The sequence below is a fragment of the Suncus etruscus genome, chromosome 4 (assembly GCF_024139225.1).
Source record: "Suncus etruscus isolate mSunEtr1 chromosome 4, mSunEtr1.pri.cur, whole genome shotgun sequence".
Classification (NCBI taxonomy): Eukaryota; Metazoa; Chordata; class Mammalia; order Eulipotyphla; family Soricidae; genus Suncus; species Suncus etruscus.
Genome location: NC_064851.1, coordinates 93,468,179 through 93,612,357, shown reverse-complemented (window position 1 = coordinate 93,612,357; position 144,179 = coordinate 93,468,179). Strand labels below are relative to the sequence as shown.

The window sequence follows — 144,179 nt, the reverse complement described above, 5'->3', positions numbered from 1 at the left end:
GTTGGATTAAATTTCCTAATCAATTTTGCCAGTCTGACTTTTAATTTAGTCTATTGACACTGAGGTTGATTATTTCCATGGAATTTTGTGCCATAGTTTTTGAAGCAGCTTGGTGTGTTTGTGGGGTCTATTTAATTTTTTATTTTTATTTTTTGCTTTTTGGGCCACACCCAGTGACACTCAGGGGTTACTCCTGGCTATGCACTCAGAAATTGCTCCTGGTTTAGTGGATTATATGGGACGCTGGAGGATCAAACCCTGGTCCATCCTAAGTCAACATGTGCAAGGCAAACGCTCTACCACTCCAGCCCCTCTATTTTATCTTGAAGTACTTCTTGCAGTCCTCCTTTTAACGTTGGCTTTGAGTATGTAAATTTCCTGAGCTGTTGTTTTTCTTCAAAGCTGAGTATCATTCTTTAAAGTATTAATGAGATTCTAGATGAGTAAACTATTATTGGTAACGTTTTATTTCATTTATTTCTTTCACAATATCCCTCTACTGCCTTCTGGCCAGGAGGGCTTCCTGTAAATCTATTGTAAATCTTAAAATGTTTCTTGGTATAAGATTTCCTTCTATGATCTTACTACTTTGGTATTCTATATCCTTAATTTTCTATATTCTGATTAGGATGCATCTTGGAATATTTATTTGAATTTCTTTTAACTGGTATGCTTAGGGTGTCCAGGATGTGAGTAACTTCACTATCTAGTTCCAGGTATATCTTTGATTTTTGCCTTTTCATAGGGATTATCTCCCCAACTCTGAGAAACTAATTATTCATATGTTCCTCCTATATTTATCACAAAGTTCTCCTGTCAGTTGTTTATTTATTTTAAGACTTTTTCATCTTTTGCTATTGTCTGGAAATGTTACACAGCTCATTTTCAAGTTCACTAATTCTATCCTCATTTCAGCTATCAAGATTTTCTTTTTTTTTCTTTTTTTTTAATTTATTTAAACACCTTAATTACATACATGATTGTGTTTGGGTTTCAGTCATGTAAAGAACACCACCCATCACCAGTGCAACATTCCCATCACCAATGTCCCAAGTCTCCCTTCGCCCCACCCGACCCCCGCCTGTACTCTAGACAGGCTCTCCATTTTCCTCATACATTCTCATTATTAGGACAGTTCAAAATGTAGTTATTTCCCTAACTAAACTCATCACTCTTTGTGGTGAGCTTCCTGAGGTGAGCTGGAACTTCCAGCTCTTTTCTCTTTTGTGTCTGAAAATTATTATTACAAGGGTGTCTTTCATTTTTCTTAAAACCCATAGATGAGTGAGACCATTCTGTGTTTTTCTCTCTCTCTCTGACTTATTTCACTCAGCATAATAGATTCCGTGTACATCCATGTATAGGAAAATTTCATGACTTCAATTCTATCATTTGTTTGATTTTTCTCTCATTTCTATTCTCACATACACTTGAGTCTTATTTGTTCACTGTTCCATGGTTTCTTCGAGTTCTTAAAATCTCAACATTTCCTCTCAAATGTCTATATCTGTGACGCTATGTAGGAGGCTGATACTGATTGGATGTTTAGAATGGCCATATTTATTAATTGTGTTGGTTGTGACATTGCTTTTCCATTGTGACTGTTGTTGGTGCAGTGAAGCTCACTGATTGGAAAAAATACACAGTACCAGAGCAAAGTAGAGTAGCCACACTCTTTTTGGAATGCACAAACGTAGGTGTAAAAATGGCTCCTGTGAGTCACAGAAAGGACCTCATTGCCACTCTGCCTCAGTTTCTTAAGACTATATAAGATATATAAATTTAAATAAAAGCTATGTGAAAAATATTTTTACACAAATGCAGCTGAAGAAAGAACTCTAATTTAATAGTAATTTACAAATATATTATGTAATCCCTGGGGTAATGGAATAAGAACAAAAGTCTATAAATAGAAAATTTATGATAAAACGCTACTTCCAACTTAGAAAACATGCAAATTAATTTAATAAATATGCATAATAAACTAAAAATAAATTTTATTTTTATAAATAAAATTAAACATTTTATTAGTTAAAATGTAAAGTCTGTTAACATATAAAACTTATTTATTTATTTATTGGAAATTAGAAACCCAGTTGGTCACGTGAAATGCAAATACCTTTCCAGCTGTAATATCTCTTCAGTCCTCAATGATTATGAATTAACTATTTGAGAATCTCCAAGTCTCTTTTTTTTGTAACAGTAGATTTTTTATTTAGATAGAGAATAAGTGGAGTTAGAACAAAAGTTTAGTGGGTGGGGCTGGCCTTGAAAGCAGTTAACCTGGGCTTGATTCCCAGCATCAGTTATGAGAAACCAAGCCTGCCAAGAATGAGAGCAGTGCCAAGAGTACTCTATTCACCAATTGTGGCCCATAAACAAAAACAAACAAACAAGCAAAAACCCATGTCATGGCTCTCTGCATACTGAACTATATAAAGGAAATTAATATCCAGAAGACAGCAGTACCATGAGTGATACCCTATCACAGAGTTTAAAATAAATCTTGAATATCACCAGATAAGAGGGAAAAAGTTAGATAAAAAATTATTCAAAATTAATTAAAACACATTGACTATCATATTAACTTATTCAATATAATATTTTTATTACTGAAATTACAATGATAAAAATGAATAAATCCTAAATCAAACCATAAATAAAGCCAATAAAACACTGATAAATTTTAAAGTGAGAACATCTATGATAACAATTAAAATATAAAAATATAGCACGTTTTAAAATATCTCAAATTTTGGAGAAAAAGTACTATCATCAATATTCTACATTCACATGGAGAGAATTGAATATATAAAGTTATATTAAGATTTTTGGGTGATGCTTTGGGTACACAGGCTACAATAGACCAAACGAAGGGCCTTGCATGTCTTTGGTATGTATTCTGTGACTTGAGCCATGCACCTTGTCTTCTGGTATTTATGAGAGTTTTACATCTAAAAGTCTTTACTAAAATAATTAAACCCAGTAAGATCTATCTGTTATCCAGCAGCATGTTGTTCAGTCTCCAGGTGTTGCAGTTACTCCACATCCTCTTTTTAAAATAAGTCTTGATCTCAGTGACATTGTAGTCTGTTAGGATGCCTTATTATGTTAGTAACAGTAAATAGTAATAGTAAATTAGACTTATATCCTGAAATGTGATCTATCCTAGACAATGTTTAATTTGGCCTAGAGAAGAATGTATATTCAGCTTTTGAGGATGGAAATATCTGTATAAACCAATTAGTCCAACCTCTTCTAGTGTCTTATTTAGGATACATATGTTTTCTCCATTCCCCAATCCTGAGAAACTGGGGAATTGGGAGTCTAGAAACAAATTCCAAAACATGAAAAATAATCCACACAGATTAAAAGTAATGAAACAGTTTTAGGAAAATTCTACTATTGAGCCTTTTGCTCAATAGCAAGAGATAACAATGGGAAGATTTACCAACTGTGAAAATAAAAACCAAAGCAGTTTCACACTGAGACACAAGGTTTTTATTGGAAAAAGAAAGACCACCCCCATAGGGTGGATAACAGGTAGGGTAAGAGATCAATCTAAAGGTACTTCTAGTCCCTAATGACAAGCACCAGCAAAGAAGAATTATTCTGAATAGAATGAAAACTGGTTACTCCCACAACTCCTCCTTCTTAATTTAATAGATAATGCAGAAATTTGAGGTAAAACAAAGTAATTTGTGTCCCAAATTTTTCTGAAAAAGGTGGATACCCCTATCTAAAAGATAATATTGGATGGCATTTTTTTTTTGTATAGGCTCAGCAAAAATCGGGGAAATAGAAAAAACTCTGAACTAAAATCAGGGTGTCCTCATCCATCAAATATCCTGTCACAAGACCAACTACAGGATGCAGGCATACTAATTTGTCTAGCCCCAAAGTCTTTCTTCATGGTCTCAAGAAAATTTCTCATCACAATTGTTTCAGTTAGATTTAAGTCTGAAGGAGTGAAGAACTGAGAATAAAATGGAGTAATAACAAATAAGGGATGAGAGAGTGAAAGGAAACAATGGAACAGGATTTGTAAAGAGCAGAGGTGGAGGAAAATGGAAGTGCTATATATAATAGAAGGAAGGACTATTTACAACATAGACAGACATAATATATACAAAATAGACAGACATTAGACAGATATTAACGTGGCCACCACACACACACTCTCATACACACATAGACGGACATAGAAGGTCAATCATTAGGTTGCAGTTGTTTAACTGACTCAGGTGGAACCGGTCAGAATGCTTCCAAAGTATAACACCAGAAGGTCAGATGAAAAAGTTTTCCAATTCCTAGGAAGAACACAATTTGTGAATGTAAATTTGCCTGAAAAGTCTTTATAAATGAGATTTCGCATAAACATTCTCAAAATAATAATATTTTCCAAGTCTAACATACTAAGTAATATGGTAGTGAGCACTGTAAAAAGAGTCTACACCATGGGGAACGTATAACAGGTCTTGAGCATCCAGTTTCCTTTCCCGATAGCAAACTGAGAACAAAAGCATAATGACATAATAGTAGACTATCTTGAATTAAAAAATAAGTTTCAAAGACACACTTAAAGAATGAGCATGGTAGCAAGAGTCTATGGCATTCAGATACCTTTTCCAAGGATATCATATTAGCAGGATTAATCAAATATAAAATGAATATTTTAGAATATTTGTTAAGACATTATCATAATGATCACACTATTAGGAGTCTAACAGAATATAGCACTGCAATGTTAAACTAGGGCATCAATCAAAAGGCAACTGAACAAAAGCATTCAAAAGATATTATAAACATTAGTATTAAAATTAAGATACTAAAACATTTCTTATAGTGAGCACTGTAGTGGAGCCCATGTCTTCCAAACACATTCTGAAAATGTTTCAATTCATAAGGAAATTATGATAGAATCTATAAAGAGCAGGTAGTTGAACACCTTCTAAATTTAAACAGCTGTATCATTTTTGAAGGTCTCTTTAAAATATTAAAAATAATATAAGCTTCTGGAGATTTCACAGATGAGGTGGAGATTTCTGAAACTTGATCAAATTTAAACCAAATGTTGTTGCATTTTTACAATAGGCTATGTAATGATCCTTTTCCATTTCGCCATAATGGTTAAAAACAGGTTATGTTGTATTCTTCAGAGTTATTTTTAGACTCCATAGTGTTCTGTGATAGGTCAATATTTTCTAAAGCAAAGTCCTCATAGGTATGTATGTTTTATTTTGTTTTTATTTTATTAATTAATTTATATATTTTTGGTTTGGGACTAAACCTGGAGAAGTTTTCTGCTATTATCACCCCCATTCTTTTTCCAGTATGATTATGCGAGTTTGTCTTGCTAAGGTGTCCATAGTTCCCTTGTTTCCATTTCTATGGCTTCTCTCACCTATTTTTTGTTTTGTTTTGGTTTGGTTTTGGGCCACACCCAGTAATGCTCAGTGGTTACTCCTGGCTTTGTGCTCAGAAATAGCTCCTGGTTTGGTGAACCTTACTAGGTGCCAGGATCGAACCCAGGTCTGTCCTGGGTCAACCATGTGCAAGGCAAATGCCCTACTACTGTGCTATCACTCCGACTCCAGATTCTCTCATCTTCTAAAAGGGTTCTTTGAGTTGGCTAAATTGCTCATTTATTGATTGCTTAATGTTTCTAGCTAGTGATAAAGCATGGTTGATTTAGGTCCTCATCTACCAGGCTCAAGCATTTTGATGGACTTGGGAATTTGTTTAGTTTCTTTCCCTATCCACACCTGAAGTTGATAAAAAAAATTAGTGAAATAATTTTATTAATAATTATAAATAAAATTTTGATATAAAATTAGCATCATTTTTACCAAATGGTTAAAAAGTGACATTTATAGGATACTTTGCAGCATTCAGGGGTTACTTTGGCTCTGCATTCAGAAATCACCCCTCAAAGCTCAGGGGACCATATGGGATGCCAGGTATCAGACCCATGTTGGCCAATTGCAAGAGAAACATTCTATCTACTGTGCTATTGCTCTGACCCCAGAAAATGACATTTAAAAATGCAATTTTCCCAAAGAACAAAGCAACAGTTCCTAATATAAATTATAAAAATGTAATAAAAAAGGGGCCAGAGAGATAACATGGAGGTAAAGCATTTGCCTTGCATGCAGAAAGACAGTGGTTTGAATCCGGTGTCCCATCTGATCCCCCGAGCCTGCAAGGAGCAATTTCTGAATGTAGAAGTAACCCCTAAGTGCTGCCAGGTGTGACCCAAAAAAAAAAACAAAAAAAATTGAATAACTCTTTGAGGATATTAAAATTTTTATTAAGAGAAGCCATGCAAGCTAAACAGTGATATCATATCCTCAAGAAATCAGTTTTGCCAAAACCATCAAACATTTTTATCAACTTGATATTTTTTTATTTTAAACATAATTCTTAAAATAATTGTTAAAATATTGAATGAAAAATAGGGTCAGATTCACAATATGACCTTATTCACAGACAATATTTACAAATATACTTAAGTACATACAATACAGAAGACATATACAAGCATTGCAAGCACTAGTAGATTCAATCTCCTAGCATTAATTGGGAGTAGTCCCTGATCCCTTCTCCAAACACAAAAAATCAAGCTAGCAACTTATATCATGACAGACTTATTTTAAAATAATTGAGAAAAAATAAATATAAGTAAATTCAATTGACTATTGGCTATGATAGTTTATGAATAAGGTAATGAGTATTGTTTGCTATACTGACTTCATATATATTTGAAATATTTCATACTTGACTGTAAGAAAACCTGTACATATTATATTGATTTTATTAAACATACTTCATAAGTATTAAAATTAGTTGAGCCAAAGTTCAATAACTTACCAAAAGATTTCAACTATTCTGAGAGGATTTTCATCACAAAATACAAAGATGCTAGAAATACATAATTGTGTTATAACTTATAAAGTAAGGAAGAATTGGCAAAAAGAAAAAAATTAATACAGAGGAAGGCAAAAATTCAGGAACTTCAGGTATCCTGGGATTTGAGGCTGATATCACCAGGTCTTTGTGGAGCTAGTGTGAATACTCTCCCCCCAAATTGTCTTTCAGGAGGGCTGGCAACTGAGTACATGCCCCCTAATAGTCAATATATCATCAACAGTGCTTTGAATCTTTGGACAACTTCATTTGCTTAATTTTGTCACCCATATAAAAACACCAATTAAACAGAATAGACAGCTAAAAATAAGTATTAATGACTTTATTAGAGGTACAAAAATGTTCACAAAAGTGCAACTACTACACTTTTTCTTTTATCTTTGTTTTTTAACTTTGCTTTTTCCTTTCCTTTTTATTTTCCTTTTTATCCTTTTTTCATTATCTGAAAAAAATTTTTATTATCATTTATTTTAAACATAAGTACACTACAAATATAGAGTACCTATGTATTGCTACATTAAAATATATTTAGCAATTCTTACACTCTAAGAATTTATTTTTGAAAATATTAAAATAATGAGTTCCAAAGAGATATTAAAAGACCATTTATTATAAAATGACACTTTAATACTACTCTGTCTACTGTTGTGATAAAGAAACAATATAAGGGGCTGGGGCAACAGCACAGCAAGAAGGATATTTGCCCTGCATGCTTCTGATCCAGGTTCATTCCCCTCATCCCTTATAGTCCCCAAGCCTGTCAGGAGTGATTTCTGAGCAATGCCAGGTATGACTCAAAAACAATATTAGTCAAGACTTAGATTTAACACAGTATAATTAACTAACTTGATTTAATGAAAAATGTTGCATAAATTTGAATCATTTTCAAATTGCTTAAATTTTTGTGTTGGGAAAGATCTCAACACAAGAAAGTAATGTTCTATAATATTACAAAACCTGAATTAATAATACATGACTGCTTCTCTTATCAAAAATAATTAAACCAGAAAATTTAGCTGTCAATATAAATATAAAATTTACACAGCTGGAAAGTTTCTTTGACTCACACATTGGACTGAGATAACAGACCATAGTGTCACATAAGATTGTAAAACTACACAGAACACAAAGCTAAAAAAATGAGAAACCAAGTAGGGATTTAAATTTAGTCAAACTCTACTACCCATATCTTATCCTTTCTACCTGTCCAGAAGAGGGATGTCTGTTTTAAGAAAGATACTAGTATATGTCTGGGAAATTAATAAGAGAACAACTTATTATCTATAAATCTAGAAATTTAAAATCAGACAAGAAGAATACAAATTGCACAACAACTGAGTTGTGAAATAGAAATAGAATGCATAGATTCTTAAGTTTATGCCAAATAAATAGATTCTAATTTTGTACAAGAAATAAAATATCAACTTTGTATCTGGCACATAAAACTAGTATAAAATTATGCCATATAAAATATTATTTTAACTCACTGGCCATTATTTTGAGCTAGTAACTTTAACTTGTTGTGATTTTCTCATCTAGAAAAGTGGACTGCATAATTGTTTATTTTTTGTTTGTTTTTGCTTTTTCTTTTGGGTCACCCAAGTGATACTCAAGGGTTACTCCTGGCTATGTGTTCAGAAATCGCTCCTGGCTTGGGGGACCATATGGGATGCCAGAGAATCGAACTATAGTCTGTCCTAGGTTAGCACGTGCAAGGCAAAGGCACTTGTGCCACTACTCATGCCCCATAATTGTTTAATTTTCTCTCTCTCTTTTTTTTTTTTTTGTTTTTTTGGGCCACACCCGTTTGATGCTCGGGGGTTGCTCCTGGCTAAGCGCTCAGAAATTGCCCCTGGCTTGGGGGGACCATATGGGACTCCGGGGAATTGAACCGCGGTCCTGATCCTTGGCTAGCACTTGCATGGCAGACACCTTACCTCTAGCGCCACCTCGCCGGCCCTCCCATAATTGTTTTCAAAAAGAATTCTAGTTATAAAATTTTGTGATTTTATTATTATGTGAAAGAAAACCCTCTTTTGAGCCAACTAAAAGGCCAACAGTGTCCTCAATTTCCTTCCCACTTCAACCTCTCCGAGCTACCGCTCTGGCAAACACTTTTATTCACTCTCTTTTATACCTCCATTTTTTCCACACTCTTTTGTCTTCAGAGAAAGTACCCATAATTAATTTTAATAGTCTGTTAGCACGTATTCTTAAAAATCTTTTATCAAATAACATTAATTAAATAAATTTATATGGTTTAAGGATATAATTTTATGCATTTCAAAATATGTTGTTATACCCACTACCAAAGTACCTCCACCATTGCCCATTAGATAGATTCCTTCTCTTTCAAACTATCTTCTCTCACAAGCACTATTAAATTCTGAATTTAAAATCTAAAGACTTTCTATATTAATTTTTCATTTGGTTTTGCTTGATTCCTTGCCTTGTATTTTGTATGTTGTATGTGTGAATTAAATATCCTGATATTTGTATTTCTCCTTTTGTCTTATTTTACACAGCACGACTACTTCCATTTTATGTATACATTATAAAATTTAAGATTTCATTTTTTCTTATTTAGCATGGTAATTTACTGGTTATATGTACTATATGTTTTGTCAGTGTCCCCATTTTTGTCAGTAGGCACTTTTGATTTTTCCATATCTATGAGTCTTTATATCCATAGCTATGTGTCTTTTCAAATAAGTGTTTCCATATTTATTGTAAAGATATGAAGAAGTAGTTGAATCTTATGTTAGCTCTATTTTTAATAATTAACAATTATCTATTTTGTTGTCACCAACACTGGATCAATTTATAGATTCATCAGTAGCTTAGAATAGTCTCTTTTTTCATATTATATCTATTTAATCTTTATCTCTGGATTCCTGATGGTGATCAGGGAACCATATGCCAGGGACCAAACCCAGTTCAGCCATGTGCAATTCAAATGCTTATCTGCTGAACTCTGGCCTTGGACTTGTTGTTATCTACAACAATCTAAACAAATGTGATATATTATATATATGTTAGTGTCATTTAAATTTTCATGATACTGAGCATTTTTATTATATTGTTTGTCATCTTTCTTGATGATGTAAAAGTAATAAGAATTTCCCCCCATTTATTATAGAGCTATTTGGTTTTTGTTGTGGGTTTCATGAGTTATTTAAGTGTATTTTTTAAATTTTGTGCCCCAATTCACAATACAGACCAGGCAAAGGTCCTGTGTTGAAGTGTATATGGGGTGCATTTACTGTACCTCCTCTTTCTATACAGTTAGTGTAAAGAACATAGCCTGTGGTAAGAATTGGGAGGCCTCATCTTTTCTTTTTATTTTGGGGACACACACACACACACACACACACACACACACATATATATATAAAATCCTTCACCAGTGCAACATTCCCATGACCAATATCCCAAGTGTCCTTCCTCCCCACCCTACACCAGCCTGTACTGTAGACAGGCTTTCTACTTCCCTCCTTCAGTCTAAATGTATTAGATATTAGCAATTAGTCAGATGTATATTCTTTATTATGTTATTTTGTTTGCCAAATACTTTTCATTGTTCAGAATTTTGCAATGTGACGTGATGCTCATTATTTACTTTTTGTTCCCTGCAAGAATAGAATAGAAACAGAAAAAAAAACCAAAGATCTTCTTGTAACAAAGGGATATATGCCATATATATGTGGTATATAGTGTATTAAATGATGTGGAGATGATGGTATATGTTTTGCAATTGCAATCTCAAGCAGTGATGAGATCCTTAAACTTGTTTCAGAATTAATTTTTGAATAAGTAATTTATTAACTCAGAATGAAATACAAAAATTTTACTTTAGTTATGCCCATTTTCCTGTTTTTTAATTATACATCTCACCTCTAAAACATAAATTCTAAAACAAGAAAAACAAATTGCATTATGTTTATTGAAATATTATAGCCCCATAAAGATTATAATTATGTAGTAAGTGTAAAATACATAGTTATGTATTGAATTAATTACCAAGAGGTAGTGCTACATGCTGACTCAGTAGCAGTAAGACTTCAAAAATCACTATGTTGACAATATTATTTGCAGAGCAGCTCATGTAGCTCTCTGTATTAGAAAATTATTTTCAAAAATACTTTCTTAGCCAAATTTTAGTAACAGTAGAAATTAGTTTATCATTAAAAATCATGTATGGTTTATGAATTTCAAATTTCTGGAGTCCTATTATAAACCACTTTATTTTGATTTTTTATTTGTTTCATCTCACTGTTCAAAATCAAAACCAAATTCTTTTTTTTATCTTTATTAAAAATTTATTTAAAGAAGATGCATCACATAGATGACAGAGTTGATCGTAACACATTTGTTTTCAAATAAGTGAAAGCAAAGTTATTAAAAAATAAAAATAAAAGGAAAAAAGTACAGTATAAGCACATTTATGAAAATTATTGTATTTCCAATGAAATCATTAATACAGTGGCAGAAGGTTTAGTAAGCTCTTGTTAGCTGTCCATTCTGTTAAATTAGTGTCTTCTGATAAGGATGACAGTATTAAACAAATGAAGTTGTCCAGAATTTCAAAGCACTATTACTGATACTACAACTTTTAGGGTGTGTACTCAGCTGTCAGACCTCCTGGAAGAAGGAATATGTAGGGGTTGGGTACAACACTCGCTCCTGAAAGCCCTACTACTGGCATACCTGAAGTGTGGTCAGATTGGTGTCCAAGGAATTGTAGAGTGTCAATGATGAGACAGGGCCATTGGAAAACAGTGATTGTGGATGATGGCGGCAGCAGGCATGGCTTTGGCAGGGAGGGGTTTGGCCCGCCCTCTCCTACGAAGATGGCCAGCTTTCACTGTGTTTGGCTCGGTTTTCTCTTTTGAGAAAAGAGTGAAGCTGGCCAGATTCGAACAGGGTTTGTGGTAAAACTGTTGTATTAAACTTTTAAGAAGTTCAGCGTAGCCTCTGGTAGTTATAGAATGCATTTTTGCCTGTCCTATAAATTATGCAATGCATAGTATTTTTTTTTCTGGCTCTACACTCAGAAATTGCTCCTGGCAAGCTCGGGGTTCTATATGGGATGCCGCCATTCGAACCACGTTCTTCTGCATGCAAGGCAAATGCCCTACCTCCACGCTATCTCTCTGGCGCATAGTTAGGTTTTATATTATTCTTGATCTGTTTTGCCAGACATAAAGATATTATTAATTATGTTTTATTAGAATTAGAAAAGACCCTGATTACATATTATATAATAATTGTTCTATGATAAAACAAATGTAAGAGAAATATAAGAATAAAAATAAATATAATAATATACTAAGAATATTCTTTTTTTGTCCCCCATTCACAATACAGACCAGGCAAAGAATATCCTAATATATTTTTATAATAAGCAACTTTGGTGTTTGAGGTTTGGAAGTTTGAAATCTTGTGAGCTTAAATGGCTTAAAATACCACTTATCTCTATAAAATGCTTAAAAGAATGTATAGGTGTTGATACATCCAGAGGTAAATTACCTTTGCAAGGAATGTATTTGTATATGTGGGACATATAACATTAATATTCAATGATTAAAAATTACTATAGATTAATTGTACAATGGAATATTAAATGTTTTACATAATATTTTAATATTCAAAAAATATTTTATTATTTTATTTGAGGAACTGATTTACTGTTGGTGATGGATTTATACATTCATTAGTTCAACTCTATACCCATTAGAACCAAATTCTTATTTGAATTACTCCAAGATCATTCTGACCAGTCATAAAGATCCACATCTTTTTACGAAGTTCATTCTTCCCTACATAAAATTTATTTGATGCTAATTCAAAGTAGAATAGTCAATTATTTAAGAAAGTAAGTGACATCATTATTGTATCTTATAGGAGATATATAGTTGGAAATTCCAAGGAAAACTTGTTGCTTAGAAGTAAGGTTAAGGTTGGAGGTTTAAATGTAAGAATCATCAGCAAAAAATTGACATTATTGTCTCAAGAATGAGATCAGTCTGTGCCAGTTAGACAAATAGCTGTGATGTGATATACCGGAGTTATCTATGTTATTTGTAAGGAAAATAGATCAGATCCATACAAAGTAAGTTAAAATAAACAAGAATTGTATAAAGTGTTGTAGAAGATAAGACCAGAGGGTGAGAAAGATGGACTAAAATCTGAAACACTGTTGAAAGTCAAGAAAGATCACAACTAAAATTTGGATATTTGGATTTATTACTATAAAGTTATTGGTAACAGTGACCAAAAATATTTTTGGAGAGTAGGATTTTCAAAATAATGAATTCTAAATATAATTAGTGTAACAAAGTAGACTGTAAAATCAATCAACACTTTCAAAGCATTTATAAATATTTGTATATAATATACTAAAAATTAAGTAGTGATAGGAAATAAGACTTACAAGAAACACTTTAATCTTTTGAATTAAAAATTGAAAAAAATGATAACATTTTTGCTGATTCTTTTCCTAAGTACTTTATTTTCTAAGTTTTAGCTGCTTGCTGATGTGAAAGATTCAGAAAATAGGGAACAATGATAATGTCAGAAAAGAAAACTATAACCTGACATCTTTGAATAGACAGAAGATAGAGGATTAAAGCCTGATGCCAGAATGAAAGGCAGTGAACAGCATAAACTTATTAAAAGACATTGAAATAAGTAAATGCCAGATCTAAGCTAATAAAAGTGAAAATAAAAAACAAATAATTTAATTAACAAAATAATAAGTCCATTATTACCAACTGATTTTTATTACAATATATAGTTTCAAGTACTATTAGGTTTACTTTTCTAGTTTCTTTTGGGAGTGAATCAAGGATTTATATATAAACATATACAAGTGTATTGGTACTTATATTAATTACGTAGTGAATTTATAATTTACTTGTAAAATTTCAGTGGTCACCAACATGCATAAATAATCTCCTACTTAATTTCACATGAGAATATAATTTTGGAACTACTTTATTATGTAAAATCAGGCCCACCAGGGCTAAACTACATACTACTTGAAGACTTCTTTGTCATATGCACTCTAAATTATGCTTCATTGTCTATTTCTAGTGTATTACTCGTAAGGAGTGAAAATTAAAATTTCATAACCTGAGGAAAAAAACTTATTTGGGGGCCAGAGAGATAGCAAAGCTGTAGGCTGTAGACCACAGAAGTGCCAGGAATTAAACCCATGTTTAATTTACATACAAAGTAAATGCCTTACTCACTGTGTTATCTCTGCAGACCCTCTATTTCTTGATTGTATTAGCTACTACACAAAATCTAAAACATTCAATGCATATTAACTCTAGATTATATCATTTCTCATTCATTTTCTCTGTTAATCCTTTATTTCAGGGGTCTCAAACTCACGACCCGCGGGCCGTTTGCGGCCCTCCATACAACGTTTTGTGGCCCACGGCTGGCCTTCAAATATCGCAATATTCGCGATTATTCGGTTACCAAATAATCGCAATAAAAATTGCATTAGTAAGAAAAAAAATCGCATTACACATTCGCATAACCCTAGCAGTTCCGTTTGGGGTATGCAAATGTTTAATGCGATTTTTTGCGAGTTTTTTCTTACTAATGCGATTTTTTATTGCGAATATTCGGTAAACGAAATCCCTTATGCAGCCCTGCCTCACCCCGACTTTGCCTCCTGTGGCCCCAGGTAAATTGAGTTTGAGACCCCTGCTTTATCTCAAATCATTCACAAAATTTGTGATATTTCCTCGGTTTGTTTTCCAAATCTATGTAGAATGAAATCTAGGAAAAATAAGCATATTTCTGACATTCAATTGCTTACTCTATAGGTAACCTCAACATAAATTTTGCTTTTAGAAAGATATGCTTAAATTATTTTAAACTGGCACAGTACAAGTTTTACTTTACAAATAAGTTGAAAGTTTCCCTACTTGTAAATATAAGATTCTTTCTTGCATGTGAATTATAAAACAGTTTATGAAATTCTAGCATAGCAATGTTGATGAATGTGATTTGTAAGAACACTTATTTTTGAATCTCTGAAGAATTCATAATTAAATTTAGTGTGCACCCCTTATTTACTATGTGACTATATGTCTATTACATTAAATATAGAATAAGCAATGAAGTCCGGTGTTTTGAGTAATGAGTTCATTTTTAAATAGAAACTTCCCCAGTGGTGTTTGGATGCCTACAGTTACTATTAGTGTTATTATACTGTTACTGGAGCCAAAATATTGGGTACTTGGGCCCAACAATGTGGTAATGCTTGGACAGGTGGTACTAGTTACCTCCAATGTATCCTGGACTACCGGGGATACACATGTTCTTTGCTTCCAGAGAAGCATGTAGTGGCAGTTCAATGCTTTGCACAGAATGCATTCCATGTCAATGAGTTGTCTCCTCAGTCTTCTGAAAACTGGGAAATCATCAGTGAGCATTTCCTCCATTCTTATGACAGGTGCAAATCTTGGTACTTCATTTATACATAAACTATTATAAAGGCTATAGTAGACTCTTGAAATTATTTTCTAATAAATAAGTGCTGGAGTTTCCTCTTGTTAAATAAGTCTCAATAAAAGGAAAAACTCTAACCCTAGCAACAATCTATCTCCTAGACGGTGGGGAGTGAACTTGGAAGAGAAGTATATTTCAGTAATGTTAACCTACCAAGAGGAAATTGCATCTCATCTGCCTTCACTTTGTAAAACATGTTTATAACTAAGAGATGAATCATTGCAGCATTTATGCTAAATCAACAGTCCAAGGCTAAAGATTTATTTTCCACTGACACAGCTGATTTTCTCTTCTATTAACATCTGAATCTCTCCCACTCCTATTGAATAGAAAGCTTGATCTAATTAAAGACTTCCCGAATCTGATTATGGAGTCTGGGAAGACAGGTCCAATTGGAATGTACTACCTTCAGGGCCAACTTCAGTTAGTGGGAGCCCTGCTCTTAGCTCTAATTGGTGAATGATGGACACACCAGTCACTGAGTCATCAGTAAACCTGAGTAAAAATTTCTTGATCTTTTTATGGTTCATGTCTGAGTCTAAAATAAAATTAACAGTATAAAACATATATTCTAACCATTAATTTGTTTATATTATTTTTACTATACAGATAAATTCAATTTATTATAAACAAATTATTTTTCTCTTTACAGTATTTGAAAAAAGGTCTAGAGGTCCTTATCTATGCAGACATTATATTATTTTTCTGCATTTTACTGTATGGAGTTTTAAATTCTTAATTTTTTAAAATTGTAATTATATCAATAACTGGTAAGTAAATGTACCTATCTTATAATTTATAGTTCTAATATTTTTACATTTTAAAGAATTAGTATCCTTACTAATTTTGTTGTACTGCACCTAGATTTAAATTTTGTTTTTATGACATTGGTCTTGATATTTTTTGCATATGAAAATTTTAGGAAACATTGTTTTTGGCATGTCCATTCAGAGTAGTTGTGTGCAATTTTGTTATTATTTACTTTGCCACTCATTGAAGTTATATAGCTAAGACTTCTTTTTACTGTTATTTTTTATTTTTAATATAATTTTTATTTTGATCATAGTGGCTTACATATTGTTGACAATAATATATTAGGTACATATTAACATAAAATCAGGGGGGATTCCCATCACCAAATTGACCTCCCTACTGTTATTTATGATAATTTTCTGAACCTCTTCCCCAGTTAGTGTTAATTAGAGTTCCAACACTACATGATTATATATTCTCCAGGGAAACAATTTTTCTTGCCTCAAGAGCCATCTAATTTCCTATAAAATTCCTTAGGGGGGGCCAGAGTGGTAACACAGAGCTAGGGTGTTTGCCTTGCTTATGGCTGACCCAGGACAGACTAGGGTTCAATCCTTGGCATTCCATATCATCCCCTGAGCCAGGAGTGATATCTAAGTGCTTACCCAGGAGTAACCCCTGAGTATCACCAGATGTGTGGCCCAAAAAACAAAGAAACAATTTCTTAGAATATAGATTTTTTTTCAATAGAACTACTATTCTACATTTTTTGGTTCTGATATTTTTAATTTCTATTGATTAAAGAACCATGATTTACAAATTTATTGATAGTTGAGTTTTAAGCATATCACATTTTAACACCAATCTAACTACCAGTGTTCCCATAATCTATCATTCCCAACCCCCAATCACCTTCTACCTCCCTCCACCTTGACAGGCACATTACAAAGTTCACATGGTTGCTATTTAGATCTTATGTTTTCAGTGTTACTAAGTCTGTCCTTGGATATAAAGCTATACAACATTCCCATATTACCAGAATAACAGAAGCATCTAATCTCTGTTATTTCTCATTTTTCTTTCTTATCTAATTTCTTTCCCCTCTTGATTTCTTTCCTTTTTTGTACTCCCTAAGCTCTGGGATCATGAGTAATCCTGCTTTACTACATTACATTGCCTCATCCAGTTATTCTTTTTTTTATTTTTTTATTTTTAATTATGTGAACAATGATGCAAAGAAAGAGGACAAGGTAAAGTTACAGTGGAAGGACAATCATTCCAAAACAGAGTTCTCAGAAGAAATCCCCCTGCTGACACCTTAATTTTAAACTTACAATCAAAGAGAGATAAAACAGAACCCATGTACAATTACTTTGTCCATCAAGACCCCAGATTGTAGTACATTATAAAAATTTCTTAGCGGTACACAAAGCAATCTAAAGCCATAAAATTTATGCAACTCCTTAAACTTGAAGACATAGTAGTTTTTACATTTGATGTAAAATGGTATCCCTATTTTACACATACCATTTTACCCAGAAATTTGGGTAAAATTTGCTCCTCAGAAGCAGCAGAACAAAATCCAGACTTGGCAAAGAGCCACAGTATACAAAAGAATGATAAGAGGCAAAGAGCCGATTTCATTTTGGCTGGGAGCCGATTGCGGCTAGAGAGCAGCGTGTTCACCACCCCTGATCTCTAGGCTCCATAAAAATGTTTCTTAAGAAGTTTTGAATAGTGGTCTAATGTTCAAAATTCTGCCTATCTCTATTTTAATTTTAGTCAAAAAATATCTAATAACTCTTTCTCACTATGCCCACTTAATCTGCCCTTTTTTAGGTTCTATTAAAGTGATTATCAACTATACTCCTCCTATACTTAACATATAATTTAAATAGCACATTATGTCATTTATGGTAACTATTACCTTTGTATTTTTTTTATCACTTCTTGATCCTTTAAAGACAACATTGTATGTTTTGTTAACCATTCTTTCATGGTATCTAAATATAATTTCATACATATGTGATATATCCCTTAAATTATTTACATTAGTATCATAAATATTAATGTAATATATTTTCATGTTTATTTAAAAATAAGATGATTTATTTATCAGTATTAATTTCACTGTTTCATTATTGTATTCAAAAGACAAAAGTGATGCAATAAATATGATCTATGGTTGCCTATTAATTAATATTTTATTACTCCAGTCAATAAATATTTATATTTATCTTGAGCAAAAACGTGCGAGAATTTTTTGGTTTGTCTTTTTGGGCCACACTCAGTGACACTCAGGGGTTACTCCTAGCTATGCACTCAGAAATTGCCCCTGGCATTGGGGGACCATATAGGGACCCTTGGATTGAAACCAGGTACTTCCTAGGTCTGCCATGTGTAAGGTGAATGTCCTACTGCTGTGCTATCACTTCAGCCTCTATAAACACTATTTTTCAATAATTTTTAATTAATTATTTTGATTTTGGCTTGACAAACAGTGGTGAACAGTCCTTACTCCTGATTCTGAGTTTAGGGTTCTCAGGTTGATTAAGAGACCAAATATGGTGACCAGATTTGAACCTGGGAAAGCTGTGTACAAGATAAGCACTCTAGATGCTATACAATTTATCTGTCTCATGACTTATTAATTATGAACAAGCAAATTTTATAATAACATGCAAAAATATTTTCAATATAGAAATTGATATTGGGGGAAACCTTATTCTATTTTATAGGAGAAATATATCATACAAAATATGAAGGTAAAACAGAAGCAATTAAATATATGATCATATACATATATTTAATTTATTATTAGAAAACATGCAGAGAAAATAAGATGGTGAAAAAATTTCTGAAAAAGTAAAAAATAAAGTTTATCTTTACTTAGCTGATTATTAACCACATGATATCTACCTGTTTCACAAGAGAAAACAGAAATAAGTCAATTTTTTTATTTTACTGAAGGATTTTATTATTTTTTGATGATCCTATAATATTTAGTTGTAATAAGCAATATAAAGTATATTATTTTTTATTTTGATCTTATTAAAACCATTGTGATTTACAAAGTCCTTCAGTTAGATTTCATGCATACAATGAATCAGGGCCATTCCCACCAACAATGTCCTTCTCCCTCCACCAATGTTCCAAGTATATCTTTAACCACCTCCCTTACCCCTCAGCCAGACTATATAGAAGGCCATTTTAAGTTTAGATTGAAAGAATCAATATAATCAAAAAGACCATCTTATCTAAACTACTATATAGATTCAATGCATTTCAATGGGAAATAAGCTCATTATACAAGAGCTTAGAACAATTAATTATAAAGTTTGTGAGGAACCATAAAACATCCAGGATAGCCAAACCCATATTGCAAAACAAAAAGAACAGGGATATATCTTGTTACTTAATTTGAAGCTGTACTACAAAACCTAGTAATCAAATCAGCATAGTACTGGAGCAAAGACAGACTTTTACATCAATGGGTCATAATAGAGTATACAGAGACAAATCCCCAGCTTTATTTTAATTAATCTTTTGGGAAAAAAAAAGCCAAGAATTTGAATAAAGACAATATCTTCAACAAATGGTGTTGGATAAGCAAGTGTAAAAGATTCAAGATTGATCCACATCTCACACCTTACATAAAAGTCAATTTAAATTGGATTAAAGACCTTGAGATTAGAGCCAAATCCATAAAGTTCATTGAGGAAAAATAGAAAGAACTCTAAAGACTTAGACTTCAAAGAAATCTTATGGCAAGAGCTATATCATTAAATCTGAATGAACCAGACTACATTAAACTAAAAAAGTTCTGTATGACAAAAGAAACATGGGATAAAATGAGAAGACAGCTAAATGAATCAGAGAAAATTTTTGCATTCAACACTTTACATAAAGGGTTGATATCTAAGATATACAAAGTATTCATAAAGGTTATATCCACAAAACCTAAAAACCCTTACAAAAAATGGGGAGAGGAAATGAACAGAAATTTCTCTGAGAAAGACCAACAGACACATGAAAAAATACTTATAATTACTTATCATTAGGGAAACCCAAATCAAGACAACAATGAGATATCTCACACCTGTGAGGATGACACATATCAAAACTATTGGGAACAGTCTTTGTTAGCAAGGATGTGGTGAGAGAGGAACTCTCATCCATTGTTGGTGGGAAAAACAACTGCCTGTTCCAAATCTTATGGAAAACAATATGACAATTCGCAGTTATCTTAAAATTTGCTGTCATATGACCCAGAAACAAGTATCAAAAAGACAAGAGGTTAATAATGGGGAAATGAAGAACAATGTAAAATAAACCTTTGTTGATAAAAATTTCTTGTAGACAAATCTTTCGGAAATTAAGCCTAAGAAATTGCAGAACATGAATCATTTTATTCTGCCTATAGTAAAATAAATGGGGTTATTGTAGATAAATTGAGAAACTGTATAGAGAAATCATCTATATGGGACAGCAAAGCATTTTTTTGTTGTTTTGTACCACACCCAGTAATGCTCAGAAGTTACTCCTAACAGCACTCATGAATTACTCCTGGAAGGCTTAGGCATCATAGGAGATGCCTGTTGAGCCCTGGTCAGAAGCAAATGCCCTACCTGCTGTGTTAGTGTTCTGGCCCTACAAAAACTTTTTTGACACATGTAGAAGCATTTATATTGTTCATGTTCGTATTATTAAGTGGTAAGAATAGGCAACATTTCTTGTTAGCACATCTATTTTTTATTATTATTATTATCATGACAGCAGAAAATTGGCAGTCATTTACAGTCAGTTAAAACACTGAAAATAAATAATTCATGATGCAGTTCTGTTTATAGAAAATTAATGTAAATTCTGAACATTTTGCTATACCTCCCACATGACTTCTGAATAAGAAAAATGCATAAAATACTTTAAAGAAAATAATAACTATGAAACATCAAATTATTTATCATTAAAAATATAAATTTTATTTTTTGTAATTAAAGTGAGTTGTAAGAAAATATAAATGTAAGAAAATATAATTATATAATTAAGAAAATGTAAGAAATACAATTATGATAATTATTAATCTAAAAACAGGTCATCGCTTACAGCAATGCTTGTAAGTAACAAAATAACAAGTATTATCCCAATATTTTGAAATCATTTTAAATTTCTGAATGAACAAGAAAATAAGGAAAATTATCTAGATAAAGTGAGAGTATTTTGGCACTTAACATTATTCTGTAGGTTGAACTTGTGTATAGGGAGCTGGAAGAGGTAGAGATGTTGCTATTAGACTTTGGTAGGACTTTTAAAGTTTAATGTGGATTTGGGTCCAGAAGAAGAAGCAGCAGTAAATCAGTAAATCATAAATAAAAAGGCTGTACTAAGCTAGCAAGCCTACATTCCCAGGCACTATACATTCATTTTAAAACATAGAAAAGTTTTTGCTATGCAGAAACTGAGAAGATATCATGTTGATTCTGAAATAAGCTAGAATACGGAAAACAAAATCAGGATGATCTCATTTATTTGTAGTATATAGAATAACTGGATGTTGTCAACAACGACCTGCATACTGGACAGGGCTTTTTGCATTGCCCTTTAATGGTGAGTTGAAATTAAAGGATGCTCCCCACCATCCTGACTTCAGTGTAGGATATACAGATTCCAGGATCTTCAATACAGAAACATGATACCCACAACAGAGACTGTGTGAAAAATAAAACTGTATTGGCACTACATACAATGACCTGGATTGGACAAACTAATTTGCCTGGTGCCTAGAATTGGTCTTATGTCAGAAAACTTCAGGGGTAGGGTCTCCTTGTATTTAGGCCAATGCTTTTCCTTTCCATATCCCCCTGGACTACTGGGGTATGTGATAAAAATGTGATAAAAAGGGGCCGGAGAGATAGCATGGAGGTAAGGCGTTTGCCTCTCATGCAGGAGGTCATCGGTTCGAATCCCGGCGTCCCATATATGGTCCTCCCGTGCCTGCCAGGAGCAATTTCTGAGCCTGGAGCCAGGAATAATCCCTGAGCACTGCCGGGTGTGACCCAAAAACCACAAAAAAAAAAAAAATGTGATAAAAATAAAAATTATAAAATATGAATTTGGTTACTTTAAGTCTACAATGCTTATTTTATGATATGATGAGTAAGAACTTGACTGTGAAGTTTGAGTTGAAAGTTTTAAGACCTTTTTAGGAGATATAATTCCTAGTGTTATTAGCACACCAAGATTATTGAATCAGAAAGATCTGTATCTAGGAAGGTATACTTTTTGATCATTAGGAAAAAAATGGAAGGTGGAAGGAAGAAAGGGAGGAAGGAAGAAGTAAAGGTGGGAGGAAACAGGTGAAGAATGAAAGAAGGGAGGAGGAAGGGTGAAAGGAAGGAAAGGAGGAAAGAAGGAAGCAAATAAATGAAGAAGGAAAGAAGAAAAGAAGTAAGGAAGGAAAGAAAAAGAGAAATAAGGAAAAGGAGGGAGAGTGTAAAGGAAGAGTGGATGAAAGGATGGAATTACTATTCAGAAAGAGGGAACAGAGCAATAGTACAGTGAACAGCGTGTTTGTATGTGGCTGACCTGAGCTTGATCCCCATCATTCCATATAATACTCCCAAGCCCACCAGAAGGATTTCTGCGACAGAAGCAGGTGTAAGACTTGAGCACAGTGTGATATGATTCCCACCCCCTCAAAAAAAGAAAAGTAAAGAAAAAAGAATTTGAATGTCTGAGTAGGGAAGTAATATATTTAGCATTGTTTAGCACTGGCCAATTCTATTTTACCTTTAGATGTACTTTTTTTGTGTGTTTGTGTGAGGCAAGATAGTTATTTTTTTCAACTTACAAATATATGAGGAAAAACAAAGAGAGAAAGAACATGTTCAAGGGAGAACATAACTTGAAAAACTAGCCAGGTATGTTTTCTTTTATAATTTTCTTGATATTCCAATTTATCCTTCTTATTTTGTAATTAAGTCCTGTGACTGAATCCAGACCTTGCATTTGGTAAATCATGTAAGTATGAAAGTGTGCTCTACAACTGACCTACACATTCATCTAGTACAATGATTATTGTCTCAGCTTAAATATTATTTATTTTGGAGGATTTCCTTGGCCTTCTAAACAGAATGTACTTAATTTTTATAAGCTAGCATATTTCACATTACCACCTATATTTTTATATATCACATTTCTTTGTGTAGATAAAAGGATTGTTTTGCACAGACTTTACTTTTAAATTTATATAAATATTTATATTGACCAGTTATTTATCTTATTTTCGAAGTACTCAGTTGTTCTCTAGTGCATACATATTATGCTTTTCTGATGCCTTAATTGTTAAACTGAAGTGTATTATTAATTAGAAATAATATTTTCTGTTTTTTGAGTAAGTGGCCCACTATGTTGCAAGATTATTATCTAATGTTTGATCTCTATAACAAAAATCACAGTTCTATATATTCACATTTTCATTCACTGTCATGCCATTCTACAGTCATCTTGATTGAATAGTGCAATTACAGTGTTAATTGTCTGTTAATAGGAGGAATAATGATAAAATTACAAAGCATATTATGTCATCACACTCAAATTACTATTTTAGAATTCTTCCTAATTCAATCAAATTTAGTTAGGCTATTTCAATTTTTTTAGGCATATTAACAAATAGCGTTTGGTAAAAACATTGTATTTAAATTCTGAATTCAAAAGATCAAAAGTAAATACTGTAAACACTTTTTATACACCAACAATGAAAAATCTGAAAAGGAAACAGAAATAATTTTAGTAACAGTAGAAACGAAATAAAAAATAAACTTCAAAAAAAAATAAACTTCAAAATTAAAATAAAGTAAAATTCTCTCTTAAAACTATGATACATTTCTAGGAACAAAGAAATAATACACAGAGTGAGGTGCTCTTCTTACACATGGCTGATTTAGGTTCTGTCCTTGACACACTTGCCCAAAGCGCACCAAGATGGGTCTCTGAGAACAGAACAGTGAGTTCTTAGCATAGCCTTTCAGATAATATTTAAACAATAATTATAGAAATTTATCAATAAAAATGTATCCCGTGTTCATGGATTAGGCAATTTTATATTATTTTCCTGTAAATGATATCCTATTTTGAATGAACAATATCCATTTTAATTTTAATTTATGTAGAAATATAATAACCTATTCTAAAACTTATATGGAATCTCAAAGGACAATGAAGAATCAGAACAATTCTGAAAAAATGTACCAGATACTTGCGTACCCTGATTTTTAGAACTATATATAAGCTTCTCTAATTAAAAACAATATGGTACTGGTATAAAGATAGGCACCTAGAGTACAAAAATTAACTTCTGGGGCCGGGCGGTGGTGCTAAAGGTAAGGTGCCTGCCTTGCCTGCGCTAGCATTGGACGGACCGCGGTTCGATCCCCCGGTGTCCCATATGGTCCCCCAAGCCAGGAGCAACTTCTGAGCGCATAGCCAGGAGTAACCCCTGAGCGTTACCGGGTGTGGCCCAAAAACCAAAAAAAAAAAAAATTAACTTCTTTTTTAAAGGGCACAATAATCACCTCTTTGCATATAGCCCTTCCTTATCATCCCTTAAAGATTCTCTTTGGAGACACCCATCAGACCAAACTTCAGGTATGCCTGTATTGGAGCTGATATGACCAGGGCTTTTTCTGTGTCTGAACGCCCTCTCACATCATCTTCCTTTTACCAGAAGGCTTCGAAGTTGAAAACATACCTGCCCCACTAAAGCCGTATTATCAGTAATAGTGCTTTGAATTCCTGAATAACTTCATTTGTTTGTAGCTGTAACCTCCACAGAAACAAAACAACTTAGATGCCACTCTGTAGCTGAAGTCACCTATTGTTTGGAAGTAAATAAAATAACAGAATGGTCAGTTAACAATAAGAACTTACTAAACCTTCATCAATGGTATTAATGACTTCATTGTAGATACAATAATGTTTCACAAATTTGCTTGCCACTGTACTTGTTTCTTTCCTTAAAATTTTTCTGGAGCTAGAGAGGTAAGGCGTCTGCCTTGCAGCACTAGCCTAGGACTGACCTCGGTTTGATCCGCCTGCGTCCCAGATGGTCCAAGCCAGGAACGATTTCTGAATGCCTGAGGGTCAACCGGTGTGGCCCAAAAATCAACACAAAAATTTCTTTCTTTCTTCTCTTCTTTTTTCTTTTTCTTTTATTTTTATTTTTATAATATCTTTATTTAAAGCACCGCGTTTACAAACTTTTTTGTTGTTTGTTTGTTTGGGGGTGGGGAACACCCTGTGACACTCGGGCTACATCTGGCTATGCACTCAGAAATTGCTCCTGGCTCGGGGACCATATGCGACACCAGAGATCGAACACAGGACCGTCCAGGGTCAGCCGCGTGCAAGGCAAACTCCTTATCGCTGTGCTATTGCTCCGGCCCCATCAAATATATTTTTACTTGGGATTCAGTGATAAAAAGTATAGCGCCTTTCACTAGTGCAATCTTCCAGACACCAATGCCATACATCTCCCTCTCCCCTTGCCCCTGCCTGTCTCACTCACTACCATTGCCATGATAGTTGTTGGGTTAGTTATTTCTTTAACTGCACTCACAGCTCTTTGTGGAAAGCTTCATATCGTGGGCTGATCCTTTTGGCCCTCATCTCTATTATCTCTGGGTATTGTTACAATAATATATTTCATTTTTCTTAAATATCACAGAGGACTGACACTATTCTGTGTATATTTCTCTCCCTCTGCCTCATTTCAACTGTCAGGAAAAATTAAGTCATGAAAATTTTCTATATATGAAAGGACATGGACATTATTAAGCTTGTTTCTTACTTCTTATTTTGGTAACTAAGCTCTCATAGGTTAATTATGTCAAATATGTGATGCATTTTTAATAAAATTTATAAAAATGTATATTTTTATAAAATAAAATATTTAGTTTAAAAAGCTTTAGAAACTTTATATTTCTAAGCAACTATACCTATTTCTCTTGTATTTGTGATGGAATCAAATGTAGATGTGAGAGAAAAAGTCTCAAAATTGTTCAACTTGGAATGGAGAGATAGATTAATGAACTGAAGATACATGCTTTGTATGTGAAAGACCTTGATTGTATCCCATGAATAACATTGATTCAAAAGAAACGAGATAGGAGTAATGCTTAAATATTTTCAGGTGAGGCCCCAAGCCAAAACCCATACAACATTAAAATGTATGACAAATGATTATGAAATTTTTGTTTCAAATATAATTCAAGAAGACACTAAAGTTATCTCATTTGATTAACATTAATTATTTGTTTTGGTTTTGGGACCACACCCAGTGACACTCAAGGGTTACTCAAGGCTATGCACTCAGGAATTGCTCCTGGCTCCAGGGACCATATTCGATGCTGGGGATTGAACCCAGGTCCATCCTGGGTCAGCTACATGGAAGGCAAAAGCCCTGCCACTGCTCTATCGCTCCCGCCCCAGCTTAAAATTAATTTATACTTACTACTATCCTGCCTTTTTGTTATTTTCAAGAAAGACCACACTTCCAATTATGTATGCTATGATCATTTTTTATGTCTATATGTATTGTTATGTTCATAATATATGTTATAAACATATTTTTGTTTCTAATTTTAAAGATTTTATAAACCACTCTTTCATATAGATTTCCCAGTGCCACATAAAAATACTTCATTCTAATAAGCTACAAAATAATTTAAGTACAATACGTGCTCATATTTGTCATGCTAGAATAATTATTTTAACATTCATTTATATTAGAAATATTCTTTTTGCTTTGTTTTGTTTTTGTGCAAAACCCAGAATAGTCTCGGATTACCCTTTTAATCTCTGCAATATCTGTAGTGATCTCCACCTTTTCATTTCTTTTTTTTAATAGGGTGACACCTCTTTATTTTCAAGCAGAAGGTAAATTATTCATGTGTAAAAATATGTTCCCCATTATGAATGAGAAAGCTTCTTTTTTGCCAGATATAGAGAAGTTTCTATATATAACATATATAAAGTGATAAAACACTATGTAAACATTTTGTTACTTCTTTATTCTATAAGATTTCTTCTCTAAATCTTTTTTAATGATAATATATGTTTGTTTCGTTCACATTGTTATATCAGAGGCTGATACAGAGCTTCGTATGTTCACAGAAAGGTATACTTAAAAGGTCTAAAAACTTAAAGCATTATCTTAATATTATGATGACTCATCTTGATACAATAAAGAAATTCTGAATTTCTGCAATGTTATATCATTTTATTTTATATGAGTTATAAAGTTTCTCTCTTGCTTTCTTTGTGAGTTTGCCAGTGTGTTATCAATCTTGTTTATTTTTTCAAAGAACCAACTTTTGCTTTCGTTGATCTTTCGGATTGTTTTTTGGGTTTCCACTTCATTGATGTCTACTCTCAACTTTGTTATGTCCTTCTTTCTTCCTATTTTTGCTTCAATTTGTTGATCATTTTCTAATTTTATAAGCTGTGTCATTATGCTATTCATAAAGACCCCTTCTTCCTTCCTGAAGTGTGCTTGCAAAGCTATAAATTTTTCTCTCAATACCGCTTTTGCTGTGTCCCATAAATTCTGATAATTTGTGTCTTTATTGTCATTATTTTGATTTCCTCTTTGATTTCATCTCTTACTCACTGGTTGATCAATAGTAAACTGTTTAATTTCCAGGTGTTAGAGTTTTTCTTCTGTGTCCCTTTGTAGTTCACTTCTAATTTTAGTGCCTTGTGATCAGCAAAAGTAGTCTGCAAGATTATTATCCTCTTGATTTTATGGAGATTTTTTTATGGGCCAGCATGTGGTCTATCCTAGATAATGACCCAGGTGCATTGGAGAAGAATGTGTATCCAGGTTTCTGAGAGTACTATATATATATATATATATATATATATATATATATATATATATATATATATATATAGTTCACTTTCTTCCATTTTCCCTTTTAGACCTAGTATATTTTTGTTGGGTTTCAGTTTGGTAGACCTATAAAGAGGTGAGTAGGGAGTGTTGTGATCTTCCACAATTATTTCGTATGGGCGAGACTGCTCATCTCTGAAGTAGAAAGATCCTCAGGCAGCAGGAGAGCAGGGAGAAGATCCTGATGTCTGCCATGCTTCTGACACACAGCAGAAATCAGCTAGCTCCACTGTCTGTGGGTAGGGTAGCTCACATCTGATGAAGACGAGCCCCCAGGGAAGAATGCCAAAGAGGATAAAAATCCCAGATCATAGGAGAGCAGGGAGAAGGCCCAAAATGTCTGACACTCTTCTGACAGCAGAAATCAGCTAGCTCCACTCTATAATATATATATATATATATATATATATATATATATATATAAAAAAGCTCTTAAGATATTTATATATATAATCAGTATATTTCCATTACTAGAAACATAAGAAGTTATTTATCAATGGCACCTTCAAAGTACCTTGAGATAGCATATTTTGATGTAAGTCTCATTTTTGAGATGTCATTTTTGTTTTAAATAATATTTTACTATTAGGTCTTGGGACTCACAATTTGTAAGTAATAAGCCTTGATATTGTAGTCTGAATTCTTTTGCTGAAGCCCTATTCCATACTATGTAATATTATGAGTATATTTAAACTTCAAAAAGGGTAAGAAAATTATTGCTATTCAGTGGGTTCTTTTTTAATATCTTTATTTAAACACCTTGATTACAAACATGATTGTGGTTGGATTTCAATCATATAAAGAACAAACACCCTTCACCAGAAGCACCATTCCCATCAACAATGTCCTGAATCTCCCTTCTCCCATCCCACCCATACTTACCTCATTCATTCACATTGTTATGATAGTTCTCAAAGTAGTTATTTCTCTAACTGCACTCATCACTCTTTGTGGTGAGCTTCATGTAGTGATCTGGAACTTCCAGCCCTCCTCTCTTTTGTCTCTGAAAATATTGCAAGAATGTCTTTCATTTTTCTTAAAACTCATAGATGTGTGAAACTATTCTGAGTCTATCTTGCTCCCTCTGACTTATTTCACTCAGCATAATAGATTCCACATACATTCATGTATAGGAAAATGTCATGACTTTATCTTTCCTGATGGCTGCATAATATGTATATATGTACCACAGTTTCTTTAGTCATTCATCTGTTGAATGGCATCTTGGTGGTTTCCAGAGTCTGACTATTGTAAATAGTGCTGCAATGAATATAGGTATGAGGAAGAGATTTTTGTATTGTATTTTTGTGTTCCTAGAGTATATCCCTAGGAGTGCTATAGCTGGATCATATGAGAGCTCAATTTTCAGTTTTTGGCGGAATCTCCATATTGCTTTCCATAAAGGTTGGACTAGATGGCATTCCCACCAGCAGTGGATGAGTTCCTTTCTCTCCACATCCCTGCCAGCACTGCTTATTCTCATTCTCTGTGATGTGCACCAATATCTGTGGTGTGAGATGGTACCTCATAGTATATAGTGGGTTCTTATAATAAATTTGGACATGTAGAAATGTGAGGAGTACTGGTTCACAAAGGAAAGAACATGTGGAAATAGAGAAAGGAGAGAGACTTCTGAAGAAAACAAAGCAAAATATTGACACCTTGATTTTGAAATTTTAGCTGCCATAGTTGTTTGTTAGAAAATAATCTATTTAAGACACTATAATATCTGTACTAATAGCACTCAATTTGAATTTTAAATACAATAGTAAAGAAAACATATGGAATATAAAATTATTTTTTATTGTTTCTGTGACCATGGTGGTTGTATTTTATGGGGGGTAGGAGCACCATAGTGGTACTCAAGGGTTTACTCCTGACTCTGCCAGTCAGCCACATACAAGGTGAATATCCTACCCACTTTATATTGCTTCAGCCATCTAAAAGTTACATTTGGATTTGAGTAAATTGTGATGTACCTTGAGTTGGACCACAAATAGATAGTCTTATTAGAGAAAGAGCACAATAGAAGTGAGCAAATTGATGTAAACAAGTGTGCTAACTACATTAAAATGTTCAATTTCTTATATAAATAAATAACCAAGCCTAATTTAATTAGGAAACAAAAAAATCACAAAATCCCTAAATCACTAAGATATTGAAAATAAAATACTTATATATTTATATATGGAAATTATGCACTTTAATATATATTGTTTTATCATAATGTTATTTTATTATTTGAACTCTGCCAAATATTCAAATGTGAAATAATTCAGTTTAGCAGCAACTGTTTTCATTGTTATATTATTGAAAGGTAAAAATAAGTAGTAAACCTATGAATAAAATGAATAAGCAAAATTGTTTGGTCTAGTTACTTTTAAACAGAAATGGGATGGCCTCATTTTGAGATATGACAGAGGATTTATAAGTTTTGGTAATGGTCTAGAAAGGGTCGGCAAGCTGCTCTCCAAAGCTGCATGCAGCTCTTTTAAAGCTTTGCCTTGGCTCCGACAGCAGAGCAGATTGCAGTGGGGGGTAGAGAGGGGAGCAGTATCACTTAAATATTTTAATTGGCTATTAATTTGCACAAATATATGTTTACATTGTTAAGTGAAAAAGTTATTTTTTTCTTCAGATTGACAGCTAACTGCATGATCCTGTATATAACATTTGTGTGTCATCCTTGCTCAGGGGCTATGCTAATCTTCTCTTTTGCAGCTCTCAGTTTTTTTTTTTCCTTCGGAAACGAGTTCAAGTGGCTCTTTTTTTTTTTTTTTTTGGTCACACCCGGCAGCACTCAGGGGTTACTCCTGGCTCTATGCTCAGAAATCGCCCTGGAAGGCACGGGGGACCATATGGGATGCCAGGATTCGAACCACCGTCCTTCTGCATGAAAGGCAAACGCCTTACCTCCATGCTATCTCTCCGGTCCCTCGAGTGGCTCTTTATGTCTTAAAGATTGCAGGCCGATGTACATAATAAGTGATTTTTCCATAATTATATATACACACTTTATTACTCATTTTTAACAACTAGTCATATTAGATGTTATAAGATAATTAAAATTTCGGCTGGAAAGGTAGTGTAGCAAATAGAACATTTACCTTCAATGCAGCCAAAGCAGGATCTATCCCATGTACCCATATTGACCTCCAAGCATTGCCAGCCAAAATCAAACCAAAAAAGACAATAAAAATTCTTAAACCTTTATTTTATTTTAATAAATAATACATTCATTATGTTTAACCATTTAAAAGTAGAACAATTTGAAATTTATTTCACTTTCTTGTCCAAGGCACTTAATTTTCAAATTTCCCAATCCACACAACCAATTTCTATTAATTTGTATCTTTATTCATTTTCTTAATATAAAATGTTAATTTTCCCTTCTTATTTTTAATGATGACAAATCTATAAAATCCCTTTTACTTTTTTATTTATCTTAGCAATATATGTTAGAAACCTCTCTTTTCCAGTATATAAAGTATTTTCTCGTGTTTTGTTTTGTTCTAAGTATACTGGTTTAATTAGGGAGATGAAAGCAAATGATATTAGCACTTCTTTTTGGCTATTTTATTTTATTTTTTTTATGGGCCACACCCATTGACGCTCAGAGGTTACACCTGGCTATGTGCTCAGAAATTGCTCTTGGCTTGTGGGGACCATATAGGACACTGGCACGGGATTGAACCACTGTCTATCCTAGGCTAGCTCTTGCAAGACAGATGCCTTACCTCTAATGCCACTGCTCCGCCCCTATTTTATATAATTTTCAACATGTTTTATCTTCTTCCAATATTTTCTTCTTGCAAACAATTTTAAAGTGAATATCCTTAGAAAGATCCAATCTTTAAAATATAATTCAACATATCCTATTAAATATTATCAATGTGTAAAATTGCTTTATAATTTTTTATTTTTACTTTTCATTACCTTATGTAAATACCATGATTTTAATTGTTGTTCATAATTTAATTGTTTCTGGCATTAAATGTTCCAACAGCAACCCCACCACCAGTGAAATCTTCCCTCCACCATTGTCCACATTTTCCTACCAATCACAAGACTACCCCCATGGCCAAAACAAAGTAATGTATGTATGTATGTATGTATGTATGTATGTATGTACGTATGTATGTATGTATGTATTTATTATAAAGTAATTGAGTTAAACTAAAAACCCTATAAAATTTTCAGAAAGTACTTCAGTACAAGAGAATTTGTGACAAATTGTTTTATTTCACAATGGAGTCAATAAGTCACTGAAGGTGTACTAAACTGTTTGTTGCTTATTGAGCAGTTTTGTGTTGCTTTTGTTTATTGAAATTAGTCAGCTTCTATGCTAATTTCTCATATAATTTAGTGTGTTCCTACTAGGATGTAGATATTGAGGAATTTGGAGGTATGGGTTGGCTGCATAGGTAGCCAGGTACTCACTGATATGTTGAACTGAACTGATGAGCCCATGTTGGTAACTAGCATATGGGTGTGGCTGCTGGGACTTCTGGAAGCATGGGGATATTGCTGGGTGTTCTCCAATCCTGGTTCTAAGAAAACCTGATTTTTTTTGTCAACTTGATGTCTCTGCAGAGATGTATCATGATGCAGTGAAGTTGAGCCTGTTGGTATGGTGGTAACTATGGGGTAGAGATGCACTTGCTGAGGATTCAAAAGAGCAGGGTCTTTTTGCCTGCACCTTTCTGAGTGTACCCAGAGTTGTCAGCCAGAAGACCAGTGTACCCATGAATTTTTATAGTTTGGCTTGCAACTCTTCTGAGATTAGTGGTAAATCCTTGGTACTGGCCAATGAATTTGCATGGCAGCAGCTGGAGAATGTGGGTGTGACTGCTAGGGCTTCCAAAAGAATGGGGGTGGGGGAAAACTGCCTGCCCCCACTCTGAGACTTAAAAGTATTTCAAAAGATAAATTAGCAGAAATGCAGTGGTAGCATCAAGGTAATTATCCTTTTGTAGAATGATAGACAATACTATCACTTTCATCCTAAAAACAAAATAAAATAAATTATTTTCCCATAGTCTCCTAGAACAGGAGTCTGTTAACAAATTACTTCTTGATTTGAATCTCTATTTCTTTCATTTAAAATATTTTAACATCTTTCATATTTTAGAGTCAATATAATATTTTTCTGTTAACCATCTGCTCATATCAGATGCCCATTTTTATTGGATTTTCTTTTGTTTATCAATTTCTAGAAATCTTTTAATATATTAGAGTATTTAGCTGTATTTTTGCAATGACTTGAAAAATCTTCTAATTTGTCTTTGACTTTTCAGATTATGTTTTTATGCAGAAAACTACATTTAACAAAATGTAGCACTTGTTTTTGCAGTCTAGAGTTCAAATATAATAAACATCCTTACTACAAAATTACTACTACTATGACAACAAAATTACAAAATATAGTGTCCTCTCTTCTATATAGGCCTTAATGGTATAATTTTATTTGGTATTTTTTGTTGTTGTTGCTTTAGAATTTTTTTATTTTGTTTTGTCTTTGTTTTTGGGTGACACCCGGCAGCGATCAGGGGTTACTTCTTGCTCTACACTCAGAAATTGCTTCTGGCAGGCTCAGGGGACAATATGGGATGCAGTGTTTCGAACCACCATCCTTCTCATGCAAGGCAGATGCCCTACTTTCATACTATCTCTCTAGCCCCTAATGGTATAATTCTTTTTGTTTTTTATTGTGACTAAAGTTCATTACACAGAATTATTTACAGTACATAGTGACAATGAATGAAGGCTTTCCCACCACCAATGTTGTCCTCCCTCCACTCCTGTTCCCAGCTTGTCTCCCACACATCCCTCCTTTACCCCCCAGAATCCTAGTGTAACTGGTCTCCACCTTACAGCTTGTTACAGGTTGGGTCTCTATTCTGTTTGGTGTTCCAGTCTGGTCATTTTTTATTTACACTACATGTTCATATGACTGGTCCTGGTATCATTCTTTTCCCCTCTCATTTTATGAGGCTGAATGATTCAAGTTATGCTATTCTGTTGGAGATAAAAAGGTTAAGGAAAAGAGAAGAAAAATTTTGGTATCAACTACTAAAATAGAAAGAAAAAAATCACTGAATAATATCCACAAAAGTGAAAAAGAAAGAAAAAAGTGGAAGGAAAAAGAGAAGTGAAATAATACCAAAAAACAAACAAAAAATAAAGCAAAACAAAACCAGAAAAAGTGGTGCAGTGGCAGGGTTTGGTTTTACCCCACCATTTGTGTGTGTGTGTGTGTGTGCGTGTGTGTGTGTGTGTGTGTGTGTGTGTGTGTGTGTGTGTGTGTGTGTGTAGGCACAGAAAATATTGGAGAAGGAAGGAAATTCCCATGGCCTAAGAGATTCAGGGTTTTAATTCTTATTTGAAATTTTTTTGTTTGTTTGTTTTTTTGGGCCACACCCGGTGACGCTCAGGGGTTACTCCTGGCTATGATCTCAGAAATCGCTCCTGGCTTGGGGGACCATATAGGACGCCGAGGATCGAACTGGGGTCTGTCCTAGGCTAACATGGGCAAGGCAGACCCCTCACCCGTTTCGGCCCCCTTACTTGAAATATTTTATCTATTTGATTTCATCCTAATATTGAATTGTAGTTAAACTAATTTTAGTCAAAAACTTTTATTAGAGATAAGGAGTATATAGATTATGCTAAATTAGATATAGTAATTTCAATGCATTATTTTGAGAAAATGACTTTTAATATTTATATTTTCACTGTGGTCCTAAAACAATGCTCTTTTGCACATTATTTTAAGCGGTATAAAATTAATTCAAAAATTAAGTCCAGGAACGAGTGTTTGAAGTCAACCAGATGTTGATGGGGAAATGATCTCATAAGTGTAATTAAAACAAAAAAGCACAGGAGATGAATAACAAATGATAAGAAGCAATGGAACCTGAGATCTTGTCTGCAGAACTGAGCTTACTATTTCTGAGAGGGAAAGGTAAATGTGGGCATTCAGGGTGGAGAAGTTGGGATTTCTGCAGGGCTCTTGACAATGGTATAGGAAGAAGTCGTTCTAATGTAGTCCATAGGGTTGGAACATTGTATTCATGGATCCTTACCATTAATAGTATTATGAATTATGTTGACTAAAATGAATAAAGTCCAAAGTAAATTGAAAATGGTCAAGAAACTCAAATCATTCTTTTCAAGCACAACATTAGCAATGCTAAGATCAATTCAGACAAATTTTGATGGAAAGCTTTTTGCTCCACTTTAGTGAATTCGATTAAATATTTTTGTATGCTTAGATTAACCAATTTAGGAAAACCCAATGCTTCCTTCTACTTTTTTTTGACTTAAGAAATTATAACCTGTTAAATATTATTACTGATAACATTTCTATAGTAAATTTTAGAAAAAAAGCATGCCATGGGGATGGAGAGTGGCATAGCGGTAGAGCGTTTGTCTTTCATGAGGCTGACATAGGATGAACTATGGTTATATCCCTTGGATCTTATATGGTTCCCCAAGCAGGAGCGATTTCTGAGGGAATAGCCAGGAGTAACCCCTGAGCGTCACAGGATGTGGCCCAAAAAAGCAAAAGAAAATAATGCCATAAATTAGCATAGTAGAAATAATGCCTCAGTCATTCTGTGGAATATTCTTAAAAATATTATATTCTTAAAAATATTATATTCTTAAAAAGCAGTATCTCAGCCCACTGCACTACAATCGATTGCTTGGCAATCAATAGGAGATGAGAGTAAAAATCTTCAACATCTGTCTTCTTAAGTCATAACAAATATAGACAGAAAAAACAAGAGTCAAACTTAGTCAAGGTTTTCTCCAGTCTGCCTAAAAATAGTTTTATGTATCTCACAATCTATTGATTACATAGATACCAAGAGGCTGAGAAGATTGAATTAGGCTTTCTCTATATAATAGTAAGATTCCTAAATATAATATCTTTGTATTTTTTTATTTAACCAAATATAATTTGGTAGAAAATTCAAAGCAGAAGTAAAATGTGATGAAAATAAAATGGGGTACATACAGGCAAATGGAACTTAATAAAAACATTTAAAAGGGATAAACAAACAGTGGAAAAGATACTGAAGTAATTACAGTATTTTCAGACTTGTTTTAATTTGGCTTTATTCTTAGCATTTTATTTTATTGGTTGTATAGCATTTAGCAAGAGAGAATTTAGAATCCTCATTTATATACTAATAAAGTAATACTAAAAAATTGGATGACTAAAATGATCATTCAATATTATAATCTTTATTTTCCAGGAAAACAAAAGCAGAATTAGGTTTTGGTTGGGCAAAGAGTGCCATGCTTGAGAGGTACTAATAAAACTTTATCATTTTTACTTTGAATTTAATAATTTTTTTCTTCTTCCTCTAATCAGTTTTATCAAATTGACAAATAGCTTCTTATTTAAAAAATATGTATAATCTCAATTTTGTTTTTAACTCATAAGTTACATCTAGTTATTTTTCTACTATTCCTGAGAAAATTTTGTCAAAAATGTTTATAATGTCTGTCTTATTCCAAAAAACCTATGGCAAAATAAAATTCTTTGATCCTATAAAATGATTTTAAATACAACTTAGCAAATCAATTTTGAAAAGTTCTTTTTTATATTTTCTGGTAAAATTTTATTTTTCAAATAAATTTTGAAAAGTTATTTTTTTATATTTTCTGGCAAAATTTTATTTTTTCTTCCCCAACTTACACTGGAGCTATGCTCTAAAGAATCTATCAAAAATTGATAGTGACCATCATGCACTGAAAATAGTATAATTTTTTAAAACAATTATACAAAACATATCACATATGGAGCAAGGCTTAGATTTCATTAAAAGCAGTCATAACATGGATGTTCTGAAAGGAAACCAGCCATGTGGCTCAGGGAAGATCAAATTCCACATACTAGGTTTCTATTTAATTATCATTTTATTATTATTCTATATGATTATTGTTTTCATACAACCATTACATATAAAAGTCTAAGCCATAATACTATAGGTTGGTATTTATATATGTAAAATGAATCAGAAAGATAACTAGATAAAATTTTTATAAATCAGTTTACATAAGCATGAAATAAGGTATGTGACTGTTGATTCTAGAAACAAGAAATTTTATTATGATGACCATACTAGTTTGTTTTTATTTTTTCATTGAAATTTAATAGCTGTTTTTGACAGTCTAAGATAAAATTTCAGTATATAAAAGAACATTTGGTTATTCTATTACTTAACATGATATGTAATAATTTATCTTTGATAATTCTTTAGTGATAATTTTTCCTTGAACAAAAAAAAATTTCTGGGTTTTCATCCTTTATTTCATAAGATTAATTTTTTTTTTTTTTTTGGTTTTTGGGCACCCTGTGACGCTCAGGGGTTACTCCTGGCTATGCGCTCAGAAGTTGCTCCTGGCTTCTTGGGGGACCATATGGGACGCCGGGGGATCGAACCGCGGTCCGTCCTAGGCTAGCGCAGGCAAGGCAGGCACCTTACCTCCAGCGCCACCGCCCGGCCCCATAAGATTAATTTTTATATATGATTTTTCCCAAGTGAATTAAAATTAGTATCCATGGTGTCCTCTACTCTGTACATACTGAAACTTTTGCATGATAATTTTCCAAAAATATTTTTAAAATGAATACTTAATGAAAAGCAAAACTTCACCTAAATGTTAGAATCTATCAATAAATAATTTTAATATTAGCTAAATTAACACTCTGAAACTATAAACATTAGACCTTTGACCTGTGATTCATAAAATATATAAAAACCTATCCAAGAAGTCCAGAACTTTGTGGTTCTGACTATGCTTAATAGAGTAATTCAAAGAAAAAGTTTGTGATATTTAAAGAGCAGGGCTTTCTGTCTATTCTGCTGAAATTCAATGCTTTATTCAGTTACATTTTATAATTAAATAAGAAAAGAATTCACTATTAAAGGGATAAACCTGGACAAGAGTTAATTTCTGATGACCATCAAAAGTAGACCATTATATATTATATGTATGTATATATATATATTTTTTCTTCAGTGTCTGCAATCTTCCCATCTATGGCCTCTATTGTGCAAAACTGAAGAAACTAAAAAATAATAGTAGTCAACAAAAGGGGAAGGGTGAAGAGATAGCACAGCTGTAGGGCGTTTGCCTTACACATGGCTGACCCAGGAAGGACCTTGGTTTGATCCCCTGCATTCCATATGAACCCCAAGCCAGGAGCCATTTCTGAGTGCATAGCCAGGAGTAACCCCTGAGTGCCACCGGATGTGGACCAAAACAAACAAACAAACAAACATAACTGTAGGGGGATTATTTGTGATTTTTCACAGACAAAAATGTCTCAGATTATGGAGGGAATCATATAACAAAATCTATCTCAAATTGTTAGGACAACGATTGCCTAAATTGCAAATATAGAAATAAGTGCAAGTTTTCACAAAATAAACTAGTTAAGTCTTCATTACATGCCACTAATAGTACGTAAAACTTTGCTTACCTTCTTTTTTAAAGTCTACTTCATTAGAAAGTAAATTTCTGAAGATTAAGTACATTTTCTATTTATTCCTATACAACTAGAGCCTAGAACAACTAGTGTCTGGAACAGAATAAGTTTTCTCTAATAATATGTATGCTAAAAATAATTGAGAGGAGTCAGAACTCAGTGGGGAGAGCTTTGCCTTGCACACAGCCGACCCAGGTTCAATCCCCAGCATCCTATCTGTTACCCTAAGCCTGTCAGGAATAATTTTTGAGTACAGAGCTTAGGATAACCCGGAGCACCACCAGGTGTGTCAAAAAATAAAACAACAACAACAACAACAACAACATACCCCCCACACACAAAAAACAACTGAGGGATAAAAAGATAATACAGGAGTTAAGGCATTTGCTGTGTACACATAATAAAGAAGGCTGATTTAATCTATGGGCCTATATACTAGTCCCTAAGAGCTGCAAATAATGACCCCTGAGTAAAGAGCCAAAAGTAGCTCTGAGTTATGCCAGGTGTTGCTCCAGAATCAAAAACATACTAATAATAAAATAAAAAATAATTTAAGGGCCCGGAGAGATAGCATGCAGCCGGTCCAGAACCTAAGGTGGTTAGTTCGAATCCCGGTGTCCCATATGGTCCCCGTGCCTGCCAGGAGCTATTTCTGAGCAGACAGCCAGGAGTAACCCCTGAGCACCGTTGGGTGTGACCCAAAAACCAAAAACCCAAAAAAAAACAATAATAATAATAATATTAATAATTTAAATAAAAATAAACTGTAACCAACCTCTGCTCCACTCCACTTTTACAGTAGTAATACTTTAAAATGGAAATTGGCTTGTGTTACCATTCTACAATTTTACAAGTCAAAAAAATTACTTTTCATTTATTTAGAGTTTATACCAATTTTATCAAATATATTTATTTGAATCAACTTTATTCAAAATAATTTTACAATGTATGTAAAGACCATTTGAGTGCATTTATATATTATAAAACATCAATATATATTATAATAAAATTACTCATAAGAATTTGATCTGAGGGGGTGGGGAAAATAATTTAATTTGTTTTCTAAATATACAGGGAATTTGTTTATTATGGAAACATTGGAAGGGCATATATGCTAATTCAAATTTCTTCACCTGAATTTTACATAGTTGACATTTTATTTGACAGAATTCTAGTCATCCTCAGAAATAAACAAAAGCATGAAACAATATAGATATAAAACAGTATGATAGTCCTAAGAATATAATATGCAATGCTCTTTTTTTTATCTAATTTATAAATCCATACAAATATGGGTAGGAGCAACAAAATTTACCAAAAAATGTATGCCTAGCATTTAGTTATAAAAAAATTTTTTTTTAAAAGAAATGTTTAAGATAACATAAACCAAAATATATTCTATGTACTGTGTATACTTGTTCTCATACCCTTTAAAAAGTGCCAGAAACCTTTAAAAGATTTCTAAACACATTTTTGAATACTGACCAAATACAGTGTCCTCCTACATTGGTGGCAGAAAATGTGCACTGGTGAAGTGTGGTGTACTCACATTGCATGACTGAAATACAATATGAATTCAAACTCCATAAAACTCAAACGGAACAATTTTTTTGTTTTGTTTTTGGTTTGGGTTTTTGGGTCACACCCGGCAGTGCTCAGGGGTTGCTCCTGGCTCTATGCTCAGAAATCACTCCTGGCAGGTTCAGGGGACCATATGGGACACCGGAATTCGAACCACCTTCCTTCAGCATGTGAGGCAAACTCCCTACTTCCGTGCCATCTCTCCGGTCCCCTGGAACAATTTTTTTAACCATGATGCTTAAGTAAAGAAATAAACATATAATAAATAAATAATATAAAGAAATAAATATTTGAAAAGTTAAAACAGTACAGTGTCACAGAGGCAAATGGCTTGAGTATACTATCAAGGATCTAGTAGTAACACAAGAGAACTCTTTAGCTGAGCAAGAGTCACTTACTTTATTCTCTGTAGAAAGTAGTTTTCTAAAAATAATCCATTTACCCTGGTTTGCCATATAGTGGTGTGATTGAGTTAAAAATATGTGCTCTACAGAACTGAACTTAAAACTACTAAATGACAGATCATCTTCAAAATTTTTTTAAACTTCAATTTTTATTTTTTGGTTACAATATTTTCTTTGGTACTATTTACTAATTCTTCATTTTACTGTCTTTTTAGTAAAAGGTGTATTAGATTACCGAACTGAAAATTTGAATTATCACAATGTAGGGAAATGCATAACAGTGTAGTGTAGAAAAGGGAATGACATGTTTTGTATGAATGAAAGACACATAAAGTATACAAGATAAAAAATATTTAGCTAGTTTAGTACTAAAATTATAGAAAAAAACAGTTCTAAAGTAGGAAACAAAAATGATAAATTTTACAGTTAAAAATGTTTAATGCAAAATTTATAAAATGATAACTACAGTTAAAAGAGAAAACAATGTAAGGACACAATCTATGTGGGTGGGCAATTCTGTCATCTGGTGCAAGAACTAAAAATCTTCCAAGGATAGAATTAAGCAAACAAAGAAAATGTAGATAATAATTAACAAATGTCTGGTTCATGGAGAGATCTTAGAAGTAGCAAACCATTTTCATATTCATTTTTAAATTATTCCAAAGAATAATAATTTCTTTCCTTCTTGAACCTTTTTTGACCTACTATAAGAAACAAGATAATCGTATTTTCTTAATACTGCTTCCAATACTGGCATATTTTTATCTTCCTAGATTAAAAAGATGGAATTATTAGAATAAGCAATAAAGAACAAGTTATATGGTTCTGAACTCAAAACGACATTTTATCTGAGGTAGTCTCTCCAGAGTAAACATTAGTCAAGCATATGTTAGCTATCAGACCCAATTGATTTTAGATAAAATTTAAAGATAATGCATAGGCATTATAAAATTTTGTCTGGGCTAGAAACCAGGCCGGGGAGAAAGGAACGTAAATTTTTGTTTCAAGGTAACATTGACAGAAAAGGGAAATCTCCACTATGAAGATGAATAGAAAACAGGTGTATCCATTAAGAAACAAAACTTTATAAATACATACTACTTACTAACTATAACTTTCTGAAACAAATGACAATCATCATACAATCTCTTTCCATTTAATAAAAGAAATATTTTATTTTTAGAATGTGGATTAGAAAGTGAGAAACTCTACAGAGAAGAAATAGATAAAAGAAAATAAAGAACTCTTAGGTCATGTCATTTCAGAAAATCTAAAGTTCTAAGGGAATTTTGAGCAAAGATCTGAAATCTAAAATTCTAAGAAAGTGTTTTTTGAACAAAGATATGAAAAAATGTAATACCTACATAGATATATGGACCAAAAGAAGTAACAGGAGTGGTTAACAACAGTTTTGAGGTTGTGGGATGCTTGGCAAATTTTGAAAAAAACAATAATTACATTCTGTCAAGAGAGTAAAGATTAAGTAAATATCTTTAAAAGATCATTTAAGAAAACTGATGGTCAGAGGTGCCAAAATGAATGAGTATGTTATGTAGATATTTTTAAAAATATCATTTTTAAAAATGAACGTTTTCTTTCATTGGATGATAAAAAAAATGCAAGCCCAGTCAGTAAATATGCTCTTCTGCTGTACTAGTGATTATTATCTTCACATCAGTTCTGATCATATCTATTATAAAGACTGTTTTCACTTACAGAGGTTTCAGAGAAGACACACTAATGCACTACTTGACTATATCTAGGTTTGAAAGAGTTGGAAAGAAAAGGGATAGTACCACTTTTAAGCCCTAGGTAACTAGACCTAACAGTGAGCTGAAAGGCTAGAGTGAGTCAAGTTCAGAGAATAAGAACAAAATTTTATTAATGCTCTAAATGAGAGAGGTCCTCTAGACTTTCAAGTAAACAATTTTTATTATATTTAAATTCAAAAGGAATAATATTATCATCTTCTTTATGAACACTGGAACAAATTTTTGGCACTGAATCCTCCAAGTATGTCTTTTACCTAGGGAGAAATTTACAAGTCAGCATGCAAATATTTCATTCCTTTACAACTAAGTAAATTATCTTTTTTGTATGTATATGTAAGTGTGTAGTGTTTTTATTTAAAAATCACAAGTGTTTATGATTTATAACTGATACATTTATGATCCCAGCTATAAAAAATGAAATAGGAGATACTTATTTTAATTTGTATGGAGAAAGATCAAGTTTGTCTGATACTTTTGTGATTACAGTTATTAAAAAAGGGGAACATACATATTTAATTTGTATGAAAAATATCAGAGATCAACATTATATTGTTGATATAGTTGTAGTTGTGTGAAGAAAAATTACACATAAGAGCACTGTAACTTCTCTGTGGCCACATTATCAATCAAGTATTTAACTATTGATTTCAAAAATTCCAGGACGTTTTAAGTAGTTTTCAAGATTGATAAAGTAATAATAAACTTTTACGAACTTTTGTGTTGACTTTAGCCTTTCATGCTTTCTCTAGTTATCCTCAGTTTAGTTCCACTCAGAATTATCCTGTAGTCACATTTAAACACTCATGAACCATCTAGCTTTTGAAACAAGTCACAGTCAATAATTCTTATAACCTCAAGTTCTGTGTCAAGAAAAATCATCTGTATTTTACTTAAGAGTAGGATTTATACAGCCTATCAGAAAGAGTTATAGGTCATTTTAATCAAATTCCTTTTCCCTCATTAGATGGATTTTTTTGTTTGTTTGTTTCTGGGCCATACCTGGTGATACCCAGGGATCACTCCTGGCTATGCACTCAGAATTTGCTACTGGCTTGGGGGACCAAAGGGACGCCGGGGGTTCAAACTGTGGTTTGTCCTAGGTTAGTGAGCCTAAGGCAAGTGCCTTACTGCTTGCACCACCGCTCCGGTCCTTTTTTATCCAAAATACTTTAAACACACAGAGGATACAATGTCTGCTTATTGAAATAATGTCTTTTCTCAACAGGTTCAAAATTATTATTTTACACAATATTATAAACAAGAATGACTTTAGGGGCCGGAGCAATACCTCAGTGGTAAAGCGTTTGCCTTGCACACAGTTGAACCAGGACACACCTAGGTTCGACCAACAGTGTCCCATATGGTCCCCCAAAACCAGGAGCAATTTTTGAGCACATAGCCAGAAGTATCACCAGGTGTGGCCCAAATCCAAAAAAATTGTTTAATATAATTTTTTACCCAATTTTCTATAATTAGAGTTTCAAATGAAGTTAATTGACTATTTAATAAGTTCATATTAACATATGAAATATTTTATTTACTAATAATTCTACTGAAATTTAAGTTAATTTATTCAGGATATCGCTTGAAAAATACTTTATAAGCTATAAAATACTAAAAAAGTCATTTAGTTAAATTAAGAATACTTCTGATTAAGCCTAAATACTAAATATTTATGAGAAAATTTCAGATATCTTATATCTTATTAACTAACTACATTTTCTTATAAATCTATTAATTTCCATGCTTAAATTATGCTTTAGCAATTTTCATTTTTAAAGATATAACAAATCTAGAATTATAATACTCAAAACTCACAGTATTTTAAGAAGTTTTAAGCAAAAATATATGCAATTTGTAATTTATTGCAATAGATAATTCAATCAAAGGGGTAAAAGTATTTGAGCCAATATTACAGTGAGTGAGGCATTGTTATCAAGGATATGTGTAATTTCCTCTTTTTTTAGTCAGCTTTTAAAACAAGTTACTTATAATTTTTAACTATATTTATCTTCTAAACAAGCATGAAAATCAGAAAACCAAATTAGATTCAAGATATTTTTTCAAGATTCTGCTATAAGTAGAATCAATTAAATTGCAATTTCTGATAGGGTGGTTGTTTTTCTTGATTTTAAAAATTTGTTAACATTTATTTCTGGATGAGGAGAGATAGTACAGGGATTAAGTCACTTGCCTTAGTTGTGACTGCCAGCACTTTTATCCTACCATATGGTCCTACACATATGGACCCATAGCAAACCTTGGGAATGATCCTTGATCATAGAATCAGAACTAAGCTCTGAGCGCTGCTGAGCATGTCCCCTCTCCTCTGAAAATATTTATTTTAAACTAGGTCTCTCTCATTTAACACAAAAAATAATCTTGACAAAATAAATGCAATAGAGGCTGGAGAGATAGCATGGAAGCAGGGCATGTGCCTTGCATGCAGAGGATGGTAGTTCAAATCCCGGCATCCCATATGGTCCCAGAGCCTGCCAGGAGCGATTTCTGAGGATAGAGCCAGTAGTAACCCCTGAGTGCTGCTGCCCAATAAATATACAAACAAACAAACAAATAAATAAATAAATGCAATAGTACAATCTGTGGCAGAAATATTTGTATTGAAAAACAAAAATTGGGCAAATAACATTTTTTCCAAATAACTTTTATATTAGAACAACTACACTATTTACTACAAAAGTGTATTTATATTATTATACCTTCTCTTTCCTTATTTTGTAAAAATATCTTACTCAACCATATAATTTGTAATCCTATTTTAAGAAATATAGTATAATTTGAGTATTTTATCCCACTGAATTGCTGTTCTATTTTTGTACGATCAATGGTAGTTTATTCCACACTCAATGCAGACTCACAATATGGTGAAGATATTGGAGTAAACTATGGATGTTTACAAGATAAAACTATAAACTTATAAACAATTCCCCTGTGAGATGGGGGAGGGGCTGGAGCAGTGGCGCAAGCGATAGGGCGTTTGTCTTGCACTCAGCTAACCTAGGACAGATCGTAGTTCGATTCCCTGGCATCCTATATGATCCCCCAAGCCAGAAGTAATTTCTGAGGGCATAGTCAGGAGTAATCCTGAGCGTCACCTAGTGTGGCTGAAAAACAAAAAAAAAAGATTGCGATATGGGGTCAGAGAGTTAGCACAGCGGTAGGGCATTTGCTTTGCATGTGGCCTACCAAGGAGGGACACGGTTCGATTCCCAGCATCTCATATGGTCCCAGAGCCTGTCAGGAGTAATTTCTGAACACAGAGCCAGAAGTAACCCCTGGGAAGCACTGGGTTTTGTGAGATAATAACATTTCAAAATCAAAGCTCCATTTGTATTCAAAGCCCCTGACTTGGGGGGGGGGACCATATGGGACGCAGAGGGATCTAACCGCAGTCCTTTCCATGGCAAGAGCTTGCAAGGCAGACACCTTACCTCTAGTGCCACCTCACCAGCCTCTTAAGTTTTTTCTTTCAGCTAAAAGAAGATATCCTGGGAGGGAGGTAAAAAGTAAAATAAAATAAAAATAAAGACATCCTTTTTACCATAAAATATAATTATAAATTACATGTTCAATAAATCTACTCTGATTTAATTATTATTTTGTCGAACCTTACAATTATTGCAATGACATCATGTACTTAAATATACTATTTTAAACTAAAAATCACATATAAAATGGAATATATGCTTATTAGTTTACTGTAATGAATAATGCAGTTACCATATCGTAAATTTCATATGTCATCACAAGCAGTACTCATTTTATTTTGTGCACTGAAAATCATCTTAATATCTTCTCAGGGCTTATAACTTTTCAAGTAATAATTGATAAATTAATGCATTCAAGAGAAGAAGAAAAGTGATTTTACTAACCAGTTAGACCAGTGAAACCTTTAAGTATACAAGTATACAACAGAAGTGTATACAGCCTTCAGCCTTCTAGCAGGTTTTCTTTTTCATTATTTTTTTTTTTTTTTTTTTTTGCATGTGTGGCATTAATGATCAAACCCAGGGTGTCAAACTACAAGGCAAATCTACTGTTGAATTTTTGCACTAGCTTCAGCAGGTTTTACCGATATGTATATATACATATATAAATATAAGCATACCATAGACATATGCATAAATCTTCATGCTGTTTGTAGAAGGAAAGGGATCCTGTAATGAAAACACTTTGCTTTATCTCTTAAGGTTTCTTTTGTGAAATATAAGTATGTTCCACAAAATTCACAATAACTCTCCATTTTCTTAATGTAATGAAGAGATTTCCTTTGAGAATACAGAAACTTTAAATGTTTAATTTAACAATATGACCCTGTTAACATATTAAAGGGAATCTAGCTGTTTTTCCTTCATGCTTATGAATATGTGCATTTCAGTACTGTAAATTAAACAAGCATTTTATATGGCAAGAGTAAGTAATATTTTTGAATGTAGACAAAGTATTTTAGTGGACTGAAAAAAGGTGAAGCATGCATGTCCCCTTCAAAATTTTGTTTGTGTAACTTACGCTTGTGTATTTTTTGAAATAATGATAGGTATATATAACAAAAATATGTTCAAAAATTTTATTGAGCTTACATAATAAATACTTAATACTGTATTGGAATATTGAAAGGAAATCTTCAAATATTATTCTTCAATAATATTTATTATTAATAATAATATAGATATCTATATCTATATAAATTTTGGGTAAGAGGGTTCCTAAAAAGTGTTCAGTCAACCAGTGATACATTTCAATGCCTTTGGTTGTAGTGCTGTTCTGGCCCCGTGGTTTTGCTGGGCAACCAGTAACCCCATCCCAGAAGTGCTGAGGAGATATCTACATTTTATCTATTGTTATATATGCATAAATTTACATTTTTAAGACAATACAAATAAAATCCATATTCTTGTATCATTGCTTATACCACTTTTAAAGAGGCACTTCCTCATATTTCAGATCATATTTTTATGAAAATATTTTCTTTTAAAATAGTCAGAAAATGTTGAGGCCAGCGCAATGGCCCAGCAGTGAAGCATTTGCCTAGCATGCTGCTGACCCAGGATGGATCACAGTTCGATCCCCCGGCACCCTAAATAGTCCCCAAGCCAGGAGCATTTTCTGATCGCATAGCCAGGAGTAACCCTGAGCATTACCGTGTGTGCACCCCCCCCCAAAAAAAAAAGTAATAAAATGTGTGTAAATACTACCAACAAAGAGAAACAATTTATTTTAAAAACTAGCTTTGGAAGAAGCTGCCCTTAAAGCAATGAAAGAAAATATCTATAAAAATTAGGTAAAGTGAGAGAATTAAATTGGTTAGTTTTATTCTAAAATAAATTTGCTGATTCTCTGATGTCCACAAATTTTAATACAAGATAACTGAAATAAAAATATAGCTCTCACAAGAAATGCAAATTCATCAAACTATTTTGAGGTTGTATGTTTGTGAAGGGGGTGAGGCTTGACATCATAAATGAATTGAAAGGATGCTAATCTATGTAACAGTAAACATAGTAGATGAAACAGAGAGTCACAATAGGGGGGAAATTTCCTAACAATGCAAAGTAGCTGATGAAAAAAATTATAAATTTCATCAACTATCCCTGACTAATTGACTTCAATAGTATTATTGAAAAAGTGTTTTTACTCAAAGACTGAACTATACATAATAGTGTCCACAGGGATCATTATAAAATTTCCATTCATTTAAAAACATTTTAAAGGTAGACCCTCAATCATTTATTCTAAGAGTAACAAATGATAGCAATAAAGCCAGTGCAAATTTTTTAACTGTACAGTAAGGAGACCATCTGACTGAATGGAAATATGTTAACTTTTATCTATGCAGGGATACACGGTAAATATCTTTCTAGAAAGTTTTATATATAACTATTGCCTTATGATAGGGGAAAAATTAGGTATGCTGGATGACATCAAAGGATGGTAAAAATTAATAAATGATGCACATAAAATACACTAATAACAATAAAAAGCTATCCACCCTTCTATACTTAGTTTTATTTTATTATAAAGTATCACATGACTTAACATTTGCATATAAAGAATAATAATGCCACAGATAAAGAAAAATACTATGTTGGCTATGCAATAAAAGGAAATTAAAATAAAAAGTAGGAGCACCATTGACTAAGATTCTCACAAAATATGAATTGCTGTGGCTTTTTATCACAATTTAGTCAGCCTCAGAACAGTCAGGAAGAGAATTCCTGTGTCTTCAGTACTTGATTTGAGGTTATCTTTCTTAGTACATATTTTATTATATTACTTACATATTTTATAAACATTAGACAGTTCCTCAGTACAGTTTTGATTTTAATATTTTAGCTGTAGAATTATAATTACAACATTTGAAGCAATTGGCTTATATATAATATGTTATATATGAGGTTTACTATGTACTTTTAATTCTGTTGGTTTCTAAATGTCTTTTGAGATTTTTTTGGTACAAAAAATATTTTTATGGTGAATTCTCAACCTAAAAGTTTATCATTCTGAAAAGTTATAGAATTTTGCTTTTTCACATTGGATTGTTAAATGTAAGTTACAATTTTTAAAACATACTACGACTTTGAAGCATAAACAAAATAATGTGAGAATTATAAATGTAGTTTAACTATAACATACTGTCTCAAAATGTTTCTTGAACTGCTTTCTTTGTCTTCTAAATACAAACATTTTCCTAAAAAGCTGTGATGTGTAGAATCAATGTGATAATTAACCTGAATCTGAGAAAAAAAGTAGTATATTTAGTTATCTTATACTACAATGTTATGCTGAGATATGTTACTTTTTGAAGAAAAAATAGTTTTCATTAAAGTAGCAAAGACTCAATTGCATGATTTAAATTGTGATTCCCCTAAAATAAGTACACTGAAAGTTTATTTCACTGTATCTCATTTTCACCAACCAGAGAAATAGTTTTCCAGTTTTAGTATCTTGTATAATAAACTATAGGATCTCAATAATCAAGTCATATTATGTATTTATTAGAGTTCAGTACATGTATATCTGTGTGATTATATGTATATGATACTCATATACATATGATTGCATGTACACAAGAATTAGAAATTAGTTCTTTATCTGTAAATGGTAAATTTTATATCCAAGGTGAGATGCCAAAATACTATTCATGAGTGAATTTGCTCTCTCTTGGTCAAAGACATTTTTGGAGAAAGTATTCTGAAAGTAGCTGAGGCAGATATATAACAACTCTTAAATAAGAGACAGATAATGAAAACAGCAGTTTAAAAATAATCCCTAATATTCAGAATTCTACATCTTAATTGGGAGAACAATTTTTACAAGACACCAGGAATTAAACAGCATATAAAAATTTAAATGTTCAGTTTACAAGTCTATCTACCATTTTTTGTTTCCAAAATGAAGGTCCAGTGATATTTTTCTGTGAAATAAAAAATATTAAACAAGAAATACAATTTCATAATAATTTTTTACAATTCTTTAGTTTCCTATGCCAATTAAAATACATTTGAAGATGACAGTTTCAGCGAAACATTCACTATAATAGCTGAAATATGGCTTCATAGGAAACAGGGCTATATTTAATTAGCTTTTATTGTTTTTGTCTTTTTTATTTTTTTATTACAGTTCATATCACTGGCATGACTCATATGTCAGTTTTTTCCAAGTGAAATTACTACCAAAATTTACAAAGTAGATGTAAAGATTACATTATATTTACAAAGAACTTGGCACTTACAGAATAATTTTTATTTTTCAATTCAGATCAGGCACCCATGGTTCAGGAGAATGGGAAACCTAATACCTTATTATATTTTATGCTATATTAACTTGAATAAATATTTCCAGCTGGTATTTCCTCCACGGTGCTGTCCCTGTTGCTGATACCTAGTATTGACTTTCTAATCAATGGGGAGTGTAGAGAAGCTATCAATCCAGAGAGAGCAATGGTTGCATATTTTCTTCCTCATTTTTATCCATGCGTTTTAGTACAGTAGGATCCACTACTGATTGGGATCTGGAAATGATAAAGCCAGTGTCAATGAAGTGTTATCAGAGAATCACATTACCTTTGTCATGTTATCACTGTATTACTATTGCTTCTCTCCTGGATTAGTATTTGTCTTCATCAATGTATTTATGGATTGAGAGTGCTTATACCATTAAAGAGAAACACTTGACACTTGTGTCAGAGTTAGGAAACAATTCCCTGTGGCCTCTAAATAGAATAATGAGCAGCAATAAATTTTTGACAATATTAGACTTACACTAGTTGCATATCCAGAAAGATTATTTATTTACTTTCAGATATATAAATTACAGTGTAGAATAATTAAATTCAAAAGAATGTTGTTAGCTATGGCATTAAACAAGCAGCTGCCTTCTCAAACTCTCCAGGGTAGTGATATTTTCCCCTGATGTTGTATTCCAGTCAATTGGCTATTGCAATATTCCTCCTAGAAAACCTCATTAACTCTCAGAGAGGCAATAAGCTAAAATACAAATACACACACTAATGAAAAAGAACAGCAATGGAACTAATTATCAAAACAATCTCAAAATTAACTGATAAATTTGTTTAAATAAGATGGAATTATTGCAACAAAGTTTGGCTTTCACTATCTCAAAAAAGGTATTATATGCCTAAATTAGCACTTAATTTTGAGACTGTTTAGATTATATCCCTAGAATACCTCTTATTAAAGGGAAATGACTACAAAATTGTTTGTCCAAAAAGGGGCTAGGGGAGAGAAAAGAGAAGAAAAATAAAAAGGACGATTAAAAACTAAAAGTAGAGACATTTTACATTAAATTAAATGATAACTGCTGTAAAAGTTCAGAGAAATGTACTTTGAAAATGCAATTACATATACAAAATAATAATTAGAACTGCACTTTAGACTTAACTAAGAAAATTAGTTTCCTGAAATAAATTCATGCTAATACATACAAGTTCATTTCACTTGAACAGCAATACCTACTAGAATAAAAATTCTATGAAAAACCATTGTAGTTCCTCTACTTACAGTAAAATCAAGGTGTATCAGAGATTTTACAGTGATTATTTTAACTTAATTTTTATCCAATAGTTTCCAAGTGGTAGAAATTAAGTACAAAGCATTAAAAGTCAAGACTAATGAAGATAATCCTGGAATTAAATCAAGTAGTAAGCAGCAATAAATGTTTGATAACAATAGACATACATTATTGTATACTCTAACAAGAAAACAACAGATAATATAAAAATCCCACAAATCTGTTATATAAAAATTGTGTCATCCTAATATTAATATGTACACACCAAATTTCTTCAAGGTACACAATTTTAGCTTATACCATACTTACTAATCGATTCAAACACACATCATTATCTCTAAGCACATAGACACCTAAGATATATGTTTATATATATTTTTTGGTTTGAGGGCCACACCCAGTGAAATTCAGAGTCACTCTTGGATATATGCTTAATAATCACTCCTGGGTTGGGGGACCATATGGAACACCTAGGATAGAACCGAGGTCTATCCTGGGTCAGCTGCGTGCAAGGCAAACACCAAACTGCTGCACCATCGCTCCTGCCCCAGACACCTACAATCTTTTAATTTTTATGTCTCAATTATCTTTTTTTAAATCTAGTATTTATATATTTATGTCCTATTTATGTTCATGATCACATCCTTAATTCCATGTTATAGTACAGTAAGTATTGTAGATAAATATTAAATGATAATGATAGGTAAACTCATGGAAATTGTTTTTATGAAAAAGCTATGTTTCTATGGAAAACTAAAACCTCTTTAGCTTTAACTAATAATTTTAAATTTATTGTATTGTTCTTCCTGGAATTAAATGCCTCTATGCTTATACACCTAGAGTGCACTAGGGTCACTCCTGGCTCTGCATTTAGATATCACTCACTCCCAGCTAGCTCAGGGAACTAATGTGGTGCCAGGAATCAAACCTAGACTGACCGCATGCAAGACAAATGCCCTGCCTACTGTAAAATGACTCTGGTCCTAGGCCTAAGTGCTTTTCTCAAGCACTGCATTTGTTTGATGTTGAATATTGGCTCCATCTGAATAACTCAACGCTAAAAATAAGCCACGAAAAAATTTTTCTATTCAAAATTGTTTTATTATTTATTTACCCTATATACTGTCATTTCATTGACTTGTTTTGTTATCTTATTTGTGCAGGATTGTAACTATTAATGAGTTAGACTGTTTCAGCTTCCATAGGAGGAGTTATCATTTATTTATCATACCTCTCAGAAGTCTCCACACAGCCTCCACAGTCTGTAGAGGTTTTAGTTTTCATAAAAACATAGTTTTTTCATAAAAACAAAGTTTCAATTAATTTACCTATCAATAGTTTATTTATTTAATATTTATCTACGATACTGTACTATAATATGGCATTTAAGGATAATATCATGAACAAAAAAGGATTTCAATTCCCATTCTATTAATATATTTGCACTATTTAAACTACATAAAATTTTTATTCACTTATCCTCAAACTGAGACTAATAATAACAGCATAACATAGATGTCATAGAATCAAGAGCAACCAGTCCCAGCACAAATATTGACATAGTAAATAGTAGTAGTGGCTAAATAAGACTTATATTCTAACATTCTCTATGTTCTAATACTAGTCATGCTACTTGATAGATGTGTGACATATGGAAAGTACTTATATTTATTATATTTAAAAATATTCATCAGTAAGGAGATAATACCACCTAATTAGTTGATTAAAGGAGCACAAGTGTTAATATATGCAAAAACTTAATTAGGGTTGGCTGGTTGGCTATGTAAAACACATTAATAAATAAGACTGCTCTGTAACTTCAAAAACTCGCATTCCATTATATTATTAATAATGTCACTCACTGCAACTATTAATATATTTGGCATGATCCAAGATGCTAGAGATATAGAAGATACAATGTAGTTAACTTTTTGACTCTTCCACAAGATGATATTGTCCCTCCACGTATTTACTTAATTATACAGGGGAACCAAAGTCTCCAACATATTAGTTAAATTCACCTAAATTCTAAATCCTTTCAAGAAACAGAAATTATTTTCCATGTTGATCTAAAGACAATTTAAAAACTGGAAGAAAAAAGGGGCCGGAGAGATAGCATGGAGGTAAGGCGTTTGAAATGCAGAAGAAAAGTGGGGCAAAATAAAAGCCAGAAACAACTTTTTTCTCATTCTTTGTGGGAGAAACTGCCATTTCACAACACAGAAAAGATGAAGACAAAGAGAAGCAACTTTTAAAATTTCATTCATCAGAAGTTTTCAAATAAAACTATCTAAGTTTCATATAATACAAAATCTACACCAACCAAGAGATAATCTGAAATTCTAATCAACCTACTTGTCAGAAGCAAGAAACTCCAGGATCAGAGGTTAATATCCTGTGAGCCAAATCTACAGGGTACAAAATGATTTAATTAAGTGAAGAAGAAAATCAGAATCTAAAAGATTTCAAAAGGTGATTGTAATAAGCCATATCTTACAAGATGATATAAGTCAATTAAAATGATTTTTAGTTGACTGGAAGAAATAGCTATGTCCTGAAGTAGAAAAGTAAAAGGGCACAGATATATAAATAAAGAGATTTAAGAATTTTAGGAATATCAATGAATCTGCAATATCCTTGGGTTGCTGAACTACAGCAGCAGAGATAATATCAACCACCACTAAAGGCCGTCAATATTATCTAAATAGCAAAACCAGAGTTCTGGAGCTAACATGTAATCAGTTATAGCATTAGGTTTCACCTATTCAACAAAGAATACTGAGATATATTAGAGACTCCATTGATTTAACTAGTATCAACTGGGTACAAACTGCATGCCAGACCTTCCATACATTGAGTGTGCAGAAAGATAGAGTACAACAAAACCATTAAATTCTTGACAGGTTTTGGAAAGTGGATATAAGGTAAAATAAACTCAATTGTTTCACATTGAAGATCTCTAAAGGAAATAAGAGATCATTTTAAAGCAGTGATAAAGAAGATATAGAAAAGATTAAAGATAAAGATCAAATAGCTCTCTGAAGAATGTATGCCTTTGAGAGGGGCCCGATATATAAAGATACATAAAACAAATTTTACAGACAGCAGGAACAAAAAATAAAAGTTCTTAGAAGCTGACAGAAAATAAAATAATGTTGTGTCTAAAAGATAAAAGGAGGAGGAAATGTTAGATTAATTTATGAAAAAGGAGGACTGGAGCAGATCATGTGGAACCTTCTTTGTTTTGTTTTTGTTTTTGTTTTGTTTTTGAGCTGCACCCATTGACACTCAGTTATTACTCCTGGCTATGTGCTCAGAAATCGCTCCTGGCTTGGGGGGACCATATGGGACTCCAGGGGATCAAACTGCTATCTGTTCTAGGCTAGTGCTTGCAAGGCAGATGCCTTACCTCTAGGGCCACCATTCTTGCCCCATGTGGAACCTTTTTAATTCATGAAGAAAAATTTATTCATTTATACTAGACATTCAAAATATCACTTCACTATTTTACTTGTTATAAAGAAGTGAAGTAAAATTTACTATCTAAGAAAATATTTGGGGAAACTGAGTGATAGTAGAGCACATAGGGCATTTGCTTTCATGCATTGAATCCTGAATTAATTCTCTGGCATCCCACATGGTCCCCCAAGCCTGCCAGGAGTAATTTCTGAACACAGAGCCAAGAAAAAACCCTGAGCACCACCAAGAATAGCCTCAAAACAATAACAAAAAATTAAAAACAAGACATTTTGTATTGTAATATTTGTATTGTAATATAGTAATGTAAATAAGTAAAAGGGGAAATGAGGACAAAGCAAGTAGACACAAGTAATAGGCCATAAGATAACTTGCTCAGAAATCACATTAATGAATACATTGCAGAGTGGATACAAGAACTAAACATTGTTTGTTTTTGTTATTTTTTTTTGTTTTTGTTTTGGGGAGACATCTGGCATTGCTCAGAGTTTACTCCTTGTTCCCTGCTCAGGAATCCTTCTGAACAGTACTCAGGGGCTATATAGGATGCCAGGAATCAAACTGGTAGGCATCATACAAAGCTAGCTATCATGTACTATACTGCTGGTCCTGAACTGAACATTATTAACTGCAACACTCTAGTTTATTGTCTCCAAATTTGCTTATAGTTCTCTCTAGAGTGTGGGAATTCTGTCTTTTGTTGTTACTAAAAGTAGATTATCAATGTCTTTAAAGATCTTATACCTACGTAACTACATTTGACTCGATGACTTTGGTAATAGAGTCTCATTTAACAGGGTTTTTGTTAAGATCAAATAATCTTATAAGAAAGACATACAGAAAAAGCTAAGCTCTTAAATCAGAGTAAATAATAGTAAATGTTAACTCTACTATAGTTAGGATTATAATTTATTAATTTATTTATAGAAAATAAATTAAAAAATATTTTATAAAACTTTGAAAATGAATAAAATATTTTCCTACTGATCAAAAATGCACTATATATATGTATGGTTGCATGTATATAATACTGATCCAGAAACCCCTTTGGTTAAAGGAACACAGAACCAAGGAAATTGCAGAGAATCATGAGTAGGGGATGACACCAAAAAAAAAAAAAATAGCAACAGCAAGAGCAACAGTGACAGAAAGGAAAGAAGCCAGACCCCGGAACCAGAAATACTGATGAGTAAAACAGAGCTATAGCCAAAGGACAATAAATAAGGCTTTTTACTGAGAAAGATGTAAGACAGGATTTCTGATGACATGCCAAATACTTTGGATATTTCCTAAACTCAGTGTGGATAAATGTGCTAAACTGGAGTGCTTACTTTTGTGATGCAAGATAAACAAATGCATACTCTTTGTTACCTATTTAAAATCTGGTTTGGTATAGCTCAAGCAAATCAGATTTGATATTTTCTGCTTTGCTATAAAATGTAATCTTAAAGCCAGTCATACTTGTTAAGACTGGGAACACTCCACCTTCCATCACCACCAGGCTATGGCTAAATGGACATATTATGAACACTGGATGGATCCAAAAGATTGAGCAAGTGATTATAGCACATGTGTTCAACAAACACATGTTGATTGAAAAGAAAACAAGCATAAGAGTCCAAAACATGGAGTTAGACTAGGATCCAATAATGGAAGTTATCAAAATTAAAGATTTCATGAAATACAAATGTTTTAACCCAAGATGGGCTAAATCTTTAAAGAGAAAATTGGCAGAGGTACTAAATGAAAATAAGTGTTTTATGTAGTGTTTGAGAACTGAGTCTGTGCATATGTCTATGTGAATTTGCCATGAATCCCTTTCTTCACAAAAAAGTCTTACACAAAAGTATACATTTAAATTATTTCATCAGAAGACTAGTCATTTAGATAATGAAGATGGACACTGTCCTCACCCCATCTGCTGACATATGTGAGGCACTCTACCAGAATCATAAGGCTTCAGTTTGAAACCTAGCAAATTTGGTGACTGCTAAGGTTTCTGCTAGAATGTGAATTTGAAATAACACCTAAATAAAAGTACTTCATATGACTTCATCTTCTATTTTAAATTCTTATACAACTAACAGGAGGAGAGAAAAGCTTTAATTTCTTATTTAGAAAAATGTAAATGAAGTTAAAACTTAGAGTAACCCCTCCAAAGGCTTAGCCCACTTCCCAGCGATGTTCAGATTACCTCTTCATGGATTTGGGAGAGAGTTCCTTTTCGACTTCCTTGACAGGCATGCTGTAGGAGTCCACGTTGTATTCACTGTCATCATCATACTCGTGGTCTAGCAGTGTTCTTGCCCATGTTCCCATGTCATAGGGAGGCAGCATTCCCCCAAACTCAGAGGGCAGGATCTCAGGATGTATTAGCTGGTGCAGACTATTCAGGTTGTTACCATGCAAAAATATCTACAAATGCAAGAAAAGGCATGGAAAGAATACAAAAGGAGAATAAATACAAATCAAATGCTGGCAGGGAGGAAATGTTGCTAAAACATTTAACTTTCTCACATACTTTGCAAAACAGGTAATGCTATTACTATTGTATTAAAATCTCATACAAATCTCTCTGACTCAAAGATTTTAAGCACATTGCTAGAATGTCAAATGATTATTAGGTTAGAGAGAATTATTGGCTTCCTATTTCATAGATAGGGACATAAGCAAAACTTGAGGTGCATGCTGATTTGAGCATAATCCTGGCATTAGTCAAGCAGAGCTGATGATGTGCATAATGAAAGCTGTTAAAACAGAGCCTTTTCATTAGGGGCTCATCAATTACAGAGCCCATCCATGTTAAACTTAAAAGCTGGGGCTGGAGCCGTGGCGCAAGCAGTAAAGCGCCTGCCTTGGCTGTGCTAGCCTAAGACAGACCATGCTTCAATCTCCCAGCGTCCCATATGGTCCCCAAGTCAGGAGTGATTTCTGAGCACATAGCCAGAAGTAATACCTGAACAGGTGTACCCCCCCCCCAAAAAAAAACCTTAAAAGCTGTTGAGAGTGTGATTTGTCTTTATCATCAATAAAAATTAAAATACTGTAATTAACAAATAATCTTTTATGGGATGTAAATAAAAGTAGATTAATATTATTATGACAAGTTCAGTAAAAGTTTATGTCCCAAAGAATTTATATTCCGTGATACAGCCAGCAATGTCCCCATCATAAGTCTCTATGTTTATTGTTCAAGTATACAATAGAATAAATGGATTGAAAGAGTAGAGCTCTCAGTTTATAGTGATTACTGGTATTACTGTTTTTATGGATCTTTATAAAAACTGGAACATTTTAATGCTGCATTATTTATTTTTCTAAAAACTTACTACCTCCTACCTTTCTCTTTATTTGATAACTAAATAACAGACTGTGATAAAGCATTTATCTTTGCATTTTTGAATTTTAGAATAGGCTGGATTAAAAGCAAAACAAACTTCAAACATCAGACAAAATGATAGAAATCACCACCAACAAGCAATTTCAACAAATTGTGGAAAAATAAAAGAAGACAAGAATAGGTCCCTAGTCAAAACAGAGCAAATTGCTTCTAGTAATGCACAGGAGGAAGATACTTTATACCTTCACACTGAACACTCCTGTTTGCAGAGAAAAACAATCTAGGAAATGCATGTGTGTGTGCATGCGTGTGTGTGTGTGTGTGTGTGTGTGTGTGTGTGTGTGTGTGTGTCCTTTCTGGTCTCTCTTACTTTCCTTCTCTAATCCAAAAGCTAATCTATAGCATATGAAATATTTATTTTATTTGTAAACTTTCTTTATAAAATGTGTTACTTTCACAAAGGAATCTTTCTTTAAATCATAAAATATAATGGTACTAAATCCTTAAAGAAGTAAATGTAGTCGTAGCACATTATTTCTTCTCTTTATCTTTAAAACTCTGTTACCTCCTCTCTCAATATCTCTTGTTTTTTACCCAAAGGAGATCATCTCTGGTTTCTTTGCATCTGCTTGTTTGCAACTTGGTTTTACCCAAAACAAAGATTGTCTTATATGTAAACCTAGATGGAACAGGCTCAGGATAGCTGATCCACCTTGGGGAAGTCCCTGTACTCAATAAAAAGGGCAGTTCTGGCAGGCAGATTTCCCTTCAGTATGAGAAAGAAGACTGCCAGATTACATGTGTTTCACCCTCAGTCTGGTTTGGATTATTTCATGTGCACCTTGATTCAGACTCATTCACTGGGGATGGAGATAAGGCACATGGAGTAAATTTACAATCTCTTCTTTTTCACTAAAAACTTAGGATCACTAAATGAGGCCCATCCACTCGTATCTGTGTCGTTATGTGTGCTTTAGATTCTAATACAATGAAAAGATAGGGGCTGGAAAGATAGCATGGAGGTAGGGTGTTTGCCTTGCATGCAGAAGGATGGTGGTTCAATTCCTGGCATATCATATGGTCCCCTGTGCCTGTCACAAGTGATTTTTGAGCGTAGAGCCAGGAGTAACCTGAGTGCTACTGGGTGTGACCCAAAAAACAAAACAAAACAAAAAAAGATAAACTCTACAACTGCCAAATTATTTCTGTTTAAAAATTCATCCTCTTTCTTCCACTTAGTTATGTTTCCAAAGCAATTTTTGTCTCTCTCACATAATCAAATTTTCTCTTAGAGAACAAATTTGTCAAACTACTCTATTCCCTTCTTCCTAGTATTGATATATAAGACTTCTCTTGGTGGTACTACCATCTTTCCTTCATTTTATTGCAAAATCCATCAAAGAAATTACATACAGTTTCAAACCAAATATCTTTGCCCCATATCTCTATATTCTATTCTTCATAGGATTTGTCTGCTATCAAAGGATAAAAATAGTCCTATATAAGACAATTTTCATTAAAGAAGATAAGCCTAATATATTTTTAGATGTTCAGTAACTGTAGCTATAAAAGAAAGATTTTCTGATTGAAACATTTTTCCCAGGACTACTGGTTATTCTTTTTTTTATAGTGAGAGATGTTTTTTGGTCAGTCTCTATTGATGATTACTGCTCATTTTCCTAATACCTCAATATCTGGGGTCTCCCTGTTTTAGATCTCACTTTTATTCTCTTTACACTACTTCCTAGTGAATTTATTCAGTTTAGTGATTTTAAATATCCTTACTCTGAAAAAAATGTAATTGATACAGACCCCTTTCTTTCAAAGTCCATATTGGTATTTCTACTCTCTACCTAAGAAAACCAACATGCACCTAGAATTTTGCTTGTTCAAATCAGTTTGAACATCTTCCATATATTTTCAACATTAATTGGTAGTCAACTGTTTTTCCAGGTTCTCAAACCTAGATTTTAGTTTACCCCTCATTTCTTCAATTATCTAAGTTGACAGTAAATCTTTTTCTTTTCTTACCCTCTAACTATACTCTGAATTCAACCATTTGGTAAATTTCTACTACAATTGAACTCATGATGTGATCATGTTCCCAACAGTATCATGATATTACTAAACCAGATTAACTGTTTGCCCTAACTATGTGCTTATCCTAATTCTCTATTTCAATTTTAAAAAGAATTACTAGAATAGCTATATCAAAAGATCATTCAGATACAATTAGTCTGCTCAGAGTTTCCCCACTGAATTTCCCTTTATTCTTAGAATAAATTCTGTAAGACTCTTCTCTATATAAATTTCCCCCACTCAAAACTTTAAAAACACTTAAGCATACATCAATCCCAGGACATTTGAATAGCTTTTCTTTAGCTGGTAGATATTTTCAAAGTTTCCTCTTCCACATTATTAAAGCCTTTGCTGAAAGTCTCCTATTGGGAAGATTTTCCCTGGTAAAACTTTTTTGTTGTTGGTTTTTATGTCATACCCAGTGATGCTTAAGAGTTATTCCTGGTTCAGCACTCAGAATTTATTCCTGGTGGGTTTGGGAGACCACATGGAATTAAAAAGTACATTGAGGATAACATAGGCAGAGCACCCCAGTATTTGGACCGCAAAGGTATCTTCAGTAATCTGATACCAGTAGAAAGAGCAATAAAATAAATATATGAAATCACATCAAATTGAAGGAATTTTTTATGGCCTAAAGAATACAGACTAAATCTAAAAGACAGCTCTTGGAGTGGGAAAAATATTTAAATTCAACTATTTAGATGAGGGCTTAATATCCAACATATATAAAGTATGAACAAGAATTAACAAAAATAAATTAAAATATCCTATTAAAAATGGGGAGAAGAAATGAACAAATACTTTTCAGATAAAAACAAGCAAATCACCAATTAGCATATGAAAAAATGTTCAGCATCACTTATCATGAGAAAGAGAAGTAATTTGGGAAATGGTTTTATTGTATTATAAAATAATGGGCTTCAGTTATATTAGGGATATGGGAGACTGGTATACCTATATATCCAAATCAATAACTCAACAGCACTGAATACTGGAGATCTAAACTAAAACCACTGAACTTTAATGTGTCTGCCAAGGTAGGAGATTGGGGGAGGAAGAGCTTTATTGGGAAAAAGAAAAAAGGACAGAGCATGGGATCACTAATGATGGATGACACTGGTGGTGGGATTGGTGCTAAAATATTATATGCCTAAAATTCAAATATCAATAATTTTTAAATGATTCTTTAAATAAAATTTAAAAAACAAAAGAAATCCTCTCTCTATTTTCCTATATCATGTTTTTATAGCATCTCTCACCTTTTAATATATTACTTAACATAATTATTACGATGCATATATTGTTTTGATAATTCAAATAATGTCTTCAAATCTACAATTTGATAAAAATATGCTACATAAATATTATTTTTGAATCCATAAATTTGACTTTATTTCTGAACTGATCAATAAGCATTGACATCAGATAGAGCGGATAAGGCATTTTCATCCCTGGGTTCAATTCTCATCCCTTGAGCTCTTAATACAAAGCAATACCATCCATAATGGAAGACCATCAAGGACTAACTAGAGTTTAACTAGATTAACAGGTGATGTCTAGTCATTATATTGTAACTTCGGAAAACCTGTTTTATTAGTTTCACAATTTTACAGCATGAAAACGGTTTTAATTCAAGGAACTAAAACACTTCAGAAGCTGTCTTGAAAGAATAGAAGTTTGTTTCTGCATAAAAGACTGCATATGTTGATAAAACTGAGAAAACAAGGGACTGATTAACACTTGAGGTTGATACTATAGCAGCCTATCTACTGGAAACTCAGTGAGATTAATTAAGAAATTGAATAACAAAAAAATTTTGTTTGTAAAAGGAGAGTTAAAACAAACACTTTGCTTTTACCTCTCTGACATAACATATATGTATAACAGCTGTTTAAGATATTTGTTTAATATTGTCATAATGAGTCATTAGAATATAATAAAAGGATAAAACAGCTTTCTACTGTGCAATAGTCAAATACATGTTAAACAGGTTTCTAGAAAACAGTTCTTACTTAATAGTGATAAAAAATTATCATGTTCTCTGAAAGCCAATAAAACAGTTACTGATAAAAATAAATTAAAATTAGTTAACTTATAATAATACATAAAAACCTCAATAGAAAATTTTAATTAACGTTGCAAAATGTAGACACCTCATTTCCATTGTCAAAATTTTCAAATTTAATTAAAAAAAGAAAAAACCTCTGAGACCTGAAGTTTTCCTTATTTCTTTAATGAAACTATTAAGCCTTTTACAGCAGAGAAGAATGACACTAAAAATCATGTCAAAAACAAGTCAATTTTGCCAAAAATAAGTCTTTACTCAAAGTCCTTCAGTTCCTTTTCATTTCATTGATTGAAGCCCAGGTTTCAACCAAGTATTTGCAATCATATACAAGATTGTTCTCCTTTTATTTCCTATTATGTACTAACTCATTCAGTTCCAGCTCTGGGATCCATATTTATTGTCATATACACCTGATATGTGTCTTCATAATTCCTGTGTTTTTGCTATTTCTTTTGCTAGAACTGTCTTCCCTCTATGTGTACATATCAGCTCTGTTACCTTCTAATTGTTATTCAGAGAATATTGCTTAACCTTTATACCTCATTGTTTTGTCTATAAAAAAGAAAAAATAGTAATACTTAGCCAGAAGTCTAGTTGTAAGAAATAAATGAGCTAATCTAAGTAATGTAGTTTCATCACCATGTAGTATAGAATGAATGCTAAAAAAATAACGCTAGTATAATTTTTATAAAAATCCAAAATAGATACTTTTCCTCCCTAAGTAACATAACATGAAAGCATTTTTTGTGAGGTTCTCCATTACCACAAACAAGCAATCTCCCTAGGCTTCCTAGTCTGTTTATTTTATAATTCAACTTAATTCTGACACTACCTGAATATGTCATCAGGTTCTGTAATCTAACACTAAGGTTCAGTACTACCGAACTGACCTCACTCTCCTATATACACATACACAAATAACCTCAGACACAAATAGCAATTTCAAAATACTTCCTACAAGCTAGTTATATAAACTAGAGGTTTCCTAGACTTCATACTGGAATTTAATTTGCATAGCATAAGGCATAGAGAAAGGGCATATATGCCTCCTAATCTCTAATACTTTCTTTTTTTTTTATTAAAATACGTTTTTCTTGGGGCCAGCGAAGTGGCGCTAGAGTTAAGTTGTCTGCCTTGCAAGCGCTAGACAAAAAAAGATTGCGACCGCAGTTGAATCCCCCGGCGTCCCATATGGTCCCCCAAGCCAGGGAAGATTTCTGAGTGCTTAGCCAGGAGTAACCCCTGAGCATCAAACAGGTGTGGCCCGAACCCCCCCCCCCAAAAAAAAAACAAATAAAATACGTTTTTATTAAATTTTTTATTCAAGCACCATGATTACAACCATGTTAGGGAGCTATCACCCTCTAACATTTTCTAAACATTCTCCTTTTGGAATATTGTGAAAACTAAAAGTGACTAAATAACTGACCTTTAGAAATTAATCCCAATATCCTGAGCCTCTATTCTCTGAGGTCTAGGGGTGAGACTGGAAGTTCCTACCCTCTAACCACAATTTTGGTTCCACTGGCAACAGTCCCTGCTCATAGGCTAGTCCAATACTCTGCACACAAACAACAAAGCACACCTTTGATGTTGTCGATATTTGAAAATTTTAAAGAATTTAGGGGCTTGTTAACTGAAAAGAGGTCAAAAAAGATATATACATGTCTCTTATCATAAATCGTAATACAATTGGCAGGTTAAGACATTTGCTTGAATTGTAAATTATAAATTAATTGTATTCCTAATAAACTAATAGAAAAACTTTCTAATATAGAGTATACAGAATTCTCCCTAAACTACTGAAACATTTCTAATAATTATTTTTGGGGTGTTTTTTTTTTTTTGTTTTTGTTTTTGGGGGGGTCACACCCAGTGACGTTCAGGGATTACTCCTGGATATGTGCTCAGAAATCTCTCCTGGCTTGTGGGGATCATATGTAATGCTGGGAGAGCAAACCATGGTCTGTCCTAGGCTATTGCATGCAAAGCAGATGCCTTACTGATTGCCTCACTGCTCCGGCCACATCTAACAAATTAATATATAGAAAACTCTGTTCAAATATTTTATGTAAACACATTTAATGATTACTTCACTTTGACACCACTTATGACATAAAATATCTGGACTGCCTGCTCATTTATTGAAAAACCCAGAAAATAATCTCCCATATAGATTTAGAAGCATAAATTATTCACTTAAAATATTGGTCTAATCACTTAAAGCTTAGTGGTAAAAATAACTCCAAATGGGAATCTGCCCAATTTTATATATAACTCTAAAATTTTATAGCTGTAAAATGAGTAAAGCACATAATAACTTCAGTCTTAGGATTTAACGTTTGTTGGCTTTGAAACAAAAGATAATGATTATTTTTCTTTACAGAAATGTGTATTAGAATCTATTTTAATGTATAGTTTAGAAATAATAATAAATGTGCTCAGAAGATGTCATATATCATCACTACACACGCACTGTACATGTACAATATTGAATTCTCAAAATATCAATACTTTTATTAAATATATTGGTCTTATTTTTAGATTAAATTGAATTGTAGAATGCAAAATAACTTGTTTTTGTTGGTTTTTGGGCCACACCCAGTGAAGCTCAGGGGTTACTCCTGGCTATGCCCTCAGAAATCACTCCTGGCTTGGGGGACCATATGGGATGCCAGGGGATCAAATCACAGTCCCTCCTAGGCTAGCATGAACAAGGCAGATGTCTTACCACTTGCACCACAACTCTGGCCCCAAGAATGCAAAATAACTTTTAATTTAAAAACTAGTAAAATTTCTACACAGCACTTCTAAAATGTACACTCAATCATGAAAATAATATAAAATTATATTAGATAGAAATACCTAATTAATTATATTCAAATGCTATATATTAAAAATGACATGACATGATTATTTTTTATAATTTTAAACAGGCATTAATATATATTAAATGTATTTAAATTCTTTTCCTATTTTGATAAAGCAGAATTGCTAACTTTTAAAATATTTGTTTTATATATAAACAAATTAACCACAAAGGGGGGAAGAAAAGATAGTACAGTAGGTAGGGCACTTGATTTGCACACAGACAACCTAGGTTTGATACCCTACTTCTCTCAAGCTGCTCTAGGAATTATATTTTAATACAGAGCTATAAGTAACCAGTGAGCATTGCCAGATGTGGGCCCCAAACAAAAACAATTAGTCATAAAGTATTTTAGAATTGTGAATATCTTTTCAGTCGAATAATTATATTCAGTGTAGAAGTGCATCTTACCAAAGCCAATATTATACTCAATATACATCAAAAATTATTTAATGAGGATGAAAAGGCATCTAAAAGGAAAAATAAAATACCCTTTTCCGAGTCTTCTCCTTTAGGAAAGGCCGAATCACAGTATATAATGCATGTATATACCATGGTTGGTTAACAAAATGAATTCCTCCAAATCTTGCTGGAAAACTATCCTAGAGAAAAAAAGAAAAAATTCAAAATACACTTTAATATATGTAAAATATTTTGGGTATTACATATAAAAAGATGTATTATTCTACATACTTAAATGAGAGTATATAGTTAAGAAGCAATTTTTAAACATTAAATTGTAATAAAATTGAAGCAATATAAAATAAAGCAAATTTCTGTTTAAAGAAAATATTAACATTTTCAACATTTTCAAGACTAATATTTTAGAACTTCTAACCACTACTAATAGGTCAAGAAACTGAAGTGCAAGACATTAGAAATCTCTAAAATATGAATCTATATTAAGGAAGTATTAACTTGTTCATTTAACTCATTTCTACTAAGGAGTATTGAAATGGAAATGCTTCATTAAATGTACTTGTAATAACTCTCTTAGCACTCACATCAAATTTCACTTTATTCTTCATAACTCATAAATTTATATTACAGACATTACTATCATTTGAAAAAGAAAACATTTAAGCAAATAAAATTGAAAACATCCACCAAGACAAAAATTAGGCTATTTAACAACAGTGGAACCATGCAGGTAGGATAGAGAAGGGACCATTATGACATTTAAAATTGGAACTCATCACTTGAGATAACTGGGTGTTTGATGAAGATAAAGTGAAATGCACGCTCTCCCTTCATTAACAATATTGCAAACCACATTGTCTAAAAAGAAAAAAAAGGAAGAAAGAGAGGTTATGGCAGACAGGGGCTGAGGGGTAGAGAAACCTGGGACATTGGTGGGAAAGGTTCATGGGTGAAGGGTAATGTCCATTGTAAGACTTAAACTCAATTATAAACAACTAGTAGTCAGTGTTTAAATTAAAGAAACATAAATGAGGCTATATATAAGACTGTCTTATCTACCTGTATAGGTTTGAAAAAGTCTAAAGGAATCTAGAGAGGTGTTTTCTCACTTCTTTTGCAACTCAGTAGGGGTATTTCAATTCTCTACTATTATATGAAGGAAATCCTTAAACTAAGCTAATCATTAGCTAAATGAACTGTTACATTGCACACTGAATATGCTGTGGATATCACATAATGAATATGATTCTTGGTACTAGTTCAAAACTCCATACTGACCTGACTACAAAAATCTTTCTTAAAATACTATACTAACAAAATTATCTGCATCTCAAGTAACAACATAAAATCTAAATTCTTGATTTTACTCAGTATATAAGTAATAATATTTTGAATAGCATGAATGTTAGTAATCAATGTGAGTTTGTAGATTGATTTTCAGAGCTGATGAGCATTTTTTCAGTGATTTTATCTCTGAAAATAAAACAAAATACAAAAATAACTTAGATATATTAAATACAAAACTGTTCTATATGTTGGTATTTTTAAAATTTGCAGTCTAGGGGCCTGAGCAGTGGCGGAAGTGGTAAGGCATTTGCCTTGCACATGGCTAACCTAGAACAGAAGGTGTTTTGATCCCCCAGCATTCCAGATGGTTTCCCAAGCCAGGAGTGATTTTTTTAGCTCATTACCAGGAGTAACCTCTGAGCATTTTGGGTGTGGCTCAAAAAGCCAAAAATATAATAATAATAGTAATAAAATAAAAATGCAGTCTTAATTCATCAAGTAATAAAAATTTCACATGAATCAACATAAACGTGTTTAAACTATGTTAAAGTCATCTTATCTATATAGACATATACTTAAAGGTATTTAAGAGACCATATACATAAAGACCCATTTGCCCTCCACACAGCTTAAAAAATAAATCTTTGAATTCACTATATTCAACTTCTCTCACATTTCCTCAAATTAAAATTTTATATTATATTATCTTTATGATTTTATTTTATCTTATAAGAACATTATGTAATCATTAATGTTTATATATATTTATATTTAGTGAAAACTTGTCACTTTATGCTAATATGTATGCTGTTAAACTTTATTACTTAAAAATCTATAAAAATGTGGCCAGAGAGAAAAGAATGTAGAGTGTTTGTCTTTCATGTGAAATATTCATGTTGGATCCTCAGCACTACATATGGTCCTTTGAGTCCCATCAGGAATGATCCCTAGCTACTGAGTCAGGAGTAAACACTCAAAATCATTAGGTGTGGCATCCCAAAATAAAATTTTATAAAAACATTATAATATTATATATACCCTTGAGCATTATTTTTAAGATTCACTGCAAAGATATCTCTACAAATTGTAACTATAATTCAATGTCACTTTTGAATAGCATACATTTGTTTTGATGTCACAGTCTTTATGAAATCCTCTATAATGTCTAACTTCTGTTGAGCATTTTAGTGCTTGCATTTATTTGCAATGAGTAAACTATTTTTCATCTGCATATTAAGTTTTCCTACAACAGCATTAATTCTCCCTTGGTTTCATCTCTTCTCATCCCACTATTCTCTTATGAATGTTCATTCTCAGTTATTTATTGCCATCAGAGAGTTTACTTTCATTGCTATATATTCACCAGATAGTCTTGTGGTTTTCTTTGTGTTTAATTTTTATAATTTAATAAAACCATGTTTATCTGCTCTCATCTACTCAACTGTGAGTTATTTGAGTACAAAGGATGTCTCCTAAGTGGTCTGTTAGTGCTAGTTTCCTGCATCCATTTCTCTCACTTCTTGGAAAGTAAAGTACAAGAATTTTACAGATTTCTGAATAGGAGAATTCTACTGATGAGATACACTAGACTAGAAAAAGACTTAAAGGAAAAACAGGAAAGCAGAAGACATTTTATTTTTGTGAATGATGCTAAGTCAACTCTAGAGATGTTAATTTTGTGTTTGTTTGCTTTGGGGCCATACCCAGTGATGTTCAAGGGTTACTCCTGGCTATGCACTCAGAAATTTCTCCTGGCTTGGGGGACCATATGGGACGCAAGGGGATGGAACCACAGTCCATCCTAGGTCAGCGTGTGCCACAGCGCTTGCACCACCACTCTGGCCTAAGAGATAGTAATCTTATTGATAGTCCAGCATATGGGAGATGTGCTCAGTGAGTAACAGTTACGGTTAATCTGTTCCCATTTTGCTTATAAGCCAAACCATATGACTAACATTCCCATTTTGCTTATAAGGAAATTGTGGCTCAGCAAAGAGAGCTTGCTTAAACAGTCAGCATCAGAATCCATGTTATTGGTAAATATATATGTATAAATACATATACACATACATATATACATATACATATATACACATATATTTTTCTTCTTTAGAACTTAAATACACATTCTTTTAACACTGTTTCTATGTCTGGCTACCACCCTCCATATTTTATATATTTGTAGTTGGATCAGATAAGAAAAATTAGTGACATAATAAACATATTAGTTTTTGACCTTTGGAACACATCTGCAAAATTGTGATCTTAAAACCAAGAGATATAATGACCAATCTTCTCAAAAGCATTACTCATTCTTCCAATGACAAACCTCTATCTAGTTGTTTTCGTTTATTCTGAGACTATTAGGTAAGATTTCTACTTTGTGTAGTGAACTTTGAAGCAGACTATACCTGATTCACATATATATTCCAATTTAAAATTCCATATGCTTATAATGCTAAACTTGCTCTAGTTTGTAGTTTAAGTAGGTGGTTCTAGGTCCTGCTGCCTATCCAGGACCCTTTTTCTTAGTATGAACTTATATGATCTCTTTTGTTCTGCTCCCAAGATGCAATTCTAGTTTACAGTTTCTGAAACTGAGCTAAAATGATTTGTATCTTTTGTAATTCTCCTTGTTGAGTTCTGCAATTCTGCAGTCTGGCAGTGGGACTAATGACCAGCCTTTTAAATCCTAAGGCCACACAACAATTTGTCTTTTTTATTTTTCTTTATTTACAAGTCCAGATGGTTGGGAATGCTACTTTTATGCTACTTGACTGGGCACAGATGAAGGATCAAAGAGAGATTTGGTTCCTTCTCCTTCAACATATTTGCATAGTTACATATTTGTTCTCCCTGCCCCTTTGTCATTTCCATTATCTATCTAATTGGCTATCAGGTTGGTGAGATTTAATATGACAGTTCAATTAACTAATTAACTAATCACACAGTCTTCTTGCTTCCATCTACTTCCATCCACCTTAAAACAATCATGATGAATCCATGTTTACTTTTTTTTTTTTTTTTTTTTTTTTGGTTTTTGGACCACACCTGGTGATGCTCAGAGGTTATTCCTGGCTATGCACTCAGAAATCACTTCTGGCTTGGGGGACTATATGGGACGTCAGGGACCAAACCACTGTCCTTCCTGGGTCAGCCGCATGCAAGGAAAATGCCTTACAGCTGCATCACTGCTCCTGCCCATGTTTCTTAAAGAACTTATGAGAATTAAGACAAGGTTGTCTCAGGAATCACAAAATTTTAAAACTTTAAATTATGTGCATATTGGGCCCGGAGAGATAGCACAGCGGTGGTTGCCTTGCAAGCAGCCGATCCAGGACCTAAGGTGGTTGGTTCGAATCCCGGTGTCCCATACTGTCTCCCGTGCCTGCCAGGAGCTATTTCTGAGCAGACAGCCAGGAGTAACCCCTGAGCACTGCCGGGTGTGGCCCAAAAACCAAAAAAAAAAAAAAATCATATGCATATTTTTTAAAGAAAGTTCGAGAAGTTAAGTGCCTTTTTTTTTGGGGGGGGGGGTGATGGGGGGACATACCTATCAGCACTCAGTGGTTACTCCTGAAAGGCTCTGGGGACCATATGAAATGCCAGGAATTAAACCAGGGTAAGTCCCTGGTCAGCCTGTGCAAGACAAACACCTTACTATTGTGCTATTGCTCAGACCCCCAAGTGCTAATTTTGAAATATAATGTGATAGATCTTTATAGTATATTTCCTGTAACTTGATTTGGCATCACTTTTTAAAAAGTTTTTATTTTATTATATAAAATTTAGCATTGTTGCTTCTTTACATGTCAATATACCTAGGCAAAATTTTGCTTTGATATAATTATTTGTATCTAGGTAGTTATTGTTATGTGTGTCTACCAAAACAACTCAATATTTAAATGGACCTTTATAATTTAAGAGGAAGAAACTGGATCATCCTCCACCATGTGTAAAAAAAATAGCTTAAATTCCCAAATTCTTTACAAGGGTCAAGATCCTTTGTTTTCATTCTATTTGCATAATTTACATGTACTTCATTACCATGAGACAAGCACAGAAAAAGACTTTCTAAAATAGCTACTAATTAAATAGTTTTCTAGTTGTCTCTTAATTTGGCGGAAGATAACTAGTTAGAATATTTTGGCAAAAAGCTCTGTTTTCCCTGTGAAAGTAATTGAATGACTATATACTACAGTTTATCTATAGACTACAGATGAGAATAAATACATGGCTCACAACTATCGGTCTGTTCTTTTCCAATCCAGTTACTGACCAGGATAATAATGGGAAGAGGACTTTGGAACTAGGACAAACACAACTTCTTTTAGAAATGTTAATCTTTTTTTGGGGGGGTGGGGGGCACCTAATAATAGTGATGGGTTACTCCTGGCTTTGTACTCAGGAATAATTCCTGGCAGACTTAGAGTACCATATGGGATACCTGAGATAGAACAAAGATTGGCAATGTATAAATAAGGTATAAGACAAGCACCCTATCTGCTTTGCCATTGCTCCAGCCCTAGAAATATTAAATTTCTTAAGCAGGGAGAGGGGATGTATGCAAATAACTAATTTAGCATAATAAAAGATACTTATTATTAATATATATTATCTTTCATATATCTTTCATATATATGAAAGGCAGATCTTTCATATAGCGATCCAGAAAGAATACCCCAATAGACATTTAGAATAATATGGTGTATTTAGCAATTTAATAAAATTGGTAAAACAAAAAAAGTAAACATTTTTAATAAACCATTATTGTTGCTATCTTAAGGACTGTTGTTGGTGACTCAGTAAAGTGGAGAACAAGAGAGATAGATTCTAGGAAAACTTATTTTAGCTCTCTGAGGAAATATTTGGTGCTTTCACCTCTCAGGGAAATGTGTCAGGACTGTTAAAATGTCATAGGAACACTTACAAGGCATGGACTAGATTTTCAAGAAAACTCACAACAAGTCATAAAAATGATAAGCACGTGTAATTGAGAAAAAGCCATATTGAGTAATATATTATATATATAGAGTATGGCAGAGAAATGTCACCTGAAATGTAAATTTTACTACAGTATTAATGAGCAAGGAATCCAGAGATTGAAATGATTCTAATATATTATATTTATGAGCTTTCAATTATGGTTAGAAAAGTGCTATGAAGAGGAGGTACCACAAGAACATTTTGAATGCAGGGTGATGATGACTGCATGATTTTCATGATTCTACAATTAGCATTATTGGGCCTTTAAACTTCCCATCCAGCAGGATATGAAGGAACCTTTTTAGGGCACTTAGAACACATCAGTGGTTAGGGCTGCTCTCTCCATTTAATAAGTCCACAGACTCAGTTAAAAAAAATAAATAAAACAATGGCACACTTACCCTTTTCCCATGCAAAATATATATCAGGTTATCTGCTCACATAAAAGTGGCTTGCTGTTGTTATTAACATTATTGAAACCTTAACACAGACCATCATTTCCACATTGAAAGTTTTGTCTTTGAAATTTAAAAATTCAGTTAATTTGTAAAATCTAAAAATAAAAGTCACTTATCTTTCCTACTAAATAATCAACAGAAAATAACAATGTGTCAATTCTACAAAAACACACAAATATAAACAGAATCTAATTTCACCCTACCTTTTTTGCTGTTTTCTTATATTTGGAGCACATGAACTGAAGTAATACATTGTACTTGAATTCTAGATTTCAGTAATAAATATACTTCTATCAACAAAAGTTATTACTGTCCCTCCATCAGCTAGAATAAAATAATTACCCAATAGATCAGATGAATTAATATGCAGAATAAAACTAATAGATTTTACTATAGCTGCACAATCAGACTCGGTTAAATGTTTGAGCTAGAAACTAATACCTCGCAAGACTTCAGTTAATTCTGTGTTTCCTAAAGGAGGTGATTGTGACATTCTGCTCTGGTGTTGTTGGGGGACTGCACTGGGAAAATATGTGACATAGTAGACTCAGGTGCTATAGGGAGGTTCCGTTTGCCTCCTTAAAAATCAATGATTTACCAAGAAGCCCTCAGTGATGATTTTCTCTTTCTGGAAAGAGGACAGGTGGTCAAACAAACTACAGAAAACATTATTTTCTAATGTTCCACAGAGTATCACGTGGTGCTTGGCTAGCTGTGCTTCAAATATAATTCTCCTCAACCTCAAAATACAATATTAATATAAAATATTGCATTAAGCTTGGGTTATGAAAATAATAAAGTAAAACTAAAACTCTAGTCATTTTATTTTAAACATGAAAGATATTGTTTCCACATTAAAGGAGTTACATGAAAACATAGATTTACAATATCAAATTCTTTTTTTTTTTGTTTTTCTATATCAAATTCTTATGCTATATACATCTACTAAATTAACATTCTTGTAGCACAATAATAACAAGGAACTTTTCTCAAGAATAGTGCTAGTGCTAGTGCTAGTGCTGTGGTAAATTCTAATTACTATTTGTTGGCTTTTAAGGCAGAGAAAAAACCCAGTTTAGTCATATGCAAAGCAAAATCTTATCCTTTATATTATCTTACCACCCCCATGAAGTTAATTCAACTTGACTTAAATATTTTCCTCATTAAAAAAATCTAAAAATGAAGTAAATAGTTTACATAAATTTTGCCTCAGTTAATGATAATTCCTTTATGATTGATTTCTAAAACAAATATTAGGGACCATACAAAGTACATTTAGAAGTTCTTTTAAAATGTTTGAAAATACTGCCTCAACAGAAGGTGATGGCTCCTGTTTGTCAATACCTTAAGGAATTATGTCTCAACAAATGATTAGACATGAATTTTTCAATCTGTGATGAAACTGAATCAAAGTTGATCAGAAGGAGAGTCAGAAATACAATGATCTCCCTCATAGATATCATATAAAAATAATAAGTATGCAACACTGGACAAAGGCAACAAATTTGAACATTTTTGTCTATACAAGTGATCTTAAAAACATAGGAGAAATTGAGGGGTGGGAGTATATCTTGTGATGTTGATATGGGAAAGAAGATATTCGATATTGAATATGTGTTAAGTTTTTTTGGTTTTATTTTGTTTGGCCAAACCCAGTCTTGCTTCTGAGTTCAGGGACTATTTCTGATGGGACACAGGAGACCATATATGGTGTTAAGGATTTAGATGTGGTCAGTTTCAAGCAAAGTAAGTGCCTTATTCACACTGTACTATTGCTCCAGCTGTTGGAATGTTATCATTAATAGCATTGTAGGTCACAATACTTCAATAAAAATAACTAGAATAAACTAGTTTCACATGCTTTTCTCAATTCCTTTTTTCAAAGTTCAGTGGCTTAACTCCATTTTGGTGATTTTGAATATAAAAATGATAGTAGTCCTGAATGCATGTTACTAAAGTGGTTTACAGGAAGTGGGCAACATCTATGGTGGGAGGAGATGTTCAATTGGGAGGATGAGGGAAACTAAAAGGTGGTAGTTTTATGTATACAAACCTATAAGCAACAGTACTATAAATCACAATAAAAATTTTTATATATACACATATATATGTAACTATAGTTATATACATATACATATATGTAAGTTCCTATTATAGAAGCAGACTAGTAAGTGAGAGGTGAATGGGGTGGGGAAGCATTGTTAAAGAGATAGTGAACACTGATGAAGGGATTGTTGTTAAAATATTGTTTTCCTGAAATCCAATTCTGGGTAGCTTTGTATTTTCATAGTACTAAATTTTAAAGAATAAAAATCTAAAATATTAAAATAAAAGTAAAAGATAAAGAAACAACCAATTAGAACCATTAAGGAGTTACTTTTAAAAATGCATGATTAAAAAAATAAATTAAGTAGAACTTCATCCATTATTGTTACACTAGCTAGGATTCTGGTGAGATCATGCTACTGTTGTTGACATGTAGATGGAAGCTATGAGCCTCAAGATACTGGTTATAGAAAATTACTACTATTGGGCTGAAGCAATAGCACAGTGGACAGTGTATTTGCTTTGCACACAGCCAACCTGAGATTGATCCCTGATATCATATATAGTCCCGAACCCTACGAGGAAGCATTTATGAGCACAGAGCCAGGAGTAACAACAGAAAAATTCCAGGTGTGCCCCACAGAAAATAAAATAAAATTGCTACTACTCTATTGATTATCAATTGTTATAATTCTTTGTACTTTTGCTGTGCATTCAATTTTAATAAAAATAATAAAAAGAGTTAACATAACATTTTTATAAAGTGGGTTTTTTTACTTTAGTTTGTTCGTTATATTCAATTGCAGTTGATATATTATGGATTATTGAGGTGTGAAAATGGTTTCAAATCATGTTTTCCAGGCTTCCTACCCCAACAGTGTACAAAACACACATCAGCATTGACTATGTAAGCCTTGTGTATTTATGAAAAGGCTATGTGCCTTTGTTTTGCTTCAATTATTATCAAAATGTAATTGGTAAGAATATCACACTTATTCTTCATTAGTAAAATAGGTCTTGTCCATTGAATACATAATACAATTATTTTATCATTATGTCATATGATTTGACAGTTTTACTGAGAAATATTTTAGCTAGATATAACTCTGTCAAACAGTACTTTTCTCATCATAGTCAGAGTTGATGTTGCTGAGTAGTTACCAATATAACATGAGAGTGCTATTCAAATTTCATAATTCTCAGACATAAAAATAGTTATGATTTTACATATCTAGTTTGTATGATAAATTCTTTAAAAATGTCCTAGGTACCTTATTTTAAATATGGAGTAAGTTGGATGATGACATAGATTAAAGCTTTTAACACTGTAAAGCTACAAAGAGTTTGAATTTAATTCATATCTAGAAAATAAACATAAAGGGACAATAGCACACATACTAGAAATATAAAGTCATAGGATGTGTCAAATGACTAGATTATAAAGGTGTGTTAAATAAAAATAATAATAGGTTCTTATATTTAATAATATTTAATAATTCACTAATTCTACTTGAAAGTAAAATTGTAAAATGATATTTTCAGGGAAGAATGAAGTGTTGAATAGTAAGTAGGCAATGCATACAGAGATATCCCAAAGCTTACATAACTCAGACAGAAGTGCAAATGTAGAAAAGTAGCAACAGAACAAAATAAATTATAATTCATGAATATGTTAAATGGCATTTTACAATGCTACTGTCATCATTATACTTAAAAATAATAGCAGCATAGATCGTTTTTTAAGTTATTAGTAAATAATATGGAACTGGCTTGAGTAAGAATAGGTGGCTAAAGTCAGAATGATGCTTTCTAATCACTTGCCAGAACAAGTCTAGTTCTACCACCACCTTCCAAAACTGTGGCATCCATATGGGTTGTAAGGCAGTAGACTATAACAGTGGTGAGAGAAGGCCAAAAAATGTTTAGGCATGTGTACTTCTAAGAAGCACACAAGAAGAACAATACAGTGAGGCTTAGTGCAACATGATTCTCTGTTACTGCATCAATATTGAGTCTTGGGACCCAAACCACAAGAATAATAATGTTTTGGGCAGGATGAGTATTTGGGGAGGCACACCTGGCAGTGCTCACATGTTGCTCCTGCCTGGCTCTGCGCTCAGAAATGGCACCTGACAGGCTCAGGGGAATATAAGGGATGTAGGGGATTGATTCCAGGGATAGGTTCCAGGTTGTCCACATGCAAGACAAATATCCTACCGCTCAAGCCCCAGAATGAGTATTTTTATTAAAACAAACAAACAACAACAACAAAAAATAAAACACCATATGAGGTACCATGTATTTTGGCCCAACTAATATCAGGCACAGATACTGAGATGAGGAAGAAAAGCATGTGCTATCATTTGTATCTGCAGAGTTTGGTTGCATTCTGATATTACCTGGATGTCAAAGCCCATTTTTGAATAATAAAAATAAATCAGAAAAAACAGGTCTGAGAAAATGTTACTCAAGTTAGAACTGACCTTTATTATTTCATTGAGTCAAGTGCTCTTCTTACCAGTTAGGGGTTTACCTTCTCTTAATAAGAATAACAAAGAAAGATATGAGAGAAGACCATGACAAATTCCAAACTTCACTATTATTTTACAATTTTGAAGAAGAAAATTGGGACTGAATATAAAATCCTTAGAGAAAATTGTCTTTAGTTCCTTTTAAAAATCTAAACATTAAAAAAAGCTGAACATTTGTAGGACATGGTGGGTTCATCCTACATAACTCCAGTTGATATGTATTGCTTGATAGGGAAAGATATGCTGATTAGTTATATTATAGAATGATTTTATTTAAGCCTAAAACAAGATTCCTCTATAATGTAATTTTATTTATATTCTCTTGTTGAGCACAGTGTAAAGAACTGCATGGTTAGTATTGACATTAACCAAGGATCATGTTTGAGTAGCTATCTGTGCAATTCCTTTCAAACTTGTCAACTTGTTGAATACTCACAATAATGTCAAATGAAAGATAATAATCACAATTTTCAAAGTTATAACAAAGGCTAGAAGTAACTAAGACATCTATCTAAAATAGAAATCTAAATGTGACAGCAACAAGCAAGACCAGAAATGTTTATTTCTAAAATATGATCTATTGTAACAATTGTTACAGGAGCTTAGTCTTTCAACTATATTTATTATACTTATTTTCCAAATAACTCTTACCAAGAAAGAAGATAATAAAAGTATAAAAATTTCTCAGATGTTTTGTTTTATTAACAAGAATTTTCTTTTATTTTTCTTTTCAAAATATTCTTTTCAAAAAATGTTAGCTTTAAAAATTACTTTAAAATACACAAGTCACTATGAATGACTGGATGTGCTTCATTTTATCACCTCCTCTACAAATTTAAATGGCAGTAAAACATATAAACTATAGGGGCTGGAGTGGTGGCGCAAGCAGTAAGGCTTCTGCCTTGCCCACGCTAGACTAGAACAGACTGCTTTTGATCCTCCGGCTTCCCATAGCCAGGAACGATTTCTGAGCGCATAGTCAGGAGTAACCACTTGGCATCAAAGGGTGTGGCCTCAAAAAACAAAGAAACAAACAAACAAAAAATGAAACAGTGGCCAAAGAGCTAGTTTAGCAGGTAGAGAACTTGCCTTGCATACAGACAACCCGGTTCCCACCCCCCTTCTTCCCTAACATATCAGGAACAATCTGAATTCAGAACTAGAAAAAAGGAATGACCACCACTTCTGTCCTCTTCAAAAGATAGTATTATATTTTAAAGTGATACAGTGATAATGCTTTTTTCTAAGTCAAGGATGGAACTTAAAATGCTTATACATAGTTACAAATGCTAATGGTGAAGAAAGATTTAAAAATCTTTGCAGACACAGTACATGAATCTACAAGGTTTGAAGTCATTACTTTTTGTTTGTTTTCTTGTTTTGCCACATCCGGTGATTCTCAGGAATCACTTCTCGCTTGGGGGACCATATGAGATGCTGGGAATGAACCAAGATCAGACCTTGGTCAGCTGCGTGCAAGGCAAATAAATGCCCTACCACTGTGCTATTGCTCCAGCCCCAAAGTCATTACTTTTTATCAATAATAATGGATGCCAAAATGATGGTATAATAGTTTAAACATATCAAGAATAATTTTAAATGTGTATTCCTATATCTAGGAAAACTATCAACCAATGTGATGAAAAATAAACATATTTTAGTAAATGCAAATACTCTGCAAGTATACTTCATCTTACTCTTTAATGTAAAAAATTAAGATTGCTTATAAAACCAGAAATAAAATAATAGAGAGCAATTCACATCAAATAAAAATAGCTAAAACAGGGATCCAGATAGATAGCACAGCGGTGTTTGCCTTGCAAGCAGCCGATCCAGGACCAAAGGTGGTTGGTTCAAATCTCGGTGTCCCATATGGTCCCCCATGCCTGCCAGGAGCTATTTCTGAGCAGACAGCCAGGAGTAACCCCTGAGCACCGCTGGGTGTGGCCCAAAAACCAAGAAAAAAAAAAGCTACAACAATAAAAGTGACAGTTCTATTACAGGTCTATTTTAAACTATAGATAAAAATTTAAAATTAGGGGCTGGAGTGGTGGTGCAAGGGTTAAAACATCTGCCTTGCCTGAACTAGCCTAGGATAAACTGTGGTTCAATCCCCCAGCATCTCATATGGTCCCCCAAGCCAGGAACGATTTCTGAGCTTATAACCAGGAGTAACTCCTGAGCATCACCGGGTGTGGCCCCAAAACAAAACAAAACAAAACAAAATTTAAAATTAAAGAGTTCTGAAAATATCTTTAAAAAATATAGGTTTTCTATGGTACACAACATGATTAAAAATCATTCATGGATGTTATCTTTCCTTCTCTTGAAAAAATTAATACACAATATTTTAATGTATAGCATAAATTTCATTTTGAAGAAATTCAGAGTGCATTTCAATTTATCATTAAAATTAATTCAGGTATATAAATGTAACATATCTCAAGTACAAACTCACAGGAAATGCATCAGTTACAATGGAATGATTTTACATTCATTGACCTTTTTTCCTAAATAAATACTTTATTCAAACTAGGCAATCACTCTACAGTCAGTAAGGTCACACTCTGATCCCACTTCCATTAAGAGGCATGGCTCTTTCAATTGCAATCAGAGACAATCTAATTTTGAGATCAGGAAGTTTCTCTTTCAAAAACAAGACAAAGCAAGAAGAATTAATAAAAAACTAAATCCTTACACTCTTTAAAGCATTTGAATGCTTAAGAGGTGCCTATAATATTGAATTGAGGAAAGTCTCCTAAAACCTAAAACTCTTTTCATTAAAAAAAAAAACACTCTTCATTTTATCCTATTTTTTCATATCTGGGGTTTTATTGGACAAATGTCTAAGTTTAAAAGGTTTTTTGTTCATTTGAACTTTCCTACCACCAGTGTTTCCCATTGCCCTCCTCCTCCACCCCCTGCCTGTCTTTGAGACAGGCATTCTATTTCTCTCTCTCACTATCCTTTTCATTGTTGTTGGTTATTGTTGTTGCAGTTATTTCTATTACTATTTCACCACTCTTTGTGGTAAGCTTCATATCATGAGCTGGTCTTTCCCTCCCTCATTTCTATTTTCCCTCAGTATTATTTCCTTACTCTATTTTATTTTTATTAAATCCACAGATGAGTGAGAATATTGTGTGTCTGTCTCTCTTTCTCTGACTCTTTTCACTCAGAATGTCTCCCTGCCCATCCAATGTCTAGGCAAATTTTATGACTTCATATTTTCTAACAGCTGTGTAGTATTTTATTGTGTAGATGTACCACAGTTTCCTTAAGTCAATCATTTTTTGCTGGGAATCTGGGTTAGAGGGCATTTTTGTTTTGTATTGTTGTGTGTTGGGGATATATCTCTAGAAGTGGTATTGCTAGATCAATTAGGAGCTTAATTTTCAGTTTTCTGATGATATCCAAATAGTTTTCCAGAAAGCTTGGGCCAGACGGCATTCCCTTTTCTCTCTGAATCCCTACCAACAATGTTTTTTTGTTTTGTTTTGTTTTGTTGTTGTTGTTTTTTGTTGTTGTTGTTGTTCTCTGTGATGCGTGCTGTCTCTGTGGCATGCGATGGTACCTCATTATTGTTTTGATTTGCATTTCCCTGATTAGTGATGTGGAGAATTTTTTCATGTGTCTTTTGACCATCTGTATTTCTTCTTTGAGGAAATGTCTGTTCATTTCTTCTCCCCATTTATTGATGGGGTTAGATTTTTTTTTCTTAAGTTCTGTAAGTACCTTGTATATCTTAGCTCCTTATTTGATTGGGATTGGGTGAATAGTTTCTCCTGTTCTGTGGGTGGCCTTTGGACAGTGGTATTTATTCTTTGAAGAGGTCTTTAGTCTTGATGACATGAAGCATTTTGCCTATGTTTCTTCTATATATCTTATATATTATATCAGATATAATATGAATATTCAGGTCTGAAATCAATGTCTTTGAGCAACACTTTGATTTGACCTTTCTGCAGGGCATTAAATGGAGTCCAAGTTTGCTTTTTTGCATGTGGCTGACCAGCTGTCCCAACACAACTTGTTAAAAACGCTTTCCTTGCTCCATTTTGCTTTTCTTGTCCCTTTATCAAATATTAATTGATTGTATGTCTGGGGAACATTCCTGAATACTCAGGTCTATTCCATTGATCTGAGGGTCTGGCTTTATTCCAATACCATGCTCTTTTAATGATTATTGCTTTGTAGTATAATTTAAAGTTGGGGAAAGTGATGCCTTTCATCTTTTTTCCCTGAGGGTTGCTTTAGCTATTCTTGGGTGTTTTTCATTCCAAATAAACTTGAGGAGTGTTTGATCCACTTCTTTGAAAAATGTCATGGGTGTCCTTAAAGAGATTACATTAAATATGCAAAATGCTTTAGGGAGTATTAAAATTTTAATGATGTTAAACCTCCCAGTCCATGAAAAGAATATATGTCTCCATTTCCTTGTGTCCTCTCAATTTCTTGAAGCAATATTTTGTTGTTTTCTTTGTACAAGTCCTTCATCTCTTTCGTTAAGTTGATTCCAAGGTATTTGAGTTTTTGTGGTACTATTGTAAATGGGGTTGCTTTTTAATGTATATTTCTTCTCTATAATTATTTGTGTGTAAGAGGGCCAGTGATTTGTATAGCAAAGTGTTAGCTACAAAATCATTGACTGTTCTTAAAGTCCACTACTTGCATTTCTTTTATCTGCTTTTAAACCAAGACAGTCTTATTTGTAAAATATATTCTATTTATCAAAAAAAAAAGTCCTCTAACATTTTTAAATTAGATCTTAGTGTGTAATATTTCAAAATTACTCAAAACTAAACTTGGTAATTTAATAAAATTGCCACATGGCATGATTTTTTAATTAACTCAGTTTATTTTTCCTTAGCTGTAATGTAAAATTTGTGTTCATACAAATAAATAGTGAAAGAAGACGGGTGGTGGAAACTTGGTAATAATTAAGACTGTCAGATGTATGGTTCTCATTAGAGTTTGTGGCTAAATTTAAACCTCTCTAAAAGCACTATAGCAAATCTCCTTATCATAATTGCCCAAAAAAAAAAGATCTTAAGGAGTCACGTGATGCTGCCTTCTTGAGTCTGTTTTGAAAGATGAGAATGGTTGGGTTTGGGAAGCTACAGTAGCCAAAGATTTTGAATAAAACTTCAATAGGTTTATTATTGTTTGGAGGCCATAGACCACATGGATTACTCCTGACTCTCTGCTCAGTGATCACTACACCAAATGCTCAGGGTATCCTAGTGGTACCAGGAATGAAACCCAGGCTAAATACAGGCAAGACAAAAACCTTAATGGCTATACCCTTTAGTCTACTTGATAGGTTTATCAAAGTATGTGATAAATATAGTGAATAGTTGTGGAGTCTACAACCTAATGTTTGCAAGTTATTCTGTTCTTTAAATCAATTCAGTAAGACTTTTTAGTGAAGATTTTCCACTATTTAGGAGTTAACATTCTTTTCTGGGATTTTCATAAGTCATAGCCATATTTTAGTTTTTAAAATAAGTCTTATTTTATAAAAATGAAATCTCAAATTCTGTGTTGGCTACTGTTATAGCCTATAGAGAGATAGTTAACTCTTTTTATCTCAATTGGAATTATAATCATCTGTGTAAAGTTGAGTTGAATGAATCCTTACTGTATTTTGTTTGTTATAGAAATGTCACAACTATCATCTATATACTTAGAAATTACCAATCTCCTAAGTAGATTTAACTAGATAGTAAGATTTACAGTACTTAAAATACATTTTAGTAAAAATGTATTTATTCCTTAGTGCTTGAATGTAGGAATCAAACTTTTTTTGAAAAAGTAATTATCACTCTTTTGAGAGCATAAGCAAAACATATAATATATAGAGTTTACTTAAGAATCCTCAAATTATTTTGGGGATACAGTAATATTGAAATAACCACTATTTCTCTTGGTAGGATCACATTAGGCTGCATTTCTTCTCTGCCTCTGGCCAACAAAATGCAAAGGAAAAATTATGCAGTACTATAGGCCTACTACACAGAATAATAATGTGATTCTTTAGGCTTTTCTAATAAGGAGAAAAACAATGGAAATAAACAAAAGTGTCCTTAAAAGTTATATGAAATTGTCACTATAATAAGATAAAAGACATGAGTCTCTTATTTTAAACATTTGAATCACAGTGAGATATGCAGTTGCAAAGTCGCTGTTTTGTTGCTGATAGTTGATGTTTCAGTCATACCATGTCCAACAACCTATCCATTTTCCAGTGTACATTTCCTGCATCAATGTCCTTGTTTCCTTCCCACCACCAACTCGGTCAGCCCTTATAGCAATTTTTCTTTACTCCTTCTCCTTCTCCTTCTCCTCCTCCTCCTCCTTCTCCTCCTCCTTCTCCTCCTCCTCCTCCTCCTCCTCCTCCTCCTCCTTCTCCTTCTCCTTCTCCTTCTCCTTCTCCTTCTCCTTCTCCTTCTTCTTCTTCTTCTTCTTCTTCTTCTTCTTCTTCTTCTTCTTCTTCTTCTTCTTCTTCTTCTTCTTCTTCTTCTTCTTCTTCTTCTTCTTCTTCTTCTTCTTCTTCTTCTTCTTCTTCTTCTTCTTCCTCCTCTATCCCTCTCTTACTCTACTTATATTCTTTCTTATCCCCCCCCACTTTTCCGTTTAGAAATGTGACTTAAAATACTGAAAGTATTATGTTTATCATCTTATCTCCTTTATCTACTTCTTATCCAGAGAAATAATTGTCTTAATGTTTCCTTCTTTATCATAATTTCTCTCATCAATTTTTGTGGCAACCTTCTTATGCTAAACCTATCCTCATTAATTTCAAGCTATGTTTTTAATATGCATTATGAATATGTAACCTGATCTTTGACTAACTTCATTCATCATTATACTCTGAATGTCTATCCATGTACACAAATTTCAGAATTTTATTTTTTCCTATCGGCTATGTAATATTCTATTGCATATACTGTTTATTCTTCATTTTTCTTGGCACTCAGGTTGTTTTCAGATTATTGCTATTGTAAATAGTGCTGCCATGAACATAAGAGTGCAGATGCTTTTTTTTCATTGTCTTTTTTGGGCCCTATGATATATTTCCAGGATTGCTGGATTGAAAAGAAGCTCAATTTCTAAATTTTAGAGGAATGCCCATATTGTTTATGAAAAAGGCAGGACCAGTGTATTTTCCCATCCAAAGTGATTGAGAGTAGCTTTCTTCCCACATCTGCACCAGTACTGGTTCTTGTCATTTTTATTTGTGTTCCAGTCTCTGTGATGTAAGATGATATCGTGTTGTTTTGATTTGCATTTCCTTGATGATTAATGATGTGGAACATTTTTATGTGCCTTTTGGTCATCTGTATTTCTTCTTTGAGGAAATTTTTATAACTCTCTTCTCATTTTTTGATGGGCTTGTATTTTTTCTTGTCAAGATCTAGCAATGTCTTATGTATCTTAGGGATCTTATATACCTTGTATATTGTATATGGGGATTTTATGAATAATATCTCCCATTCCCTGGGAGGTCTTTGTATCCTGATCATAGTTTCTGCTAAGAACCAGTCAAACTCCTTCAAAAGAATGTAGTGACACCATATTTTCCAGCGTATAAAACTACCGAGCATACAAGATGACTCCCTACTTTTCCTGTTAAAATATAGGGGTTGGGCTATATTTGCCATATAAGATTACCTCTCTTTTAACACTCACCAAATGGAAATTAAAAAACGTAAGAGAAAAAGAGTAGAACCCTCAAAGGTTAACAATATATGTTTAATAAAGCTAGACTTTGGAGTGTCAACAATCATTTTACTTTTGTCATGTATAGTGATTGTGATTTTTTTTTGGGGGGGGGGTCACACCCGCCAGTGCTCAGGGGTTACTTCTGGCTCTATGCTCAGAAATCACTCCTGGCAGGCTCAGGGGACCATATGGGATGCTGGGTTTCGAATAACTGTCCTTCTTCAGGCAAGGCAAATGCCTTACCTCCATGCTATCTCTCTGGCCCCAACTGTGATGTTTTTTAATTCTGATCTACATTGAGAGCACGGAGTGGGTGGCTCCTCCTAGAATATCTGGATGGGGTGCAGTGATTAATAGGACAGCTAGAGGGAAACAGAGTGCCTCCTCTGTGTCCCATAAAAGCTGAACAGAGGACTGAGTACTGGAAAGCCATATTCCCAGTGGCTGGATGAGATGAGGTACTCGGTAACTCAGCTCCTCTGTGTGCTCTGAAAGATGAATCAGGACAAGCAGAGGACTGAGTGATGAAGCCTGGCAGCTGGATGGGATGCAGATCACTCCTCCCTGAAGCTGGAGTAAGTTTCAGCATGCCATATACCAGCGTATAAGATGATCCACAACTTTTAAGAAGTTTTTCATGGATTTAAAAAGTAGCCCTATACACCAGAAAATATGGTATTTATCTTAGCTTCTACTTGCTTAGTCAGTAGTATGTCATCCTTGAAGATGCTGTTAGCTTCAATGTAGAGAGTTCTACCTAAGTTTTCCTCTATGCACCTATGATTTTAGGTATAATATAAAGCTCTTTAATTCATTTTGATTTGACTTTTGTGCATGGTGTTAGAAACAGGTTTTATAAATAAAACAGTTTTGGATTAAAATCAGACAACAGAAATATAAGTAGTTTATTTTAAGAACAGTCAGTGATTTTGTAGCCTGCCATTTTGCTATACAAATCAATGGCCTTCTATATACACAAGTAATAAAAGAAAAGATTAGACATTAAAAATCAATTTTATTCACAATATTACCACAGAAACCCAAATTCCTTGGATTCAACTTACCTAATGTGGTGAAAGATCTATACCAAGAGAACTACAAACACTGTTTCAAGAAATAACGAGAATAAATGAAAATACAATCCATGCTCATGGATTGGGAAGGTTATTAAAATGGTAGTAGTATTTAAAGCATTGTACAGATTTAGTGCAGTTAAATGTGAGTAACAATAAAATTCTTCAGTAAATTTAATTCAGAAGGACTTGATTTACTGAAGCATAATTGTAAGTATATTTGTTTTGCTTTGTTTTGGTTTTTGGGCCACACCCAGCGGTGCTCAGGGGTTACTCCTGGCTATCTGCTCAGAAATAGTTCCTGGCAGGCACGGGGGGACCATATGGGATGCTGCGATTCGAACCAATCACTTTAGGTTCTGGATCAGCTGCTTGCAAGGCAAACATCGCTGTGCTGTCTCTCCAGCCCCTGGATATTTTTAATGTAAGAGCCAGTGTACATATTTTAGTTTTGTTGTATCCATTATCACATTGTATACTTGCCTCATACTCATCTATATGATAAAATATCAATGGACTAGGGTTGTTCACAGTTTACTTTAAGTCAAAAGACATATTTTATAAAACTTATATCAAATTATAAGCAGATAATTACAAGGAATTTCAATTAGAAGTATTTTGACTTTATCAATTGTAATTGCAAAGGAAACTATGCATACTGAAAATAGGTTCTCATAATAATTTTAATGTAGAAATAAGAGTATTTTAATTTCAGGTCAAATCTAAAATATTACAAGTGTGATACTAATGGGTGAAACAAAAATATCACTAACAAATAAGATCTGACTCAATAGTAAAGTAATGTTAAACTTTAAGTAAATAAAATCACAATTTTATATAAGATTTCAAAAGATTCCAATTTATATGCTTACAAAGTTACAGTTTTGAAAGAATAAATATGTTAATTTTATAAATATCTATGGGAAAATTTGAGGTCAGTGAAGTTCTAAATGATACTTTCAAAATATTGAGATAACATTGACAAAAAGCAAAATATATTTAATGTGCACAGCATGATGATGTGAAAAATAAATACATTTTAACATGATCATTGTAACAAGAGATTCTAGTTTTAACTTTGCCTTACTAAATGTGCATAGTTTAAAATAACACAAAACATTTGATATCTATTAAGTGAAATAATAAAAAATAACTGTACTCACCATGTTACACAGTAGATCTCCTGAAAAAGTTATCTTATAATTAAAAATTTGACTTGCTTTAACCATCATATTTCAATTTTTCCCATTTTTCAAATTCTAGGAACCACATACATTTTACTACCATTACTGTTGAGTTTAAATCTATAAGTGATATCTACCAGACCATTAATCTTTCTTAACCTGTTCCACTTCATTTAGCATAATGCCCATATATCAAATGACAGACTTTCTTGCTTTTTTAAGTTTAATAGTATCCCATTGTTCTTTTTTTAGTTTGGGAATTATATTGAATATGTTAAATATTCCTCAATATGTTCTTGGGGTTTACTTCCTGTGATACTTGGATTGTGAAGACCATGTGTCACAAAAGATTTACCTGACCTGTTGTATGCAGCTCATATGCTTAGTCCCTTGAGCTATCTCAAGTTTTTAAAAGGCTAAATATGTGTTTATTATTTGCCATTTGTATTAAAAATAGAATTAAAAAATAGAAGCTATGCTGGAAGAAAATATATCAACATTGGGCTTGCATAGTTACAAATAAAAATGACTATTTGCAGTTATTCATCTCCTTTATTTTCTACTTAATGCAATATCTAAACAAAGGCCATATTACAAAATACAGACTAACAGATAAAATTAATTTATTTTCCTAGTAGTAACTATTTTATTCAGACCAAAACATTAATTGCATCTTTCCCTTCTATTAATTCAATTTTGTAAAGCTCATGATAGTCTTTTCTCCAAATGGTTGGAAATATAAAAGTTTCAAATTGTATTGATAACAATTGATACACTCTGATTCAGTAGGTTAAAAACTTTATTGTACTCCAACAACTCTAATGTACTCCAAGAACTCTAATTCCAGAGGTCTGACTGAGACAACTGCAACTGACAAGAACTTCTAGAAACATAATGAAACACTCTATCTTGGGCTTCATCCTAGAATGGGTGAAAACACCAAGACCACCAATTACAGAAGACTGATTAAAACAACAATGTTGGAACAGAACATCTAAAACCACAAAGAATGATTCTATTCTAGACTCCATAATATGACTTGTGCAAATACCAAGATCTCTAGCTACAGAGGCCTGATTTTATCATCCACGACTGAGCAGAAAGTTTCCAGACACCACAAAGGACCTAGGGAAAAGTAAAAGAGCATGTACGAAGCCTGTAGTTATTCCCATAACAGTATGCTTCAAGGGTGAAGAAACCTGTTCTCTTAGGCTAAGGGAGTTCCTTTTCTAATCTCTCAATATTTAACTGTGCCTTTGCAAAAGAGGGGTGAAAAAGGAAGCACAGTCTTTTTTTTTTCTTTTCTTTTTATTTTGGGCTTGTGATTATTGCTTGTATTGTGGTGGTGGTTTTTGGGTTTTTTTTTTTTTGTCGTAGTTTTGAGTTTTTTATTTATTTGTTTTCTTGTTTGTATTTTTTCCTAATTTTCATTTTATTTTTTGTCTTTTTGTGATGTTTTTCTTCCTTATCCCCTTTCTTCTCTTAAATTGATACTTATAACCTTCTAGATGAATCCCTCTGGGTTTGTTTGTTTTTTGCTTTTTTGGGGGGGAGTTTTCTTGTTTTTTCGCTTTTTGTTTTGTTTTTGTTTTTATTTTTATTTCCCTTCAAACAGAACCACATAACTTGAATCATCTTGTTATGCCCCATAAACTGAGGGAAAAAAATAGATGGTACCAAAACTGAACAGTTGTATGAACATTGAGTAGAAAAACAAATAAATGATCAGTCTTAAACACCAAATCCAAAGCCAACGACAACAGAATCTATACCCATTTTACAACAAACTAGACACAGAATGAACCACTTATACTTGCAGCTTGGAGGGCAAAGGAGGGGATGTAGGATGCATGCTGGGAACAGGGTTGGAGGGAGGGCATCACTGGTGGTGGGAATGCCCTGTGTTCAATGCCGCTATGTACCTAAAATATTACTGTGAAAGATTTTTAATCCATTTTGGTCACAATAAAAATTATTAATAAAAAACTTTATTGTACTCATCTTTCAATTTTGTATCAACTCTAATAGGTAATTTCTATAGCCAGACATTTTAGCATATTTATCTTCTAATCAAAAGAAATGATCAATAAAATAATAAGAATTTTATCTTACAATTAAAATAAATAAAGAAATAAAAAGTAAGTTAAAAACATAGTATATATTTATATAGAGAGATATATAAGTTTGAATTGTGATACATAAGTACATATATTGACACATTTGGCCAATATATTGAATACATATATATTTACAGAATTTGTCATACCTGTAGTCAACTGCTTCATAATAGTAAGCCTACTTGAAAAGTTTAATATTATATATAGCTTTTCCATGCCTACTGTTAGATTTTTTTAAAAGACCTCTCATGTTCTACTTTGACAGACTAGCCCACTCAGTTAAATCATTATGTTTTCACACAATGAATAAAGCAAATTTAAGGTTTTCACTTATTTTGTTTTATACAAAGTAAAAACTGAAAGGAAGCACACTTACCTCATACTGCTATGCATGTGACAAATTGTCACTTTTTTTTACACACTGCCCTTGTCACTGTTTCTCAATATGGTTCTCCCTGTGCTTAAAAATTGTGGGGTGGGAGGATATAGCCATCTTTAGGCTGTCTGAATATAGTAAATGAGTCTGTGCTCATTTTTCCAAAAATGATCATGCTACCATACAATTACAAGGTAGTTGATGTACAAGATGCTCCTCTTGTCAGATTATAAACATCAAATCTCTTCGCAGGTTCACAACCATTGAGTAAAAAAATAGATTCACAATGTATTTCTTTTTTATAAACACCTAATTTACTAAAAATAAAAAGGAAATGAGTCATTTTTTTACTATCCTATAATAAACATCCTACACAACACACACACACATACACACACACACATCCTAAAATCCAGAAATCACAGGCTAAGTTTGGAAACCTGAATAAGCAGATGCTAGACTAAATTTAATGGAGCCCTCATACACAAGTCTTGAACCTTGTTCTGTACTGTTAGCATATCTTCTGATTTTTGGCAAGATCTCCAGGTAGGATAAACAGAGGCAGAATTTATAGTGAAAGTACTTTCAGTCTTCTACACTAATGACAAGAGCTCTTAAAGAGCACTTTTGTTGCTGTTTATATCCAAGACACTTGAGTCAAAAGGACCAACATTAAGTACTGAGAATTGATAACATAGTCTTCATTATTTCACAAGATCTGTTTATTGAGGACTCTTGAATATCAGGCATTGATTTACAAATTCTGTGATGGTCCTACATCTGAGTCTTATGTAGTTATTCAAAGAGCTATTCAATTCCTTGCTAAAGCCTTGCCGGCAAGTTATGTGTTGACTATATTATGTACTCCTCAGCACATGCAGTTTAAAATTTCTGTGAAACCATGAAAGCAAAAGCACAGAGACACAACAGCACAGTGCTAATAAATACATGTAAGGGGCAGTAATAGCATAGCTAGGGTTAAAATATTTTTTTTAATTCACAAATCAAAGACTAGAGAATCAAAAGACTTTGAAAGTCCAGATAATTCAATAATCTGAGTGCACAATTTGAATTCAGGGGACTCTCCCTGGCACCACATGATCACCTAAGCACTCCAAAAAACCACCGAGCAAAGTAGCACCTGAATACCACCAGGTGTGGTTCCACACAAACAAAAAATAGTTCAAGATTTTATTACTAAATCAATTTTTAGAATGATAATTTAAAAATAAATAAAGCAACAGCAATCAAAAAAGAACATAAGAACATTTCATAGTAAATTCAGTCTGGGCTATTTTGGGCATTTCCAAACATTTCACATTTTAATTGGCTTAACAGGTAGATAATTTGAAGACTACAAATCACATTCACTTAATCTTGTATTGATTGCCTAAGATGTTTTCTGTTACTATGACTACTCTAATCAATTAATTCTTGCAAGTAGAAAGACAATTTTCTCTTTCTCTTGTCTTTGTAAGCAAACCTGGATGCTTGGTTTCTATTGAAAATATTTGTTGTCATCTCTTATTCATAAAACAACTAAATATAGTTAAATGTGTAATATCTTTCATTCTGTAAGAAAAATTTGAATTCTCTAATCAAGAATTCAAAATTGCTTAGTACAGTACCATGAACAGATTATCAGTTTGTGGTGTGTTGATCCCCACCTTACTTTTCAGTACAATATTTTCCCTTGGCCTCAGTACAGTGAATTTGAAATCTTGCATTCTATTCAAGAACGTTACTTGCAGGGCTTGAGAAATAACATAGTGGGTAGGACATTTGCCTTGCACGTGGGTGGCCAACCAAGGTTCAATGCCTGGCATACCCTATGGTCCCTGTGCTTGCTAGGAGTAATTTCTGAGTGCAGAGCCAGGAGAAATCCCTGAGGGCTGCTTGATGTGGCCCCCAAACAAACAAAAAGAATGTAACTCGCACAAAAAAAGTAAGTGTTCAAATAAAACTACAACATGTAAATAGAACTAGAGGACAAAATGATGAGTGTAGTTATTCCAAAGGAAGTTGACATACAGATATCTCTATGTAATGGTATGGAACAAAAAATGTACAAATTTAGTAGAATAACATAAAAAATTAGTAAAATAGAGAAATGAACCTATCTAGGTATTAAGGAGCATTAAGAGGAATCCCTGAAATATTGGTAGTAAAAAAAAAAGGTGAGTAGTCATATTGGGTATACTTTGGGAACAATATCTGCATAAAACTATTAACAGTATTGTAAATCATGGTGCATTAATAAAGGGTGAGGAAGTTACTATTTCAAAACCATAAAAAAGTTAGAAAGTTACAAGCCAACTTAATTAGAACTGCACAATCCCAATAAAGTTCACTTTGATTTAAATGTTAGACTTTAAAATGAAAGAAAGGAGTTATTTTAATGAAAGCCAATTTTCTCTTCCTTAGGCACAGCATTGGGAATGATAGAAATGATTTATTTATTTGTGATTTTGTTTGTTTTGGGTTTGAGGCCACACCTGGAAATGTCAGGGATTATTCCTGGTTCTGCACTCAGAAATTACTTCTGTTGGTCCTCAGGAGACTAGAGGAATGCTGTGGATCAAACCTGGGTTGGCCATGTGCAAGGCAAATGCCATACCAAGTGTACTGTCACTATAGCTCCTGGAGCCATAGAAATATGTTGAATATACATTTGAATTAGAAGGAAAAGGATGGGGCCTGGAGAGATAGCACAGCGGTGTTTGCCTTGCAAGCAGCTGATCCAGGACCTAAGGTGGTTGGATTGAATCCCGGTGTCCCATATGGTCCCTCGTGCCTGCCAGGAGCTATTTCTGAGCAGACAGCCAGGAGTAACCCCTGAGCACCGCCCAGTGTGGCCCAAAACCGAAAAAAAGAAAAAAAGAAGGAAAAGGATGAGTTCTAAAGATGACAACATGGAGCTAGTGAGATAATACCAAAAGGAATTAATGTTCCCTTCCTTAATCACTTTGAGTCCTGAGAGAAAAGAAAGGAACTGGGACATGAATAGGAATAATAATAAAATAATGGTTTCTATGCAGCAGCATACATTCCAGCTGGAAATATTATCTCATTTTCTAGACTGAAGCACAGAGTGAACTGATAATAGTTCCCTTTGTGTTTCCTCAGCACTTAAAGATTTCTGATAACAGGGTAGGTACCAAAAATCCAAATTGTCATTTTTTTCTCCTGCAATAACTTTACCACATTACAAACTAAGAATTTTATGGTGTATATATGTATATCTTTAACTGCAGAGAGGGTTAGGTTAAATAAGAACAACAATCACAGTAGGCTTGGATGCAATTTTATATTAAACAACATGGTTATTGATAAAGAAATTATTTACAAAGTAAACATCACTGTTGGAGATGTGGCAGAATTGGGACTAATTCAACATGATATATTCAACTCCAAGCATATGTTAACCTAAACCTTCTGCTCATTCTTATAAATATTTGTATGAGGGAAATAAAAAAAGTATTACTCTCAATGATACAGGAACAAGGCTGACTCATCATAAAGAAGTCAGAAAATCTGCATTAAAAAATCCTATGCAAGAATAAAAGACCTGTGTTCTTATTCACCCCTGAGGCAAAACTCAAATGGTTAAGGTGACCTGCTATTAGAGAAGTGGCCCAATGTAACCATCAATTTAGATTCCTAAGCATAAAACATAAATTACTACAGAGCAGATATTTGTTATAATTTGGATATTCACCTTGAACTTTTAAAAAGTATTTTTTAATCCCCTAAAAATTAAATTTTTATAGTCTAAACTACCATCCAAATGGATAACAGATATATAAGTAACTATTTTAAAAGAAAGTTGCTTTCAGTGGAAAAATTACAAAAAATTTATTGACTGTTACCTTGCAATTATTTATTTAAAATTATTTAAAATTTATCTTGAACATACAAATAATCAGTTTTTAATATCACTCAAGGGAAGCAAAGAAAGTGAGAGCCACAGGTTGGGGAAAGTGAACGCTGGTGGAAGATTGGTTTTGAAACATTGCATATCTGAAACCTGATTATGAATAGCATTGTAATTTTACAGTGACAAAATAAAATTATATATAAAATTAAATTTAAAAATATATCTGCCTGGGGCTGAAGCTGTGGCACAGCGGTAGGGTGTCTGCCTTGCATGTGCTAACCTAGAATGGACCATGGTTAGATCCCCCGGAGTCCCATATAGTCCCCCAAGCCAGGAGGGATTTCTGAGTACATTGCCAGAAGTAACCCTTGAATGCTGAGCATCACTAGGTGTGGCCCACAAACCAAAAAAATACTATATATGTATTTATTTGAAAATCTTTTTTAAGTTTATGACACACATGTTCTTGAGTCCATGCACCTGGTACCAATATGCACATGTAATCTGCATCTCCTGCTTGAGATGTGTACTTTCTTACTCTCATAGTGCTTTGTATACCCTGGCCTCCAACGGTTTTGGGAGAAGCTATATCTCTTTGGGGGGGGGTTGGGTCACACTTAGCAGCGCTCAGGGTTACTCCTGGCTCTATGCTCAGAAATCACTCCTGCAGGCTTAGGGGACTATATGGGATGCCGGGATTCGAACCACCATCCTTCTGCATGCAAGGCAAACACCCTACCTCCATGCTATCTCTCCGGCCCCAAGAAGCTTTATCTCTTAATCACACTAATCAATCACTTTCTTATCCTCTCCCTCCCTTTCCTCAATACTAAATACAACTAGTTTTTGATACAAAAAATATTTTTTTCTAAATATCCAAAGCTAATACAAAGTTGCTAAAATTATAGATAAAAATAATTTTAAAAAATGAAGATTATAAAATAAATATCTCAAGTCATTAGTCATACATGTTTTAGGCATTTGTAAAGATTTGTGTCAAGTGTCATTAACTCCAACTTTCACATTTTCATACCTTCCACTTTTTCTTGTATTTTTTTATCAATTATTGAGTTAATATTTGTTCCTGAAAACTATTTTAAGTAAGATTTTTTTTGATATTTTTAGCACATTAGGTTTAAGAAGTCAAACACTGGAGATTAAGAAACTAGATAATTTAGCAATCTTTACCTGAAGGCCTTCAATAGCCAATCGTAGCATGCTTGGTGTAAGTTTAGAAGCTTGCTTAAAGGTGAAATTACTCCAATCTATGATCAAAACAAATCCATTCACTTGAAGTTCTGGATCTTCAATCATAGCTTCTAAAGAAAGTAAGATCGCACGCAAAATATCCACCAATGTGTACCTGCCAGAGTCAAAAAATAACTCATTAAATTTGACAGCAAGTTTTGAAGAATATATAAAAAGTCTCTAGCAATATAAGATTATATAAGATGTTTTAAGGACTGCTCTAGAAACCACTTTTTAAAGGAAGGTTTAGTTTTATGTGCTCAGACAACACATTAAACCTTATCATGAATTCTACAAAAGCAAAATGCAGAGCTTTTGAATTCTTGTCTTTTTCGTATTTTCAATCACTTCCCTTTATCTCAGTCTTCCTATGATTATATCTAATTTCAACTATGAATAACTCGATATGATTCTTTAATATAATTTAATAATATTTAAGGCTAACATTTTAGATTTCATAATTTAAAAACTGCTATTTGTAGAATTCTCAATAAACAAAATGTTATAGCTGAACAGTGTTGTTTAAAAAATTTCACCAAGTTTTAATTGTTTGTACTAAACTTGATCATAGAAGTAGAAAAGAAGTAAAGGTGAGATAGACAAAAAATCCATAATAAACAAAGGGAAAGTGTAGCTGCCAATTTCAATATGAAGCAGGTTATAATACTTTCAGGGTGAGTCTGCATAGTTTTCTGCTTTACAACTTAGTGACTTATAGAGTATATAAACATAATAAATGCCCTAAACTTCCTATAACGTAAGACTAGAATACAATTAATGGTACATAATTTAGTTATTTGAAAATGAGTGCAAAAAGGAGCCACATTTGAGAAGTGCTTATTAGGTAAACTTTTGTAATAAGAAGTAGTGATTAAAGTAGAGAAAATAGAAATAGAAAATAGAAATGAGACATACTTTAGTTTCAGAGCCTAAGTGATATATATATATATATATCATTTAAATCAATAATGAAAAAAGATATAAATTGGCATAGGATTGGAATATACTATTTATATAAATCATTAACTTTACAAAATTTTCCAATAATCTCAACTTTTGGTAAATTGTATTTCAAGTCTTGTTTCTCCTAATGCAGATGTTCATAAAAACAAGATACATAATGCTTGGGGGAAAAGTATTATTTATTAGTAAATCAGTTGCATTTAGAAGTGATGGGATCATTGGGAAGAGTGTTAAACAGAACATATCAGAGAGAAGCTCTACTTTTTATTTTTAAAAACATCTGTAGGCAAATAACGAAAGCACAGTAATTTAAAAAGGAAAAGTCAATCAGCAATTGATCTTCAGGTGATTCCTCACTTTTCCTAGGTCTCATTTCCACATCTATAAAATGACTCATATTGAAACAAAATCATGTTTGGATCCCATTAACTAAGCACAGCTTCATAATCTCTTCTCTGTCCCTCACAAACTATGTACTTGGACATGTCACAGATGTGTAACTGAGGCCTGTTCTCTCTCCTTTTTTTTTTTTTTTTTTTTTTTTTTTTTTTTTTTTTTGGTTTTGGGGCCACACCAGGTAGGTGATGCTCAGGGGTTACTCCTGGATATACGCTCAGAAGTCACTCCTGGCTTGGAGGACCATATGGGACGCCAGGGGATCAAACCGCGGTCCGTCCTAGGTTGGCGCTTGCAAGGCAGTTACCTTACCTCTAGCGCCACCGCGCCGGCTCCAAAGTTTGTTCTCTTATATGAGTGAAAGAAAGCAACAATACTGATCACACTACATCTTAGCAGTAGTGGCCAAGCAAGTGGGAAGAAGGGATAGAAGGCTAGTTGTTAAAGACACTTCAGATAAAAGCATTTGCACAATTATAAGTATACAGCAGGTATTCATTAAATATTGGCTGCAATATACATATAGCATACTTTTTCTTGTAATTACAGACATGGTGTACCAGGTAGGTAAAATCAGAACAGAAGAATATTTGTACATTTTAGTTTAAAATTTAGTGATGACCTTTATAAAAACTTTTTGCAACTGTAAATAGTAAATATTAAGACAGTATTTCTAAGCTGCTGCAGGAAAGTTATTTTATAAGCCTAAGAAGAGAGCATCCCCTCAAACTTCTTCAATACATAAAGTAATATAATTATAATTATATTATTTGTCTTTAAACTGTAATTTTTGGGGCCAGAGTGATAGCATAGCAGGTAAGGCATTTGATTTGCATGTGGTCAACCTGGGTTTGAACCTCAATATCCTTTATGGGGTCCCCTGAATTACTTCCAGGAGTAATTCCTCAGTGCAGGGCCAGAAGAAAGCCCTTGGCATTGCCAGACATGACCCCAAAACAAAAATAAAATTGTAATCTTTGTACACTTAAATCAAGTCACATTATTATTGGATTACTTCTATCTTGGGTTTTTTTCGGGGACCACACACAACAGTGAATTATTCCTGGTTCTGCTCTTAGGAATTACTTCTGGTTGTGTTCAGATGACCATATGATATACCAGGAATGAAACTTTGGTTATCATATGCAAGGAAATTCACTACCTGTTGTACAATTGCTCTGGTCCATGGATTATATCTTTTTCAAAGGTTATGGCCTGTATAGAATTATCACGCAAAACCTATAAACACAGACTAGACAATTAAATTAAGGTTTTATAAAGGTTGTCTTTGTTTTGGTTAAAATGTAGATCTCTCTCTAAAATATTATTTGATGGGCTGGCGGAGTAGTACAGCAGGTAGAATGCTTGCCTTGTATATGGTAACACAAGTGCAATCCTCAGCATAAATGTGGTCTCCATACTTTTGCCAGGAGTGATTGCTGAATCAGGAGTAAGCCCTGAGAACCTCCAGATGTAGCCTCCACCCGACAAAAAGTAATTTATTTGAATTTCTAAAATTTATAATAGGATCACAAAGACCATTGGAAATAAAAATGACTAACAGAGTTTTCCATTTACAAAAGTAATTCATATGTCATCTATAATAGCATTTATGTTCAAGTGTCCAATCATGTGAAAAGAACATTAAGTAAAATTTAAGTTTGAAATAAACTTTTGAATAATGATTCACTATATGAAGTAAAAATAAGTCATCATACTAGTAAGGATTAAAGACAAAAATAAGCTTCACATGTTAATTATAGTTTTCAAATGATCTAAATCAAGAGAAATTGATATACATTTCATTATTTAAGAAGTAATAAAATAAGGTAAATTCCAGAATGGTCAATAAAGAAAATGTTTAGAAAAATCCTGGAAATTATATCCAAGTTTCTTACTTTATATTGTGCTCCGGAAAATAGAATCAAGTAGTCTTTAAATGAATTATATTAACTCTAACATTTAATAAAATTAAGATATGCTAACTTAATTTCATTAAAAAGGAAGGATTAAAATCACTCTTGATATGCCTTTCCTCTATGGTCAAATGTCAGTTCACTAGTATTCACAGCTCTGCAAGGCTACTCATCCCTAAGCAGAACAACATTAAACAATATCTTACTAAGGTCTGTGTAATTTATTCCAAAGAAATGATACGTTTTTATAGTTTTATCTTTTAGGACTCCACTATCATTCTTTGAATTTGTTTTTAACTGTTGAAATACAAATGAGAGGTTACTTTAATAAAGCACATGCTCATGTTTGGAACTTACACTTCAGTCACTGAAGCACCATCATTACTATTCTTCCTTTGTGTCTTGGAAGAAAGCCATAAATAACAAACTAGCACATTAATGCATCTCCTGACTCCTGATTGTGCTTCTCAGAATAGCATTAAGTAAAGTTTGAATCTGAAATCAACTTGGAGACGATGATGCATAGCATGCAGTAAGAAGAATAATGACTCCAGTAAGGAATTTTACAATAGAAACTCTAGATACTGTATATCATGTCTCTTAAATTAAATCAAATGTAAAAACTATGTGGATAATTGTTTAACTCCATATTTCCTGTTTTGCACCTATGTAGTGAAGATCAGGGAAGCTTTTTGTGTAAGTGGTCACACAAGTTTTGGGGGCTTTCTGGCGTATATTTCTCTCATGGATTTCACAGCCTTTTTACTTTATTAAGGACAATGTGTCCAAAGAGAAACCTTAATCACAAAACAGTCATTTTCCCCCCTACACTCTCTAACCCTTTTCTTGAAGTTTGGTAAAGAAAAACATTGAAAACTGGCATCTTGATATGAAATTTAGCAGCACAACAGCAAACAATTTCTCTGTCACTAAATCAATCAGCCATTATTAAATTCTTCATTAAAGCTGCTCCCACCCTTCAGTTTTCATTAAGACATGTTTCTTAATGTCTCAAGATCTCTACATTAGAAAGATGTCAGGGGAAGAAACATAGAGAAGAATTAACTTTAGAAATGCCACAGGGTATCATTAGTTCTAAATTTGATGAACCCATCTAAGCATTTTATGTTTCCTGATTGGCAATAATAGAAATATTATGTACACCAGTTAAGATTTCCAGAGTAATTTTAAATGTATTATCTTAATTTCAAGACAAATTCAAGGTATCTCAGCTGGCTTTGTTACTATTATTTTGGATATGAAGACATAGATGATGACTCAGAGAATTATAAAGATTAAACACAAGACTTCACAGAACGGAAACAGTTTGCCTGAACCACATGTAAAGGTTGCTTACCAGACATGCCAGTCTTTTGGATAAGACACAACCCAGTCCTCTCTACTCCTTAGAGATTTCTATACCTTGAACATAGTTTGATGAACAGCTGTTCTTTTCATAATTTTGTGATATAATGTGTGTCTAAAGATAGATCACAAAGTTAGTACTCACATGGACCCATGTCAAGTACCAGCTCAGCTCCAAACTAACCCACAAGGGAGATTTTTACCAAGGAAAAGCAACAGGACAAAATATAAGAGTTGAGCAGGAAATAAGCTATATTTACAAATGCTGAAGAAAAATTTCAAAAGCTTTGTCGTCCTGATGTTATCAAGCAATAGATTAGTTATTACAGCCTTATATCATTTTTACAGTTATGAAAATATAGGTGGATGAAGACAATAGAATCATGAGAAATAAAAACATTTAAAGGAAAATGTGTTTTTTGAGTTGGAGGAATGCTTTAATATCTGCACCAATAGTCATTAAAATAAAATTCAAAAAAAGAAAGTAAAATTATACTGGGAACTATAAACACATAAAAAGGCATCTTCATTACAAAACAGATCGAGACTAACCATTAGTATAATTAGTATAATTCTTAATTATGAGAGCTTCTCTTTGATATAATTAATTCCCCCCTTTATATTTGTTAGTAACTATACACATCAAACTGTGACCATGTCTTAATAAGCTTACTAGTTTTGTTGCTATGTGCAAAATATGGAAATAGTCTATATCATAGTGTCCTCAGGTGATAAGATGCAGTAAATATTTTTAATTACTTAGAAGAAATTATTGCACAAAACACATACCAGAACTGTTTTAAATAAATTAATTATTTGAAATGTAAAAATCAGGTCTCTGTAGTGGTGTTTTTTTTTGTTTTTGTTTTTGTTTTTTTGTTTTTTGGGTCATACTCAGCAGTGCTCAGGGATTACGCCTGGCTCCACTTTCAGAAATTGCTCCTGGCAGGCTTGGGGAATCATATGGGATGCCAGGATTTGAACCAATGACCTTATGCATGAAAGACAAATGCCTTTACTTCCATCCTATCTCTCCACCCACTGGAGTGGTGGTTTTTAAGTGCTGGTGAGCTATCCAAAAAGGGTTGACAATCACTTCTATACACAACACTGAGTAGTCAGAAGCTTTGCCCTCTACATCAGCACTAAAAATATGCACCTTGATTTATCATTTACAGTATCTTTGCTAATTACTTTGTTTTGATGTCTTTCTGCCATGATAAACTGTATGGTGAAAGGAATTTTTCACAAATACTCGTTTTCCTCTTGGTCTTCCAAATTTCATCTACATAGCTGATTTGTGACTAGAGTGCTTTAAAAAAATTGATTTGAGTTGAGTACTATTCTTTCAGATCCTTATTTTGTGTCAGAAGGATCTAATATCCAGGAATATTTTTCCTTAATTTCAAAAATTTCACTTAATAAAATTTCACTTAGTTAATGAAATATATGTATGTGTCCTCCATGGATTAAAATAACTCATTTTTTGCCAAAATGAGAAAATGCACTAATTTACTAAGAATAACTTGTTCATGTGTTAACCACTATTTTGTGTTTTGAGCTATCTTTAAATTTTTTTGAGGCACAACTTCCATCGCATCATAGTAACCTCAAATTATTTGTCTCACCAAGAGAGGCAAATAATAAAGTAATGTGTTTAAAATGTTAAAATAGTCTTGTCAAGATCTGACACAATCAAAAGCCTACTGAAGATTCATACTCAATCTTTGCTGTTATTTTAGGATCGTTGAACTAATTTGTATATAATTGCCCCAGTTTTTATAGACTGGCCAATTTTTATGAGTTTTGTTTTAATAGTCTGATAACATTTCTCAGGCCAATATTTTTATCTTCCATTTTCCACTTATAAACAAAAGACATTGTGTGTAATAAGCTGCATTTTCCAGAGTATTCATTAAGAGAGACTCCCTGTCCAATAAAAATAACAAAGCTCTGCTGGAACAGACATCCTATATGGAATGCATAACTGTCATAACCAGTGTTATATTTCTGTATAATTTGCCATAACATAGCCTAGAAATGTATTCAGATTTTTAAACATAAGGATCCCTGACCTTACCACTGTAATATGACACCATGAAGCAAAAAGTTGTGAAATACTTGAATATTTACATAAATAAAGATAAGAAACCTCAAAATTTCAGGCCAAACAGTTTCTTTTTAATATTTTTAAGTATTGAATATTATAATATTTTGAATATTTGTGATTTTTTGGATTACTTTATAATGGTATTCCTTTCTGATCATCCAATAAATGTCCCTGTTTGTGTTAATCTATTCTAACTATATTTTCTTTTATTTTAGCACACTTGCAGACAAAAGTTTTATGACTGAAATTAAAGTAAATTTGTGTAGCACATTACTATGTTTTTAATGTTTTACTAAAATATGTAAACTTTCATTTTTAAAAATGGGTGAATTTTTTAATAAATGAAACTGAATAAAAACTGAAACTAATAAAATGACCATTTGTATAATGATTTCTAATTCAAAAAGTGACAGACCAAAGACAAACTAGCTAACATTAAGAATGACTTTTAGGTGATTCTAAGATAAGATAGAGGATCATAATGAAGTCAGACTAGACGATGCCTTCCAGAACTTCAATACACTAAATGATAATCAATGACCATTATGACAAACCAAACAGACCAAGACAGTCAATGCTTTATAATTTGCCATTATTTTTTTAAATTACTTAGCTGGATTTAATTGTCTTCTAATAACTTTTAGTTAGAATAGAGATAAATGGATGTTTGTGGTAATAAATGCATATAGAATATCGTTAAATATCTTAAAAAGTACAATAGTGCTTGCAGGCTAGCAGAGTCCAGCTATCAGAATATTTATCATCATTATGTTTTAAATTAACTAATTTATTCATAAATGTTCCTGATTTCATGTGCCAATGATCCTCAACTCTGAGACACCAACTCCCATGCCTCGAAAATTAGACTTTCATTTCAAACTTTTTTGTAAAGATAGTGTTATCTCCTCCCTCACAGTATTATACTCACACTGTTATTAAGATCAGATGGAAATTCAAAGACACTGTCTGACACTTACGAAAGGCATTATTACCTCAGAAACACAGCACATACTATACCCTATTATGTGTTCCTGTGATGCAATAGAGTGAGTCCTGATACTTTTAAACCTTGTAGAATTTACTTTCACTTTTAGAAATTATATTAGACATTCTGAAAGAAAAGACATAATATTGTATGAATTTTTCTAGCAACAGTTCATTCAATAAAAGCAATAATCTATCTGTGCCTGTTTTATATTTTAATATACTATAGACAACAAAATGAAAGGTTTTTTGGCATTTTAGTATGTTGATATTTTTAGATTTCTAGAAAATGGCAAACTGTACAATATTAAGATTTTACTTTAATATCCCAAAAGAGTCCATAATACTTATAAAGACCTGAAAAAGGCCCAACTTTTTACAATAACTTGAAATTGACCCACACTATATCGCAATAAAGATATCGTTTTATTTATAGTCACCATCTCATACACTTTTATTGCTTTTAGTTTCCTAAGGAACATAACTGTCCTACAAATTTAATATAGGAAAAATGTCTTTCAGATATCTTCCTATTAAAATTATTTAGCGTATAACTCAATTATTCAGGTGCATATTAATAATTTACTAATTCGCTGCTGTTCTAAGTATAATAATATAACAATTTTTCATCTTTGAAACAATATAATAGAAGTTGTATCTGTAAAACAATGCTCCTTTAATTTTTTTAAAACATTGTTACATTTTAAGAAGTTTTCTAAAATCCAGGTAACAAAATATAGTCAGAACTATGATTAGATCTTCATTTTTTAAAATACCCAAGATACTATGAGCTGGTATAATAAGAGCAAGAAGGAAAGACTCACAGAATAAGGGAGGGAGAAGAATCAACAGAATTTGGCACATGTTATATCCACTTATCAGAGCAACAGTAGGGTAATAATAAACTAGGGAAGGAAAATAAAACTATTTTGGGTTCAAGCAAGTTAAATCTCAAAAGTGTAGTTTGAAGAAAAGAGATTCAAGCCAAGGGAAAGATAGGAGTAGTGGGGCCAGAGAGATAATATAGTGGGTTGAGAGTTTGGTTTGTATGGGTCACCTGAATTTCATCACCAGCACCACATATAGTTTCTTAAGCACTGCCAGGAATGATTCAGTGAAGACCCAAAATTAAACCTTGAGCATGGGTAGGTGTGACCCACAAACAAAACAAAAGAAAAAAGAAAAAGAAATAAAGTGGGGGGGGGGGGAGACGTAATTAAGCCTTAGTATACCCCAAAAAGCATTCATTCTTTAGCATTTAAGTCAGGAAAGATACTCTAATGCATGCAGTACTATGATAAAGGTTATAGAAGATGTCAAGAGAATAAGCCTGTTAAACCATTACTCCTGGCATTTGGTACAAGTAGATGTAGGATGAAAATAAGCAGATGTAGCAGAAAATAAGCAGGCAATAACTCTTTTTTTTTAAGTGTACAGGAAAAAATTCAAGTGAGTTTTTTTTAAATCTCTAATTAATTAGTATAGCATTTTGACCTTGATATAGTATAATTTACTATCTATAATTATAGTATCATAATCCAAATAAGCATCACTCTAAGAGAGTACTACATGACACAGTACTTTTATCCTTAATTTAATTTGTGCAAACATTTAATATTTTATGTTGGCTTAATATAATTTCTCTCTAGAGATAAGTAGATTTTTTTCTTGTTAACCAACTATTTTTATGAAAACATGCAATAGAATGCAAAAATAGTTTCTTTAGTCAATTTAGGATAATTACCTTCCATGTACATACTACAAGTGACTTTGAAGTTTATACTTCAGGGTTAATATTAATTCACTTATAGAAATAACTATAGATTAGGTGTACTTTGTATGTTTCTCTGAATAAAATCTGCCATCCTAATAATACCTCTAGCTACTTTTAGACATTTTCATTATAAAATTTCCACATCTCACAGTTGACCATAAATATAAAGCTTTATATAGTTATAAATTATAAATTTCTAATCTAATCAATATGAACATCAAAGGAGACAGGTGAGTCTGAGAGGAGCAGAATTCCCTATAATACATAACGTATTATATTCTTGAACACATATAATTTCAAGTTTGGCAGTTAAAATTTGGTTTTCGTGACTTAGTTTACAATGTATCTCTGAAGTGATTAAAGGCATGAATCATAGTCAAAAGAAGACATTTTATAGTTCTATCAATGTTTCTACCTAATAAAAAGGAAATAAATGAACTCTTACTGCTTACTTTGAACTAATCAAAATGAACAAAATAATTCTTATTCTTTGTGTTCTTTAGCTTTATGATGCTGCAGGCTGTAACTTGTTTTTATATTTTTCTTTAAAAATTATCTGAGTAGTTCTCAAACAATAATTTAAGGAAAACCCTGACCGGTTGAAGGGGAAATCTGTTTAAGTATTAATTTTTATTTTAAGATGCCAAGACTGAAAAACATATATATATATGATTTCTCAGTAACTACATGCCTTTTACAAATTGCAGCAGTTACATCAAAATTCACCACCTACCATTAAGTATACTAAAATATCTAAGTTCCTAACATATCTAAGTTCCTAGCTAGTAACATATTTAAGTTCCCAGAAATGACACCTTAAGTTAAAAATACTTTATAAAAGAATCTTTTATAATTTCTTCTGTTTAAATCTAAGAAGATCAGTAAGTCTGATTCAGAAGACTCGTCGTTTTCTTTCTATTATCACATAGATAAGATAAAAATATTTCCTCCATCAAAAAACAAAAGCACTCCCAAAATCTACCAACTCACATACCTGACTATCCCCACTCCTGTCCCAAAGATGAAAAGAATCACATCAGACAGGAAACATATTCTTTAGATTAGTGACAGGTGCAGAACAAGCACACCAGTCAGCCTTCATTTTTTAGCATTGTGAGGTATGCTCAGTGACAGAGGACACAACTCTTGCTTTTTATTAAAGTGACACACTTCCTTTCAGACCGTCATCTACACATCACCAAGGAAAAAAAGTTCTTAAACAATAAAACTGTTTGATCTCAAGTTAAAAGCAAGACTATTGTTAAAGTATAAAAATCTCACTACGAAGGTGTAGGATGGTGGTTAATAACAACAAATGATAGTAGAGCAGATTAGTCTAATTTAAAGATTTCCTTAAGAGAAAAAGTTGACTCCATCCTGACATTTTTTTAATATTTTAAAAATTACTTTATTTCAAGACCAGGTATTAGATAGTTGATCACAGTACATCTATTTCCAGGTAAGTGGGAGAAGGAAGGAAGAAAGGAAGGGAGGGAGGGAGGGAAGGAAGGAAAGAAAGAGGGAAGGAGGGAGGAGGAAGGAAGTAGGGAAGAAGGGAGGGAGGAGAAAGGAAGGAAGGAGGAAGAAGGAAGAAGGGAGGGAGGAAGGAAGAAAGCCTTCCTCACATTTTCAAATGGAAGAGTAAACTTAATCAGAAGATAAAATGTAGTCTAGAATAAAACAACTTAGATTTCCACAATTATAGCTTATAGCAGCAATTGGGGGCTTTGAAGGGTTTCATGGGTAAAAATATCAAAGTTCTTTTACCACTACCAAAGTAGTACTATTTTTTGTCAGTATCATTTTTTTTCTTTCCATGCCAAATAAAAATGTCTAGTTGCAAAACTAGGACATGATTCAAGAACAGTTTCTAGAAAATGGGAAAATAAGAAAACCTCTTAACAGAAATTGGTTTGTAGAATTTACCTGTTCTGATCCCAATTGGCAGCAAAAAGAACTAGAATCTTCCTTCCGTAGTGGTCCAGATTGGCCAAGCCTCCAGGGAAGCCATCCTTTAGTGCCTGCTTGATGCCAGGGTCAGTGGCCTTGAAGCTTTTGAACATATCTAGGTTCTGCTGCCTGTACTCAAAGTATTGTGCCAGGAGGCGAAAGGCCTCAAAGTGATGAAACTTCCTGGCCCGCAAGAAACGTAAGATGAAGGCATCATCCGTGCGCAGAAATCCAATGTCTGGCCTGGTAATGACCATATCCCTCACCTCCTGGATGTCCTGGTGTAAGGTGTCAGGGTTCTCATTGAGTTCCAGTCGAGCTTTCTCCAAGGTCTCAGGAGAGAGACCTGCCTGTAAATGAGTCATTGTTCTGCTGACTCCAAAGCCTTTCCTTCTCTTCGTCCTGCTGATTGTCCCACAATCAGCAAATCTCCACCACCCACCCTCTGGCTTCCAAAGACTCAGCTATGGCCTGGTTTCCTCCTCTTCACAGGAAATGATTTGTCTTTGTGTCCAATCAAGCACCCTGTTGCTCTGGTTTTCCAACAGCTTTCCCAGGAAGGAGATAAACTTCTTCCCCGGCCCCTCCAAGCCAACGACTGCCTTGGATTCCCCTCTGCCAGGTCTTCTAGAAAGATGTGGTCAGCCCAGGTCTCTCCACTTCTTGTCCTTTCTGGCACCTAACAAAACACTCTGACTCTCAGACAGCAGGGGTGATGCCGAGCCTGGCACTGTCCTCTTCTCTTGCAAGCGGCAATAAAAACAACCCCCACGCACATCTCAGCCCCAGTGCTGAGACTGAGTCCACGGGATCCGACAGAAAGCTGCGCCTGCCTTGGATAACGATGGGAATTGGATTAATAATAAGGAGGCTCTCCAGCGCTGCGCTCCGGGGCGGGGAGAAGGAATCCCTGCTAAAACAAAAAGGAAAGAGGAAAGGGAGCTTTATAATTCCTTCTGTTTACCCAAAGATGTTATTTTAATTAAAATTTAAAAAAAAAAAAAAAAAGCACTCGTGAGGTTTTATCTTAAACGACCAGGATCCAATCATTGATGGCTCAGAGCATCAGGCACCTTCTCTCCTGTCCTCTTAGATGCGCCCCGATCTCCTAGGGCACTGGGAGGGTTTGGGGTGGCCTTAGTGCCAGCGTGGGCTCCCCCTCAACCACCCCCAACTTCAGCCTCTGTCTTGCCCCTTTATTTCAAAGGACTGGCCTTGAAGTGGGGGTGGGGAGAGGCGGTCACTCCCGATACTCCACCACCCCAGTTCCAATGATGGGGATGTGGGGAGGAGGAAGAGGAAGAGAGAATGAAACCATCTCTATCTACCTTTTTGCCATCAACCCCAAAAGCGCGAGAAAAGAAAGAGCAACCGGCTCCTACCAGCAGCACCTCCAGAGTCGGGGACACTAAGCAATGCGGCACTCCCCGGCATCCATCAGCTTCGGCGGCGACGGCAGCATCAACTCCTCCCGATGGGATGGAGCGAGCGGTGTCGAGGGGTGGCGGCTGGGACCCAAGGCGAAGACCACCTGGGGGGAACCCGTGGCCACATCGTCCTCTAGCAGCCTGCTTCCTTCCTCGTCCAGTGAGAGGGGAGCAGAGAGGGCCACCCGCCGTCACTGGTGCACCCCGGCCCCACCGTGCTCGCCTCCGGGAGAGAAGGAAGGGAGGAAGGGAGCCGGACTCCAACGCCGGGGTGGCAAAGGCCACCGGGGCAGCTGTCGCCTTTGTGGGCCTGAGTTTTCCAGGCTGGAAGAGCACTGATGTAGGGAGTCAGGTGTGCCCCTCCGGGGCGGCGGAGGCTGCAGCTCCGCAGCTGCTAAAAGAAGATTCAGCTCAGCCCAACTCCTCTCTAATTATCCCAGCGCTGAGCTGGGTGCTTACGTAGCAACCAGCTCACGCATGCACTCGGCTCCCCTCTGCTCTCTCTCTCTCCTCTCTCTCCTCTCTCTCCTCTCTCTCTCTCTCTCTCTCTCTCTCTCTCTCTCTCTCTCTCTCTCCCTCCCTCCCTCTCTCTCCCTCCCTCCCCCCCCCCCTCTCTCTCTCTCCCCCCACCCTCTCCACCCCCTCATCTTCCCATAGGATGACAATCTCAGATTGAGTTGAAATAGCCTGAGCCCCAAGTTCAGCCAATTTGGTGCACCACTCCTAACAAGGAGAGGACAATGCCTTGCCAGGTGGGACAAGGATTCCAAGCAGCCTTCCAAAGCTCTCCTACAGCCTATGTATGCAGGACCCTGGAGAGCGCCAGGCAGATAGTAATTTACAAGGAGGGAGCCGAAGGTCAGGTTTCTAATGCCTGTGCTGTCTCTGAGGGGTAGCAGTACTGAAATGTTTTGTACTTAGCGCTTTGGCGACAGCAATGTTGAATTTAGAAAAGAAGATCGAAGTTGTTCCAAAGCATCTTGTTAATGATGAAACCCCTGGGGAAAGTTAGAGGAAGAGTAATCAATCATGTATTCTGGCTACTAGATTCCTATTGAAAGAGGGCACAAATAAACCCATGGCAGAAAAATTAAGATGTTAGGGAAGGGGAGTGGAGGGAAATATCCAAGAAAGGCAAAATATTTTCTTTAGATAGAATTTCATCTCTAGTAAAGCATTTCTGGAAATGCGGTTGTCCCCTAAGTTTTACACATCTGTATACTGGACTCATTCATGATTGTTAGAAGTCTTTAAGATCAAAACGACTGACTATAGGTTGGTATATATTACTGACTATGTCACAAAGAGCAAATTAGTAATTTCAAGGTAATATATTTACTGTCATTATTTACTGACGTATCATTTTCTATGACTTGATAAAAAGGCCTCATTTGAAGTTAGAATAACACTAATCTTTAATAGTTATTACAATCCACCAATTTAATTGAAGCATGCCTTTACATTAATTAAATCAAAACAAAATAATGTAGACTTTAAAATGATCACATGGACAAGAACTGGATACTGAAAGGAAGTAAAGTGAATGACATGCATGATACCCTTTCAGTTACAGTTTTGCAAATTCAATGCCTACAGGAAGAAGGGTGGGAAAGAGACAGAAAGAGTGAGAAAGTGAGGAGGAAGAGGAAAAGAGAGAGGCTTCTTTTTTAAGTATGGGCTGCAAGGTGTGTGTGTATGGGGAACAGGGATATTGGTGAAAGAAAATGTGTACTAGTGAAAGAATGGTGTTGGAACATTTTATGGAACATTGTTGGAACATTGTATGAAAATAACCATCAATAATTTTGTAACTGCATATTAATGGTGATTCAATTTTTAAGGAAAAGATTAATAAGTAAAATATTTATGTTTATTTACAGAAAAAACTATAAAATATTAATAAATATTTTATATAAATAATTGTACTAAGGAATAAATAAAATGTGCTACAGAAATAAATAAAATGTTCCAAAGATGACTGCTATGTCTGAGCAATAAATTACTTTCACTTAGGTTTAGGACCTTACACCAACACTCACAAAACTTTGCCTAGGGAGACAGAAAAATAGCACAGCAGGTAGGGTCTTTGCCTTGCACTTGGCCAACCCAGGTTCTATTCCTGCATCCTATATGGTCCTGAAGCCCAGAAGTGATTTCTGAGCACAAAGCAGGAGTAAGCCTGTGGCTGCTTAGTGTGGCCCCAAAACAAACAAGCAAAAAACACTAACTAGCTTATTAGACTTTCAAGTAGAGATAAATCTCATATTTTAAAACAATATTTTTATAAAGAACTGTATAAAATAAAATTTGCATGTCTTTTATTTAGTTGTAATATTTTATCAGATAGTAACCAATAGAATTGATTAACAAACAGCTATGAAATATCATTGGGCTGGAAAACCAATATCGCAGATAGAGGACTTGTAACCAGCCAAACTAGTTTGATTGCCAACACCCTATCCACAAGCCACATTGGAATAACTTCTGAGTACAGAGTCAATAATAATAAGCCCAAAACAAGAGAAAAATCCAATGTGAAGCAATTCTATTACTTACTATATGATAAAATATTACAACTAAATAAAAGTCATGCAAATTTTATTTTATAGAGTTCTTAAAAATATGAGATTTATCTTTACTTGAAAGTCTAAAAACTAGTTTTATGTAATATAATAATACAGTATGGTTGTTTATAAAATATATAATGTAATAATACAGTATGGTTGTTAATAGGTCAATTAGAAACATTTAAAAATATTTAATCATATTTACAAAATATTAACTCTACTTTTTAATAATTGTGCTATCATGTTCTGCTTATGTACTACAAAGAAAATAACTTTGCAAGTTCCCATCCAGATATTGTAAGTATCCAGAAAGCCTCCTTTTCCTACTCCTGTATTAGCTACAATCACATTCCCAACAAGAAAACCTACTGCTATCATTTTGAAAGTTAGTGGCTCATTTATATCTTAAACTGTACAAATTAACTGCTCCACAATATGTAGCACAATATGCTACAATTTAGGGCATTTTTAAGTTAAATGAACACTAGCTAATTTAGTGAGTGACCATTTACTTTGTGAACTTCATCCATATTTTTGAATAAATTCATTTTACTTTAATTTACTAATGATTAATAAAATTTTATTTTTTAAAAAATGTATACTTAGTCTCCTTGTATAGCCTGGCACTTAATGTATTGAAGACATTAACCATTTACACCAGGTGTTTCTTTGTACAGTTATTCTATGAACCAAATATAAGTAATATTATTCTGTATTTATACTACTTCTGACTTACTTCAATTAACATAATATATTCTAGATATCAAAATTTAGCTAATGTGTTGAGTGCAAAAAATTTTTGCCATTCAATTAGTTGTCTATTAATTTTAGCCTGTGTTTCTTTTACCATACATAAACTTTTTATTTGATGTCTAATTTATTTAGGTTTGATGCTATAACTCCTGTCATTGGCATCCTAATGTCAAATACTTTTTTGAGGTGTAAGTATTGGATTGTTCTGCTTATGCTTTTTTTCAGTAAACTTTATGGCTTGTACATATCTAGGAACAATTTTCTGCTTGTATGAAACAAATAGTCAAAATTAGGTAGCTATCAAATTATTTCCCAAATGATGTGCCATTGTCTCCTCTCCTTTGCAATCCATGAGCTTTCTTTCAATGATCCATGTTTTCAAAGGCTCTTATGATGAACTTCTTTAACTTTAGCTATTTTAATTCTGACCACTGTTATTGCACTGTGCTTTGGGTATGCACTTACATGATCACTATCTATGTTCAGAAAAAATTTTTGTTGCTTTGGCTATTTTTTAATATTTTGTATAAAATGTTATTTCAAGAATTTCTCACATTTTTACAACAGTTTACATGCTCTTATTTTTAACTTGTAGGGTTTCATGAGCCTTTGTAAATTGCATCATTGCAAAATTATTTGTTTTGCCCTTTCTAATCATATCTTTTGTTTGTCTGGGAATTTCAGGGAGGGTTGATGTGTTTTTGGGTCACATATGGTGGTGCTCAGGGATTCTCCTGGCTCTGCACTCCGAACTTACTTCTGGAGGGCTCAGAGGACTATATAGGATGCCAGGAATAGAATCCTGGTCAGTAAAGTCAATGGCAAATGTCCTACTCAGTATAATATCGCTCCGGTCTCCACCAGTATTATCTTTTAATTAGTACAATTTTAAAATCTAATACATTAAAATTTATTTTGAACTTCATTTATTTCATTTACTCATTCACCTTTCCTACTATAAATGGTACGTTTTAGGTTATATTAAAGAACATTTCAACATCAACAGATATTTCCTGAAATTACCTATCAATAGCCATATGCACCTAATTCTATGTTTGTACATGAGATAATTCATTCTTTTACTTAAATAATACCCTTTACTGTCTCTTTTACTACAAATATGAGGTTGAAAATTTATTTCTTTCACTGTTCTTATGTCACTTTATTAATATTGTACTCACAGCTTACTACTGGCTTAGTCTGGGATTTCTTTGTAATGGTGGGAATGAACCTAGGTTAACTACATTTAAAACAGGCACCTTATTTGCTTTGTAGTCCTTTAGAACCTATGACTATTTTTTTTAAATTATAACCTTATAACAGTATATATTACCTAAGAATAAATTAAGGCTTGTGATAATGTTTTCTCGCTCCAAAGAATATTTGTATTAGTGACTATCAGTGACTGAGAATATATTGGGTACTAGAACTTCAGATGAATTCATTCTATTTCAAGGAATAAAATTATTGATGCATTTTCTATGAAGGCAAGTACATTTCCAATTATTTGACCCAATACCTATTTCCTGGATTTCTAAAGCACTCAAAAAGCATTGGTCAGTCTCTCAAAATCTAGGAAGCCTGCCACTCTTCAATAATAAAATATAAAATACTCTGAAGGAAAAAGTGACACAAAACACTAAATGTAATGTTTTATTTAGGTTTTTGTGATATTATGTAATTTGCTTTCTGGTATTTAAAATTAGGATTGGTTTTGCTGATTATCATTTCAAGATTTTTATTGCAGGATTATTGATTTACAAAAATTTTAAGCTAACATTTTGCTTAAGAAATGGCCTATTTAAACCTGTCCAAATTGTTTTTATGTTAGATATAATATTGTATTGAAATTTGTGATTAACAGAATATAAAACTATGGCATGAGTTACAACTGCATTATTGAATCATCAATAGATGTTCATATAATATGAAAAATAAATATACTTTAGAACATATTTCTGAATTTCTCCTGTGGTATTTCTTAACTGCCTATTTATTCCACCTTCTAAATTTTTGTCATATGAAGTTAATACCTGAAGTATAAGAAAATATTTATCAATTAAACTTTATCAAAAAAATATTTTAATTTTATTTAATTATTTTTTCTTACATTGTTATTTTTTCTTACCCTTAGAAAGGGCCTTTTGGTGGTCAGGCAGTGACCAGAAGGAGGCATTAGTAGTGTGGAGTATTCCAGGGTAGATCAAAGTTCTCAAAATTCATCTTAAATTCTAATGTAAATATATGTAAGCACATGCCAACAAAATCCTTCTTTGTAATGTGGGAGCAGGGCTAGACATCTACATATGGGCAGGAGATTTATTTAAAATTACATTTTGGGATCATTTTATATTTATATACAATGTTATTAAATAGTACAGAACAATCTAATGCACACTTTGTCTTTTTTTTCTTTTTTTTTTTGTTTCATTTTGTTTTGGGGCCACACCCGATGACGCTCAGGGTTTACTCCTGGCTATGCACTCAGAAATTGCTCCTGGCTTGGGGAAACATATGGGACACCTGGGATTGAACCCAGGTCCGTCCTGGGTAAGCACCGTGCAAGGTAAGCCCCCTACCACTGTGCTACGCTCCGCCTCCTATTTTTCTTTTTTTAAAACACTGTGATTACAAAATTGTTCATGATTGAACTTTAGTCATAAACTGTATACCACCCTTCACTGATGAGCATTTTCCACCATCAATGTCCCCGATTTCCCTACCCGCTACCCCCTGCCTTTCTCTGCGGCAGACATTTTGCTCCTCCCTCGCCACCTCTTCCTTTTTTTCTTTTACAACTCTGTGATTTGAACTATTGTTAATGAAGAAGTGTTGTGAACATCACTTTACCTCCATCCAATAACTAGTTATGTCCAGAAGGATCAGTTTCAACTATCATTGTCATGGTGGTACTTTCTGTATCTTAACTGCACTGTCTCAAAATTTGTGACAAGCATCTTAATGTGGACTGGTTCTCCTGGTCCACATCTCTATTGTCTTTGAATATTTTCATTCTATCTTTTTGCCTTTAACCCTATAAATAAATGAGATTATTCAATGTCTCTCCCTCTGACTCATTACATAATACTCTCCATATCCATAATGTATAAACAAATTTAATAAAATCATTTTTCCTAACAGCCGAATAATATTTCATTGTACATTTACCTCTGTTCTTTTAGTCAATCATCTGTTCTTGGGCACTAAGGTTGCTTGAGGTTCTGCTTCAATGAGCATAGGAGTGCAGAGGGCTTTTCTGTATTGTGCTTTTTATTTCCTAGGTATAGCCCTAGGAGTGGTTATGTTGGATCATATGGGAACTCATTTCCAGTTTTTTGAGGAACATCATTATTGTTTTCCAAAAAGGCTGGACTAGTTAGCATTACCACCAGCAGTGAATAAGAGTTCCTTTCTCCCCACATTTGTGGTGTGAGATGATAACTTGTTTTAATTTGCATCTCCCTGATAACGAGTGATTGCTTATGTGCCTTTTGGTAACCTGTATTTCTTCTTTGAGGATATGTCTGTTCATTTCTTCTTCCCATTTTTGGATGGAGTTAAATGATTTTTCCTTACTGAGTTCTACTTTGTGTATCTTAGCTATTAATACTTTATTTTATCCCTTATATTAATCTTTTAAGCCTTATATATTTTAGATACTAATTCCTTATAAGTTGAGTATTAAATGAATATTCTCTACCATTCCGTGGATAGTCTTTGTATCCTACTCACTATTTCCTATGAAGTGCAGAAGCTTCTCAGTTTAATGTATTCCCCTTTATTTATCTTTGCTTCCACTTTTTGGACAGTGGCATTTCTTCCTTGAAGATGCCTTTAGCTTCATTGTCATAAGTTTCAGGTCTAATATCAAAGTCTTTAATTCATTTTGATTTGACCTTTGTGCATGACATTAGAGATTTGATTTCACTTTTATGCAGGTAGTTGAATAGTTCTCCCAAAAATACTTGTTGAAGAGGCTTTCCTTGTTCCACTTTATACTTTCTGTCTCTTTATAAAAGATAAATTGATCATATATCTATAGATCTTTGAATATCTAGTCTACTCCATTGATCTGAGGATCAGTCTTTATTTCTGTACCATGCTATTTTGTTTGTTTGTTTGTTTTTGTTTTGGGGTCACAGCCAGTTGAGCTCAGACTTTACTCCTGGCTTTGCACTCAGAAATAGCTCCTGGCAGGCTCGGGGGAACACATGGGATGCCGAGATTTGAACCACAGTCCGTCCTGGGTCAGCAGCATGCAAGGCAAACACCCTACAGCTGTGCTATCTCTCTGGCTCATGCTTTTTTTTCCTTTTTCTTTATTATTTTTTTTTTGCTGTGATATTTCTTTTCTTTATGTTTTTATGATAATTTTTATTTTGACCAAAGTGGATTACAAATCATTCACAGTAAAAATTTTAGGTATATAGTGACATTGAATCTGGGGCATTCCCATCACCAATGTTGTCCTCCCTCTCCCCACTAGCTCCCAGCATGCATCCCGTATCCTCCTCTTTTGCTCCCCGGGCTGCTAGTATAAGTAGTCCCCTCTGTGTCTAGCTTGTTATAGATTGGGTATCGAGCCTCTTGTCATTGGCTTTGGATTTGGTACCTAAGTCTGATCATTTTTTATTTCTACTCAATGTTCATACGACAGTTTGGTCTTGGTAACCTCCATTATTTCCCCCTCAGTTTGTGAAGTGAAACAAGATGGTTCAGGTTATGTGGTTCTATTTGAAGGAAAGAAGAAAAAAAGGAGGGCCAAAAATCAAACAAGCAAAAACTGGGAGGAGTCCTTCTTGAGTTTATAAATATCTGTTTAAGAGAAGAAAGTAATCACAATCCAAACCGAGAAATCGACCAAAATAGGTAGGTAAATAAAAATAATAATAACAATAATAAATGAAGGTAATATATATATATGTATATAAAAAATATCCAAGGTTTTGTGCTTTTTGCATTTTTGTTTTTTTCCCTCTGCCCTGGCACAGTAAATATTGGGGTCATTCGAAACGGAATTCACTTGCCCTATGAGATATGGGGATTCTCCGTCCTTGGAGTATACTGTCATGGGATCAGTTCTAGTCTTTGCTCAGGATCATTACTCTCCCGGTGGTGTTTTTTTTTTGTTTTTTGTTTTGTTTTGTTTTGTTTTTTTGTGTGTGGAAGACTTCTGCTTTGTCCAGGGTGATACATTCAGAGCTCTGTGTTTAGTGGTCTCAGTATCTGTACAGATCCTGAGGTGGGCCTTATGGTGAAGTCAGTCTTTGTGAATCTAGAGGTTCTGTTGCCTCAGTGCCATTTGAATCCATCTTCTGTGGTTGGTGATCTTGGTCTTTGCACTGAACCTAGGATGGCATCTAGGATAGTGTCTTTCTTTGTGCTTCCAGAAGCCCCTTTCCGTTACAGTTGTCTCTGCCGGACCTTTGGAACTGGGGATCATGCTTATTCTCGGTTTGGATGTGATTATTGAAATTGTTGTCCCCAATTATTCTTTTGTTTTTCTCTTCCTTTCTTTTCTTTCGTTATGTGCTACACCATGTTTCTTATTTCAAGACCACGACGAGTTTTTTTGGTTTATATGTTTGTTTGTTTTTGTTTGTATTTTTTATCAGTTTTTTGTGGTGCTTATCGATGTAACTGGAGACCTCACTGGATATTTGACACTTCTTTTAGTACTGATGGGGTGTTTCACCTTCTTTTTCTCCTTCATTTCCCAAATCGATGAGGAGAACCCCTAGAAGGATTCTGCCCATTTTTGGGGTATTAGACTCTTACCCCAGTTTACTCATTTTCTCTTTTTCAGGCAAAACCACCCAACTTGAACTGCTAGCCCTGCCCCCACTTAGAGGGGGAAATAAGGGAGGCACCAAGACCAAACTGATGCAAGACTACTAAGTAGTAGGTCAAATACAGAGGGGATCACATATTCTAGCCACCCTGGGGGGGAGGGAAGAGGAAATGGGAGGTAGGACAAAAACGGAGGTGTAGGGAGGACAATTTAGGGATGGGAATCCCCCCTGATTTTATGTAAATATGTACCTAGAATATTATTGTCAACAATATGTAAGCCACTATGATCAAAATAAAAATTATATAAAAAATAAAAAAATAAATAAAAAAAAAACGCCTGATCCAGAGCAGGCAGGGGAGGGTGGGTGGGAGGGTGAGAGAAATTGTTGACATTGGTGGCAAGAAATGTGCTTTGCTGTATGAAGTAAGTCAAAGGGATAGAGAGAGAGAGAGACATAGAATAGTCTCACTTATCTATGGGTTTTAAGACATTATTGTAATAATGCGCAGAGATGAGGGCCAGAAGGACTGGCTCATGATATGAAGCTCACCTCAAAGAGGGGTGAGTGCAGTCAGAGAAATAACTACACTAACAACTACCATAACAATGTTAATGAGTGAGAGAAGTAGAATGCCTGTCTTGAATACAGGCGGGAGGGGGGGTTGGGAGGAGGGAGATGGGGGCATTGGTGGTGGGAATGTTGCAATGGTGAAGGGAAGTGTTCTTTTTGTGACTGAAACCCAACTACAGTCATGTTTGTAATTACAGTGTTTAAATAAAGATATTATTAAAAAAAAGAAAAGAAAAGAAAGAGAAGAAAGTAAAAAGAAGAAAAGCATAGCAACAATACAAAAAAGAAAATCAAACTAAAAACCCGAAAGGCACCACAACAATAAATACAACAACCAAACAATAATCCTGGTCCCAAAATAAAAACAAAACAAAGCTCAAAAACATAAAAAAGCAAAACAAAAACAACAATAACAACAATAAAAACCATGCTATTTTTAATGACTGATGCTTTAGAGTATAGTTTAAGGTTGGGGAAAGTGATGCATCCTCATTTTCCCATGAATTGCTTAAACTATTCAAGGATGTTTATTGTTCTATACTAATTTCAGTAGCGTTTGAACCACTACTTTAAAAAATGTCATAGGTGAGTGCAGTTGGAGAGATGACTACACTGAAAACTATCATAACAATGTGAATGAATGAGGGAAGTAGAAAGCCTGTCGTGAGTACAGGTGTGAGGGGGTGGGGAGGAGGGAGATCTGGGAAATTGGTGGTGGGAATGTTGCACTGGTGAAGGGGGTGTTCTTTAAATGCTGTAATCATACAACTATAATAATATTTGTAATCACAGTGTTTAAATAAAGAGAATTATAAAAATGTCATGGGTATTCTTATAGGGATTGCATTAAATCTGTGCATCATCTGATATTAGTATGGCCACTCCAGATTTTTTATGGGTGTTGTTTGCTTGGATGGTTTTTCTCCAGCCTTTTATTTTGAGTGTATGCTTGTTCTGACTATTCAAGTGCATTTCTTGTAGGCAGCAGAAGTTTGGGTTGAGTTTTTTGATCCATTTAGCCACTCAGTGTCTCTTACCTGGTGCATTTAGTCCATTGAAATTGAGAGAATGAATTGTCCTGGGATTTAGTGACATTTTTCTATCGAAGTTTGTGTCCCTGTTGGTCAGTCTTGTCTTAAAGTAGGTCTTTCAGTTTTTCTTTTAAGACTGGTTTTGAGTCTGTAAATTTTCTGAACTGCTATTTTGTCTATGAAACTATGTTCTTCCTTCAAACCTGAAAGTGAGTTTTTCTGGGTGCAGTATTCTAGGTGAAGCATTTATTTCATTGAGTTTTGTCACTATGTCCCACCACTGCCTTCTGGCCTTGAGTGTTTCTGGTGACAGGTCTGTGGTAAATCTCAAGGATGTTTCCTTGAATGTAATTTCTTTTTTTGATCTTGCTGTGTTCACAATTCTGTCTCTATCTATGGGGTTTGTCATTATGACTAGGATGTATCTTGGGGTGTTTTTTTCTGGTGTCTCTTTTAGTTGGTACTCTTCAGGCATTTGGAATTTGATTGCATGTATTATTTAGCTCAGGTAGTTTCTCTTTACTGATGTTCTTGACTGTTGATTCTTCCTGGAGATTTTTTTTCCTGGGTCTCTGGGACTCCAATGACTCTTAAATTGTTTTTGTTGAGCTTATCATAGACTTCTATTTTCATCTGTTCCCATTCTTTGAGTAATTTTTCCATTGTTTGATAATTTGTTTTAAGGCTTTTTTCCGGTCTCTTCTGCTGTATGGAGTTGTTATTCATCTCATCTTCCAGTGTACTAATTCTACCCTCAGCTGCTGTTAACCCGTGGGAAAGCTTATCCATGTTTTTCTTCAATTCATCTACTGAGATTTTCAGATCTGTTATTTGACCTGAAATTTCAGTTTGGAGTTTTCTGAGTTCTATCTTCATATTCTCTTGGTTCTTATTAGTGTTCTCTTCTATACTTTTTTTGAGTTCTTTGAATATCTTCCATATTTTGACTCTAATCTCCTTATCTGAGAGACTGACTAGTCAATTGGCCATTTTTGTTCATCTGAGTTGCTGACTTCATTCTCTATGTCTGGCGCTGGCCTGTGTTGTTTTTCCATTGTCACACTTGTATTGTGGGTTTTTCTACTTGTTGTGGTTGTATTCTTTGGCTAAATGATGCACTTCTCTGGCTCCTCCCTTTCTGGGCATGTAAACTCATCCAGGGAAGGCTAGCCATTCACAGATGAGCCACATACAGGATAAAATCAGGCTGAAAATGCAGCACAGCACAGAGGACAGGCAGATAGGGGTGCTGGCATCTGAGGTCCAGCAGAGTTCAGCGGCTTCCCTTTTCTGGGCATGTAAACTCACCTCCAGGGAAGGCTAGCCATCCACAGATGAGCCACACAGAGGATGAAATCAGGCTGAAAATGCAGCACAGCACAGAGGACAGGCAGATAGGGGTGCTGGCATCTGAGTTAAGAATGCTTCTATGTATGTAGTTTCCTTTTTTGATCTTGCTGATTAAGTATTCTATTTCCTTCTGTTATTTTCATCATTGTGACTAGGATGAGCTTTGGGTTTTAGTTTATTTAATTTTTGCTGGTATTTTGGGACATGCATGATATGGTACATGTATTCAGTTCTGAAACTTCTCGGAAATCGCAGAAGCCTTTGACAATTGCTTTTTCATAGGGATTTTTCTGCATATGGCTCTGAGACACTAATACTTCTTATGTAGAATTTATCCCAAAGGTCTATCGTTGACTGTTCACTTACTTTGAGATTTTTTTCCATCTTCTATTCACTTTTTTTAAAGCTCTTTTCCAACATCTGTTGTATGGAAGTATATGATTCATCTTTCAGCTCACTGGTCCTATTCTCAATAGCTGTCACTTTGCTGGTGAGGCCTTACTGTGAGTTTTTCATCTTGCCAACCTAGTTTTTCAGACCTATTATTTGTTTGAAGTTTTCTCATTTCAGCTCTCATATCCTCTTGATGGTTTCTGTCCCATTAGTTCAACAGTTCCTTTAAGTTTTTTGAACATCCTCCATATTTCCTTTCTAATATCCTTATCAGCCTGTATAGGTAGCTGATATTAGTTGAGTCCTCAGAACTATCATCTTTATTCTCTAAGTTTGGTGGGTTCTGTGTTATCTTTCCATTGTAATCATTGCAATGTGGTGGTGTTTTAGTGTATGTTGTGAGGAAGCTTCTTCCATATAAGAAATATGCAGCCATGGAGAAAAGCAGCATGGCTGTAGTCTTTTCTTGGTGCTCTCACCTGAGTTCACAATAAAACTTTTGATTCCAAAAGATACCCACTATCACCATAGCTTCTGGTCTCTGGTCTTGCCTGTCTCAAGGCCAAGCTTTTCTCTCAGTTCAGGAACCTTAGTTCAAAATACAGACTTGCTCAAGGTCCTCTTTAGGTCACTCAGGATGTATGGCCAGGGTCATATGAAAGGATGTCCATAAACAGAATAGCTGCATGGCCTCACTGCCACTGCTGGCCATCTCATAGCCAGCAACTCACAGCTGTGGAACCATTGCCCTTATTGCCAAATTCGGATTCCTACTGCCTTGCTTAGCTTTCCTTGCCCAGTTCACTCCTTAGTGCTAATATCCATAAGATTAGCTATGCAGAAGGGCCTCTAACATGTTTCACAGTTCTCAGTCCTGCTGTGGACCATCTTAGGGTACAAATCAAAGCCAGAACTCCTGTCTCTGGAAACACTGGTGGTAGCCACTTCCAGCACTGCCTCTGTTGCTGAAGTCTGCCCCCACCACCATGTTTTGCTCCAGCAATCTCCCTAGGAGCTTGTTTCTTAATCTGATGACTGACCTAAAAAACTTCTTCAGGAGTCTGGTCCACTGTTGCTAAGCTTGGGATTTTCAAGAATTTTGCACTTGGGATTGCATGTAGATGAATCGTTCTTGGCATCTCCAGGTTCCTCTGCAATGTTTCTGCTGCAATCATACTGCTGCATTGACTCTGCCATTGTTTTCTCTCTCCTCTCATGCATACTTAAACCAGCTTCCCTCAGTGATAACATGTCATAATCATGATTTGACACTAACTCTGTCAAGAGACATAACATTACAAAAAATATATATGTGTAATCATATAGACAGATAGTATAGCCTTTTCTTGAAAGGACCACTTTTATAAATTATAAATGACCCTTACACTCCAAAATTAATATATGCACCAAAATGATAGTTTTTCCCCCACAGAGGGTTCATAACCAGTAGACTCCTTTTTTTAAAAAAGTATTAAAATAGTGTTTAGACAGTCTTAATGATCACAAAAATAATTTACAATATTCATTGTGGTAGGTAAGGCAAAATTCTTTCCTCCAAGGTTTACTATAATTCTCTCTTTCATATCTAAATATTAGCACAAATAAGTTAAAAAATTTAAATTAGGAAGATTTTAGTGGCTTCTCCAAAACCAAACACTACAGATTTAGTATATTTTATATCATTATATCATTGCATTAAGAGAGAAATTACACCTTTACAAAAATTGTAATAGAAATTTGATCTATCTATATCGCTGATAACACAAATGTTTCTCAAAGACCCTGTGAGCTACAGTGGACATGATTACCTAATTTACCTTATTTTTTTCTCTGAGAAGTTAATATACTCAAGAAAATAAATATATTAAAACTTAGTGACTTATAGATTGATTTTTAAAATATACATATAACTATTTTAATCTTATTTTTTATCAAAGATCCCTATAAAATTATTTTGTGTATTTTGCAAATTTTACTCTGTACCTTTAATAATTCTATTATAGTAATACAGATTAAATTGTATTAAAATAATTGTCAAAATCCATTCCAAGATAGAACACTATATAAAAGGTTTGAGAGTGGCTTGCATGTAACTGTGTATATGTATATACAAGTTTGTGTGTGTATCTGTGTGTACTTCTGCACAGAAAAAAGGGAAGAAGATCTAGATAAAAATGCATGAATCTTGGCTATTTAAACTGCAATGAGTATCTACATATTAGAGTAGTAGAAGAAGATACATTAAGTTCCCTAAAGTGAGTACTACAACTTAAATTGTAAAAAGTAATCGGAACTAAAATAATTTAAATAAATAGCATAATTTACAGAGTGTTTTAGAGTTACTATTTCTGAAATGAATTCAATTGTATCCTTGCTCACAGATGGCAATAAACATACCTATAAGTAAATGTTCCCCCTTTGGTATGTCTTATTGATAGATAAAAACAATTTCAGATGGACAGAAAAATAGTACAGCATGAAGAACATTTGCTTTGCATGTTGCCAGCTGAATTTGATTCCTGGCATCCCAGATTGTCCCCTGAGCACTGCTAGGAGTATTTCTTGAGTGTAAAGCCAGGAGAAACATTTGAGCATTGCCAAGTGTAGCCTAAAATCAAAAACAAACAAATTCAGTTATGCCACATGTTCTTACTTTGAGTCATATGACTTCTGTTGAAATATATTTTCAAATCAACTGATCAAATATGAGTATCTTTCCTTTGCACACTAATGATTTTGTTCTCAACAATATTAAAATGTCTATTATAGAGTCATTTTTATTAGTTATTGTCTAGTAGGATCTGGTTTACTAGAATAAAAAATGCAATTATCTAAATTTCACAAAATTTAATGTAAAAATTTTATAAGTTCATAAAACTTTGTAGCTACATGCTCAGGACATATTAAGGAGAAAAAGCAGTAAAGGAAAGTATGGTTTGTAAATCTAAAATAATCCTCATATTTCTCAAGAATAGGTCACTTTTTAAATTGAATTAGAATAATTAAAAGTGAAAAAGGGCCTACAGTCATGACACCCATCCATCTGACATCTCAGGTATGCAACCCAAGAGAGTGACCTTTGGGCCCTGATATCAACTCCAGAAACTCCAGGCTGACAGAGTCACTGCCAATCTTTTCCCACAAACTTCCCTCAGTCAGCCACCCATCCTGAAACCCATCTCAGAACACTTCTTTAAATAACAATGAACATGAAATGGCATTATACCAATCTAGCAAATGCAAGTGATGAAGGGGGAAAGTATGAATGACAATGGCAGTTGGTATATGGAGAGAAACCTAGGTAAATACCACTCCCACCAAATGCCTGAACCTTGTAGACAAGAACCTAAAATCAACACTTAATGTTTTTTTTTTTTTTTTGGTTTTTCGGGCCACACCCGTTAGATGCTCAGGGGTTACTCCTGGCTACGCGCTCAGAAATTGCCCCTGGCTTGGGGGGACCATATGGGACACCGGGGGATCGAACCGTGGTCCTTTCCTTGGCTAGCGCTTGTAAGGCAGACACCTTACCTCTAGCGCCACCTCGCCGGCCCCAACACTTAATGTTTTAACAACAGAAATCAAGGAGGCATTAGCCTGTGAAATAAGCAATCTGTGATGAACAACTCAAACAACTCAAAGAACTCTTTCAGTAGATGAGAGAATTCATACAAAAGGAATTGAAGGAACTAGAGAACATGTTAGCAAGCCATAGGAGAATTATTACACAGGTAGAGAAATATATAGAGAAACCAAAAAAAATTACAAACAAGGGTTGATAAAAAAAATAAGTCAAAAGAGAAAGGAGAAACAAAATGATGGAAGAAAATGTAAGGTACTTAATAAACAAAGACAATAGAAATAGTCTCTGAATTAAAGGATTCCAAATTCAAACACAATTCTTCAAGGATGTAGAACAATTAATTGTAAAGTTTGTGGGAACTATAAAAGAACAGGATAGTCTTCTAGCTTTACTAGGAAGCTATAATGATCAAAACAGCATGGTATTGGAACAAAGACAGACTTTCAGGGCAATGGGTCAGAAAAGAATATCTAGTGACCACCCTCCATGTATCTGGTCAATTAATAATTGACTAATACTCCATGAGTTTGAAATATAATAAAGGCAGTCTCTTAAAAAAGTGGTGTTGTAACAATTGGATAATCATATGTAAGAAATTAGAGATAGATCCATATCTCACATCTTACATAAAAGTCAATTCAAAATGTATTAAAAACCCTGAGAATAGAACTGACTCCATAACATTTATTGAGAAAAACTTAAGACAGAACACTCCAAGACTTAGATCTTAAAGATGTCTTTGATAATAGGATATAATGGCAATGATTATAGAATGAAAATTTTCTATTTGGCAAAAGAAACATGGGCAAAATTAGAAGGCAACTAGCTGAATGGTAGAAAAATTTTGCACTCAACACATTAGATAAAGTTTTGATATATAGGATAAACAAAGTACTCACAAGGTTAACTCCACAAAACTTAAAAACACCATCAAAAATAGGGAAAGGAAATGAACAGACACTTCTGTGGAGTACCATCAGATGATCAATAGGCGCATGTAAAATGTACATCATTGCTAATCATTAGGGAACTCCAAATAAGACAACAATGTAATATTATTTTAAAATAATGATGTGCAAATTTTATACCAGGATGGCACATATCAAACAAACTGGGAACAATCTCTGTTGGCATAAATGTTGTGAGAAAGAAACTGAATTCCTACTGCTGGTGGGAATACTGCCTGGTCCAACCCCTATGAAAAACAGTACAGAGTGTTCTCATTAAACTCAAAATTGAGCTGACATATGACCAAGTAATACCACTTTTGCGTATCTATCCCCAAGACAGAAAACATTTATCCAAAAAGATGTATGTACTTTGCTACTCACTTCAGTAGCAAGTATAATAGTTAAGACTTGAAATTAATTTAAATGTCCAAAAACAGATAAGCAGATCATGAATATGTACATGTATACAATGAAAGACTAAATAACTGTAAGGAATGATCCAATTATTAAAGAATGCAGCAACATGAATAAAACTTAACAATATTATGTTGAACAAAGTAACCCATAAGAAGGATAAATACAGAATGATATCACTTTTATGTGGTATTTAGAAAAATACAATGGTCTAACTGGGAATTGCCTCAAACACCCTTGACCCTACAATATATAGCAAGGATATTAATAGAAACTGAGTGGAGGAGAAATACAAAATAAAAGGGGCAGGGGCCAAGTAATCTCAGGTGCATTGGTGAAGTTAAAAAAGAACAGAACTAAATATCCGAGCCGAAGTCAATAACCATGGAATCGAGAGACCCAAACTTTAAAAATCTAATCTTGAAATGGGCCTGTTATACTGACAGGCTGGGGGCAGTGTTGTTAAGGATTGCACTGTGGGAACATTGATGGAAGGAATTTGGCATTAGTGGTGGGATTGGCCCTAATTCACTGTATGTCTGAAACCCAACTATGTGGTACTTTGAGATCACAATGGTTTCAATAAAATAAACATTCTTGTGAAGAGTGAGAAAAGTTTAAACATTTTTGTTTGTGAAAGTCTAACTTTGAACTCAGTATGTTGCATACATATAGGGCTTCTGTCAATTTCTTTTGTAGTCACATAAATCATCCTTTGATAGTATTTACCATAGATCAAGTGATTAACTTCCTCTCACACTACACCTTAAATACCAATTTACCTTTCTCAGATTATTTATCTTTAATTTATGAAGAAAGTTTTTATGGTAAAAGAAATGCCTGAACCAGACCTGCTGGATATTCACTAAGGATTATTAAAAGTACATTCACAGTGATACAAATTTATTTTATAAAAATTATTCTAGGGACCAAAGCAATAGTTTGTAAGGAATTTACCTTAAATGTGACCACTCTAGGTTTAGTGCCTTGCAACACATATGGTTGTTCCCAAGAGAACTGCAAGGAGTGATTCTTAAAAATAAAGCCAAGGGTGAACTCTTTCTGAGCACTATCAGGTGCAAATAGAAAACAAAAAATATTTAGTCTATAATTTATAAAAGTATGTTGACATGATATTTGAAGAAAAGTTTATTTAAAGATGAAAAGGAAGTTTCAATGCTTTACTAATTCATTTGGTCTTTTATCAAAACCCCAATAAACAAGCCACTAAAAAAAAGTATCAAATAGCTTTTGAGAATCAATTCTGATAGGGTTTCTGTGCTAGGAAAATTTCTTCTTCCTTTTCAACATTGTAGATAAAATACAATATATAAATTATTAGAGGCATATATATTGTATATATATATAATTATATATATATAGTTTTGTTTTGGTTTTGGGCCACACCCAGTGATGCCCATACTCTTGGCTATGCGCTCAGAAATCTCTTCTGGCTCAGAGGAACCATATGGGATGCCAAGGATCAAACAAGGTCTGTCCTGGATCAGCTGCGCATGCAAGACAATACCCTATCGCTGTAATATTGATCTGGCTTCAATTTAAAACAAAAACACCAAAATGTCTCATATTTAGAGTTTTGTATTTGTATTATTTGTATTTGTATTGAGTTTAAGATGGACACACATTTATAAATTCGACTAATGCTTAGAGTAGCTATGAAATGCTTAGGGGGGCACTCCTTTTGGGTTTTTTCTTAGTTCTTGCCCCACCCTAATACTTCTTTTGCCACAAATAGTGAGGGAGTACAATTAGGACAAAGAACAGGCTACTATGATAATGGTAGTTAAAAATGATCACTCTGAACAAGAATTTGGAGCTGAGGGAGATAAAGTGATAGAAATAATACTCTTTCAGTAATCATATTGAAAATCACGATATCTAAAATAAAAAGGATAACAGAGAGACAGAGCTACTGAGAGACAGAGGAGAAAGAAGAGAAGAAAGAGAAGAAAGAAAGAAGAAAAATGTCTTCCCTAGAGTCAGGCTGGAGGAGGATAGGAGGGAAACTGGGTATATTGGTGGTAGGAAATGTGGACTGGTAAAGAGTGTACTAAATTGTAGGACTGAAATTCAATCATTAACAACTTTTATTTGTGAAATTAAAAAAAGAACTACAGTATTATAACCATGGTATTTAAATAAAGTAATTTTTAAAACTCTTGTACTTTTGTTTTATGCAATTATCTAGCTGTGCTTGAATGATAAATTTTAGTGTACCTGGGATTCAAATCACTGAATGATTGATCTAACGAATGGAGCTGTGATCTGAACTCTTCTTTTTACTGGGAAGAGGTAGCCAATCCTGGCATGTTCATCAGCTACCCCAGGTTTTGTCAAGCTCAGGATCAAGATCAGAATTTGTCAAGCTCCTGGTAATGCCAGGGGACTGTGAAAGGCTGTGCCAAAAACTGAACGCTGGCCTACTATGTGCAATGTATGTGTCCAATGTAAATACATGCAATGTATGAGCTATCTTGCCTACCTGATACTTTTTTTTTAATATAAATTTTTATTTTGATCATAGTGGCTTACATATTGTTGACAATAATATTTTAGGTACATATTTACATAAAATCAGGGGGGATTCCCATCGCCAAATTGTCATCCCTATGCCTCCGTTTCTATCCTACCTCCCTTTTCCTTTTCCCTCACCCCAGGGCGGCTAGAATATGTGGTCCCCTCTGTATCTAACCCACTACTTAGTAGTCTTGCACCTGTTTGGTCCTGATGCCTCCCTTATTTCCCCCTCTATCTGGAGTCAGGACTAGCTAGTTCAAGTTGCGTGGTTTTGTTTGAAGGAGAAAAAAGCAATAAACTGGGGTAAGAGTCTAATACCCCGAAAATGGGCGGAGTCCTTCTAAAGGCTCTCATCATCAATCTGGGAGATGGAGAAAAAGTAGGTGAAACACTCCACTAGTACCAAAAGAAGTGTCAAATATCCAGTGAGGGCTCCAGCTATATCGATAAGCACCACACAGAGCAGACAAAACAAACAAACAAACAAGTAGAAAAAAAAAATAAAACAAAAACAGACAAACAAAAATCATGCCATGGTCTTGAATTAAGAAACATGGCATAGCACATAACGAAAGAGAAGAAAGGAAGAGAAAAAAAAAATAAATAAAAAAAATAAGTATAATTGGGGACTACACTTTCAATAATCACACCCAAACAGAGAAATCGACCAAAATAGATTGGTAAATCAAAAATAATAATAACAATAATAAATGAAGGTAATATATATATTTATATCAAAAAAATAACCAAGGTTTTGTGCTTTTTGTATTTTTGTTTTTTTCCCTCCTGCACTGGCACAGTAAATATTGGGGTCATTCGAAAAAGAATTCACTTGGCCTAAGAGATATGGGATTTCTCCGTCCTTGGAGCATACTGTCATGGGATCAACTCTAGACATTGCTCAGGATCCTTTACTTTCCCGGTGGTGTTTTTTTTTTTTCTTTCTTTTTTTTTTTTTCCTTTGGTGTGTGGAAGACTTCTGTTCTGTGTTTAGAGGTCTCAGTATCTGTACAGATCCTGAGGTGGGACTTATGATGAAGTCAGTCTTTGTGGTTCTAGAGGTTCTGTTACCTCAGTGTCATTTTAACCCATCTTCTGTGGTTGATGATCTTGGTCTTTGCACTGAGCCTAGGGTGGCACCTAGGATAGCATCTTTCTTTGTGCTCCCAAAAGCCCCATTCCGTTACAATTGTCTCTGCCGGATCTTTGGGGCTGGGGATCATGATTCTTGTGCAGGTCATAGTTCAAACCCTAAACTAGGGCTTATTTATTGGTCCCAAGATGTATACAGTCTGGTCGTGGATCAAGCAGCCAGTCATCTGTAAATCCCGATCTTGGGTTTTTGTCCTACCAAAGGGAGCCAAGACTTCTGGTTTTGTCTTGTCGTTAGTTGGTAAGGTAGGCTAATCTGCTCTAAGGTCAAGATGATCGCATTTTCCCCGTTGTCAGGATATCATGTTAGAGCTGGGCCTTGTTGTTGGTCTCGTCGTATTAAGGCCGTCCTGGATGGAGTTTGTTTCCTGCAGCTGTTGTGGAGAGCTGTGCCGTTTCTATGTCGGAGATCCAGGGTTCAAGGCTGGATGAATGGTATCTAATCACCTGAGGTCTAATTTGATTCCACATGACATATTTTCAAGGCAGGAGATATCCCTATATTTTAAATAACTATGAGTTCCTATCTCTAGTAGATAAGAGCTCTCTTTTATTTTTTTTTTAAATGTAAAATTTCCCCTTTACTTAGTGTGCCTTTGTAGGGGGAAGTGGTGCTACATTATAATGTCTGTGTATTCGTGGGTGGACTGATGGGATAACAGTCACAGGTCACCTACCAAAAAACGAAGAAAAAAAAAAGGGGGGGGGGATTGAAACTGTATGTGCTCACAAATATATATGAAGGACAAACATTTAAAAAAAAAAGATAAATAAATAAATTAAAAAAAAAAGAAATAAAATGAGTTAGCGAAATTTTTATGGGACCAAAGTGGTGCAAAAGACTACCTTACATTTGGGGGAGGGCAGGTAAAGAGGTGGTGTATTACAGGTCTTATGCCTATGTTGGAAGTACAGTTTTTCCCATTATCTTTTGGGTTTTTCTTGTGTGTGGGTTCCCAGGCATCTTCCTAACCCACCCCCTGACCTTCTTCAGATTGGTAAATATTTGTGGCAGGGGGGTCTTGGAAGAGTTCTTGCATTGGGGATACTTTTGGATCTAGGCCCGGTTTCAAGGAGCAGTTCGCGTTAGGGGGAGTTGGTCGGGAGGGCCTCGCAGCATGAGTCCATAGGGGAGTTGGCTGTCTTTTCTTTCAGGAGACGAGGTGTGGTTTTATCTGGGTGTCCTCTCGCCTGGGTGCTGGGTACTGGTTCGTTGGGTAGGAGGTCGATCTTGATGCCTAATAGAATAAGGACTGGGGGTGAAGAGTTTTAATATGGTGGGAGATCTGGATGGGATTGAGGGGTGAGGGGATAGTTGGATTTCTGGAGGGGGGAAAGGGGAAGGTGTATGGGAAGGGTTTGAAGGGAGAGAAAAGAGAAAATACCTTAGAGAGAAAAAGGGGGGGAGAAAGGGAGAAAAGTAATGAGCAGAATAGAAAAAGAAAAAGAAAAAAAAAAGTAGTGAGAAGAGGGGAGAGAATAGCAAGGGAATGCTGGTTTGATTGAATGTGTTCGAAGAATAGAGCCTGTAGTTTAAGTCTGTACGTCTCAGGTACTGCTTCAGTGGTCTGACTGGTCACGTGCTTCAATTCCTAAATGAAGGTATTACCTAAAGATAAAGTGTATGTTAAAGAGTTTTCTTGTGGCCATCTCGTAGTGCAAGCAAGGTATGGTATCCCGTGTGGTATCCCGAGTTGCCACCTTAGTTTGTCCGCCCTTTGTATCCAAGGGCACCTGTGGGCAGAAAAGCTGAGAGGTTATTTAAAGTATAGTAAGATAAAGGCATTAAAAGGTAGTGTTATGGTATGTTGCCATTGTAGTCCGTGATTTCCCTTGGTGTTCTATACTTGTGTTCCTGTATATGAACTCTAAGGGATTATTGTGGACCTTTGTTGTAGAAGTCTGATTACATACCTGTTCTCTCTATGCTGCCGTTTCTGTTGTTGCTGTTTTCTTTGTGGTATAATGTGTAGTCAAGAGTTTGCGTTGTTCCTTTTTCATGTATTTTGGACACTGCTCCCACGTCTATGCTGACTATTACAGTGTTCGGAGTTTCTACCCTGTTATTTGATAGGATTTAGTTGTGTATAAACTATGTGTTCTAGGTGTTTCAGAATAGTGCTACCATTCTGTGTTTATCTTTTGTCTTCTGACTTACTTCGTTTAACATAACATGATCTAGGTCCATCCATGTTGCTGCAAAGTCTGTGATTGTATCGTTTCTGACTGCCATGTAATATTCCATTGTGTATATGTACCACATCTTAATGATCCATTCATCTGTTGTTGGACATCGAGGTTGGTTCCAAGATTTGGCTATTATACTGAGTGCTGCAATAAATAGTGGGGTGCATATATATTTTGGAATGAATGTCCTTCCATCTTGTGGGTATATGCCTAGTAGAGCAATTGCTGGGTCAAATGGCAGATCAATTCTGAGTTCTTTGAGCACTCTCCAGACTTTTCTCCATAGATGTTGGACTAGGGGGCATTCCCACCAGCAGTGGATGAGAGTTCCTTTCATACCGCATCCTCGCCAACAAAGGTTGTTTCCATTATTTTTGATGTGAGCCAACCTCACTGGTGTAAGGTGGTATCTCATTGTTGTCTTGATTTGGATCTCCCTGATGATGAGTGAAGGTGAGCATGTTTTCATGAGTTTGTTGGCCATCCTTCTGTCTTCCTCAGAGAAGTGTCTATTTATTTCATCTCCCCATTTTTCTATGACTTTATTTGGTTTTGAGGGGCTCAGCTTTCTGAGTGCTTTGTATGTTCTAGATATCAGCCCTTTATCTGATATGTCAAGTGAAAAGATTTTTTCCCATTCTGTTAGCTGTCTTCTTGCATTAAGTAGGGTTTCTTTTGCCATGCAGAAGCTTTTTAGTTTGATGTAGTCCCATTTGTTTATATTTGATGCTAACGTTCTTGCCATTGGTGCTCCGTTCTCAAAGACCTTTTTGATATATAGGTCTTCGAGTGTTCTGCCTATTTTATTCTCGGTAAACTTTATAGATTCAGGTCTGATTTCAAGGTCTTTGATCCATTTTGAGTTGACTTTTGTATAAGGAGTGAGGTATGGGTCAATTTTCACTTTCGTACATGTGGTTTTCCAGTTGTACCAACACCATTTGTTGAATAGGCTTTCTTTGTTCCATTTCAGATTCTTGCCTCTTTTATCAAATATTAGTTGGCTGTATATCTGGGGGTTTATGTCTGGGAATTCTGTTCTGATCCACTGGTCTGAGCTCCTGTCTCTGTTCCAGTACCATGCTGTTTTAATTACTATGGCTTTATAGTATAGTTTCAAGTTAGGTAAGGAGATGCCTCCTAGCTTCTTGTTTTTCAGTATGTGTTTGGCTATCCTGGATCTTTTGTGGTTCCAGATGAATTTTGTGATTGATTGTTCTATTTCTTTAAAGAATTGTGTCTGAATTTGGATAGGGATTGCATTAAATCTATATAGAAGTTTGGGTAAGATAGTCATTTTGACTATGTTAATTCTACCTATCCATGAGCATGGGATGTTCTTCCATTTCTTTAGATCTTCTTCAATTTCTTTCTGAAGTGTTTTGAAGTTTCCCTGGTAAAGGTCTTTCACTTCTCTTGTAAGGTTTATTCCTAGATACTTGATATTTTTTGATACTATCTTAAATGGGATTGTATTTTTAATCTCTCTCTCCTCAACTTCATTGTTTGTATATAGAAACGCTACTGTCTTTTGTGTATTGACTTTGTATCCAGCCACTTTGCTGTATTGGTTGATTGTTTCTAGGAGTTTTACTGTGGACTCTATAGGGTTTTTGATGTATATCATCATATCGTCGGCAAATAGAGCTAGCTTGTGTTCATCTTTCCCTACTTGAATTCCTTTGATTCCCTTCTCTTGTCGGATTGCTATTGCTAGGACTTCTAAGGTTATATTGAATAAGAGTGGAGAGAGTGGACAGCCTTGCCTAGTTCCTGACCTTAGTGGGAATGCTTCTAGTTTCTCGCCATTAAGTATAATGTTGGCTGTAGGCTTTTCATAAATAGCTGTAACTATCTTGAGGAAGGTTCCTTCTAACCCTATTTTGCTGAGTGTCTTTAACATGAAAGGATGTTGGATTTTGTCAAATGCCTTCTCGGCATCGATTGATATGATCATGTGGTTTTTGTCTTTCATGTTGTTGATGTGATGTATCATGTTTATTGATTTGCGTATGTTGAACCAACCTTGCATTCCTGGTATGAAACCCACTTGGTTGTGATGTATGATCTTTTTGATGAAGTGTTGGATTCGGTTTGCTAGGATTTTGTTGAGTATTTTTGCATCTATGTTCATTAGTGAGATTGGTCTGTAGTTTTCTTTTTTGGTGGTGTCTTTGCCTTCTTTGGGAATGAGTGTGATATTAGCCTCATAAAAGGAGTTGGGGAGGATTCCTGTTTTTTCTATGGTTTGGAAAAGCCTTTGGAACAGTGGTAATAGGTCTTCTTTAAATGTTTGATAGAATTCACCTGTAAATCCATCTGGGCCTGGGCATTTGTTCTTAGGGAGTTTTTTAATTACCTCTTCAATTTCCTCTGAAGTGATTGGTCTGTTTAGACTTTCTAGATCTTCCTTTTCCAGTCTTGGAGGAGGGTGTTTGTCCAAGAATCTGTCGATTTCTACTGGGTTCTCTAGCCTACTTGAGTATAGTTGTTCATAATATGATCTCATGATATGTTGTATTTCTTGGGGTTCTGTTGTAATCTCTCCCCTTTCATTTGTGATCCTAGTGATTTGGGTGTTTTCCCTCTTTTTTTTGGTGAGTCTCGCCAATGGTTTGTCTATCTTGTTTATTTTTTCGAAAAACCAACTCCTGGTCTCATTGATTTTTTGTATTGTTTTCTGTTTCGATGTTGTTTATTTCTGCTCTGGTTTTTATTATTTCTTGCCTTCTGGTTGTGGTTGGATTTCTCTGTTGCTGTTGTTCCAATTCTTTGAGGTGATCTTTTAAACTGTTGGTTTTGTTGTTTTCCTGTTTCTTGACATAGGCCTGTATTGCTATGAGTTTCCCCCTAATTACTGCTTTTGCTGTGTCCCATAGATTTTGACATGTTGTCTCTTCATTGTCATTTGTCTCAAGGAATCTTTTTATTTCTTCCTTGAGTTGTTCTTTGATCCAGCTGTTGTTAAGCAGCATGTTGTTTAGTCTCCAGGTATTAGTTTTCCTCCATTGCTTCTTCTTGACATCAATTTTAAGCTCTGTTGCATAGTGATCTGAAATGGTACTTCTAATGATCCTTACCTTTGTGATCTTACATAGGTTGGCTTTGTATCCTAAGACATGGTCTATTCTGGAGAAGGTTCCATGTGGGTTTGAGAAGAATGTGTATTCTGCTTTCTGGGGATGGAGGGCTCTATATAAGTCTGTTAGCCCTAAATCTTCTAATTTTTCATTTAGAGCTCTTATTTCTTTGCTATTTTTCTGCTTGGAGGATCTGTCCAGTGGTGATAGTGGAGTATTGAGGTCCCCTACTATTATCACAATTCCCTTCATGTGTTTCTCCAGGTTTGCCAGTAGTTGCCTCACATATTTTGGTGACTCTACATTAGGTGCATAGATATTGACCAGGGTTAGTGTTTCTTGATCTAATGTTCCCCTGACCAGTAAGTAGTGACCCTCTTTGTCTCTGATCACTTTCTTGAGGTTGAATACAATTTGGTCTGATATAAGAATGGCTGTCCCTGCTCTTTTTTGTTTTCCATTGGCCTGAATAATTACTTTCCATCCTTTTATTCTAAGCCTGTGCTTATCCTGTAGCTGTAGGTGTGTTTCTTGCAGACAGCAGAAGTCCGGTTTATTTTTCCTAACCCAGTTCTGTACTATGTGTCTTTTAATTGGAGAGTTTAGTCCGTTTACATTTAGGGAAATTATTGATAGAGAGGACTGTTGTGCAGTTGTATTGTGTGAAGTGGTTGTTGTTACAATCGGGGGTTTGGATTGTGTAATTCTTCTCTGAGTAAGTCGCTTAGGATCGGCTTAGTTTGCACAAATAGTTCAAGTTCATTCATGTTTGAGAATGTTTTTAGTCTGCCCTCCCATATGAATGATAGTTTTGCTGGGTATTGGACCCTGGGTTGGAAATTTCTTTCATTCAGTCGTTTAAATATGTCATTCCACTGTCTTTTTGCTTGAATTATTTCAAATGGGAGATCTGGTTTGATTCTTATGTCCTTTCCTTTGTACTTGAGGTTTTTTTTCTCCCTTATTGCTTTCAGGAGTTCCTCTTTCTCTTTGTTTTTTGCCATTTGGATTATTATGTGTCTTGGTGTGGGTTTATTGGGGTCTACTTTATTAGGGACTCTCTTGACTTCTTGGATTTGTCCTGAATTGTCTTTCCAGAGGGTGGGAAAGTTCTCTGTTATTATCTCCCCGACTACCTGTTCTACCCCCTTCCCTATTTCCTCCCCTTCTGGTATACCCACAATTCTTAGATTGTTTCTTTTGTCCTTGTTGATTAGATATTGGATTTTTCCTTCCAGTGCTTTGCCTTTTATTTCTTTGTTGGTTTCTTGATCATTTTTTGATTGCAGTTTACCTTCGAGTTCTTCTATGTGCTTCTCCAACTCTGTGTTTCTGCTCGTAAGGCTTGTTACCTTGTCTTTTAATTCCTTGACTTCTTTTTGTATGGACTCTCTCATGTTCTTTGACATTTCTTCTTTCATTTGGCTGATTCGTTCGTCTATGGATTTTTTATATTCGGTTCTTAGGGTTTCTTTTAATTCTTTTAGTAATTCTTGCATTTCCTTCCTCATGACTGCTTTTAGGTCTTCTTCCCGTGGATCTGTGCGCTTTGGTGGACTTGGAAATTTGATAGGGTTTGTCATGGTGTCTCCAGTTATTAGCGATTTTCTTGCTTTACGCATTGTTCTTTGTATTTAATGGTGTATTTTGGAGTGCTGTGGCTTCTAATTTTGGCCTGCTTTGGTCCCCTTCCTGAAGGTGTTTCTAGAGGGGCCTGTTGGGTGAGTTTGTTGGGCCTAGCCCTTTCTCCTCCCCTTTGCTACCTAGAGTGCAGCCTTCCTGCTGTGGGTCTTGTCCCTTTCTGCTCCTTATTTCTGTCAGCGGTGCAATTCCACTCCTGGCCACAATGGTTACTGGCGCTGTTGAGCCTAGCTCTCAGTCCCCCCTCCTTTCTCTGGGAGTCAATGGAGCTCCGCCCCCTCCACGCCTCCCTTGAAGGGTTCCCTCAGTCCAACCCTTCAGGCTCTGTCCTCACCCTTGGGGAGTTCCTGGTCCACTCCAGGGTCCAGGGAGGTGGACTGCTCTAGTTCCCCTGCGAGTCCAGATGGCTGGCCCTATCTCTCCCGTCTGTTCGGGTCGCTCAACTTGACTTTCTAGTCACCCACCTGGGGGAAGGGAGTCACTCAACCCTCTCCGGCTGGCAAGCAGGGGTTCCTTGGGGAAGGGTCCGTCCCAAATGCCGCGCGCAAAGAGACAGAAATTCCCTCACTCACTCCTCCAGCCGGCCCGCCAAAGGGTCCGACCCAAACACCGGCGCAAAGAGACAGAAATTCCCTCACTCACTCCTCCAGCCGGCCCGCCGGGGTCCCTGGGGAAAGGGTCCGACCCAGACACCGGCGCAAAGAGACAGAAATTCCCTCACTCACTCCTCCAGCCGGCCCGCCAAAGGGTCCGACCCAAACACCGGCGCAAAGAGACAGAAATTCCCTCACTCACTCCTCCAGCCGGCCCGCCAAAGGGTCCGACCCAAACACCGGCGCAAAGAGACAGAAATTCCCTCACTCACTCCTCCAGCCGGCCCGCCGGGGTCCCTGGGGAAAGGGTCCGACCCAGACACCGGCGCAAAGAGACAGAAATTCCCTCACTCACTCCTCCAGCCGGCCCGCCGGGGTCCCTGGGGAAAGGGTCCGACCCAGACACCGGCGCTGTCTGATACTTTTTTAAACAGCACATTCTTAATCTCAAGTCAACAGCATATTTCACAAGATAGACATGCATTAGTCTACAACCTTAATTCAAAAAGAATAAAAATTTAAACATAAAAGATTAAATTACACATGATGATAATAAGGAAATAGCATAAAATTTAACATCAGTTAAAGTTTAAGCTTTATATTATAAAAAATTCTCTTACTGTAATTCCCAGACTGTTCATCATACATGAAAATTAAGTTAGCTATAATGAATTAAAGCATCTTCAAAGGTCATTTTATAACTCTGTAAAATTATATATTTAAAACAGTAAAAAGCAAACATTTCTTAGAATGTCATTTAATAGATCACTATGCTAATTCCTACTGTCATCTCCCTCTCATGAAAATAGCAAGTAGTGTTCTTAGAAAAAAAGCTTACTTTCAACAGAATAATCACCAAATTTATAATATTAGTGATTTTTAAGAAAAAAAAATAGAGATAAGATAAAAAAGGAAACACCAGAGCATTAGTTAAAATGGCACAATTTTTGCTTTAGAGAATAGTTTCCCTATAATATTCTATTTTTAAATCTGTACCATAATAATGCACTGTTTTAGAAAGAAAAATTAAAGTAGTTAACATTACATACACTTTAGTGAACAATATATACAGGTCAAGGTATGTGATGAAAATTGATTTAGTGGGGCCTGAGAGATAGCAGAGCAGTAGGGCATTTTTGCCTTACACTCAGCAGACTCAGGAGGAACAGTGGTTCAAATCCTGACATCTCATATGGTCCCTGGAGCATGCCAGGAGCGATTTCTGAGCACAGAGCCAAGAGTAACCCCTGAACCTCACTGGTTGTGACCCACAAACCAAAAAGAAAAAAAGATTTAAGATTTTTTCTTTATTTTATAATTACATATCATCTCTTACATTATTAGCTTTTGAAAGTAAGTTCAAAATGTATTTTCGTGGCTGGAGCAGTGTTGCAAGTGGCAGGGCATTTGCCTTGTAAGCGCTGAGCTAGGACTGACCGCAGTTCGATTCTCAGCATCCCATATTGTCCCCCAATCCAGGAGCTATTTCTGAGTGCATAGCCAGGAGTAAACCCTGAGCATCACCGGGTGTGACACAAAAAGGCAAAAAAAATGTATTTTTATGTTGTTTAAAATTATTTTGAATTAAAAATTATATTGTATATGGGATTTTTTCAATATTAATTATAAAATAACATTATATTTATTCCTGGATGTTTCTTCAAACTTTTTGAAAGGCTCTTTAAAGTCATTTCCTTCTCTTGCCATCATCTATTCACCCTAGATCATGCCCTCTAACTTGTTCCATTAACATTTTACTCAGCTTGCATTAGTGGTTGTCATTAACAAATTGTTGCTAAATTTACTTAAAGTTTTATAGCTTTTGAAATGTCATTTTGCCCACATATCTTCTCATCCATTCATGGATTTTTATAAGAAATTTCATATCTCTTTTTAGGGGTCCTATTTCCTTTTCCTATTTTCCATTAGTAATATTACATATTTTTACCTATATTTAATTTTACTTATAAGCCTAATGTTATTAACTATTCTAAGTATTTATGACAACTTTATTTGATTGCTTATTATAAATCATGCAATGGAATAACAAACAGCCATTTTAAATATAGTCATTTAAAAATAGTCATTTAAAAAGTAAGAAGTAACTTACAATAATATGTAAAAATCAAACTTTACAAAAGCTATATAAACCTTTTGTTTATAAAAACAATTATCTATATATAGAGAAAGATGGCAAAATAGAGAAATAGTCATAAAAATTTACCAAAACTTGTTTTATGGACTGTATTACATAGTACAGCTAGCTACCTTCTAAATTATGTATTTACATCATGGTGAATTTTGTATAAGCATCTATTATTTTGATAGCTATAAAATATAAAAGAGAAAGTGAGAAATAGGAATATAATGGACTTCATTGCATTGTCAGGTTGATTAAATGATATAGCATTTGGCACTGTCTATGGTACTTAGTAAGCCCACAACAAATGCTAACTGTCATTATTACCTCACTCCATCTTTGTGGTTTTATTAATCTTAGAATCCTAAAGTGTTTTTTCCTCAGGATTTTCTTTTTGGTGTTTTTGTTAGTATTCTTTTTATTCCCCTCCCATTCTCCTGACAATTACTCATACCTCTCTACCCTGAGGAATTCAAGCAGATCCCACTACCATATTTTTATAATTACTGCTATTGTAGAATTTCAGGCTTCAAAATGTAACATATAAAAAGAAAAGCCTTCATTTAGAGTTTAAATTTTAGACCTTACATAAATGCTCTGATTAAAGGCTCTCAAGGTTAGGTACTACTATCAAACAATTTCATAACCAGAAATATGAAGTTTAACCAATATTTTTCATGATATTTTATAACTGATTTCTCCCCTGTAAAATTTTCTCCTCTATACCCTCTATAGTTTTAGAGCGAGCATTTTATTTCCATCCAACACCATAGTCATTCTGTTGATAGGGTATTCATCATATCTGTAATAGTATCCTATATATCTAATTGCTCAACTCTTTAACACTTCATTTGTTCAACTAGCATTTATTGAAAAGAATTTATCAACATTTGGGAAGGGGACAAATAAACATTTTTTTTGGGGGGGGGTTTTGGGCCACACCCGGTAACGCTCAGGAGTTACTCCTGGCTATGTGCTCAGAAGTCGCTCCTGGCTTGGGGGACCATATGGGAAACCGGGGGATTGAACCTCGGTCCGTCCAAGGCTAGCGCAGGCAAGGCAGGCACCTTACCTCTAGCGCCACCGCCTGGCCCCACAAATAAACATTTAAATTTACTGGTGCAATTTAATTTTTTTTTTTTTTTTTGGTTTTTGGGTCACACCCAGCTGTGCTCAGGGGTTACTCCTGGCTGTCTGCTCAGAAATAGCTCCTGGCAAGCACGGGGGACCATATGGGACACCGGGATTCGAACCAACCACCTTAGGTCCTGGATCAGCTGCTTGCAAGGCAAACGCCGCTGTGCTATCTCTCCGGGCCCGCAATTTAATTTTTATATAATTTCTTGGTTGGTTTGTTTACGGGCCACACCCAGAAGTATTCAAGGTTTGCTCCTGGCTCTATGCTTATATATTGGTCCTATGCAGTCTCAGGAGACCATATGGGATACTGGAATTAAACTAGGTCAGCCCTGAGTCAAACCAGGTAGCCCTGGCCCTTACCCCTGTGCTATCACTTTGGTCCCTAATTATTTTAATTTTAATATTAATAAATCACAGTATTATATTGAGTTAAAAAGTTGTTGATAGTTGAGTTTAAATCATACATCATTCTAACACCAGTGTTAATTTCCACAAAAAGTTTCCCAATTACCTTTCTGTTATCCAACATCCCATCCCCCAAACCAACCCCATCCTGCCCCTATGGCATATACTTTTCTTCTCTTTATCTTTCTATTTTTTCCCTTTTATCCTTTTAGATATTGTGGTTTGAAATAGCCACTAAAGAGGTATCATACGTATCAGTTTACTTTCTTTAAATTGCACATTCTTATTCAGAGTGATCATTTCTATTAGTTTCATAACAGTTCATCATCTTAACTGTACTTCCCATTCATAATGTTTATTGCCTGATGCCTTTGTATATAAACACATTGAGATACACAACTTAAACGGTGTTTGTGATTAAGTTTCAGTCTCCAATACCTATTTTTGTACCAGTTCACATTTACTGCCAGCAATATCACCCTCCCAGCCTCCCCTCTGCCTGCCTCTATGATAGGCATTTTCTTCTCTTTCTTATCTCTCTAGGTGTTGTGATTTATTATATTGTTACTGAATGAGGTATCATGCAAATGACTTTACCAGCTTTTAGAACCTAGTTCATGTCCAGAGTGATCAACTATGGTTGTCATAGTAGTCCTTTCTCAACTATTTAAATTCTTTTCCTTGTGTGTACCTTTCATTATTTATAACTCATGTAATATAACAAACATTATTCAAGTACAGCTTCTGTAAGAACAAAACATCACAATCCAATCTAGCTATAGGATGGTAATGATGTAATTATGGTACTGCAAGGCACTTTTAGATTCAGTGTAGACGATAATTTCAGAGTAATTGATAATCATCAAGTAAACTTCTTTGATGGTGTGACACTTGAGCTGAAATCTAAACTATGAAGAGATGCTGGCTATAGAAGAAGGAGGGGGAGGGGGAGGAGGACAGGGGGAAGGAGAGGATGAAGGAATGGAAGAAAGAGAAAAGAAGAAAAAAGAAAGAGAATGAAGAAAGAGAAGAAAGAAAGAAGAAGAAAGAAGAAAGAAAGAAGAAGAAGACGAAGAAGAAGAAGAAGAAGAAGAAGAAGAAGAAGAAGAAGAAGAAGAAGAAGAAGAAGAAGAAGAAGAAGAAGAAGAAGAAGAAGAAAAAGAAGAAGAAGAAGAAGGAAGAAAGGAAGAAGAAGGAGGAAGAAGAAGGAAGGAAGAAGAAGGAGGAGGAAGGAAGAAGAAGGAGGAAGGAAGAAGGAGGAGGAGGAAGGAAGAAGAAGGAGGAAGGAAGGAAGAAGGAAGAAGAAGGAAAGAAGGAGGATGAGGTAGAATAAGGAAGAAGAAGAAAAAGAAAGAAGGAGGAGGAGGACAAAGAAGAAAAGAAGGAAGAAGAAGAAAACAAGAAGAAAAGAAGATGAGGAAGAGGAGAAGAAAAGGAGCAAAGAAAAAGAAGGGGAGGAAGAACAAGAAAGAAAAGAGAGAAGGAAGGAAGAAAGGGAGGGAGGGAGGGGAAAAACAGGGAGGGAGGAAGGGAGGGGGAAGAAAGGAGGAAGGGAGGAAGTGAGAGAGGAACTGAGGAACGGAGGAACAGAGGGAGAGAGAGAGAAGAAGGGAGAGAGGGAGGGAGGGGGTTGGTAGGTCAGTAAGCAGCATCATTTTCATTATCCTCAAATTTTGCTTCAGGGTTGGAGAAGACTATACTAAGGATTGTTGTCTCTATTACTGTATAGGAGCAAGAATGTCATAATAAAAAACTCATAGTGGTAGCTGTCCCTGCTCTTCAATCAGAGCAAAATCTGTAGCACCTCCATATGAATTTTAAGTAAATCTTAAATTTTCTCAATTTTATTAGGAGATAGCTCAAAGAGATGGACCCAGAACTTTGCATGAAGAAGGCCCAGTTTTATCTTTGTTACACATGTTTACTATAAAACATCTAGAAGTAATCCATGCACTAAGCTGGGAACAAACACTGAGCACTGTTGGGTGTGACCTTGAAACAAACAAAATAAATTAATCCATGCTTAAATACTTTCTAACCCTTGATTATATCTATACTCATTTCCCTTGCCATTTACTCAACTTCAGCAAAATATGACTCAATACAGCCATGAGGAAAAAAGGTATCACTTAGTTTTTTCATATTTGCAAATTCTATTCCATATTCTGATTCATATCACTGGAAAATAGTTCTTCCAACCTTCCTCACTATCATGATAATAAAAAGCACCATTCATTCAGGACTCAGCTTGAAATCAACTTCATTCTATGATAACCTTTTTGCATTACTGCTTTTGAGATGTTAAATTTTATCTTCTCTTTTTAACTTTGAACTCTTGAAATATATCTATTCATCAAGTCTGAATAGCACCTAGAACCATGTGAATTTGTTTCGTAGATCAAATTATGTAGCAAGATAATCAAACCATTAGCAGGATATGTTGCAAGTTGCAAAGAAACAAAGAGGAGCATTCTTTACATACCATCAAAAAATGTGACTGGTGGGGCCGTGCGGTGGCGCTAAAGGTAAGGTGCGCCTGCCTTGCCTGCGCTAGCCTTGGACGGACCGTGGTTCGATCCCCCGGTGTCCCATATGCTCCCCCAAGCCAGGAGCAACTTCTGAGCGCATAGCCAGGAGTAACCCCTGAGCGTTACCGGATGTGGCCCAAAAACCAAAAAAAAAAAAAAAAAGAAAATGTGACTGGCAAATTTCCCCATATATATCCCAGATCTTTCTCATTAAAGTAGGACATTTGTTTTGTTTTTTTGTTTTTTTTTTTACTTTTTTTTAAAGTAGGACATTTGTTCTCCCACATAACCTTGTGTGGTTCCTCATTATTTCATATTTCACCATCCTTGCATCTACTTTCCTAGAGGGAATTCAAAGAAGTTCTCTAACATAATCGGACCAGGCTAGTTGCAGCAGGTGAATTATTAATTAATAATAATAGTGTTCACATTGAAAAATAACAGGTTTTCAGGGCATTCAAAAATTGTAATTATATAATTTTGGGGATGCTGGGATAGCACGGAGGTAAGGCGTTTGCCTCTTATGCAGAAGGTCGATGGTTCGAATCCTGGAATCCCATATGGTCCCTTGTGCCTGCCAGGGGCAATTTCTGAGCAGAGAGCCAGGAGTAACCCCTGAACGCTACCAGGTGTGACTCAAAAAAAATTATAAGAGCAATTTAAATAGCTAAGAATTAGTTCTATGAATTATTAGGTTACTACTACTATGATTTGGTTACTACAACAACTACTACTACTACTATTACTACTACATTAGTAAGGGACAAGAGATGAAATATTTTGTGTATTTTTTACGTACTAGACTATCAATTTAGGTTAAGATCTCTTAACCATGCTTATAAATTACAGTATTCAGTTAGGTGATTTTAACTATTTTTTTAAATTTAGAATCTTTATTCAGTTAACATTAAGTGTACATATAGCTTTTGAAAAGTACAAACATTCTAATTATAAGCAATATTGCTTGTTTATTTTTCTATAATTGTACAAAAATGTAAAAAAGGAAAAAGCAGTAGATTTTTATAAGCCATTAGCTTTAACTAAACTTCTTAACTAAACTCTCCTGGTAAGTTTGCTTTACTACCAAATACAAATTTTGATATTAAATAAAATAGAACTGAAAAACAGTTTGTATTAACTATAAATGGTATTTGAAACTTACACATACCTATATTTAGTATTTTAATTCTAATTACTGATTTAACCTTATATAGAATTGTAATTATCAATTGAATGGTGTTTTTCACTGATCTGTAGTATATCAGTACATTTTCATGCATTATCTTCTTTGATTAGAACTATCCAATGTCTGTCATGTGGAATTTAGTTTGTTTTTAGCTTCTTTAAATGAGTATGCTTTATTGTCATAAAGTTACAGATCCAGAATTTTCAATTTTTGGTGAACAAGATAATATTACCCTTGATAATCTATACAGAGAACCTTAGAGCAAAATTAAAAGCAATTCATCAACAAAACATATTGGCTGCCTAAGAGGATGGACATTGATTATGTACCAATTAAAGCAAGCATAACTCTCACTGAATGGAAATCAATGGACTACTTGTATAAAACGCATGATCCTCTCTTCACTGTCTTGGAGCATGAATATGCAGATTATTGGGGAAACAAAAAGGCTTTATGGTCACACTGAGCTATATTGAAGTTTAAGACAGCTGAGTCCAAAGCATGTGTGGTCAAGGAAGTACCTGGAAACACATATTTATATCTTTGACTCTACTTAGCTTCCAGCTTGTCTAGAGAGGGAACTGCAATATATGTACTGCTGGCCTCAGGGATTACAGGAATTCCCCATGGAAGAAAGTTGCAGAGAAGGAAGAATCTGGAGGA

At 34.1% G+C, this 144,179-nt stretch overlaps 1 protein-coding gene and 2 non-coding genes across 4 annotated transcripts; all 3 read right to left on the bottom strand.

Moving 5' to 3' along the window:
- Nucleotides 1-10,120: 10,120 nt before the first annotated feature.
- Nucleotides 10,121-10,253, bottom strand: LOC126007929 (small nucleolar RNA SNORA51). Its single transcript, XR_007495400.1, has one exon. It is a non-coding gene; the product is annotated as a small nucleolar RNA SNORA51 (small nucleolar RNA).
- A 20,554-nt stretch (nucleotides 10,254-30,807) lies between these two features.
- Nucleotides 30,808-30,912, bottom strand: LOC126007649 (U6 spliceosomal RNA). Its single transcript, XR_007495156.1, has one exon. It is a non-coding gene; the product is annotated as a U6 spliceosomal RNA (small nuclear RNA).
- Nucleotides 30,913-50,034: 19,122 nt separating this feature from the next.
- Nucleotides 50,035-107,655, bottom strand: CLVS2 (clavesin 2). 2 transcript variants are annotated; one of them, XM_049771133.1, is made up of 6 exons: nucleotides 107,422-107,655; nucleotides 106,070-107,006; nucleotides 94,576-94,750; nucleotides 65,799-65,909; nucleotides 57,143-57,363; nucleotides 50,035-50,452 (listed from the first exon to the last, which is right to left on the bottom strand). In XM_049771133.1, the coding sequence occupies exons 2-6, from the start codon at nucleotides 106,456-106,458 to the stop codon at nucleotides 50,365-50,367; spliced, it is 984 nt and encodes a 327-aa protein (XP_049627090.1). In that variant the 5' UTR covers nucleotides 106,459-107,006; nucleotides 107,422-107,655; the 3' UTR covers nucleotides 50,035-50,364. The 2 variants fall into 2 exon arrangements, with proteins under 2 accessions (XP_049627090.1, XP_049627091.1); XM_049771134.1 differs by having other exon boundaries at nucleotides 107,476-107,655.
- Nucleotides 107,656-144,179: the final 36,524 nt, after the last annotated feature.

Excerpts from the sequence above, each read along its gene's own strand:
- CLVS2 (XM_049771133.1), bottom strand. The coding sequence starts at position 106,458 with ATGACTCATTTACAGGCAGGTCTCTCTCCTGAGACCTTGGAGAAAGCT. Across the intron at positions 94,751-106,069 it reads GCCAATTGGGATCAGAACAG|GTACACATTGGTGGATATTT; the intron begins GTAAATTCTACA and ends TGACTCTGGCAG. Across the intron at positions 50,453-57,142 it reads TCTCCCAAATCCATGAAGAG|ATCCCAATCAGTAGTGGATC; the intron begins GTAATCTGAACA and ends TATCATTTCCAG.